At 58.5% G+C, this 121,870-nt stretch overlaps 13 protein-coding genes and 1 long non-coding RNA gene across 27 annotated transcripts; 10 read left to right on the forward strand and 4 right to left on the reverse strand.

Moving 5' to 3' along the window:
• The first annotated feature begins 28,993 nt into the window (after positions 1-28,993).
• Positions 28,994-32,170, forward strand: TMPRSS5 (transmembrane serine protease 5). The gene is made up of 8 exons (XM_064397547.1): positions 28,994-29,114; positions 29,420-29,555; positions 29,791-29,904; positions 30,075-30,118; positions 30,241-30,403; positions 31,139-31,359; positions 31,800-31,898; positions 32,091-32,170. The coding sequence occupies exons 3-8, from the start codon at positions 29,792-29,794 to the stop codon at positions 32,168-32,170; spliced, it is 720 nt and encodes a 239-aa protein (XP_064253617.1). The 5' UTR covers positions 28,994-29,114; positions 29,420-29,555; position 29,791.
• Positions 32,171-32,189: 19 nt separating this feature from the next.
• On the forward strand, positions 32,190-36,710 carry LOC135285406 (uncharacterized). The gene is made up of 3 exons (XR_010350256.1): positions 32,190-32,228; positions 32,773-35,707; positions 36,273-36,710. It is a non-coding gene; the product is annotated as an uncharacterized LOC135285406 (long non-coding RNA).
• ZW10 (zw10 kinetochore protein) lies at positions 32,888-41,724 on the reverse strand. Its single transcript, XM_064397653.1, has 16 exons — positions 41,591-41,724; positions 40,820-40,954; positions 40,183-40,284; positions 39,902-39,979; positions 39,563-39,722; positions 39,243-39,392; positions 38,645-38,836; positions 38,314-38,465; positions 37,948-38,130; positions 37,531-37,769; positions 36,515-36,586; positions 35,747-35,916; positions 35,075-35,205; positions 34,702-34,833; positions 34,304-34,506; positions 32,888-34,067 (listed from the first exon to the last, which is right to left on the reverse strand). Exons 1-16 carry the CDS (start codon positions 41,705-41,707, stop codon positions 33,947-33,949), a joined length of 2,337 nt encoding a protein of 778 aa, XP_064253723.1. The 5' UTR covers positions 41,708-41,724; the 3' UTR covers positions 32,888-33,946.
• On the forward strand, positions 41,706-44,180 carry LOC135285405 (T-cell surface glycoprotein CD3 gamma chain-like). Its single transcript, XM_064397654.1, has 6 exons — positions 41,706-41,904; positions 42,165-42,263; positions 42,946-43,149; positions 43,422-43,553; positions 43,695-43,735; positions 43,970-44,180. The coding sequence occupies exons 1-6, from the start codon at positions 41,706-41,708 to the stop codon at positions 44,027-44,029; spliced, it is 735 nt and encodes a 244-aa protein (XP_064253724.1). The 3' UTR covers positions 44,030-44,180.
• Positions 44,181-45,182: 1,002 nt separating this feature from the next.
• Positions 45,183-49,051, reverse strand: LOC135285398 (T-cell surface glycoprotein CD3 epsilon chain). The gene is made up of 8 exons (XM_064397647.1): positions 48,534-49,051; positions 47,537-47,557; positions 47,260-47,274; positions 46,933-47,133; positions 46,546-46,698; positions 46,147-46,193; positions 45,327-45,860; positions 45,183-45,227 (listed from the first exon to the last, which is right to left on the reverse strand). The coding sequence occupies exons 1-7, from the start codon at positions 48,580-48,582 to the stop codon at positions 45,804-45,806; spliced, it is 543 nt and encodes a 180-aa protein (XP_064253717.1). The 5' UTR covers positions 48,583-49,051; the 3' UTR covers positions 45,183-45,227; positions 45,327-45,803.
• Positions 49,052-50,433: 1,382 nt separating this feature from the next.
• On the forward strand, positions 50,434-55,649 carry MPZL2 (myelin protein zero like 2). The gene is made up of 6 exons (XM_064397867.1): positions 50,434-51,149; positions 52,501-52,664; positions 52,997-53,207; positions 53,674-53,818; positions 54,208-54,295; positions 54,791-55,649. Exons 1-5 carry the CDS (start codon positions 51,095-51,097, stop codon positions 54,266-54,268), a joined length of 636 nt encoding a protein of 211 aa, XP_064253937.1. The 5' UTR covers positions 50,434-51,094; the 3' UTR covers positions 54,269-54,295; positions 54,791-55,649.
• A 1,476-nt stretch (positions 55,650-57,125) lies between these two features.
• On the forward strand, positions 57,126-64,093 carry MPZL3 (myelin protein zero like 3). The gene is made up of 6 exons (XM_064397728.1): positions 57,126-57,207; positions 58,568-58,734; positions 59,144-59,354; positions 60,259-60,424; positions 61,124-61,187; positions 63,112-64,093. Exons 1-6 carry the CDS (start codon positions 57,126-57,128, stop codon positions 63,136-63,138), a joined length of 717 nt encoding a protein of 238 aa, XP_064253798.1. The 3' UTR covers positions 63,139-64,093.
• Positions 64,094-64,529: 436 nt separating this feature from the next.
• On the forward strand, positions 64,530-71,104 carry LOC135285446 (junctional adhesion molecule-like). Of its 3 annotated transcripts, none has more exons than XM_064397725.1 (9): positions 64,530-65,002; positions 65,743-65,886; positions 67,530-67,578; positions 68,816-68,973; positions 69,396-69,621; positions 69,701-69,812; positions 70,109-70,169; positions 70,376-70,471; positions 70,630-71,104. In XM_064397725.1, exons 3-9 carry the CDS (start codon positions 67,536-67,538, stop codon positions 70,789-70,791), a joined length of 858 nt encoding a protein of 285 aa, XP_064253795.1. In that variant the 5' UTR covers positions 64,530-65,002; positions 65,743-65,886; positions 67,530-67,535; the 3' UTR covers positions 70,792-71,104. The 3 variants fall into 3 exon arrangements, with proteins under 3 accessions (XP_064253795.1, XP_064253794.1, XP_064253796.1); XM_064397724.1 differs by having other exon boundaries at positions 65,743-65,858; XM_064397726.1 differs by lacking the exon at positions 64,530-65,002 and adding an exon at positions 65,607-65,630.
• A 2,195-nt stretch (positions 71,105-73,299) lies between these two features.
• Positions 73,300-78,741, forward strand: SCN2B (sodium voltage-gated channel beta subunit 2). 2 transcript variants are annotated; one of them, XM_064397679.1, is made up of 4 exons: positions 73,300-73,535; positions 76,077-76,243; positions 76,405-76,615; positions 76,715-78,741. In XM_064397679.1, the coding sequence occupies exons 1-4, from the start codon at positions 73,466-73,468 to the stop codon at positions 76,912-76,914; spliced, it is 648 nt and encodes a 215-aa protein (XP_064253749.1). In that variant the 5' UTR covers positions 73,300-73,465; the 3' UTR covers positions 76,915-78,741. The 2 variants fall into 2 exon arrangements, with proteins under 2 accessions (XP_064253749.1, XP_064253750.1); XM_064397680.1 differs by lacking the exon at positions 73,300-73,535 and adding an exon at positions 73,555-75,172.
• A 5,248-nt stretch (positions 78,742-83,989) lies between these two features.
• On the forward strand, positions 83,990-90,756 carry SCN4B (sodium voltage-gated channel beta subunit 4). Of its 4 annotated transcripts, none has more exons than XM_064397838.1 (6): positions 83,990-84,152; positions 84,330-84,585; positions 87,166-87,329; positions 87,978-88,203; positions 88,393-88,522; positions 88,596-90,756. In XM_064397838.1, exons 2-6 carry the CDS (start codon positions 84,534-84,536, stop codon positions 88,687-88,689), a joined length of 666 nt encoding a protein of 221 aa, XP_064253908.1. In that variant the 5' UTR covers positions 83,990-84,152; positions 84,330-84,533; the 3' UTR covers positions 88,690-90,756. The 4 variants fall into 4 exon arrangements, with proteins under 4 accessions (XP_064253908.1, XP_064253906.1, XP_064253907.1 ...); XM_064397836.1 differs by having other exon boundaries at positions 84,012-84,152; positions 87,166-87,307; XM_064397837.1 differs by lacking the exon at positions 84,330-84,585 and having other exon boundaries at positions 84,012-84,152.
• Positions 90,757-91,267: 511 nt separating this feature from the next.
• TMPRSS4 (transmembrane serine protease 4) lies at positions 91,268-97,740 on the reverse strand. Its single transcript, XM_064397548.1, has 13 exons — positions 97,732-97,740; positions 94,505-94,535; positions 94,311-94,424; positions 94,028-94,180; positions 93,821-93,950; positions 93,110-93,211; positions 92,983-93,023; positions 92,441-92,600; positions 92,188-92,354; positions 91,923-92,018; positions 91,689-91,828; positions 91,414-91,563; positions 91,268-91,279 (listed from the first exon to the last, which is right to left on the reverse strand). The coding sequence occupies exons 1-13, from the start codon at positions 97,738-97,740 to the stop codon at positions 91,268-91,270; spliced, it is 1,305 nt and encodes a 434-aa protein (XP_064253618.1).
• On the forward strand, positions 95,102-103,158 carry SMIM35 (small integral membrane protein 35). Of its 8 annotated transcripts, none has more exons than XM_064397757.1 (8): positions 95,109-95,420; positions 97,966-98,009; positions 99,618-99,673; positions 100,022-100,200; positions 101,420-101,510; positions 102,208-102,309; positions 102,440-102,569; positions 102,742-103,158. In XM_064397757.1, the coding sequence occupies exons 4-7, from the start codon at positions 100,185-100,187 to the stop codon at positions 102,543-102,545; spliced, it is 315 nt and encodes a 104-aa protein (XP_064253827.1). In that variant the 5' UTR covers positions 95,109-95,420; positions 97,966-98,009; positions 99,618-99,673; positions 100,022-100,184; the 3' UTR covers positions 102,546-102,569; positions 102,742-103,158. The 8 variants fall into 8 exon arrangements, with proteins under 8 accessions (XP_064253823.1, XP_064253827.1, XP_064253826.1 ...); XM_064397756.1 differs by having other exon boundaries at positions 97,969-98,009; XM_064397753.1 differs by lacking the exon at positions 97,966-98,009 and having other exon boundaries at positions 95,102-95,176; positions 95,311-95,420; positions 99,618-100,200.
• A 1,087-nt stretch (positions 103,159-104,245) lies between these two features.
• On the reverse strand, positions 104,246-107,969 carry IL10RA (interleukin 10 receptor subunit alpha). Its single transcript, XM_064397750.1, has 6 exons — positions 107,869-107,969; positions 107,604-107,782; positions 107,188-107,354; positions 106,735-106,885; positions 106,479-106,603; positions 104,246-106,382 (listed from the first exon to the last, which is right to left on the reverse strand). The coding sequence occupies exons 1-6, from the start codon at positions 107,943-107,945 to the stop codon at positions 105,447-105,449; spliced, it is 1,635 nt and encodes a 544-aa protein (XP_064253820.1). The 5' UTR covers positions 107,946-107,969; the 3' UTR covers positions 104,246-105,446.
• A 3,812-nt stretch (positions 107,970-111,781) lies between these two features.
• TMPRSS13 (transmembrane serine protease 13) lies at positions 111,782-120,656 on the forward strand. Its single transcript, XM_064397549.1, has 13 exons — positions 111,782-111,802; positions 116,291-116,465; positions 116,712-116,813; positions 117,451-117,573; positions 117,649-117,778; positions 117,992-118,084; positions 118,169-118,212; positions 118,441-118,600; positions 118,683-118,855; positions 119,286-119,384; positions 119,593-119,735; positions 119,832-119,984; positions 120,070-120,656. Exons 1-13 carry the CDS (start codon positions 111,782-111,784, stop codon positions 120,082-120,084), a joined length of 1,431 nt encoding a protein of 476 aa, XP_064253619.1. The 3' UTR covers positions 120,085-120,656.
• Positions 120,657-121,870: the final 1,214 nt, after the last annotated feature.

Raw genomic sequence — 121,870 nt, forward strand, 5'->3', positions numbered from 1 at the left:
GGAGCGCTGGCACCCTCCGAGCCCCAAGGTCAGCGCTGTCCCCGCGTGTGCCCGGCTGTTGGCACAGCAGGGAAAGCTCGGAGTGTCCCCCAGCACACAGGGAAAGCTCAGTGTCCCCCAGCAGGGAAAGCTCGGAGTGTCCCCCAGCACACAGGGAAAGCTCAGTGTCCCCCAGCAGGGAAAGCTCGGAGTGTCCCCCAACACACCGGGAAAGCTCAGTGTCCCCCAGCAGGGAAAGCTCAGTGCCCCCCCAGCACACAGGGACAGCTCAGAGTGCATCCCCAGCACGGAGAGCAGGGATTTCTGTGTGAGAAGGAGCTGTTACCCCCGCTGTTCACAGCTCGTAGAGCTCCGGTGTCAGGGAGCAGGGCACCGCATCCTTCCCAGTCCCAGCATTTGCTAAAAACCCCGGCTGAATTCTCAACTGTGCTCCTTGTTTAAACACCCCCTGTGCTGCTAAAGAGATCTCTTTGCAATCCAAATACCGTTTCCTCAAAGTGTGCCTGCAGTTGCAATATTTAATATCTTCTTATAGTTTAATATCCCTCACGCCAGCTCGCCTCCAGAGCATTGGCAGTCGCTCATCTGAAGGGTGTTTCCTCAGAAAGCTCCTCTTTATTTCCCCAGTAATAGCTCTAAACCTTTTCTGAATGTGCTTTTCATATTATCAAACAGCCCTAGACAAGGAGAGAACAGAGTGAAACCCATCTCTGTGGTGAGGTTTAAAGAAATTCAATATCTGGTGGTTTTTTTTTTCCCAAAAGAGTGGATTTCAAATGCTGCTTTCAACCTCTCTGGATGGTGGAACCCTAAATCTCCTGGGCAGTTGCATTCCTGAGTTGCTACATGTACACTCCTGACTTTCTGAGTCATCTTCAGAGCGAAAGTCAGACTGAATTCTCCTGAACTTTCCAAGTGCTACTGCAATAATTTCCTTTTCCTCCGATTTATGTGAGTGTTGCAATGCCAAAGGAGCCAAATGAGCTCAGCACAGAACAATTATTTCTTCTGCAAAGCAGGACAGCAAAAGCTCTCACACGCTTTGCTTGCCTCAAAATAAAGATATTTATTTAATGGATGGCCAAGACTTCTTGGAGATGTTTACTCTTTCTCTGAGGCCAAGAAGAACCTGTCCTCTCCTTGACTCCTTGGGCTTCCAGTTGGATCTCAAGAATATTTTCCATCCAGCCATCCATAAGAAAAATCAACTCCAATGTGAGTCAGGAGAAGAGCAATTTAATAACTGAGAACTGGGTGAGGTGTTTAATGGACGAGCTCTGAGTCTCACTGACTCTCTGCCATCTGCCTCAGCCTGTTGATTTACAGCGTTTAACTGCTTGTAAAACTCATCTCTGTGTGGGGCTTTTTTTCAGCCCTACTAAAGAAAAGAAGAATTTATTCTTTCCCCTGGAAAACGATGGATTAAAATAACGGCTTGTCTGATGGGAGATGTGCTACAAATCACATCTGCCTCTGCCAGAAGTGCACCTTGTCTCTGGGTCTGCCATGGGAAGAGCTGCAAAAAACTGCAGGAGACTTTAATCAGGTGATGGAGATGTCTTTAGGAAGTTTAAAGTGAGATTCATTTCCCTTGCATTCCGTATCAAGGATTTCAATAAATGCCCTAGAGTCAGATGAATCACGGGAGAAAATAAAGCTCAATAACAAGAAAGCCAAAGCCAAAACAAAATGAAACTTCAAACCCACGAGTGCAACCTTCTCATAAGGAGCAAAATCTTTTCTTTTCGGGGCTTTTCTGGTTTGTGGAGTGCTGTTCCTGGGGCAAATATTGGTAAATATCCTGAATTTTCTGTATTTCCTGACCATGTGTTCATTTTTTGCTCCTGTAACAGAGGACTCAGAGCAGCACAGGGACTGGAAGGGGATCAGGTGCCTCCTGCACAGAAAAAGGGGAATGCCAGTGGGATAGCAGCCCCTGCCAAGGAGAAAATTCATTCTTTTGCTGCTCTGCCACAGGCTGCTGGTGTGGAAAGCTTTGGGGAGAGCACTGAGGTCTTGAGTGGCGATTTGATTTCTCTGATGAGAGGAGCACTTGGCCACAAATGCTGAAGAGGAAACATTTCTGGCACCTCTGGGATAAGGCAGAGGTTTTTAAGGGCCAGTCCTGAGATGTAGAATGAACTTCCCTGCAAGTTTATCACAACTTTGTTGCTCTCTGTGTCAGGCCTGTCTCTTTCTGGTACCAACATTCAACAAATACAAAAATGAGGAAGATTTTCCAGTTTTTGTACTCAGTTCCTCCTCCTGCAGAAACCAGACCCACCCAAGCCCTTTGACACTGATTAACTGGTACAAGAGCATCACTCACACTCCTAAATGCTGCTCAGGTATCATATAAAGTGAAAAAAACCCCACAAAATCACAAAAACGAGCCCAGAACAGTGCAGAACTTGGTCTGCTTCACTGCAGGGTGCTTGGTAACTCATGGGAGATGCTCCAAACCACCAGTTCTTCACCCCTAAAAACCAGGGGTCAGCGCTGTGCAGCTGAGGAGGAGAGTGAGGAAAATGCAAGAACCAGCCCAGGCTGCTCAGCCTTCCTCTGCAGTACCCGCAGCCCAGCCCAAACGTTACATGTGAAATGCTAAACCCCGCTCAGGGGTGAAAATGCAAGTCCCAGCTCCCCAGTGAGAGCCCAGCCTGCCTCTCCAGCAGCAGCAGAGCCAGGCTGGGGCTGGACCCTGGTGCTCTCCCCCCTGTGCTCCCTCCCAGAGCTGCTGCAGACTCATCTGGCTGCAGCTTGTGCCACCTTTCTTACAAATCTCTAAATTAGCATCCCTTGCAGATGTTCCCTCCCAGGGCAGGCCTATATCTGACTCTGGAATAAAAGACCTGCAGCTCAGGAAGGCAGATTAGTCATAATGAGCCTTCTGAACTCGAATGCTCTGCGGTTTTTCTCCTCTCCTCTGCCAAAACAAGCAGCACTCCCAGCCCCCTGTGCACGCCTGGAGTGTGGAGGGAGCCTTTGCTTTGCTCAGCAGAACAGGCTCAGGGAATTTTGGTCAGAATTGGCTGATTGTCCCCGTGGGATGGCTCTGTCCCCGTGCCCTGCACTGGGGTGTGGCAGCACAGGCTGGCTGTTAACTGCAGATGTTAAAAGCAGCCCTGGGAAAGGCAGGCTCCGGACACGGATCCGTCAGGAAGCGTCCCATCAAACGAGCTGTGCTTTAATGAAGCCACTGACTCATCAGCCGGAGAGCAGAGCTGGGCTGGTGGTCTGAGGGCAAGGCCTGTGCTTTGAGTGCTGCAGACCCCAGTGGAATGAGTCCCCAAAAAGGGAATTGCCATCTTCGGGTGCCTGGGCTGCAGAAGGAGGGGCCTGGAGGGTGCTGCCCTGCGGGGCAGGCAGCTGTGGAGCACACCGGGTTCCAGCCCAGCCCGGCACCCCCAGGGGTTCTGGTGCCCCAGACCTGCTGCATTCCCAGAGCGTTCCCAGAGCATTTCCAGTGTGTTCCCAGTGCATCCCAGTGCATTGCCAGTGTGTTCCCAGTGCACTCCCAGTCATTCCCAGTGCATTCCGTCATTCCCAGTCATTACCAGTCATCCCCAGTCATCCCCAGTCATTCCCAGTCACTCCCAGTCATTCCCAGTGCATTCCGTCATTCCCAGTCATTACCAGTCATCCCCAGTCATCCCCAGTCATTCCCAGTCATTCCCAGTCATTCCCAGTGCATTCCCAGTGCATTCCCAGTGCATCCCCAGTGCATCCCCAGTGCATCCCCAGTGTATTCCCAGTCATTCCCAGTCATTCCCAGTGCATTCCCAGAGCATTCCCAGTCACTCCCAGTCATCCCCAGTCATTCCCAGTCATTCCCAGTCATTCCCAGTCACTCCCAGTCACTCCCAGTCATTCCCAGTGCATTCCCAGTGCATCCCCAGTGCATTCCCAGTCATTCCCAGTCATTCCCAGTCACTCCCAGTGCATTCCCAGTGCATCCCCAGTGCATCCCCAGTGCATTCCCAGTCATTCCCAGTCATTCCCAGTCATTCCCAGTCACTCCCAGTCACTCCCAGTCATTCCCAGTGCACTCCCAATGCACTCCCAATGCATTCCCAGTCACTCCCAGTCACTCCCAGAGCACTGGAGCCCAGTCTGTCCCCCCAGCTCCGGAATTGCCTGAACCAGCTCATTTCAAGCGCAGGAAATCAATAGCCTTGGGTGTGAGATTCCTCCAGAAGCCAAGATGGGTATTGATATCTCTGGCAAGGAAATGAATTCTCCTCTCCTTGCTCGTTCCCCTGGACGGGCCAGGAGGATGCTGCTACTCCCATGAATCAATATGTCAATAGTGGCCTCAAAATATTTCTTTTTTTCCAAAAAGCAATCACCAGAAAGTTCTAATCTGGGAGGGAGGGCTGGCAAAGGGATCTGACCTTCCCATGCCAGTGATTTCCTGGAGAACACTGGGCACATTTTGGCCTTTTCTCTGTCTTAGCCTAAAGTCAGGGCAGAGTTCTGGATTGTCACGGGCGTGGACTTGACACATATTTGATAATTTTTTAATCAATTGCCGTTTCTCACGGCTGTTTTTATCCTCTGAATTGTTCTGTGCAGTCCCCACAGGGTCTGACTGGGGAAATGCTATCAGTGCACATTCAAATTTGCTGTGGTGGTGTTTGCAACAACACGGGCTGAGCTCTCAGGAGAGCAAAGCCAGGCTCGGAGCAGAGCCCACAATGATTTATCCGTGGAAAGGCTGGGCTGTGCACATGGGCTGGCACAGCACACACACCCCCTTCCCAGAGCAGCTTTTTGGGAGCTGAAAAACCTCTCTTCATTTCCTTCTGGCGGCCAGGGATAAAGGATGTGCTGCTGAAAGGGATTCCGTGGCGGGCCCTTTGTTTCTCCCCAAATGCAATATTTTGCAGGACAGATAAGGACAAGAGGAGGAGGATTTCAAAGCACCTGGCTGGGTGCAGGTTATTAATTCTCATTCAACCAGAGAAAATCCAGCTCCTCGCTGTTCCAGCACCCGTGGGGCTGCTCAGGTGTTGTCAGAGCCGTGCCTCACCAGGGAGGCAGAGAAATGCCAGCCTGTGATGGCCCCAAACATCCGAGTGTCCCAAGTTCTGGGTCCTAAGTGGGTAACTTTAAAAGGTAGAAGGAGATGAGTGTCCCTGTTCTCTCCTTCTCTTTGTCTGGTGCTTTCTCTCTGCTAACAAAGGCCCTTGGGAGCCTGGAGTGTTGGCAATCAGCTTGGCAAAATTCACCTGCATCGCAAGAGCCTCTCTGCTGCCTTTTCCGAGCTGTTTTTCCTTTCTTGCCTCCTTGTTATTCTTGCAAAGCTCGGCAGCCAGTGAAGACGTGTAATTAGAGTTAATTGTGATTGCTCGGTGATGCAACAGCCCCCCACTGACTTCAGGGTGCTTCAGGCTCCCAGGGAATGGGAATATTCCAGCAGGACAGAGCCCCCACAGCACTGGGGGGTTCGTGCTGCTCCTCTGCCTGGTCCCAGGGGAGGTGGCAGTGTCACCTCGTGCAGGTACATTCCGTTTGCTGTCGGGTTTTGAGGCTGGTGCTGACAGATCTGTGGTGCTGATCAATGCCCCAGCTGCAGTTTTTCCTCCCCGAGGCCCAGGGGGAGGTGACAACACTTTGACAGACGATCAAAGCCACTCTTGTCACATCTCACAGCCCAACACCCAGCCCAGAGCTGACTCCTGCCCTTTCTGGGATCCAGAACCCTCTGGGAATTTTGCCTCGTTGTGCCTCTGTCATGCTGGGATTTCAGAAGATCTGCATTAAATAACCTGCTTGGCCTGCTGGGAGAAAAAAAAAAAAAGCATTTTAATAGCTTTCAAAATCCCTAATTGACATAATTCTGGGCTGCTGCAGTGGCCACTCTGGACAGTGGATGGTGCTTTGCCCTGCTGTGATGATAGGGATTTAATTGCTGGATTTTTGGGCAGCGCAAACCCCAAATCCCAGCCCCACCCTCAGGAGGCGACCACCCTGGGCTGAAACTCTTCATTTTTCACTTTGAGACAGAAAAGAGCAGAGAGGAGGGGAACAGATGGGCCCGTCCTGGTGCCACACACACATCTCCAGAGTGGGAGGAAAACACCAAACAGCGCCTGGGAGCGGGAGCCGGGGGGAGCTGGGGGAGCTGGGGAGGCTCACAGCGGGGGGAAGGCGGCTTCTCAATGAGGCAGGAGAGCTGAACGCGCTGGGGGTGAGAGAAAACCCCGGGGACAGCCTCCCACGGGCCGCGGGCTGCTGCTGCGAGGCTGCGAGACGAAGCTTTGAATAATTACAGAGAACCCCGCGCGCCCCGGCTGCACGCGGGGAATGGGGATGGAAAGGGGTTTTTGGGGTTCTCTGATGGGAAATGGGGATGGAAAGGGCATTTTTGAGGTTCTCTCAGGGAAATTTACCTGCTGCGCGCAGGGAATTGGGGATGGAAAGGGCATTTTTGGGGTTCTCTGAGGGAATTTACCTGCTGCACATGGGGAATCCGGGATGGAAAGGGATTTTTGGGGTTCCCTGAGGGGAACTGGGGATGGAAAGGGAATTTTTGGGGTTGTCTGAGGGGAATTTACCTGCTGCACCCTCTGAGTATGGGTTGGAAAGGGCATTTTTGGGGTTCACTAAGGGAATTTGCCTGCTGCACATGGGGAATCCGGGATGGAAAGGGATTTTTGGGGTCCTCGGAGGGGAACTGGGGATGGAAAGGGCATTTTTGGGGTTCTCTTGGGGAATTTGCCTGCTGCACGCGGGGAAATGGGGATGGAAAGGGAATTTTTGGGGTTCTCTGAAGGAATTTATCTGCTGCACGTGGGGAAATGGGGATGGAAAGGGATTTCTGGGGTTCTCTGGGGGAATTGGGGCTGCAAAGGGCATTTTTGGGGTTCTCTAAAGGAGTTTACCTGCTGCGCATGGGCATTTTTGGGGTTCTCTGAGGGAATTTATCAGCTGCATGCGGGGAATTTGGGATGGAAAGGGCATTTTTGGGGTTCTCTGAGGGAATTTACCTGCTGCACATGGGGAATCCGGGATGGAAAGGGATTTTTGGGGTCCTCGGAGGGGAACTGGGGATGGAAAGGGCATTTTTGGGGTTCTCTGAGGGAATTTATCTGCTGCATGCGGGGAACTGGGGATGGAAAGGGCATTTTTGGGGTTCATTAAAGGAATTTGCCTGCTGTGCACAGGGAAATGGGGATGGAAAGGGATTTTTGGGGTTCTCTGGGGGAATTTGCCTGCTGCACGTGGGGAATTCAGGATGGAAAGGGATTTCTGGGGTTCTCTGAGGGAATTGGGAGTGCCAAGGGCATTTTGGGGGTTCTCAGAGGGAAGCTGTCTGTTGCACTCCATGAATTTGGGCTGCAAAGGGCATTTCTGGGGTTCTCTGAGGGGAATTTGGTCTGCAAAGGGCATTTTTGGGGTTCATGGAGGGAGTTTGGGCTGCAAAGGGATTTTTGAGGTTCTCTGAGAGCTCTGCATGCTGCTGCCAGATCAAACGTGAAGGATATCCCTCCTTACGCTGCCCATCCCTTTATTCCTGTCCTTTATTTCCCCCAAAACGCCTCTTTGGTGCTTTCAAAGTGTGTGTTAATCACCAGGATGAATCTTTATTGCTGCAGGAACACTTAGGGGAGGAAAACGAGCTCTGCTGGGAATTTTGGGGTCAGTGGTCCAGGCGTTCAGGGAGCAGGAGCCTGATCCCTTCCTGCCTGCTCTGCACCCAGATGTGCTCAGCTCACCAAATCCAGCTGGCTCAGCCTCTTCTGGAGCACAAAACCCTTCCTGTTTCGGGAGGAAATGATGAAATTTGACTCCATGTTCTTAGAAGACTAATTTATTATTCTATTCTACTCTATTCTATTCTATTCTACTCTATTCTATTCTATTCTATTCTATTCTATTCTATATATTCTATTAATTATATTATATAAATAACTTATATTATGTTAATAATTTATATTATATTATATTATATTATATTATATTATATTATATTATATTATATTATATTATATTATATTATATTATATTATATTATATTATATTATATTATATTATATTATATTATATTATATTATATTATATTATATTTATTAGATTATACTATATTATATTAGTATATTATATTTATTATATTATATTATATTATATTATATTATATTATATTATACTATACTATACTATATTACATTGCATTATATTAATTATATCATTATATTATATTATATCATATCATATCATAACATATTATATTATATTTATTTATATTTATGTATTATATTTATTATATTTATTATATTCTGCTATGCTAAAACTATACTAAAGAATACAGAAAGGATACAGACAGAAAGCTAGAAATATACTAAAGAAAAACCGGTGACTCTTTCAGAGTCTCCACACAGCCTGACCCTGATTGGCCAATGAATAAAAACAATTCCCATGAAACCAACGAAACAATCCCCCGTGGATAAACAATGTCCAAGCACAATCCAAAGCAGCAAAACACAGCAGAAGCAAATCAGATAATTATTGTTTTCCTTTTTCTCTGAGGCTTCTCATCTTCCCCGGGAGAAAATCCTGGCAAAAAGGATTTTTCCATAAATTGTGACAGTGGCACCTTCCCCACTCCAGGCTCTCACACCCAGGGCGCTTCCCCAGCTCCTTTTCAGAAATGAGATTCACGAGCTACCTGGATCCTCTTTGCAGTTCGGGAAATAATTACTTTACGCAAGATAATTTGCTTAAAACCATGACAGTTTTAACTATAGTTTAAGGCTAAATGACTGCTCAGCAAGACAGCTGGTAAAATTCACCCTGTAATAAGACTGCAGCAATGTAAACAAGCCCAGCCCATTTAGGGCTTTGAGTTAATATAGACGTCAAATACTTTCAATATCTCTAAATTTCCCAAAGCATCAGGCATTTCCCTCCTTTGTAAACGTGTTTGTAATTGATCTCATCCTTTATCACCTCAAACGTCTGTCCTAAATCCATATAATTGATTCTGTTTGAGCATAAATTGAATTAACCTCGGAGGAAACCTCGTCTGGTTTGTGGGAGCGCCACAGGCACGGGGGGCACGGGGATGGGGAATGGAGGGAATTCCAGGCCGGGCTCCTTCTCCCTTTTTCCAAAGAAAACGCAGCCTGAAGCAGCCAAAAATGACAATTTTTAACTTTTATGGCAAAACATGCCTGGGGATTTCCCCTCTGTTCTGTAGAGCTCGTTACAGGAGCTGTGCTTTGCTTGATTTTAAGGTTTTACCTGAGTTTATTTTTTCATGCTCAGGAACTTGGGCACCTCCAGCCAGGAAAGAGACCCCACCAAACTGGTTTAGGTGACAGGCTGAGTTTTTTCCTCTCAAATGCTGATAATTTGGACAAAATCAGGCTCAGGACTTGCTAAAACCTCAGTCCTTGTGAGATCCTGACCCAGCCAGAAACCAGCCTGGTGGGCAGGTGAAAATTGTATTTATAGAGAAGCTGGAAATATATAGAAAATTATACATTATTTCATATAAATATATATACAATATATTTATTCATTTATTTATATAGAATATATTTTATATATTATATGTGTTCTATATTTATATTTAATATATATTATATATTTCATATTTCTTATATATACTATATATGTTTTACATATATATTATATATTTATATATATAATTATTCTACATAATATACATTTTCATATATTACATTAAATATATTTTTATATTTTGTATATATCTTTATATTTTTATATATAATATATTACATATATTATATATTCTTATATTAATTTTTTTAAATATATATATTTATATATATTCCTGCCAATGAACCCCTCTGCAGCCTCCTGGCAGGCTGAGCAAATCCAAACCATCCCAATTCCCCTCCCCAGCAGCAGGGAGGGCTCTGGGGGCCTGATGTCCTCTCTCCTGCTCACTTCATAACCACCATCCAATTGCAGTGGTGGCCATAAAGCTCCAAATTCATTTGCAGCCGCTCGAGTTGGGCTGATTTATTGCTGGCTAATTATCTTGCCGCAGTCTTGAGGATGGAATAATCGCCCTGATTTGCATAATCAAGGCATGGGAGTCTTCAGAGCAGGGCTGGCTCTCAGCAGATGGCCCTGCTGTGTGTGGTTGCATCCCATCTTGTATCTCTTTGCCTATAGCAAGGGTTTACTGTCTTTTACTAATTAAGTGTAATTTACATTAATATGGAGAGTTCTTCCCGCGCTGCTGTCAGCCTGCTGAAGGCACAGGCAGCCCTGACCCACCTGTGGGGCTGAGCAGGAGCTGGGACAGGCAGGATTCCATAAAAACGTGGAATCCCAAAAATATTTTGGCTGGGGAGGACCTTAAAAATCATCTCGTTCCAGTTTGCCACGAGCAGGGGCGCCTTCCACTGGGCCAGGCTGCTCCAGGCAGAGCTGATCACTGCACACAACAGCATGGTTTCCCCCTTTAAACCAAATCATTCCAAAAAACCTCCCTTAAAACAGGTCTGGATGTGCCCTTGTGAAGAAGGAAGAGGGTCCATACAACCTGAGAGCTTTCCTCTGGAAATGTGACTCCTCTGAGTGCAGGCTTCCCGCTTGCCATTAGATTAAAAAACCACACACGCAAAAAAAAGGCTCGGAATTGCGTTTCAAACCGAAATTTTGACTTGACATTTCTGAGCCCTGCAACTCTGTGCCTTAAAAACGACACCAGCACTTTTCATCTGCCTTTAACGTCGGTTTTATACCAATAATTACCCTCACCGTGTAATTAGCTGAGTGTTCTGAAGCTCTGCCTGTCATCACAGAAATGGGGCTGCTCCCGTGGAAGGGTGAACGTTCATGGGCTCTTTTATTGCCTGAAGTCTGAGTTTTCCATCCTTGGTTCACGTGTTTGTTGGTAAAACCATCACACAGGAGGCAGAAATCAATAAAAATTCTAAAGCATCTCATCAGGGGTGTTTCATCGTTATGGCTTTATGCAGGATGGAGAGAAGGAAGGCTCGGTTTGAAAATTCAAACTTCTCGACTTTAGCTATTCACCTGCAGAGCAGATTTTTGATTTCAGCTCTGTTTCAGATGCCCTGCACGTGTTTCTGCCCAAAACCTCCCTGCATTTACCACTGACACCAAACCGACGGGGTTCAATGTCCTGATGCCCCAAAATTGCCAAAGAGCAGCAGAAATTGCCTCATTCCCTGCACTTTGTGCCCTCACTGTTGGGTTTTGGAGTGTCTAATGAGGGCTGTGCTCTGAGAGGAAATTACCCTGTGACCTGGGCAATTCTGGGCAATAAAAGGAGGAAAAGGCAAAGGAGCTAATGTCCATCCACTGCTTTCCCACCCAAATTGGAGTGGGCACAGTGAGAGTTGAAGTGCTCAGCTCAATCTTGCTTTTAGACCAATCCTCAAAGGATTTGATTCCCTTAAATGGGTGGGGTGGGAAAGCACAAACTGCTCTTTTTTTCTCTTTTTTTTTTTCCCCCAAGTGTAATTTTTAATTATGCGTCTAATTAGGGAGAAAAACTGTCACGGAAATTACATCTTTGAATTGTCACACGCAGGAAGGTGAACTTGGCACTTCTTCCTCTCATTTTAGCTCCTCTCCTTGGAGTTGGGGTGGCTTTTTATCCATGGGGCATTTTGTTGTGCTAAGGTAGTCTGGGAAAAGTCTGTTCTCAGGATCTGAGGGTGAGAAATTCAAAGCAAATCCCACAAACTCTGCCTTTTTCCCCACCTATTTCATCCTTGAGGAGAGAAAAGCCACCTATCGTGGATCTGTGTTTGCAGGACCTTTTTCCGAGGAAATCTCCCAAAAACCATGGGGAAAAGGGGATGGGGTTGGATTCACGGCATTTTCTTTTTACCAGGACACCCCTGAAGGGGTTACAGGGCCGGGATGCTCATCCCTGGCTCGGCACTCCTCTGGGAAGCTGTGCAAAGTTCAGGAGGAGCCTCACCTGTGTTTGCCCAGAGCTCACCTGCTGCGCCGGGCGCTCCCCGAGGAGCCGCTCAGCCCTTCTGCAATAAAAGCAGCAAAGGTCAGCGCTGCATGCCTGATGAGCAGGCTCTGCCCAGGGGACAGCAGCTGACCCGGGCTCTCACAGCCCCCAGGCCTGGCTTTTCCCTCAGTTTTACCCAGTTAAACATTTAAACCCAGCTTATTTAGGGATAAAACATCTCAAGAGCGTTCCCACTCGCTGATTCCTTTGCCAGCAAAGAGCTGCTTCAGGAGTTGGTAAATCGGGTTTAAAAGGCAAATTAACACTTGGAGATTATCTCCACTCTCGTTTTCCCCTTTATTTGGAATTCATTTCAGGCTTACCCGCGGAGCCTGCAGGATGTATCAGTGCTGCAATCAGAATCCTTATTAAAAAGGAGCGGGATTGAGCTGCTAATTCCACAGAGCCATTCCGCAGCTCGCAGCTCGCTTGTAATTTAGATTCAATCGGCAAATAAATATGATAACAGGCTGCTGCTTATTGAACCAACAGACAGGAAAGCTCTGTCTTTAGAAGCTGCTGGCAAAGCTGTGGGACTTGGCAGGGCTCTTGTCTGGCTGCTGGGCCGGAATTCGGGAAGCAGGAGATCCTTTTGCAGGATCCATGCAGGCGTTTTCCCTGCCTGTCACCTCTGCTGCTGCTCCATTTCATCACCCAAACCCCCACCCTTGCTTTCTGCTGCACCCCGAGCCCACCCTGGCTGTCAGACAGCCCCATCGATCCCAGTATTGATCCCCATCCCAACGTGATCTCCAAAGGGCGTTCCCAGCGTGGCAGGTGACAGGGACAGAAGAACTCTGGGTCTGTCACCAGCAAATCCAGCAGGATCTGCCTGTTGCTGGCCGGGATCAGCTCTGGAATGCCCAGCACCATGCCCTGCCTCGAGCCTCAGCTCCTGCTCCAAGAACCTGGAGCATCCTCTGCCCCAGCTCCAAACAGCCCCGTGCAAACACCAGGCAGGGAGAGAGGGGCTGGGGCTGCCCCAGCTCTGCCGGAATTTGTTGGGAGGTGAGACGCCCTATTCCCACTTTTCTTGCACTAAAATTTGCCCACGTGTCGCAGCAAGAAATTCCCATGAGGCTGAGCAATGCAATGAGTTCTGTAGGTTTGGGAGGCAGGTGTCAATGAGCTCAATGAAGAATTTTCCTCCCAGATCAGGGCTCTGGAGCTGAGGGCCAGCAGTGACAGCCCCCCTGCTCGTTAAGGAGTCATGGCCCTGGGTTAATTACCATTTTGGTGTGGAGCAGATAGAGCTGGGCTGATTTAAAGCCATTTCTGATGGCTCAGGGCGTTCTCCTGCAGATTTCTGCCCAACAAATGCAAAACAAATACAAAACAATTCCCGGCAAAAGTGCAAAAATGCCCGGCAAAAGCAAGGATTTAGCCATGATATGCAGTTTGGCAAGTGGCTCTGGGGTTTGTCAGTGGGATGTGGCACTGAACTGCAGGATGGGAAAAGCAGGGAGAGCTCTCCCTCGGCCTCTCAGTGGAGGGCTGGTGGATCTTGAAGCAGAGGTGTCTCTATCTCCTCAAAATCATCCAAAATCATCCCATTTTTAATCCAGTTTTGGGGGGAGACCTTACATTCCATGTAAAGATCATTCCACAGCTTCCACAATTCCCTTTTCCCGCTTGCTCTGCTCCTCCTGGACATTTGTTTGCCTGTCCTCAATAAGAGTTACCAATTGTTTCTTTTTCTCCAGTTGACTTTCCAACACCAGGGGGGAAATGCAGAGATTTAGGGAAGGATGGGAAGGGAACTAATCACTTAAGACCTAATTAGCAAGGGACTCTCACAGGGACATCCTCCCTGGGTAATTGCTGCTCATTTTCAGCTCAGGATAGAGGAAGACAAAATTGTTGCAGGGAGATTATTCAATTCCCTGCAAAACCTGCGAGGAGCACGCAGTGTTTGAGTGGAAAGGAGGGATTTCCAAAGGGTTCTTTAAAAGTCTTTAATTGCACAGATTTCCCCCAGCTCGGTGTGGGGCTCCTGAGGGATTTGCCTCCAGCTCCTCCTGCTCTCTGTGCAGGATGCTGCAGGTCCTGGTGCTGCCAACCCATTTCCTTCTGGAACATCCCAGAATTATCACCAGGGCTGCTCCCACCCTCAAAACGCCCAACAGAGGCAATTTGGAAGCTGTGCAAAGCCAGTTGAACTCAGCCACCAGCAGCATCCAAACCATTCCTGTTTATTTACCTCTCCAACTGGCTTTAAAACATTAAATTTGGGCTTTTTTTTTTTTTTCCCCCGCTGCAGAGCAGCCCCAGCAGTGTGAGAGCTGCACAAGGCATGTGTGCTCCTGCAGCTCATGACTCTAACACTGTGAGTGACTTGTTCTGTTAGCATGATAAACACATGCTGGAGAGGAACAGCACTAATTATGACCCTGTCACCTTCATCAGCTCCCCACTAATTGTTTTGGCTTTTTTTAATCTCAGTGCTTGGAGATGAAACATGATGTTTGGTTCTGCAAAGGAGTTGAAAAGAAAAGAGAAGAAAGAATTGCATTTTAAAATAGAAGCATCAGGTAGATCTTTCTGTTGGATTTGAAATTCAAATGACAGAAATTATAACTTTTTTGTGTGTTATTAAAATAAGGCATGGGAGGTTTTTAGAGGACTTTTCTGGGACTGCCCAGATCGAGTCTCAGTCCACTGCTTCACCTTGGGTTGTGCTCTCAGGATCCTCCCAGCCCAGGATCAGGGTTCTGTGTGTCACAGCACAACAAAACTTCCCTAAATCTCTCCAAGTGTTGCCAGACAGCTCAGAAACCTCCCCAGTGATAAATCTCTTCCTCATTTTTTGAGGATGAGAGGTGATATCTCCTTATTTTGGGCTCTGTGGATCTTGGGAGAATAAAGATTATGATTCAAGCCTGCAGGAAAAAAAAATTAAAAAAAATAAAACCATATTTTGTTTCTCTGGCTCTCCAAAATAGCAAGTAAATGGAGCAGAATGTGGATTTTCTGCTGAGTATTCCTTGAGAGTGATGTACAAGTGTGAAAAACTGCGTCAGACCTACACAAAAAATATTGAATATTTCACAAAATGAGAATCAGAGCTAAGGTTTGATTAGGGGAAAAGTCTTCCCAGGTTCTCCCTCATCTCCTCTCAAGGGTCAGGCTCTGTGGCTGCACCAAGACCAGAATTAAACCTGCCAGTGGGAGCCACTCTTGGCTCCCATGGCTCAGAAATGTTCTGACAAGTAAGATTTGTGTGAAATAAGGGATCTCTGAAACCTCTTAGCACAGCTTGCAGGATGTTACTCCACCTGGGGAGAGCTCTTGAGGCAGGGAAGGTTTTCAGCCACTGGAGAATGTTCCATTTCCAGCATTCCCAGAGCAGGGAGTGAGGCACAGCTCGGCCCGTGACACTCAGGCCTCCACACAAACTGGTTTTATTTTTTGTTTTACACCATCTCTGAAGGAATATTGGAGAAATCCATGGGCCTCAGCCAGTGCTGCACCCTGTCCTCTGTGCTGGTGGGTGTTCAGCGTTGTTTTAGAGTCTGGATGTGCAAAGAGCAGAAAACAGCAGTGCAAGGCAAGGCTCTGCCCACTGGAGATGTGGAAAATGCCTTATTGGGGTGTCCAGGCTTGGTGCAAACACATCCATGGAAAACCAGCCGAGGAAATGAAGCCAAATGTGTAAATATGAATGAAAAACAAGGTTGTGACCAGCCCAGGCTCTGACTTCCCACGGCTACCCTCAGTAATTTCCACCTGCAGTTGTTTCAGCAGCCTGGAAGAGGAAATTGCCTGGGAAAGAGAGCCCGGGTTTGTTCAACTGTGCAGGTTTCTGTTCCACCACATGGTTATCACCAAGAGCAAGAGTCCAGGTCTGCTGGGCTGGGCTTTGCAGACACCTCTGGCTGGGCGTTTTTGGAAAGCAAGAGCCAGGAGCTGCTCTGGATGTGGAGGGAGCAGCAGCTCCCCCTGAGCCAGGCGGGCTGGGAGGCAGGGTCATGAATAAACATGATTTGCTCTGCGACTGACGCACGGCAATCAAAGGCAAACTCGTTCAGAGTTTGAAATCCGGACTTTAATTGCCAGCCCACGTTTACCTGGCTGTGTAGGCAGGAGGGAGAACTCTTCACCCAGCTGCATGGGGATGCTGGCTCTTGGCAGGGGAGGAATTGCTGGCAGCTCTTCTGGGAGCCTTCTTTTCCTTCCCTGTCCTTCCTCCTGCTTGGCACACAGAGGGCATTAAATAAAGAAAAGACCCTTTACATCTGCAGAGTAATTAAACAGCGGCCATCCCCATGGCAGAGCTCAGCTCTCAGGCTTGAGGAGGGATGTTTGTCTTGGTCATTTTATTTCTCAGCTTGAAAACATTCAGATCATCCAGGGTAATCCAGGAGTGGGGAAAGAAAACTGTCCTTCATGGGTTCTGGCTAATCCAGCCCAAACTGGTACAAATACCAAGAGCAAAGTTCCAGCAGGGCACTTTCCAGGGATCAGGGAGCTGTTTTCACACAGCCTGGTTGGATGCAGCTGCAGTAAATGAGAAAAAGGGCTTCTGCTCTGCATCATTTTTAATAAAATCGATCCTCGCTCTCGACAAAGATCAAAGAAATCGAATCCGTGTGGGGAGACACTGAGCCCTGTGGGCTCGGATTAATTCCACTCCCCTCATCCCATGGCTCTGCACCCCATCCCCAGGGAGAGCCAGGCAGTTGTGTAACCTCATTAACCCAGCTGCCAGCAGCCCAGTCTATATTTCCTATAAGTTCCTTTTCGTTGCCTTTGGCGGCCAAGCAGCGAAGCAAACCCAGTGCCCTGATGGATTCACAGAGAGAATAACCCATCCTTGTGTGCCTGCCCAAACCCAAACCCTGATGGATTCACAGAGAGAATAACCCATCCTTGTGTGCCTGCCCAAACCCAGTGCCCTGATGGATTCACAGAGAGAATAACCCATCCTTGTGTGCCTGCCCAAACCCAAACCCTGATGGATTCACCAATAACCCATCCTTGTGTCCCTGCCCAAACCCAGGCCCTGAGCTGGAAGCCATCCAGAGGTGCAGGAGATATTCCACGATCTCAGGAGAGGGGGCTCAGCACCATTTTCACCCCACACTGGCAGTGCTGTTTGGTTTTTGGCCAAACTTTCTGCCCCTCTCTGGGCATCACACCTGGGGGTTCTCTCAGGCACCACTGACCTTCCGTCCCCCTCACCTGTGCTGGCCAAGCTTTAGGACCAACGTAAACTTTGAGGTCACAGATGAATGTCAGAGGTGTTGATCCTTATAAAATAACTCCTAATGTTGCGGTGAGTAAAAAAATCAACTTTAAAATAAAAACTTTTTAGTCACAACCTGGGCTTTTTCCTCTTTGGCTTCTTGTTGATGTTTAGACAAAACATCTGAGCTGCTTCTCCTCCCAGCTTGCTTCCCTCTCCCTTCTGGCTGCTGGCAAATTGCTGTGGATCAGTTCAGCAGCACAGGCGAGCCTCGGCGAGGAGAGGGGAAGATTAATTGAACACTTAATTCCTTCTCTTCTCATTTGCTCAGCTAAGTGGGAGAGGTGCTCCTGGAGGCCTCGTGTGGCCGTGAATCAGAGCCCCGGGCTGGGTTTGTGTCAGGCTCAGAGGATTTGGGAGCACACAGCCCTGCAGGCTCCATCCATCACAGCTCCTGGGCCCTCCTTCCCCAGCGCAGCTCCGAGAGGGCTGGGAAGGGTCAGGAGAGGCTCAGCAGGAGGTGGGGGACAGGGACAGGGCTGAGGGAAGCTCTGCAAGGGGCAGCAGCCAGCTGGAGCCAGACGGGCCGAGCTCCATGGCCAGACTGTCGTGGGGGCAGTAAATCAGCCAGAGAGGGTGAGGTGGGGGGATGAACAGTGCTGCAGGAAAGCTGGAAAATCCCAGAGCTGGGAGCCACCAGCAAAGGGAGAAAGAGCTCTTCGTCCTCACCAGCCTGGCACAGAGCTTCTCTCCGGGCCTTGGCACGGCAGTAACTGCCTTGGTACCCAGTTACTGCCTTGGTACCCCAGTTATTGCCTTGGTACCCCAGTTACTGCCTTGGTACCCAATTATTGCCTTGGTACCCCAGTTATTGCCTTGGTACCCAGTTACTGCCTTGGTACCCAGTTACTGCCTTGGCACTACAGTTATTGCCTTGGTACCCCAGTTACTGCCTTGGTACCCAATTATTGCCTTGGTACCCCAGTTATTGCCTTGGTACCCAGTTACTGCCTTGGTACCCCAGTTACTGCCTTGGTACCCAATTATTGCCTTGGTACCCCAGTTACTGCCTTGGTACCCAGCTACTGCCTTGGTACCATAGTTATTGCCTTGGTACCATAGTTATTGCCTTGGCACCACAGTTACTGCCTTGGTACCACAGTTACTGCCTTGGCACCACAGTTATTGCCTTGGCACCACAGTTATTGCCCTGGTACCACAGTTATTGCCTTGGCACCACAGTTATTGCCCTGGTACCACAGTTACTGCCTTGGTACCCCAGTTATTGCCTTGGTACCACAGTTATTGCCTTGGCACCACAGTTACTGCCTTGATACCCCAGTTACTGCCTTGATACCCCAGTTACTGCCTTGGTACCACAGTTATTGCCTTGGTACCCCAGTTACTGCCTTGGTACCCCAGTTACTGCCTTGATACCCCAGTTACTGCCTTGGTACCCCAGTTACTGCCTTGGCACCACAGTTATTGCCTTGGTACCACAGTTATTGCCTTGGTACCCCAGTTATTGCCTTGATACCCCAGTTACTGCCTTGGTACCCCAGTTACTGCCTTGGTACCACAGTTACTGCCTTGGTACCACAGTTATTGCCTTGGTACCACAGTTATTGCCTTGATACCACAGTTATTGCCTTGGTACCCCAGTTCCTGCCTTGGTACCCCAGTTACTGCCTTGGTACCCCAGTTATTGCCTTGGCACCCCAGTTCCATCCAGCTCAGGTGCTGCAGACCCAAAGTCCTTTCTGCAGCTCAGCACCAGGGCTTGGAGCCCACGAGCATCACTTCAGTGTGCAGCAGCACCTTCCAAACACCAGGGCTTTGCCCAGTGAGACCTGAAACCAGAAACCTTCAATGTCCCCGTTGTGCCACAGGTGTCTCATCCTTCCCTCACAGAATTGTTTTTTCTCTGCTTTCTCTGGTTTTTGCCTCAATTCCAGAAAGAGGAAACACCTCGCCGGTGTTTGCCTGCAGACAGATGGAGGGGCAATGAGGAGGAGTTACCACAGCTCCCCTCAGCTTATTAATTGCAATTAGTCACGAGATTTTAACAACCCTCCTGCCGGGGCTGACACTCTCAAAGGACACTTCCTTTAAATGGACAATTTTCAGTTCTGCCAGTCTCCCAGCATCTCCCGCATTCTGTGTCACTCCAGTGCTGCTAAAGGTTGGTTTTGAACATTTATTTTTATTGGAGAGCCCAGACTGACTGCAGAGTAGACAACAATAAATTCTCCCCATGGTGGTTAAGTGACAGGGGACACGGGGAGGATGTGGCACACACACATCACAGATTCCTCTGGTTTCCCTTTAATGTGTTGCAGAGTTTCATCTGTTTCCAAATGTGTTCCAGTATCACCATCCCATGAAATTTCTTTTTTAATTGGTTAAATATTTGAGATTTTTTTTCCCTTCACATTCTCCTGCAAACACACAGATCAATGTGCAACAGGGTTTCATTTTCTGTGATAATGGCCCAGAAAATTCTGTTTATAAATTGATCAAATGTTGTTATCTCAGTGGAAAGGATCCCAGGAAGGGTCAGGCTGGAAGCACCCCCTGGTCCCAGCTCCCTGCTCAGCCCAGAGCACAGGACTGAGTCCAGATGGCTCTGCAATACCTGCAGGAGGAAGGTTTGATGGAAGCACTGCCCAGCACTGTGTGTGCTGCAGGAATGTGCCTTTGGGAGAGCCCAGCCCAGGCAGAGCCACATTTCTGCATTGGCAGCACCGAGAATTCCAAACCTGCCCAGAGAAACGCCAGTGGGACCCACTGGGTTCATCTGCCTTGTGGTGAGGAGCCTGAGTGGCTGGGACGGGATTTCCACGAGCCAGGGGTGCTTTCAGCAGCTTTTGTGTGTGTGTGGAACAGAACTTTGTGTGTGGGATGGAGCATGCTGAGGGTGGAGCAGAGTTGGTGCCTCTGTCACAGCAGCTCCCCACTCAACCCTCCCTGGTCACTGCTTCCCTCCCAGAACTGGGCTGTCCCCCAGAACTGTGCTGTCCCCCAGAACTGGGCTGTACCCCCAGAACTGTGTCCCTTCCTATAACTGTGCTGCCCCCCCCAGAACTGTGCTGCCCCCCAGAACTCTGCTCCCACCCCATAACTGTGCTCCCACCCCATAACTGTGCTCCCACCCTATAACTGTGCTCCCACCCCAGAGCTGTTCTCCCTCCCCAAAACTCTGCTCCCACCCCAGAACTGTGTTCCCACCCCAGAACTGTGCTCCCACCCTATAACTGTGCTCCCACCCCATGACTGTTCTCCCTCCCCAAAACTCTGCTCCCACCCCAGAACTGTGTTCCCACCCCAGAACTCTGCTCCCACCCTAGAACTGTGCTCCCACCCTAGAACTGTGCTCCCACCCCATGACTGTTCTCCCTCCCCAAAACTCTGCTCCCACCCCAGAACTGTGTCCCTCCCCATAACTCTGCTGCCCATCAATAACTGTCCTCCCACCCCATAACTGTGCTCCCCCCCATAACTGCACTCCCACCCCAGACCTGTGTCCCTCCCCATGACTGTTCTCCCACCCCATAACTGTTCTCCCACCCCATAACTGTGCTCCCCCCCATAACTGTTCTCCCACCCCATAACTGTGCTCCCACCCCATAACTGCACTCCCACCCCAGACCCGTGTCCCTCCCCATGACTCCTCTGCCCCCCACAAGTGTGTCCCCCCCATTTCCAGCTCTGCCCTGTGCAAGGCTCTCTCAGGGGTTGCTGTGTCTCTCCCTCGTGCTGAGGGGGATTCTCCCCGGGATTGTCTCTGTCCCAGCTTTGCCCAAAGGCACGGATTTGCTGTCTCTGTCTCACTGCCGTGCCCAGGCTGGGAGGAACAAAGCCAAGGGAGCCCAGAGGAGCTGAGGAGCTCCAGAAACACCAACCTAATGGGCTGGAACCTGCAGACAGACTCCAGATAAAATCACTTCACATAAACAAGGGCTCTGCCACAAGGGCTCCAAATCCCACGCAGAGAGGACTTGAGAAGATTTTTTTTTTTTATCCTTTTTTGCTCAGTTTAACTCCTCCCCAGCACTTTGGTAGCGGTGACATGGAGACAAGCGAGTGTTTTATCTCTTGGAAACCACTCACATCCTCCCTCACCTCCCTGCTCTGTCCACAGAGCTCCAGCCCCATTACACAGACGATTTATGTCTGTGCCTCAGCTTTAGGCTGCCAGCAACTTCGGGAGGGTTATTTGTCCTTAAGTACTTGTAATTCTTCCTCTGCAGGAGCATAATCAGTCATTATCAGCGGCAGTTTCAGGCTCTAATCATAAAGCTGTTATTTCTGCTTAATCCTAACCTTGCTAAGTATTAATTTGATGTTTAATCCCCCTGGTATCTGGCAATATTGGCCTGTTATTATTGCTGTTGTTGCTGTTGTTTATGTGACAGTGAAAAATCAGCCCTGTAGGAGTCATATCCTTAATTATTTACCGTTCATTTGCCAAATCTCAGTTGCTCTCTTGCCACCCTGAGTCCTGCAGTCTCTCGGGGCAGTGTCACCCCAAAGTGCCTCACGGGTTGTCAAAGGGACAGGCGACACTTTTGAGGAGGGGACAGATCCACCACAGACTTCGCTCTGCTCTTTTAATCCCTCCACCACCCTTTAAAAAACAAACAAACAAACAAAAGAACTGCAAACCCGTTAAGGCGTCAAACAGGAGGTGACAATTTATCAAAGCTCACCTGGAGAGAAGTGACAGAGCCACTGCAGGAGCTGCAATTAGCAGCAACGCCATCATTAACCAGTAATGACCTGCTGGCATCAATGGAGCGTTTCACAGACAGCTCCAGGGCTGGGGAGGCAGCGGGTGCCCACAGCTCCTGCAGGCTGGGATGTCCCCGGGAAATGCTGGGGTTTGTCCCAAATCAGAGCCCCAAAGGCTCTTTTTGGCGTGTGATGCTCTGGAGATGTGCCCTGCTCTGTGCAGCCCGGCAAAGCGAGCGTCAGGGCAGAGCTGAGGGGCAAAACCCCATCCCCAGGGAGCTTTTGGGGGCTGCGGCTGCAGCCCTGCCCCGCAGCATCCCCCCTGCTCTGCTGGGGAGTGCCAGCCCCCTGTGACAGCCCGGCTCTGGTTTTCACTCTGCGACAGCGACAATTAACAACGACAATTAGCAATGACAATTAACACACGTGGGGACCTTCACGTGAGTCTGCACGGTAAAACTGCACGTTTGTTTTTACTGTAAATCTGCAGTTTCTGCCTGGGGCTGAGGGAGAGCAGCACACCGAGCTGGGCTCTGCTCTCCCTGCTGGGCACCAATTCCTGCTTTCCCCGGCAGAAAAGGCGACAATTGTGGTGCCACACGTGCCCAGGCTGTGCAACCAGAGCTGGACATGCAAAGCAGAAGGCACCAAGTCCCTTTGGATGAGTTATTGCAGCCTTTGTTCATGGGAGGGAAGAACAAGCCCTCGCTCCCGGCACTGCCTCGATTTTCAATGTATAACTTTGGAAGCTTAATCATCTTCTTTTCACAAAGCCTTATGGTTTATATATATTTGGGTTTTTGTTACCCTTTTGTATTCACCCTTTGCGCTGTCAATTTAAGCTTAATATTATTAAAATTGCTCTGGCTCGCTCTGCTTAAAATTCTGCAGTTACAGGGTTTTTTGGAAGAAGAAGTGCTAAGTCAAACGCTTTCTCCTATTTCTTGTTTGCCTTTAATGACTCATTAGAGCATCACCTCTGAAATGAGGAAGCAATAAACCTGCTCTGAGGAAAGCCTGGCAGGCAGCTCTGGAGGCTGCTTTGGTTCTCTGGGATGGGAGCTGGGATGGTTTTGGGACACAGATCCCCTCCAGAGGTGGCCCCTGAGGGGCTGTCCAAGGTCCACAGCGGGGTAAAAACATCATCCAGCTGCAGGAAGGGTCGGAATTCTGCTTTCTTTGCTGGGTGAACGGGGTAAATCAGCTCTCCACCTTGCCCAGGAGGGATCAAATTTGACTTTTAAAGTGAAACAGGGAGGAAGGCAGCGCTGGTGTCACTGACGGGGCACCCCTTTGGTGCAGAAATCCCTGTGAGCTGCGGAAATGTCTTTTTAAAATTATATTTTATTTCTCCGAGGGTGGAGAGAGCAGCATCCCTGGAGCAGCAGCAAACCCCAAACCCTCCCTGGCCGCCTCCCTGCTCTCCCTGCCAAACCCTCCCGCAGGGAAACTCGGCCCCGGGGATGGGTCCGGGCAGCCCGGAGCGAGCAGAACCAGGAGAACCACCAGCAGAACCATCCCGGCTGCCGAAGGGTACCCAAAATCCCTGCTCCTGCCCGAAATTTCTCACCTCGCAGGTGAGAAAAGCGAAAATCCCCCCGGCGCTGGGGAAAATGATGTTTTCTTCCACGTGCAGAGCATCTTGTGATGCCGGGCTGAGAAAGCCGAGCTCTGGGCTCCGACACGGGAGCTCTGTCCCGGCGCTGTGTTTGGGGTGATTTATTGCAAACTGCCTCTCAAAACGTGAGTGAGGAGCGATATTGCTGATGGGGTGAGGATGTTGTGCTCGGGGGGTTCAGAGCGGCCAAAAAATCCCCGTTCTGGGCTGGGCGGACAGCGCTGCCCGCGGCTCCATCGGCGTTGAATGAGGATTCACAGCTGGGGGAGCCGGGCTGAGTCACTGCCCTGAGCCCTGCGCAGCTCCAGCTGCTGGAAAAACAGAATTAATGAGTTAGAAACTTCAGCCCCTTCGCTATACGTGTGTCGGCGTGGCGTCTTTGGGGCTTTACAGCTGCGCTGAGAGTCCTACAAGGAGAGAAAAGAAGAGAAGAGAAGAGAAGAGAAGAGAAGAGAAGAGAAGAGAAGAGAAGAGAAGAGAAGAGAAGAGAAGAGAAGAGAAGAGAAGAGAAGAGAAGAGAAGAGAAGAGAAGAGAAGAGAAGAGAAGAGAAGAGAAGAGAAGAGAAGAGAAGAGAAGAGAAGAGAAGAGAAGAGAAGAGAAGAGAAGAGAAGAGAAGAGAAGAGAAGAGAAGAGAAGAGAAGAGAAGAGATATATTTGGGTTGCTGGGACCTCCTAAAATATGTGATATTTTTGAGTCACAGATAGCAGATCTGTCAAGCCAAGCACCTTCTTAGCCATGCTGGGTCACAAGGGGTGACACAATCCCAGGGCTCAGGATCGTTGTTCTCCCATTCAGGCGCTTCCTAAATTAAATCCCTTTTAATTTTTTCCCCCTTTTCCAGTCGGCACGAGCTGCTTTGCAAACCTGAGCATTCCCGAGCTGCAGGAAGCTGCGTGCCCAGGAAAGGCTGTGATTGCCAAACTGCTGCACGAATGAAACAGAAAAAGAAAAGTGGGATTTTCTTTAGGTGATCCTTCAGGGAGATATTGAGGCCGCTGCTTTAAAGTGCTGAGGAACGCCCCCGAGTGAATTTATGGGAGGAAATAAATAAGGAAGGTGGAGGAAATAAATAAGAAAGGTGAAGGAAAGGCTATTTTGGACCTTCACTCCCTGAATGCCGTGCCTTGCATTGCATGGCTGCTGGTTAACGCTGGCACAGGGGGAGTTATTTCTCTGCCAAGATGAATTAAAGGTGTTTCACTTTGTAACCTGGAGAAATGCAGAGAATTCCAGGTGGGAAGCGGGTTCCTGGTGCTAAAGGAGGTGTCAGGGTGTGAAGGGGACCTGCTTGGGCCCAGGCAGGAGCTCCCTGAAGTGATTTTCTCTTTAACCAAATCTATATTTTCTAATAGCTTTTCATAACTTCATAATTGCAGGCAGCGTATTTATTTACATCAGCCGTGGCTGTAATTACAGAGAATGCAAATGTGCAATTATTTAATTAGGATCCATAATGAGGCTGTGGGAGGGAGCTCGGAGGCAGATGTTCTTGGTGAGGGGGTGGCACCTCGGGACTGGCACACGTCCGGGCTCCTGCCCACTGGGCACTGCCAGATTTCCCCTCTGCTGCACCCGGGGCCGCTCAGAGCCTGAGGAAGCGCTGAGAACGCCGGGGCTGGGGGGTTTCTGCTGGGTTTTGGCTCTAAAAAGGGAAGGGCTGGCAGAGCAGTGCACACGGTGATGCTGCAGGAGCCGCCAGCCGCGGTGACATCAGCTGTGACTTCATGCGGGCTGCCGGGGAGGGCGAGGGGCCCCGAGTGTCACAGCCCGGGCACCTGTCTGGGCTGGCTCTGGTGACCTCCCCGCGGTTAAAAGCTCTGGTTTCGATGCAGGCAGTGAGGTACAACAAGAAATGCCACCCAGCCTCCTGACAAAGCTTTTCCTCTTCCGTTCCTGGGATTCGGGTCCTCAGCAGCTTGCAAGGGCAAAGGTTCAGCTGTCAAGTGACAAATAAACTGTTTGGAAATGGGAGGGAAAAGAGCATAAATTAATTTCTCTCAAACAATTATTCTTCCTCTTTGACTCATCTCCGAGAATAAATCCCTCGGGATATCTTTGTGCTGGTACAGAGAATGAAAACATTTCATCCCTGACATCCCTAAATTCTCTCTTTATTGGCTGATGGATGAGAACCCAGGGCCCAGCCCTCTCCTGGCTGCCCGTGCTCTGCAGAAACACAACGGAGGGGCACCAGATCCCTGCCCCTCACCTGTGCCAGGCGGGAGGTGACAGTGCCCTGCTCAGGGCGAGCACTGGGGTGTCCCCATCGTGTCACCGGGCTCAGGAGAGGAGCAGCGTGCCCATTCCCTGCCTCTGGGGAGGCTGGCACCATCCCTGCAGGGAATTGCCTGGAAATTGTCTGTGCTTCACGCCGTGCCAGCTGCTTTTTAAACAGATTATTGTACCCGGTTAGAGCAGTTCCTTCAGCTCCTCCCAGGCAGAAACCAGTTTTCCTGAAATTGCCTTCTCAGCTCCGTGATCATTACCCGGCAAATTGCCTCGGGAGGGAGGCTGGAGCAGGGCAGGGGGTGGGGGCTGCTCTGCAGTGGGAGATGAGCAGAAAATCCACCAGGAGCTGTGCCTGTCCTGGCACTCACACCCCACACCAAGGATGTTCCTGGCTCTGTCCAGGGGTTTAAACTCCCTTCCTTCACATCAGCCTGAGGAGGGGAGGCATGGGAGGCTGTTTCAGAGCTTATTATTAATTCCTCTTTATCATTATTTTTTTTCTTTTTAATTTTATTTTCTTTATTTTGACCTGGGAAAACGCACTCCAGGATTTTTTCCTCCACCGTGAGTCCTGGCCCAGCAGCAGCCCCGGGCTGGGACGAGCAGCCTGGTGAGTCCCTGTGTGCCCAGAAAAGCTGTCAAAGGATGCTCGGGCTGGATTCTGTGCCTGGGCTGTTCCCTCCTTTCCCACCGGTGCTCCAGCACCATCTACAGTCCTGCCAGGATGCTCCAGAGGCACAGGAAGGGGTCAGAGCTGAGCCAGGGTGTGATCTGGGGAATATTTGCAGCTTTTCTGGCCTGAACTCTAAGTGAGACAGAGAGCTTGGAGAAAAACAATCCAAACCAAGCCCAAAGCCCCCCGTTTTCCCAGCAGCTGCCCAGCACAGGGTGGGTTTGTGCCACAAGACAGCTGGTGCTGCTCAGAGGGAGAACAAAACCCCCCCTGAACCTGCAGGACAGGTCATGAAACATTCATGGGAGTTCCTTTGGTTAAACAGCATTAAAAATTCATTGGTGCTTCACTGGAGCACCAAGCCAGCAGCTGCGGCTGTCAGGGATGGAGAAATAGGGGGGAAAAAAGCCTTTATTCCATGGGACAGCTCTTCCAGTCTGCTCAGCTGCTCTTGGTTTGGGGGGCTGGGAGAGAGGAGGATGAGGGGCTGCAGCAGCCCGAGGGATTTCTGTTCCACCAGAACAGAAAATCATCCTGTGCCCCAGCACGGCCATGGGCTGGAAACTCCTCTTTCAGCAGCAAGAAATTTCCTGGAGGGCCAGGAGCCAGCTGGGAGCTGCTGCCTGGCCCCCGCTACTCCCTGGGGGCTCCAGGCAGGCAAAGCCAGCTCCTGGGGAGCTGAGGGCATCCTGGGGCACCCAGCAGCCCTCGCCTTCCTTCACCTGCACCTGGCTGCAGTGTGGGTGTGCTACAAAGCACAAGGAGTTTTGTTTTTATTTTTTTTTCCTGGGTTTTTGCCTGTTTAGGAAGTTTGGATCCCCAAAGGAGTCGGAGCTGGCAGGAGCTGCAGCCCCTCAGCTGCTCCTGGGGCTCCTCGTGTGGCAGGAACGGGAGGGGAAGGGGGCAGCAGGTGGGAGATGGCTCTGGGGGCTGAGCAGCCCCTCAGCTGCTGCTCTGGGCCCGGGGGGGACAGGAGCATCCCCCGGGGACACCTGGGGCTGGAGGGGGCTGAGGGGGCCCGGCAGGGCCCTGGCAGCAGGAGGAGGGGGTCTGGGGACAGGCAGAGCCTGCGGCGCATGCACGGCAACCTGAGCTGAGCTGGCTGCTGCTCCTGCCGTGCTGAGCCCACAGCCCGGCCCTGCCCGGCCTGCCGCCTGCCCGGGCTGCTCCGGCTCCGCTCTGCCCTCACAGCTCAGCCCCGGGCTGCTCCGGCTCCGCTCTGCCCTCACAGCTCAGCCCCGGGCTGCTCCGGCTCTGCTCTGCCCCAGAGCTCAGCCCCGGGCTGCTCCGGCTCTGCTCTGCCCCAGAGCTCAGCCCCGGGCTGCTCCGGCTCTGCTCTGCCCTCACAGCTCAGCCCCGGGCTGCTCCAGCTCTGCTCTGCCCTCAGAGCTCAGCCCCGGGCTGCTCCGGCCCTGCTCTGCCCTCACAGCTCAGCCCCGGGCTGCTCCGGCCCTGCTCTGCCCTCACAGCTCAGCCCCTCAGCCCCGGCATGGCCGAGCCCAGGAGCGGGACACAGCGCTGCCCGGAGCACGGTGGGTGAGCTGCTGCTGGCCTCTGGGAACAGGGGGGCTCTGGGTGCTGGGCTTGGGGCTCTGGGTGCTGGGCTTGGGGCTCTGGGTCCTGAGATCTGGGCTCTGGGTGCTGGATTCTGGACTCTGGGTGATGGATTCTGGGCTCTGTGCTCTGGGTGCTGAGCTCTGGGTGCTGGGTGTTGGATGCTGGGTGCTGGGCTCTGGGTGCTGGGTCCTAGGCTCTGGTCCTGAGATCTGGGCTCTGGGTGCTGGATTCTGGACTCTGTGTGATGGATTCTGGGCTCTGGGTGCTGGATTCTGGACTCTGGGTGATGGATTCTGGGCTCTGTGCTCTGGGTGCTGAGCTCTGGGTGCTGGGTGTTGGATGCTGGGTGCTGGGCTCTGGGTGCTGGGTCCTAGGCTCTGGTCCTGAGATCTGGGCTCTGGGTGCTGGATTCTGGACTCTGTGTGATGGATTCTGGACTCTGGGTGATGGATTCTGGGCTCTGGGTGATGGATTCTGGGCTCTGTGCTCTGGGTGCTGAGCTCTGGGTGCTGGGTGTTGGATTCTGGATTCTGGGTGCTCGGTCCCAGGCTCTGGGTCCCAGGCTCTGTCAGAACCCGTGCTCATTTCAGCTCCTCCTGCAGGACGGGAGCAGCTGAGCCCTGGAAATCAGTGCAGGGCCTTGGCAGAGCAGGGGAGGCCCTGCTGACGCGCTGTCCCTCCCTTGCAGACCCTGCCCAGGTGTCCCTGGGGGCTCTGTGCAGCGCCAGGAGGCTGCTGCTGCTGCTGGGGCTGGCGGGGCTGCTGGCAGCGATGGCAGCGGGGACGTGGCAGCTCGGTCAGTGCCCCAGCACAGCCCTGCTGCCCTCTGAGAGCCAGCTGGGGCTGCCAGCAGTGCGGGGTGGGGGTGGCAGCCCCCTGCTCAGCCCTGCCTGGGGTGGCTGTGCTCCTGGAGAGGCTCTGGCAGCAGGCAGGGCTGTGCCCAGCTCTGGGCATCGCTGGGTGCTGCCAGGCTGTGGGAGCCCACCCTCACCTCTCACCTGCTCTGTCTCCTGAAGTGAAGCACCTGAAGGAGCCCCAGCCCGAGCAGGGCTCCCCCCAGGAGCAGGAGCTGGAGGTGACCCCAGCGTGTGACGATGAGGAGGAGGAGGAGGAGCCCGTGGTCCGGGGGGCTCCCAGCACAGGTTTGCACCTTTGGTTGGTGTCCCATGTGGGGAGAGGGGAGCCAGACCTGGCAAGGGCACAAAATACTCTTTAAAAATCAGTTCCTGCTGCATTTTGCAGCTTTGCTTTTCTCTGAGCCCCCAGCACTGCAGCTTCACTGCACACAGGGATCCCACAGCAAGGGCAGCTCTTCCATGACTCCTTTGCCAGGGACCCCTCTGGCTGGGCTCATTTAGGGTTTCCAACTCCTCAGCTGGTTTAAGGTGGGTTTTTGACTGTGCAGGGGGAGGGAGCTCACAGGTTGTCTGCAATGGAATGCCTTCAGTGTCTTTCAGGATCAGCACAGCCAATTCCTTGCTGGAAGCACGGCTGGAGGCACACCCTGGCTGGCTCCTGGTGTGCCACGGGCACTGGGAGCCCTCCCTGGGCACCCTGCTCTGCCAGCAGCTGGGCTACCTCAGGTGGGCACGGCACAGGCAGCTCCTGCTGCCCCTTTTTGGGGGGATGGCCTTGGCAAAACCAGCTGGGCTTTGGCAGGGCAGAGCCAGGCCACAGCATTCCCTGGGGAAACCAGGCCTGGGACCTGCAGGAGCAGCTCCAGGAGCTCCTTGCAGCCCAGCAGGTCATTCCCAGCTGTGGGACTGTGGCAGGTGCACATCCCTGACCCCTTCCTGGGATGTTCCTTTTGCTCTGCAGCATGACCCAGCAGAAGGCAGTGAGCCTGAGGGATGTCCGGGTGAGTGCTGGGCAGCAGTTCCTGCAGGTGAGAGCCCGGCAGGAAGGCAGCCTGGAGGACATGTGGCAGGTCAGGTAAGGGCGGCTCTGGGGCAAGCAGGGCTTGCTGGAGCCTCTCCTCAGGCTGAACCACGGAGACGTGTGGGTGCTGTGCAGCAAACACCCCTTGGGGAGCTGCTGCAGCCGCCCTGGGGCTCCCCAGGGCTTTGGCTGCTGTTTGTCCTGACCAGAGCCTGCCCACACAGGAGCAGCTGCCAGTCGGGGCGCATCGTGGCTCTGCAGTGCTCAGGTGAGCGATTCCCTCCCCCCTGAGCCCCAGGGTCTGTCCCTGGAGGCAGCAGCTCCTTCCCCCGGTGCCCCTGCTCCCCCCAGCAGGAGGGGCTGGGCTGGAGCCTCCCCCGTTCCTTGCAGAGTGTGGGCTGCAGGCAGGGGCAGTCAGGGTGGTGGGGGGCACAGACGTGTCCCCCGGGCGCTGGCCCTGGCAGGTCAGTGTGTGCCAGGGCTCCCAGCACCGCTGTGGGGGCTCCGTGCTGGCCCCCGAGTGGATCCTGACGGCAGCTCACTGCGTGCACAGGTACCCCTGCTCCCTGTGCCCATGCCAGGCTCCTTGTATCCATCCCCAGCTCCCTGTGCCCATCCCGGGCTCCTTGTATCCATCCCCAGCTCCCTGTGCCCATCCCGGGCTCCTTGTATCCATCCCCAGCTCCCTGTGCCCATCCCGGGCTCCTTGTGCCCATCCCCAGCTCCCTGTGCCCATCCCGGGCTCCCTGTGCCCATCCCGGGCTCCTTGTATCCATCCCCAGCTCCCTGTGTGCCCATCCCCAGCTCTTTGTGCCCATCCCCAGCTCCCTGTGTGCCTGTCCCGAGCTCCTCATGCCCATCCAGAGTCCCTGTCCCCATTCTGAACTCCTTGTGCCCATCCTCGGCTCTCTGTGCCCATCCCCAGCTCCCTGTGTGCCCATCCCAAATTCTCCATGTGCCCATCCAGGCTCCCTGTCCCCATCACTGGGTTTCCTGTCCCCATCCCGGGCTCCCCATGCCCATCCCAACTCCCTGTGCCCATCCCCAGCTCCCCGTGCCCATCCCGGCTCCTTGTGTGCCCATCCCGGCTCCCCATGCCCATCCCGAGCTCCCTGTGCCCATCCCCGGGCTCTCTGTCACCATCTTGAGCTCTCTGTGTGCCCATCCCCGGCTCCTGGTGCCAATCCCGAGCTCCTTGTCCCCATCCCGGGCTCCCCGTGCCCATCCCGGTTCCCTGTGTGCCAATCCCAAGCTCCCCGTGCCCCTCCCGCTCTCGTGCCCCTGCTAGCCCGCAGCCCGGTGCCGGCAGCCCGCAGTGCCGGTGCCGCGGTTGCAGGCAGCTGCCAGCCCCGGCCTGGCTGGTGTTTGCGGGCATGGTCACGCACGGCTCGCTGCGGCCGGAGGCGGGCGTGCCGGTCCGGGCCATCATCGCCCACCCGCTCTACAACGACAGCAGCCTGGACTACGACATGGCCCTGATCAGGCTCCAGGCGCCGCTCAACTTCTCACGTAAGGAACGGGCTGTCCCGGTCCTGTCCCGGTCCTGTCCCGGTCCTGTCCCCGTCCTGTCCCCGTCCTGTCCTGTCCTTCCCCGTTGTTTTCCGTCCTACCCCCCAGTGACAATTTGCCCAACCCCAGCCTCTTCTGAGCCTCGTGGCAGAAGAATCCCAGGGTGGTTTGGGTTGGAAGGGGCTGAAGGCTCCTCCAGTTCCGCCCCAGCGTGGCACGGACACCTCCCACTGTCCCGGGGGGCTCCAGGTCCCCGACCCTGCTGCGGGACAGCCCGGCTGGCACGGGCAGCGCAGCGGGCCCCGAGCTGGCAGTCCCGGGGGTGGCTGTGGAGCTGCAGTGTCACAGCCCCTGCACCAGGAGCCTTTCCCGTCCCCAGGCAGGCTGAGGGCTGTGCAGCCCGCCCCTGCTGTCCCCTGTGACTGTCGCTGTCGCCGCAGGTGCCATCCGAGCCGTGTGCCTGCCGCCCGCCCCGCGGGACCTGCTGCAGGGCACGCCGTGCTGGGTGTCGGGCTGGGGACACACCGCCCCCGGCCAAGGTGAGCTCTGCCCTGCCCTGCCCTGCCCTGCCCTGCCCTGCCCTGCCAGCCCCTCCCGTTCCATTCTCCCTGCCCTCCCTGCTCCTGGGGGCCTGGCCAAACCTCACCCGAGGCAGTGCCACCTTCCCCTGCCATCCTTTCTGCTCCCTGTGGTTCCCTCCTGGCTCCTCTGTGTCCCTGTCCCCAGCACAGGTGGCCGGGACGCTGAAGGAGGCGCTGGTGCCCCTGATTGGCACCCGGAGGTGCAACAGCTCCTGCGTGTACAAGGGTGAGCTCACGGCCAGGATGCTGTGTGCAGGACACCTGAGGGGACACGTGGACGCCTGCCAGGTAGGGCTGGGACAGCTGGGGGTGCCTGCACCACCCTGGGGACACCCTTAGGTACCTGCAGCCACCCTGGGGACAGCCCTGGTGAGACAGAGCCTGCCCTGAGGTTTGGGTGCCCCCTGAGCAGCTCGAGGCCGGGCTGGACAGGGCCTGGAGCAGCCTGGGGTGCTGGCACCGGGCAGGGGTGGCACTGGGTGAGCCCCAGGGACCCCAGGCAGGCTGTGACTGTGCTGTGCTGTGGCTCTGCCCCCCAGGGGGACAGTGGGGGCCCGCTGGTGTGCTGGGATGGGGACACGTGGCGCCTGGTGGGCGTTGTGAGCTGGGGCCAGGGCTGTGCTGAGCCCAACCACCCCGGGGTCTACACCAACGTGGCTCAGCTGCTGCCCTGGATCCACCAGGTCACCCAGGTGAGCCCAGCTCTGTGCCTTGCTGGTTCCTCAGACAAATCCCAGCATCCTGAACTCCTTCCCTGCATGCACAGCCTTTAGGACAACCTTTCTTATGGTACTGATTTTTTTTTGTTTGTTTCTTGTACTGATTTTCTTAGATGCACTAGGAATCAGGACAGGACAGACTGCACACAGAACCCTTCCCACAAGTGAAGAACAGCCCAGGATTGGCTCCTGCTGCCTCACTGTACCCACACAGACTCCCAAACGTGCTCAGTATAAATAGTTTATTAAAGAAAATAGCAAATTCCAATTCTGTGAACAATCAACAGGGGAGAAGTGTTTTTCAAAATAGACAATTTTGGATTACTGTGTGTGAAGGGACAGGGGATCCCATGAGGTGGGAGGGAAACATAAAAACACAAATGTTCTGGGGTGACAGGAAAGCCTCAGCCCCTGCAGAAATGCCTGGAAAGGGGAACAGGAGTGGGACAGAAGTGCCAATGACAAAGACACAACAGGAGACAACAGATTAAAACATTAAACTGGGACTGAAACTCTTCTAAGCACTGCAGGGCAGGAAGGACTTTGCTCCACGTGTGCAGCACCTTGGTCTGTGGGCTGAGCTCAGTGAATGATCTCAATTAAAAGAAATATACAATAATCCAAGTGTCAAATAGAACCTTTTGTGACTCCATGCTGTGAGAGCACCTTTCATTCCCTTTGCAGATTGGTTTACATTTCTCTGATCACTGTTGAAGGACAGAAAATACAACACCAGAAAGACACAGAGTTATGCAGTGCACACCCACCACAGACAGAAAGGGAGGAGCTGAACTGCCTTCTGCACTTGGGAAAGTGGCATTGAAAAGCTCTAAATCAGTTTGAAGATATTTTCCAAGAGAGAATTTTCCTACTTGTGAGAAACCCTGTGATCAATGGTGCACTCAGCACAGGATCTCCTTCCCCACATCCCCCTCTGAAGTGTCTCTGCCTTGAGGAAGCTGAGGTGGGAAACTTTGGCACTTCCTGGAGGGACATCAAAAGCTCTCCCAGCCTGTGGGTTCCACGTGTGCTTTGGGGACAGAAGAGGTCACAGAGGGGCTGCAGGTCCAGGTGTAGAAGTGCATAGAAGAGTCCCAGCTGAGCACTGGAAAGGCCCAGCCTGAGATGAGGTTACAGAAACACCGAGCCAGGAAATGCTCCTTCCCCCAGGCAAGCTCCAGGAAGCACTTACCCAATCCCAACGTTTCCCAGAGCAGTGGAAATAAGAAAAGTGAAATCAAAAAAAGTATTTGGAAGTGTCAGTTTGCTCTTGCTGTGTGAACTGGATCACTTGATCTTGGCCAGTGCTGCTGCTCTCCTCTCTGTGTTCTGGAACAGGGCTCGGATCAGGCTCTTCACCTCAGCTGCTGAAAATTCCTCTGCCAGAGGCCCCTTGCCATCTGCCCACCTGGATGGGAGACAGGGAGAGCTTTATGTCACCAACCTGCCCAGAAATGGCACCTCCAACAAGCCTCCAAGGACCTGTGCCAGCAGCTGATCCTGACCCTCTCCTCTGGAAAAGGAAACAGAAAGGAAAAGGAGAGGAAAAGGAAAAGGGAAAAAAAGGAAAAGTTCCTGCTCTTCCTGTGAACTGCAGCTCCCTGGCACAGGTCTGGAGAAGCAGCTGGAAAGGAAAACACCTACTGATCCACGATTTCTTGGAGGTTGGCCTGCAGGATGATCATCAGCTCCTTGAATGTCATCCACTTCTGCACATAGACTGGAACCTCCTCTTGGTACTTCTTGTTTTTGTCTTCTTCAAGCAGAGGGGTGAAAACTTGGGGTCCTTCCTCCACCATGATCCTGCAGAGTGAGTACAGCCTGTCTGCATCCTGTGCAGAGATATCCTGGAATGGGGAGGACATGAACAGAGCTCAAGTGAGGTTTGTTTCTGGAGTGCCAAGTGAAATGAAAAAATGAGATTGTGAACATTTCCCGTGGATACATAATTTGTGTGTGGATGAATTGCTCCCCTGAAATGTGATTTTGGGGAGTTTCTGGAGGTGACAAACACTGTCCCCAGCACCCCCCATGGCTGTTACCTCCAGGGCAGCAATCCTGGTGACAATCTCTGCCAGGGCTGTGTTCAGTAAGGCCCCCATGGCCTTGCAGTACACGTTCACAGGGAGCACATCCTGCCACACCATGCCCAGCCTCCTCAGCTGGTGCAAAACCTGCAAGGAACAGCACAGTGTGACACCAGACAGAACCCTGGGAAAGGCACCAGGGCATCAGGAGAGTACAAACGGGGAGAAACAATGGAGCAATCCTGCTCAAGACACAGCCCAGGACAAAAAACCCAAACCATCACATCAGAAAATAGTTTTTTCAGCACAGCTGTCAGGGCTGAGATTCCACACTGCACCTCCCCAGGATCCCTGCAGGCACTGGATGCTCTTTCTCTGCCCCCCTCACCTGCTTTATGGCTTTATTTGCTGCACAGTAATTCTCCTCATCATCCATGTTGGAAAAATTCCTGGCACTCGAGAGCCTCTCCAGGATTTCTCCCTTCTGCACTCGCATCTGGGCCAGAAAACACTCCATCCCTTTAGGAGCAAAGCAAGCAGAGAGAAGCAATTAAACAATTACTAAATCTGCTCTGCCTATTTATGACTGTAAGTGCTGAATAATGAACTTGCTATAATGTTTTATTTTTAATCAAATTTCCAGTCTCCAAACAGTCTCCTAGAGCCAGTTTAACCAGTGAGCTCTAGTGCAGCTTGCATTGCTGCAACACTGCTGGAAAAAAGCAGAGCAGCAGAATGAACTCTGGATGACTCCTGTTAGCTCACACAAACCTATCTCTGAATTTACTTCTGTGGAATAACTAAGGAAAGTATCACAGGACTGAGCAGCAGATCCCAGAACACATCTTGCTGGATACTGTTCTTGGGACTAAGTTCACAAGGAACACAGGTTTCAAAGAGCCAAAACTTCCTAACTCCGAAAATGTCTCCGCCAAACAACAACTTGTCCGAACAAAACAAATCTGAGCGAGCAGCCCCACCTCCACGAAACCACTCAGCAAGTGGCAGGGTGAACTCCCAGGTGATCCAGAAGCAGAGGGGAAGGGGGGAGGGAAGTTACCCAGCCTCCTGAAGCCAGGCACCAGGTCCACGAAGGTGGCGGCGCCGTTGCTGAGCGCGCTGGTGCCGCCGTAGCGGAACTGGTGGCCCAGCGTCAGCAGGTGGTGGGCGATGTACATGCAGTTGTTGTGGTGGATGGCAGCCAGCTGCGGCAGCTTCTGCAGGTTCTCCCTGGCCCAGCAAGGAGGGAAAAGGAGAAATGGGTTTATTTAGAGCTGGTTCTGTTAGAAAAAGGCTCGTGGCTATCCTAGAGGAACGCGCGGTCTGTCAGCAGGTGGTGCTGGCAAGGCCTGACTGACATCAGAGTAAAAACATTTAACCTCTCACAAAGCCACAGGAACTGGCAGGAAAAGGGTCTGAAGGGCACTGAGGCATTTGAACCCACACTGTGTTATCCCACACTGTTTCCAGCCATGGCCTTTCACACAGGAATATACTATGTTAGAGCAAAGTCACAGTGAGGAAAAGGGAGGGAAGGTCTCTGACAGGATTGTGAACTTTCCATCTTCATTGCTGCTTCTTCACAGGAGAAACATCCTGAAAAATCTGTGCATCGGACCTGAGGTCAAAGTTACGTGGCTGGAAACAAATACAGCTGTGTGAGATTGATCATAGACTGACGACACAGAAACTCAAGCACCTGCCTTGCACAGGTAAGGTTTAATTAGAGACTGGCCAGTTGATTTTTGCAGATGGAGCTGTAGTGGACAAGTGGGACTGTGCCAACAGCAGCACTCCCCCTCAGAGCAGGAAATGTGGACACACTCACCTGTGGTATGTGGGCACTACCTCATAGAAGAGCTGGAAGATGTTCCTGACACAGGCAAAGAGCTGCACACAGCTACGAGAGAAAGAGAGCTCATGTCAGCCTGGCATTAATGTCCTGTTCACAGCTGCCCCTCAGCCTGCCCAAACAGGGCTCCTGTCAGCCTGGCATTAATGTCCTGTTCACAGCTGCCCCTCAGCCTGCCCAAACAGGGCTCCTGTCAGCCTGGCATTAATGTCCTGTTCACAGCTGCCCCTCAGCCTGCCCAAACAGGGCTCCTGTCAGCCTGGCACCCATGCCCCGTTCACAGCTGCCCCTCAGCCTGCCCAAACAGGGCTCCTGTCAGCCTGGCACCCATGCCCCGTTCTCAGCTGCCCCTCAGCCTGCCCCTCAACAAGGTTTTATGAGCAGTGAAGCACTGGCACAAAGAGGGGATTGTCAGGATCAATGACAGCACTGTCAACACTCTGGAAAGCTCTCAAAGGCCATGGTGACCTTGAGGGTCAGTGTGGAAGGCAGATCCATGACAGCCCAGAACAAAGGGGACACTGTCCCTGTCCCTCCAGATGTGCAGGAACACTCAGCCCCCTCTCTGCCCCTCGAGGGCAGCTGTTACCTGGGCAACTCTGCTGCCTCAGGGCTGTGGTTAAAGTTAAGTTTATGTGGATCCTGTTTGTTTTTCCCTGCCAGCTGCAGGCTGGAGTTCTTTGTTTTCACCAGCACAAAGAACTCTGTTCACACTGAGGCCAGCACTTGGTTTTGGGAAAAAGAGACAGGTTTGATTCTTCTAAACAACTGATTTTTCTAAAAACCTCAAGGAACAGCCTGCAGCAGTGTCAGTCTCCTGCCCAAAGCCAGGCATACATCCTCCAGCCAAAACAAGAGCAATGACTCAGTCTAATTTTTAAAGTTCTTTAAATCTATTACCAGATGCTTGGTGTTGCTAGAGGCTACTAAACAAATCAATAAATCCTGTTTTGATCAATAATGCTAACAGAGGAATGCCCAGCAAGGCCTACCAGAGGTCTGTGCTGGTCGTGGCCTCCAGCAGGGTGTGGTAAGCCAGCCCCACGAGCTGCTGCACGGAGCAGCTGATGCGGCACGTGGGCAGGCTCAGGGTGAGGGGGCTCAGCCTGCTCTCACTGCCCACGGGCACCGTGCCACTGTGCAGCAGCCTGGAGCCTCTGTGCATCTTCACGTGGTCTCCTGAGCAAGGATCAGGGAGCTCGGGGAGGGCAACGCTGGAATCAGGTGTGATCTAAGGGAAAGAGGGAGGGTAAGAGAATTTGGAGCTCTGAAAGGAGAATCTGCAAGATTAAAAAGCACTCAATGGCAGAGATTTAAGACTCAAGATAAACACAACACTGCAGCAGTGTTAAAAAAATATTTAGAGATTGTTTTCCAGATGGAAAAACTGTGTGAGGCATCCCCAGCACCTTCACAGTGTTGTGTATCTCTGAGGTCATCAGGCTCCTGGCTGCCATGATCACATCCTGGCACTTCTTGTTGGCAAAGTGGGAATCGACATTGCAGGCGTATTTCAGCAAGGCAGTCGTGTCCTCCTTCAAAAACTGCATCTGCTTCAGGGCCTTCTCAAACTCCTCTGTGGACTCGATCACCTGAGGAGAGCAGATGTGCTCTGTGTTAGCACAGCCTCCAAAAAGCAGGGAACAAAGTTAAATTGGGTGTAAAGGCTGAAAGCAAAGGATGAACGAGGTTTTGGAGGCACTGACCACTGGAATGCCATCCCACTGGAGTGCCTGGGCTCTGTGTTCAAGCCTGAGGGGCTTTTTGGGACCCACCTCTTTGTACTGCTCCAGTTTGCTGCTGTTGGTTGGGATGGAGTTCACCAGGCAGTTGTGGATGAGGCAGTCTGAGAGCTCCTCCCAGATGAGCTCCCCCAGCAGCTCTGCCAGGGTGACTCTGCCTTCCCCAGGCTGCTCCAGAGGCACATCTGCATCCCAGAGAAGAAAAACAGATTTTAATACAGCTGCTTCCTGGGCCAGACCCTCCATCAGCTCAAAAGCCTTTCCTCCATTTTCCTTGCACATAAAGCTGATTAACAATCAGATATTCTAGAAAACTCCCACTAAATGAACAAGATACTGATCACAAAACAGAGCAGCTACATACTGAGCAGGTTTTTGTGCAGCACTTCAAACACCAGCTTGATCTTCTCAAACACCTCCATAGGAGAGGACTCATCCAGAGCAAGCTCCTGGGACCTGAACCTCAGGATGAACACATCTGGCTGCTCCTCTGGGACTGGCTCCAGAGATGGGTGTGAGATCAGGGGCTTCAGGATGTACTGCAGCAACAAGTGGCCTGAGGAAAGGGGAAAACGGAGGTTTTCCAACAGCAGATTGCTGCAGTGAGGTCCAGCCCTGACTTTTCTGGATTTAGAGACTGCAGGAAATGGGAGGAATAATCCCTTGATCAGCTCTGTCAGGGAATTACTAATGAGGTAAAACTGTTCAAGCATCAGGCTATGAAACCACATAGTCACAGATCAGAAGTACACTGCATTGTCAGGAAAGGGGACATTATTCCAGAGATAATGGGATAAATATTTTCCTATCAGTAAGAGCTCCAGCATTCACCTCAGTGGGAAACAGGAGAGGAAGAAGTTTTCCAGTGTCCTGCTGGAGTGAAGTGGATCTCACTATCCATGTTAAAACAAGCCTGAAGCATCCCCCCGAGCTACTGGGGCTGTTTGTGGGGTCTGTCTTACCAAAATCTTTGAGCTTGGAGTGCAGCTCTCCCAGGACAGCCAAGGCCTGCAGCACAGCAGCCACGGGGGGGACAGCAGTGTCCTTGTCCTGGGGTGGCACCGTGTGCAGGTGCAGCTCCGAGAGCACCACGGCCTCCAGGCTGCTGCTTCCTGCACACAAAGCACACCCAGGGCTGTCACAGGACAGATGACAGCAGCAGAGATCAGCCCTCCCCAGAGCACGAGCTCCTCCAACCCCCTCAGCCCCACAGCTTCACTGCACGTCCCACCCTGCAGGGGAGAACAGGCGCTGCAGTGGGGCAGAAAGAGTGAAAAAAGACCTTTGCAAGGGGGAAGCTTCCACACAATGAGCTTCTGCCACTCCTCCCCGAGGTGGTAGATCATGTTCTGTGTCTGCACCGTGAGCTCTGTGCTCAGGGCCTTGAGGATCTTCAGCTCAAAGCCCTTGCGGGACTCCAGGCTCCTGAGGCTGCTGCGTGCCTGGGGGAGAGCAGACACAGCTGAGCAAGCAGTGCCCTGCCAGGGCACCATCCTGTGCCACCAGCCAGGGCATTGTGCCTGGGGGAGAGCAGACATAGCTGAGCAAGCAGTGCCCTGCCAGGGCACCATCCTGTGCCACCAGCCAGGGCATTCAGCACCCTGCCAAGGGGCACTGCTACCTTCTCCAGCCGCCGAGCTGCTGCCACGTACTGCTTCTCCTGCAGGGCACAGCTGCACTCCTTGATGGTTGTATCAAACTGCAAAGGCAAACAGGGCTGGGGTCACTGCAGCTCTGCTCTGACCACAGACACTCATCCAGACTGGGACATACAGACAGACAGACACCCAAACCTGTGAGCTACACACACCCAAACCTGTGAGCTACAGGCACTCACCAAAAGAGGAGCCCAGAACAATGTCTCTCACTGAGGAGCAGGATTATTCCGCTCCCCCTCCTCACCTCCTGCAGCTTCTTCAGGACACTCAGGACCAGCGTGTCCCTGTCCAGCTGCTGCTTCAGCTCTGTGAACTCAGCCACAGCCACGTTTAGATCTCGCTGCACCTAGAACAACAGCAGCTTTCAGTTCACTGGCAGCACTGGTTAGCACACACATCCTCCTCTTAAATTTCATTTATCATTTATTTCTGTTCATGGAATGATTTGAGCACACAACTTTTCCTCTTAAATTTCATTTACATTTATTCCTGTTCATAGAATGATTGGGTGAGGAGGGAAAAACTCCATCCTTTTTATCCCTGTGTCCCAGCCAAGGCTGGTCCTTCTCCCTGAAGGACGCCGTGACACACTTTTCCACCCAGGCAAGAGTGGCAATCCCTTAATGCCAGCCCTCACTGTACAGGCTGGTGTCACCTCAAGGCATTCTTTAGGGCTGACATCACCCAGGGATCCCAGCCACAGAGCCACAGAACCTCCTGAGCCGGAAGGGTCCTCCACAAACCCCAAAATCCCATCATGAAAGTGTTTTCTGAACACTCCTCAAGCTCTGGCGGGTTTGGGGCTGTGACCAAACCCCCCAGGATGGGGTGGGGGCTCCAGATTTGGGATGAGATGGAGCAGAAGGTGCCCTGGGAGTCACCTCGTTCTCGATGCCCGCCTTGAGCAGGTCGATGTTGTTGGACAGCCCCTCCACCTGTGCCACCAGCTCCTCGGCGCTCTGCATGCTGGGCAGGAACTCGCTGTACTTCTTGTTGATCATGGTGCACACCTCGCCCTGAGGAGGAGCAGGGGGACAGCGTCACCTCGGCGGCAGAGGGACAGGATGGCCGGGGTGGGGTGAGAGAGCAGGGCAGGGCTGGGCACCCAGGGATGGAGAGGGCTGGGATGGCCCTGCCAGGGCTGGGCACCCCTGGATGGAGAGGGCTGGGATAGCCCTGCCAGGGCTGGGCACCCCTGGGCACCCCGGGGTGGAGAGGGCTGGGATAGCCCTGACAGGGCTGGGCACCCCGGGATGGAGAGGGCTGGGCACCCCTGACTGGAGCTGGGCACCCCCAACAAGGGCTGGGCAACCCTGGCTAGGGCTGGGCACTGCTGCCAGGGCTGGGAACCCCAGGATGGAGAGAGCTGGGCACTCCTGCCATGGCTGGGCACCGTGGGATGGAGAGGGCTGGGACAACCCTGACCAGGGCTGGGGCACTCCGGGAAGAACCAAGACTGACACCCGGGGCTGAACCCAGGCTGGGCACCCCGATCCAGCTGACCCAGGGCTGGACACCCGCTCCAAGCCAGGGCTGGACACCGAGGTGACCCAGGACTGGACACCGAGCGGACCCAGGGCTGGACACCCGCTCCTGACCGGCTGCGCCGCAGCGCCGCCCCCGCGTGTCTCCCCGCGTTCCCCGTCGCTTGCCTTGAGCTCCTCGACGCGGCGGGAGAGGCGGCCGACGCGGGCCCCGAGGTGCTCCTTGTCCAGCCGGCCCGAGTGCGCCAGCACGGCCGCCACCAGCGAGCCCGCCCGCGCCGCCATGGCTGCGCGCCCTACGGTGGCCGCGACGGACACGGGACCGCGGCGCGGAGCACGAGCGGGCGGACGCGGGTTCGAGACCGCCCGGGGACACCTGGAAAAGGGGGATCGGGGACCGCGGGTTTGGGGACACGGAGATGCCGGGGGATCTGTGGGTGGCGTGACCCGTGGCTGCAGGAGGACACCAGTGGATGCTGAAGGTCTGTGGCTAGCAGTGGATGCCGGGTCCGTGGCTATGGGGGACCAGTGACCTCAGGGGGATGTGGAAGTTTTGGGGTGCAGTGGGAGATGCCCATGGCTGCAGGGGCGCAGGGAGATGTGGGGCTCAGCGGCTCCTGCAGGGCTCCGTGGGTGCCCCCCATCCCTCCCGGGGGAGGCAGGACCGGCCCCCGGCATCCGGTGCCTGACGCAGCCCGGGCGGGAGGTGCCTTGTGCTGACAGCTCTCCCCACGTCCTGCAGGGCCACCGAGCCAGCACCGCCGTGCCATGCCGGGGGGAACGGCCCTGGGGGCCTGGGCACTGCTGGCCAGCCTGGCCGCGGCCAGCCTGGGGGTCCGAGGTGAGTCCAGAGGCGTGGGGTCAGAGCCGGACACTCGCCGTGGTCCCTGGGTGTGAGACAGGTGATCTCAGACCTGTCTCACCTCCTGAAGGAACCCCAGGGCTTGGTGAGGTCTGTGGGGATCCATTTGGAATGTCCAAGGGGAAAAAGGAATCAGTGCAGGAGGATGGGGTCTGGTCACTGGGAAGGGATCTGGTCACTGGGATGGGACCTGGTCACTGGGAAGGGATCTGGTCACTGGGATGGGACCTGGTCACTGGGAAGGGATCTGGTCACTGGGATGGGATCTGGTCACTGGGATGGGATCTGGTCGCTGGGAAGGGATCTGGTCACTGGGAAGGGATCTGGTCACTGGGATGGGATCTGGTCACTGGGATGGGATCTGGTCACTGGGAAGGGATCTGGTCACTGGGAAGGGATCTGGTCGCTGGGAGGGTGCATAGAGACGGGATTTAGGGTGGCAGTGCCAGGTCTCCACTCCCCAGCCCCAAGCAGAAACAGCTCATGTGGTCTGAGTCCCCAAGACACAGGGCCATCATCAGAGGGTGGGGGAGCCTGCTTGGCCCAGAGCTGTTTTGGGACAGCCTGATGTGATGCTTCCTTGCCCAGGAAGGAGCTCCGAGCTCGGCGCTGCTGTTCATCACGCAGAGGTGAAGCTCTCTGCTCCCTTCTCCTTGCACAGGGCAGATATTCGTGAAGGAATTCAGCGGGAAGGTGTTCCTGGAGTGTGCGGAGAGCCCAGGCGAGAATGTCACGTGGTGGAGAGATGGGAGCCCTGTTGGACACGAGGCACAGCTGGACCTGAGCGGGGTCTACGATGACCCCAGGGGTCTCTACGTGTGTAAGACAGTGAACAAAAGGAGCAGCCTCCAGGTGCACTATCGCAGTAAGTGCTGCACTCCTGCTCTGCCAGGGCCAGAACTGCTTGGAGTGTTCCCCCAAGCCAAGTCTTGAGGGAGTTTCCCCTCTTCTGGGAGTGCCTCCATGGGTTTGCTGCAGGTTTCTGTGTGTGGTGACCTGCTCCTCTGGCCCTGCACGGGCTGTGGGGGACACGTGGCAGCTTGTGGGACCCCACTGCTCTCTGCTGGGCTGGCAGAGCTGGCTGGGCCCTGTGGCAGTGCCCCTGCCCTCAGTGTCCGTGTCCTTTTGGCCTTGCAGTGTGCCAGAACTGCATCGAGGTGGACGCTCCCACCATCTCGGGCATCGTCGTCGCCGACGTGGTGGCCACGCTGCTCCTGGCAGTGGCCGTGTTCTGCATCACTGGCCACGACAGGGGACACGCCTCGCGAGGTGAGCCACCCCAGGGCTGTGCCTGGCACCCCTGGGGGCTCTGTGCAGCACCCGGGGGTGCAGCCAGCTCCTGGGTTTGTTGGGAAATGCTCCCCACGCTGCCCGTGGCTCCCCTGAGCTTGTGCTTCTTTCTTCCTCCAGCTTCTGACAAGCAGAACCTGATCTCCAACGAGCTCTACCAGGTGAGTGTGGGGGCACCCCTGTGTGTGGGGACACCTTCACACCCCTGTGTGTGTGGGGACATGTTTAACCCCCACCCCTGTGTGTGGGGGAACACCTTCAGCCCCCCTGTGTGTATTTGGGGCACCTTCAGCCCCTCAGTGTGGAGAGGATCTTGCCACAGGCTGGCCCAGCTCTGCCTCCCAGGGCTGGGCAGGTGCAGTTTGGGCTCATCTCCCCTTTTTTCCCCCCGGCAGCCCCTGGGGGAGCGGGAGGAGCAGTACAGCCGGCTGGCTCCCGCCCGTGCCCGCAGGTGAAGAGGAAGACTCTGAGACTGCCTTCATCAGCGTGCTGCCTTTGCCTGGGGGTCCCTCCAGGGTGGGCTGCTTGCACCCCTGTGCTCATTCCACCAGCTCTTGCACCCCTGAACTCCTGCCATTAAAGATGAGCCTGTCCCACGGGCTCCCTGCTCCATCTGCTGTGTCCTGCTCCTGGGGAAGGGGGACAGGGATGGGGTCTGGTCACTGGGATGGGGTCTGGTCACTGGGAAGGGGCACTGGGATGGGGTCTGGTCACTGGAAAGGGGCACAGGGATGGGATCTGGTCACTGGGATGGGGTCTGGTCACTGGGAAGGGGGACAGGGATGGGGTCTGGTCACTGGGATGGGGTCTGGTCACTGGGAGGGCACAGGGATGGGATTTAGGGTGGCAGTGCCAGGTCACCACTCCCCAGCCCCAAGCAGAAACAGCTCATGTGGTCTTGAGTCCCCAAAAAGGGACACAGACAGGGCCAGGCAGCATCACCTCACCCTGGAAGGACAAGGAAATATTCCCCTGGTGCAGGTAAGAACAGAGACAGGGCTGCTGCCATGGGTGGGTGCTGATCCTGCTCTGTGGGATGGTCCTGGCTGGGACAAACACTGGGGCACACTCATACATAGATATACCCCAAAAATGGTGACAGCAGCACTGGGGTGTAGGAAAATTTAGGGGTTTTTTTTGAAGCAAAATGTAGGCCTGTACACGCAGAGCAGTGCAAGCTTGTCCCAGCCCAGTGGTGGCTGAGCAGGGCTGGCTTGCAGAGGGTGAGAGCGTGGCCCTGCGTGGGTTTGGAGCTCTGGGGGATGGTTGTGCTCTGTGTATCTCTCCATCTCCCCGCTCGGGCGTGGGGCCTGCTGTGGTGAGCGAGCCCAGCTGTGCCTCTAAACCGCATCCTGGAGCTCTGGGGTGCAGCTGAACCCCCCCTGCCCCGCTCTGCTGCTGCTTCCTCTGCTCAGGGCTGCCTCGGCCAGGCTGCGAGCTGAAACGGGCACAAAACAACCCACGGGCCCCTCTTCACCCGTGCTGCACCCCACTTGTGGGGTTTCACTGCCTGCAGGGCTGCAAACAGTGAGGAGGAGGAGGCCAGGCTGTGAGGGGAGAGCAGGACCAGGTCAGGGGCAAATCCCCTGAGGAGGATCCGCTCCCAGCCCAGGGAGCACCAAAAGCAAGTCGGGGCACACAGGCTAGAAAAACCTGAGGGAAAAGCAGCAGGAGCAAATCCCCTCAGGAGGATCCACTCTCAGCCCAAGGAACACCAGAAGCAAGTGGAAACACTCAGGGCAGAAATTAAACCTGAGGGAAAAGCAGCAGGAGCAAATCCCCATAAGAAGGATCCACTCTCGGCCCAGGGAGCACCAGAAGCAAGTGGAAACACTCAGGGCAGAAATTAAACCCAGGGGAAAAGCAGCAGGAGGAAATCCCCCTGAGGAGGATCCATTCTCGGCCCAAGAAACACCAAAAGCGAGTGGGGGCACTGAGGGCAGAAATTAAACCTGGGGGAAAAGCAGCAGGGGCAGAGAGAAGTGTGAGGGGAGAAGGAGACCAGGAACGCCCAGTGAGGCTGCAGTCCTTTAATGGGAAGGAAATCTCTTGCCAATGTGCTCATTTCTGCTCCGGGCTGGCACACGCAAGCACACGCCGGGGTGGGACAGCACATCCCTGTCCTGTGGCCACCGGGCTGAGCCCAGAATGCCAGAGGCCCAGCAGAGCTGCAGGGAGCTGGGGACGGGCTGGGCAGAGCTGCTGGTGCCAGGCTGCCATCACGGAGGTTCAGATGCCCCTGGGTGCCAGGCCTGCGTACACCTCCCGCTGGCCCTTGCGGATGGGCTGTGGGGAGACATGAGCAGAGATCCCCGTCAGGAATCCTCACCTGAGCCCACAGGGCGTGGAGAAAAGCTGGGCAGAGCAGGGGCAGTGCCCCGGGAGCTGCAGCTCTGCCCCCACATAAATCCCATGGCAGCGCCAGGGAAAGGGGCTGTGCCCGCACCACCCTTTTCCCTTTTCCTGCCAGGAAATCTGGGAGCTTGGCTGGATGCTTCTTCAAGGATAATTGACCTGAAACAGCCCCAGCCCTGGCTGTCCCTCCCCAGGGATGGAAAGGGACTGTCCTCACCTCGTAGTCCGGGTTGGGAACAGGGGGAGGCCGCTGCATCCTCTGACCTGGAACAGAGGCACACAGAGGGTGAATCCCTGGGGTTCCTGCCACGAGAGGCCTCCAGGCTGATCCCAGGGCCAGGCACACCATGGAACAACTCCCATGGATTTATCCCGAGCTCCTGAAGGGCCAGCTGCTGCCAGGAGCTGCAGGGCTGGCTTCAGCACAGCGGCCTCGAAATGGGTTCCATTGCAGCAGCCAGCCCATCCCTGCACAGAGCCAGCCTGGAGAACACCCCAGGGGAGCAGCAGCATTGCCTGGAAGCTCGTGGGGAGCGGAGGATGCAATGAGAGGGTTTCCTGGGTGCTCAGAGGGTGGCACGGATCCCTTTGCAGGGATGCCTGCAATGGCTCTCACCTCGTGGCCGACTGTCCCCAGCAGCGCTGGCTCGTCCCTTCCTGCTTTTGCTGAAGTAATAGACCAGGATCAGCACGCCCAGGGTGATGAGGAGGTCTGCAGTGATGATCCCTGCCACGGTCAGGGCGTCCAGCTCCTCACAGGTGGCACACACTGCAGGGATGAGGGCAGGGGATGCTCAGAGCCCAGGCCTGGCACACCCGAGGGCTGGCACGGGGCTACGGGCAGCTGGGAAGGGGAAAAGGGCAAACTGAGGGGGAAAGGGAGAGTCCTTCTGCCAGAAACGGGCTCTGGGGCTGGCCTCAGCAGCACCACGTTCACCCAGCACTGAAAACCCAGGGTCAGCCCCAAAAGCACTGCGATGTGAGGTGAGGGGGCTGCGCTCACCTTTGGCGTTCAGGTACAGCTGATGCTCCTTGGTGCCCGAGGAGCAGCTGAGGTTGGCAGGAGTGCTGTCATGGTCCTTTATAATGAACTTCCTCTCCCTGGTGTCCTGGGTTTTCCCAAACAGGTCCCACCGGATGTCCTCGTCCTCCAGGGGACACGTGATGGTCACCGTGGTGCCAGAAATCTCCACCAGGAATTCCCCTTGGGAAGACACGCCAATGAGACAGGAAACCAAGGGCAAAAGTCAAATATTTCTACCTGAGTTTTTAGCCAGTACAGTCTTGATATCCCGCTAAACGCTAAAGAATGATGGTAAAATGCACTTACCCTCCAGTTCTTCACCTGCAAAACAGAAAAAAAGGAGTGTTAAAAAATCATCTCACCATTGCCTCACAGTGTTGGAAATGCCCAACACTGGTAATAATTAGGGACCAATTTCTCCAATCAGTAAGACCACTGCCAATCAATGAACAGTGAATTTTTCCTATCCTGCAATATTTACAAAATTAAATTCTTTCTATTTGACTCTTAGTCCTCACTTTTGAGGCATATTTGGGGGTTTTAGCATGATAAATAGTCAAGGATGGCAGTAAAATACACTTACCCTCCTGAGATGTGGTGCCAACTGCAAAAAAAAATTAAAAAAAGAATAAGACAAGTTAATTAATTGAGGTTCAGATATCACACACCTTTCCTACTCCCAGGACACCCTTTCTGAGCTCAGCTGCTCGAGAGAGATGTTTATAATCTCACGTTCGTGCTGAAGGCATCAGAAATGTTCTGGTGGTGAGACAGGATGTTGTTGTGAACTTGGAAGCCATTTTCAACACAGCCTAACGCAGAATGGAAACTTGAATCATTTTCCAACCCAGCTCAGAGCAAGGGTTGTTATTGCAAGATGCAAACCCCGAAACTCTGCTTTGTTATCATGGAGCAAACAGTGCTGGGAAATCCTGGTAAGAACCCCTGTCCTCTGCAAGAGAACTCGCTGTAAACCAGTTTATCTGTGTGGGTTTTCTGCCTTGTAGGAAACAACTTTGCTCCATGAGAGGCTCTGGAGCTGGAGTATTAAAGAGTTTTTAAGAGGTGTGAATCATATTTGTGATTTCCTTTAAAGACATTTGTCCTTTTGCAAAAAGTAACAAATATAAGCAACTGCAGATTTGAATTCCACAGCGGACTTGGCTGGAGAGAAGGTGACCTGATGGTTTTTATTTTACATAGGTACATTTAAATCTGGAAAAAGAACAGGCCACTGATAAACCACGTCTTTTATCTTCACAAAGATTGGTATTTGCAGGACTTTGGCAGAGTAGTTGGAGTCTTGTAACAACTCTAAATGCATTACCTTGCCCATTAATCTCTCCTCATTACTGGGTTCTTTAGAACTTTTACAGGTACTCTGCACTTCATCCCAAACCAGGGGCACCCCAAACTGCCACCACACCCCTGACATCCCACCAAGCCCGAACCACCTACCCAGGACCACCAAACTTGGGGGAAAGGGCAGGGATAAAGGATAAAACAAATTAAGGAATGTGGAAGCTTGCAGCTCACACTGCACGGAGCTCGGACCCTGCTGCTGAGGTTTGGGGACTCACCTGCACACAGCAGGAGCCCCAGGAGGGGCAGGCACTGCTCCAGCCTCATCCTCGCGTTCCTCCTCCTGCTGCTCCTCTCCACCACATCAGACTGGCGTGGCTGTGGCAGGAAAGGACACGGAGGCTTTTCTAGAAAGAAGATTGTTTTTCCCAGAATTTCCACCGACCCGAGCAGGGCTGGGGGACTCACTGTTTCCAGATCAGCCAAGGCAGACCCAGACACGTGAAATCAGCCCAGGTCAGGAAGTGCAGAGGCTCAAAATGTCTTTGTGGGACGTCACTGCCAGCCAGGGGTGGCTGCTCTGCTCTGCAGCAGCTCTGCAGGGCTCGGGACAGCTCCTGGGAGGAGAGAGAAACGAGCTGGAATCAGGTTTGCCATCAGGACCTTCCCAACAGCTTCTCAAAGTGAGAGCTTGAGAGGCTCCAACTGCAGCAAAGGACTTCACGTGGAATCCCAGCACGGTTTGGGTGGGAAGAGACCACAAAGCCCATCTATAAAGCCCATCCCATCCCTGTCACAAACAGAGACACCTTTCACTGTCCCAGGCTGCTCCAAGCTGTCCAGCCTGGCCTTGGGCACTGCCAGGGATGCAGGGGCAGCCCCAGCTGCTCTGGGCACCCTGTGCCAGGCACCCCCACTCCCAGGGAACAATTCCCAATTCCCAGTATCCCATCCATCCCTGCCCCGTGGCAGTGTGAACCCGCTCCCACTGTCCCTACAGCTGCTGACCACGAGCCCCTCTCCATCTCCCTGCAGGCACTGGCGGGTTGGAAGGAAGGAGCCAGGAGCTGCACCCAAAGCTGAGCACCCCGAGCCGTGCCCGGGCCCAGAGCCGAGGCCATCGCCCCCTGCCCATCCCCTGCCCACCCGCCCCTCTCTCCAGGCCCTATCCCAGCAGCATTTTTGGGAGGCTCTCCGGCTCGGGCGCTCCCGATGGAAGCGGCTGGCCCCACTAGAGGGGGCTCCAGGCCCGGCCAGCTCCGCAGCCGGTCCGGGTCCGTGCCAGCCGGGGCTTGGGGCACGCACGGACCCCGGGCCACGGGCCAGGGCAGCTCCGGGCTCTGCCCGCGGGCATGGATGCTGGCAGCCACCACCCTTTGGTGATCCTGCCTTGGTGGGACATCAGGGGGCAGCTGGGATGCCCGCTGGTTTGGGATGAATGCAGAGTTCCTGTAAAGGCTCTAAAGGGACACGGGGGGAGGCTGCTGTGCCCCATTTCCTTTATTGGGGGGGCTCTCCTTGGCCGTCAGGGCTTTCTTTTCCTTATTTATGTTCCCAAGTAGAACATCAGAGAATGCAGGTTACTGGTGAGCGTGCCAGGGACGGGCTCTTCTCTTAAAAGTTGGTGTTTCGTAAAAGGCTGAAGATCAGCAGAAGTCTGCAGGCAAAGGGGCTGTTGCCAGCCCTGTGCAGAACCAGGGTTAGGAAGTGGCAGCAAATTGGCTGCTAAACTTTAAACGCAGCCTGAACAAAGCCCCAGAGTGATAAATATTCACGGTGGCAGGGAACAAAAGGAGGCGATATGCTGGAATTGTAACTGAGTGGAAATCTGGGGAGATGAAGTGATGAAGGGCTAACACGGGACCAAATCATTCCAGGAAAATGGAGACGCTTGGTGTCCCGGAGGCGTTAGCACACACGGGATTCCCTGCTCTGCTCGGGGGACAATCCAGCGAGCTGACGGCCTCAGTGCTGGTTTTCCACCGAGAATCTCTGAAGGGAACCCCTCAAACACGCAGAGGTTGGGGCACCCTGCAAGGGAAATGGGCACCAGGCACGAGTGGAAGCGGTGACCTGGGATGACTTCTCGGGACGGAGGGTGAACCAGACACAAGCACTGCCACTCGGTGATTTATGGCCCTCGAGTGCAAACATCCTCACTTTGCCAGCACACAGGCTCTGGGCGGTTTCACGCTCCCACAGCAGCCACGTGCCGACTGCGGAATATTTTGTGTCCCACGGAATTTCTCACTTGTTGGAATATGGCCGGGCTGGGCCCATTTTCCACCCGATTTTTCTCAGAATTTCCCAAGCTTGGGAAGTTGGCTACAACCAAGGAACGTTCAAATCACTTTAGGGTGTCTGTGCTTGGTGGGACATTTCCATCCTCTGGGCGAGGGCCCGCAGTGCGGCCACGGACTGGCAGTTTGGGGCGGCTCTTTTTAGGATCGTTTGCAGGTTTTTTTTTGCCGAACAAATGGCCCTCATTCCTTCGAGCCACCTATGAACACCTCCGGGCAAGTGTTCTTTTACCTCCCACAAGAGGGGAGTGGTTTCGGGTGGCGGCTGGGAGGAGGAATGATTGCAACACAAAAGAGCAGGGGAATATGGGAGGGAGAAGAAATTCACCTTACCTTGGGAATCGCTGATTTACGGCAGGGCTGAGCGGGGCCGGGCACACCTGGGCACGGGCAGGGCAGCGCCCACCTTCCCTGGCAGGCCGGGCTGGGGGCAAGGAACCCGCCCCGCTGTGCTGGGAAGACTTCGAGAAACTCATCTTTGAGCCGGTCACGGAGAACCCGAAGCGGATTTGCTTTTGCAGCCCGGGTTTGTCGCCCCGATGCGCGGCCGCGCCTGGCTGGGCGCTGCGCTCGTCCTTGGGGCGCAGCTCCGAGGTAAGGAAACCTGTCCCGCCCTCACTCCCCTCTTCCGATCCCTGAATTATCCCCAAGGATGAGGCTTTCCCCCCGTTCCCTCTACGATTCTTCCTGCTCGGGGCTCGCTGGAAGCGGCACGAAGCGGTTGAGTTTCTTCCCCAACAGGTTTGGGCGTATTCCGGGGGAAGAGCACCGATCTCCTCCCTGATTTCCTCCTCAGCTCCGCTTTCAACGCCTTTTTCCCTCCTGCCAGGAGTCTGAACTTTACTCCCAGCCTTTCTTCTTTTTCTTTTTTTTTTTTTTTTTTGCTACCTTTGTTCCTAAACAGTCGGGGATTGTCCAGGAGCTCCGGCTTCAGATCTTTACACAGCAAAGGCTCCAGACTGACACGAAACTCACCTGAATTTTCAGTGGTTTATATAAAAACACCTGGATTTTAATAAAAACACATCTTCCTTTCCAAAATGCATCAGCGCACGGATGTAATCTGCCTTGGAAAAAAAGCATTTTACTCTTATTTCTCTCTTAGTTCTTTTCGAGGAGTTTAAAATGAAAGGATTTGGCACCGAGTCAATGTATGAACAACGTGATCTCTGCCAGCGAGGTTTCTCACGTGTGAATACTCTCAATGCTTTGGCATTCCACGTCTTTTTCCCTTTGAGATAAGGAATTATTTGGAAGGAAGTGTTTAGTCATAAATTATTTCCAAATACGTCTTTGTTCTGAAGCTGTGTTTTACAACGCTATATAAGCTTTTTTTTGGCTTGAATCACACTGGGGTGAGCTATCTTCCTAATGCGACAGGATATTGATACTTTCTCTTTCATTCACCAGCAAACCATTAATTTTTCTTATTTTTCATTTTCCTCCTCTCTTTTCCTTGCTCTCCTTCCTGCTGCTTGTCCCTTTTCCAGGACAGCATCGAGTGAGTGATGCTCACTTATTTTTAAAGCAGCAGCCATGGTGGTTGTGGGGATGTTTCTTGGGAAAACAAACCCACATTTACCTTGAGGATTTCCTCTAGACCCGACTGAATTTACCTGCAGTTGCCCAGCTGGGCTGTAAATCCTCTAAAACTGGCTCTGGATGTGCCAGCACGAGGCATGCACGAGGCTGAGTAGAAAGTGTAGAAAGGGAAATTCCAGCATGGGAAATGGCAATTATTGGGTGGGTCCAGTCCGGTTTGAAAGGGTTTTTCTGAATAAATCTGCAGGACCACCCACCCTGGAATGCCTGAGGGGCGATCCCTTGCCAGCACAGATAAGGCTCCCGGGGAGGTAAAGCCGATAAGAGCAGGGCTGAGCTCACTCCGGACACTGATTTCCCCCTGATTTATTTTTTTTTTTTCCACTGATTTTTTGCCCTGCAGTGTGGCTGGCGGCAGCAGTGGAAGTTCACACTGCCAAGGAGGTGGTGGCCGTGAACGGCACCAACCAGCGGCTGAAATGCACCTTCTCCAGCAGCAGCCCCGTGAGCCAGCAGCTCTCCGTCAGCTGGAACTTCCAGCCCGAGGACCTGAGCGCTCACGAGCCGGTGAGTGAGATCCCCGTGCTCCCTTCCAGGGGCTCCCCCCACCCCAAAACCCAGCGCTGGGTGAGCAGTGAGTGGGTACAGGCACACCCAAAGCCACAGGTACACCCGGGCCTTCGGCACTTGCGGTGATTAATCGAGTCCTGTTTATAGACTCTGCCTAAAAAACACTCTTGTGTCTGGTTTTGGGTGGTCAGGTGAAAATATTTGTGGCTTTACAAAGCTGACACCACGGCTGAGCCCTGTCTCAGGTGACATCCTGCACCTGACAGACTTCAGGAATCTCCCAGGTCCCTTCCAGCCCAGGCCATTGGATGTTCCCGTGACTTTTGCAGGTATTTTATTACCTGAAGGAGCCCTACGAGCCCCCCTCGGGAAGGTTCAAGGACCGAGTCACCTGGGATGGGAACATTGAGCGCCACGATGTTTCCATCATCGTCTGGAACCTGAAGCCCAGTGACAACGGGACCTTCACCTGCCAGGTGACAAACTGGCCAGACGTCTACGGCACCATCGGGGAGGTGCGGCTCCGGGTTGTGCAGAAAGGTGAGAGGCCAAGAAACCCCCAGAGGTCGTGTGGGTTTAAGCAGAGTGGCATTCTTTTAGGAAAAAATTTTTCACTGGAAGTATAATAAAGCACTGGAATGCTCTTCCCAGAGAGGTGGTGGAATCACCATCTCTGATGTGTTTAAAAGAAAGGCTGGACACGGCACTTGGTGCTGTAGTCTGGATTCTGAGTTGAGGTGTTGGGACATAGGTTGGACTCGAGGATCTTAGAGGTCTCTTCCAAGCTCAGTATTCTGTGATTCTGTGTGCTTCTTCCACACCTGGGAAAATCATGGGATTTCCCACATGGATTTCCAATGTGGAAATCATGGGAGAAGAGGGGTGGCAAGCAGAAAGCACGAGGGGAAAAGAGGAGCCCGAGGACAGGTTTCATTCACAGATACAGCACCCCAGCCCCGTTCCTCCTGTGCGCCCCTCTGCTCCATTCCTGTGTCTCTCCCCACAGTGAGCTTCTCCGAAATCCATTTCCTGGCCGTGGCCATCGGGTCGGCCTCGGCGCTGATGATCATCGTGGTGACGGCCGTGATCATCTGCCGGCAGCGCCGCAGGAAGGCGCGGGACAGGAGGCAGGAGGCGGCAGACGCCGAGCGGTGAGGCCGCGCAGGGGAGGCTCCCGGGACACCTCGGGGTTGATCTCCAGGGCCCTCCTGAATCCTTGGCTTGGACCCTGCGCGGATGCAAAACGGCCGAGCCAATTAGCGCTAATTGGCCGCGTGCAGGCAGAACAGAGCCCCAGGATGGAGAAGCTCTGGAGTCCTCAGCTGGCTCTTGTCCTTCTCAGTGGCTCCTCACTCAGAAGGACGCAGCTGCTGAGGTGGTGGTGGGCAGATGACCACCCTGAGCTGTGGTCACCTCTCGTGTGGCACACTCACCATCTCACCTTGGGTGTGCTGTGTGTGACTCAGGACATCCTGCTGCTCTGCCTGACACTGATTTGGGCTTCTTTTCTCTTTTTTTTTCCCTGCCATTTTTATAACAGTAAAGAAAAAGAGAGCCTGAAGATGGGGGAAGAAAAGGAACACATTCCATTGGAAGATTAAAGGTCTTTGCTGGTGTGCACAATGCAGGTACCCATCCAAACCTTCTCTGATTAACGTCTCAGTGCTCCTGTGGACTCCCCAGGACATTCCCTCGGGTATTTCCCTGCTGTTCACAGTCAGAACTGAGGCCACAGCCACACTTTGCTGTGAGGATCCTTCAGAGACAGCTGAACAATCACAGCCTTTTAATGTACAAGAGATTCCTCCACCCTGCCGTTGAGGAGCATTTGTAGGAAAGCCATTGTTGCTGCTTTCCATGGCATTCCTGCTTTGTAGGTGAAGAGGAATGAATTACTTCCCTTTTGTCAGTTTAGAATCTGCTTTTTGATTACTTTAACCCTTATTGTTTTAAAATTGCAACAGGAAGTCTGGCACTGTGTCCATATTCATTGTCTTTGCTTAAATGTGTCAGCACAAATTTTACCCACACTTTCTGAGGTCAGCAGTTGCCTCTATTATTTTGGTTTTTGACAATAACCCTGAGTAATGGGTGTTTGTTTTTCTTACAATCTTTCTTCTCAGGTGCTTCCAAAGCAGCTGGTGAAAGCTTGTAATTTGGGGTGTTAGAACAAAGCTGGATTACAGACGCCCCACGCTGCCGGTTCGGAACCTCTGCTCAACCTGAAAGTCTTGCATGGAAAGAGGGTGACTTTACATGAGCTGTGAATTCCCTCCAGTGAAGCAAAGCAGGAGGATCTTGCCCCACGAACAAAGAACTTCCCTTCATCTTCTCACCTGCGGGACGGGAGCATGGCTCCTCTGGAAGATGAAAGTGCCAAGGCTGACTGAACAGAGGGCTGGGAGGCGTTTGAGCAGATGCACTCCTGCACCTTAGAAACCACAGCGTGCCTTCGTGCTGCCCTGGCTTTACTCCCTGAGACTCCTCCCTGGCATCCTGAGAAGGAGGACTGAGCAGTGAGGTCTCAGCTGGCACAAGAAACCTCCTTGGAATCCCTTTTCTACATTAGATGGACAGAGTTAGAGCTGGGCAAGGTCTGCTGTTTGTCATCAGGGGTGACATTCACCAGCCAGGGTGCTTTGCACATCCTTCTCTGGCAGCTTTGGGGGAATTTGGGGGTTGAGGAGAGTTTTCTGCCTGGGTTCAGCATCTCCCCCCGTTCCCATTCCCACTCTCGCTATCCCAGTGCTCCCCCCTGTTCCCCAAAACTGGAACCCATGGATTTCTAACGGTGTCTAACCAGCCCCAAACCGATCCTGTTACAGTGTTTACCCAGCCCCAAATCACAGCATTGGCCTGATTGTTTGTAGAGTGTCTTTATGGCTTTATAACCCCTGAAGTGCCAGCGTTCCCTGGCTCTTCCCTGCCTGCCTGTTTTCATTTGCACTCGCCTGTGTTGTAAATAAAGGCACCTTGCTGCGAGCTGTGCTGGTGTGGAGTGGGCTGTGCCCTGGGGACCCCTGACTCCTCAAATGAGCAGATTTGTCCCCAAAATCAGGTTTGTTACCCAGTGTGCAACAAACCAATAATAAAATACTTCAGGGAGACATTGATACTGACTGCAGAGGAGCCCAAGCCCGGGTGCTTGGTGGTGTCCCACAAATCCAGCACATCCACTGGACTTTCACCACCATTATTTGTGCACAGAATTCACAGTTAGTAACTCTCCAAGTCCAGCCCCTCTCTTACAATGGGTTATTAATTCCCAGACAAGTTGTGTCACCCCAGGCAACTTCTGTGCCTGCTCAGGGGCAGGCTCTTCACCTGGCCGGGGTCTTTTTCACCTCTAGGTGTGATTTTTGGTATTATAACCAAGATAGTTCAGCTCTAGGATATATAAATCGGGTGTTTAGCCCAATTAGCAATGTACACACAGACACACATCAACATCTTGATTCATTACGTCCCTAAAACTTGTGTGTTCCTTGGCTAAGGCATGCAGGATGTTCCCCTGATTAGGTCTTTTTTATTTCCTGATTGTGCTTGAAAATCTACACAGATCTCACAGCAAGGAACTTAATAATGTAATCCTGACACATTCCTCGTTTTGTGGGCACCCAAAAAAACCCCCAAAGCTCAGCGAGCGGGCTGGTGGTGACAGGAGCCTCGGGGATTTGGGGACAACGCGGTGGCCGTGCTGGCCTCTCCCAGCAGGGCTGCCCAGGTGTGCCCACCCAGGTCTTCCCAGGTGTGCCCAGGTGTTCCCTCCCAGGGGTGCCCAGGTGTGCCCAGGTGTTCCCTCCCAGGGGTGCCCAGGTGTGCCCAGGTGTTCCCAAGTGTACCCAGGTTTCCCACCCAGATCTTCCCAGGTGTGCCCACGTGTTTCCAGCCAGGTGTTCCCGCCCTGGTGTGCCCAGGTGTTCCTGCCCTGGTGTGCCAGGTGTGCCCAGGTGTCCTCAGATGTTCCCAGGTATGCCCAGGTTTTCCAGGTGTTCCCTCCCAGGTGTTCCCTCCCAGGTGTTCCCAGGTGTTTCCAGGTATTTCCAGATGTTCCCTCCCAGGTGTTCCCAGGTGTTTCCAGGTGTTTCCAGGTGTTCCCTCCCAGGTGTTCCCAGGTGTTTCCAAGTTTTCCAGGTGTTCCCTCCCAGGTGTTCCCTCCCAGGTGTTCCCTCCCAGGTGTACCCAGGTGTTCCCTCCCAGGTGTTCCCTCCCAGGTGTTCCCTCCCAGGTGTACCCAGGTGCTCCCTCCCAGGTGTTCCCACCCAGGTTTTCCAGGTGCTCCCTCCCAGGTGTTCCCACCCAGGTTTTCCAGGTGTTCCCTCCCAGGTGTGCCCAGGTGTTTCCAGGTGTTCCCTCCCAGCTGTACCAGACGTTCCCAGGCGCCGCGGCCATTTCGGGGCTGCCCCGCCCTCACCTGCGCCAGGTGAGCGCCATGTTCCGGGGCTGAGCCCGGCCGGGATGCGGCGCCCAGGGCCGGCGGGGGCCCGCGGCCGCCTCCCCCTCCTCGTCCTGCCGCGGGAGGCTCTGCTGCTGCTGCTCGGTAACGGGGGGCTCCGGGGCCGGCACGGGACGGGGGCGGCGGTGCCCGGGGGTCCCGCGCTGGAACCGGGCCGGCAGCGGCTCCAGGGCCGGGGGTGGTCCCGGGGCAGGGGGAGGCTCGGGAAGGGGGTCCCGGTACTCTGGGGGCAGGGGGAGGCTCGGGAAGGGGGGTCCCGGTACTCTGGGGGCAGGGGGAGGCTCGGGAAGGGGGGTCCCGGTACTCTGGGGGCAGGGGGAGGCTCGGGAAGGGGGGTCCCGGTACTCTGGGGGCAGGGGGAGGCTCGGGAAGGGGGGTCCCGGTACTCTGGGGGATCGGGGAAGCTTGGGAAGGGTGGTCCCGGTACTCTGGAGGATCGGAGAAGCTCGGGAAGGGGGGTCCCGGTACTCTGGGGGATCGGGGAAGCTTGGGAAGGGGGGTCCCGGTACTCTGGAGGATCGGAGAAGCTCGGGAAGGGGGGTCCCGGTACTCTGGGGGATCGGGGAAGCTCGGGAAGGGGGGTCCCGGTACTCTGTGGGATTGGGGAAGCTCGGGAAGGGTGGTCCCGGTACTCTGGGGGATCGGGGAGGCTCGGGAAGGGGGGTCCCGGTACTTTGAGGGATTGGGGAAGCTCGGGAAGGGGGGTCCCGGCACTCTGGGGGATCGGGGAGGCTCGGGAAGGGGGGTCCCGGTACTTTGAGGGATTGGGGAAGCTCGGGAAGGGGGGTCCCGGCACTCTGGGGGATCGGGGAGGCTCGGGAAGGGGGGTCCCGGTACTTTGAGGGATTGGGGAAGCTCGGGAAGGGGGGTCCCGGCACTCTGGGGGATCGGGGAGGCTCGGGAAGGGGGGTCCCGGTACTCTGGGGGATCGGAGGGGCTCGGGAAGGGGGGTCCCGGTACTTTGAGGGATTGGGGAAGCTCGGGAAGAGCCGTCCCGGAGCCGAGGGAGGCTCGGGCAAAGGGCTGCCCGGAGCGGCGGGTGTCCCGGGGCGGAGGGAGACTCGGGGACGGCCGCAGCTGAACGGGGCAGAGGTGGCTGCGCACCCTGGAAACAAGAACTGAGAGCATTCACTGCTGTGGGGAGAGCTTTGACCCTGCGCGTGTGAAATTCAGGCGCTGTGGGCAGAACCGCAGAGCAGCGTTGCTTTAAGTCCCTAAAGCTGGTCCTTGGTAACCCGTCAGAGACCCGGCTGGTTCCATTTCTCAGCTCCTTGTCTCCACATCTCAACATCCCCGGTGGCTCCTGCAAAGTTCAGTGCTGGGGAGGGAGCCACTGATGTGCTTTAGTCCCTGAATTCTGCCTGACCTGCACATTTTTGGGACAATTTTTGCACCTCTCAGGTAGCCAGAAATGAATCCCTGCCTTTTGTGCCTGTTCCATCAGGTGTCTGCAATGCTCTTTCCCTGGAAATTAAAGCCAGTGCTAAAGTCCGAGCTTTTGTGGGAGAGCAAGTGCTGCTGAAATGCTCCTTCAAGTCCAGCTCGCCCATCACGGAGAGCCTGCTGGTGGACTGGACCTACCGGCCCCTCGCTGGGGGCCAGATGGAGCCCGTAGGTGGAACAGGGCCAGGCCTCTGGCATGCTGGAAATGGGAATTTTCTGTTTGCTTTGCTGGGCTGCTGCCTCACTTTGCGGTTTAGGATGCTCCTTGTTGTCTTCTTTCCTCTGTAAAATTTCTTTGGTGTTATTTTGGGGGAAAAAAATGTTCCAGGTAAATACAAAATGGCATAATAATGCTAAAGTAGATATATTTAGGGGATTGTCACAAGTACTGCACAGGATGGCTGAAAAGATTCACTTTGTTGCTTTATTTCTCTTATATAGGAAATATTCTTCCTGACTTGTTAATGTGACATTATTCCTTTCTTTTTACAATGCAAAATTCCTTTACTTTTGCACTGCAAAAGCAGTTCGCTCTGCGTGTTCTACTGCCACAATTCCTGCCTTTCCCTCCTCGCAGATTTTTCATTATCAGTCCGTCCCCCACCCCACGACAGGGGGCAGGTTCAAGGACAGGATATCCTGGGTCGGGAATGTCGCTAACGGTGACGCCTCCATCGCCATCCTAAACCCAGAGCTCAGTGACAACGGGACGTTCATCTGCAGCGTGAAGAACCCTCCAGATGTTTATCACAACATTCCCCAGACCGTGCTGGTGGTTACAGAGCGGGGTAAGGCTCCCTGCCCTCGCTTTGGCCTCGCCCTGTGACAAGAGCTGCTTTGTGGCATCTTGGGATTCTGAGCATCACGTGGGAAATGCTCCCTGGACTTCCACGCTGGAGTTTCAGCAGGGGTTGCCTCAGCCCCGCTCTCTGAGCCCAGTGCTTTGTGAACTGCTGAATTGATTTGGGGCAGCAAGGGACGGGGGGAGCTGTGGTGACAGCAGAAATCAAAAGTGGCCCTTTGTTCCAAAGTTTCAGCCTCCGCAAATTGCAGCAGAACAAGTTAAACATTGAGGAAACGCTGCCCTAAAAATAATCTCCACATCACAGCGCTGATTGTCAGTACCAATTTCCTCATCTGCCCTGCGTGCCAGCCCTGCCCCAAATTCCCAGCTCAGCCGTGCTGATGGGGCTGTGTCGTGCCTCCCTCTGCAGCTCCCTCCCTCTGCACCTGAGCCTGGGCTGGCTTTGGGGACAGGAGCCCTGCAGGTTTGGGGACAGGAGCCCTGCAGGTTTGGGGACAGGAGCCCTGCAGGTTTGGGGACTGCAGGTTTGGGGACAGGAGCCCCACAGATTTGGGGACCTCAGGTTTGGTGGCAGGAGCCCCATAGGTTTGGGGACCTCAGATTTGGGGACCCCAGTTTTAGGGACAGAAGCCCCACAGATTTGGGGACCTCAGGTTTGGGGTCAGGAGCCCCACAGGTTTGGGGTCAGGCGTCACACAGATTTGGGGACTGCAGGCTTGGGGACAGGAGCCCCACGGGTTTGGTGGAAGGAGCCCCACAAGTTTGGGGAGCACAGGTGTGGGGACAGGCTGTTTCCAGCCTGCCAGCCCCTTGTCTCTCGTGGCAGGGCCACCAGGCCCAGTTTTTGTCCCAGAGGCTCAGGCAAGCCGTGCCTCGCTGTGTTTCAGGCCTGGTCTTCCAGCTGAGCTCAGCTGAGCTGCTGTCCATCCTGGTGTTCCTCCCTTCTGCCCTCGTGGTCATTCTGCTGCTGCTGAGGATGAGGAGGAAATTCCGGGTGCTGAAGGAGAAAGGAAAATATGGCTACAAGAAATCCTCCATCGAAGTGTCTGATGAGTAAGCCCTGGCTGGAGCCTGTATTTCCACTTTGGGGTGTTGGCTCAGGCACGAGGGATGATTTCCCCACTGTCCTTCAGCACAAGCCCAGTGCAGTCAGTCACTGGTGTCTGCTGCTCACCCAGCAGGCAGAGAGCTTTGGGAAATCCCTGAGCTGGAGCACAGACCCAGTGCTGCACATCCCCTTTTTGCTGCCATTCGTGTGAGGAATGCCGTGGAACTGAGGCAGTTTGGGGTCAGACTTATTTCACTTCTGTAATGAGGTTTATTTGAGCCTGAGTCAGCAGGGTGTTTTGCATGTGTGTGCTGCATTTTGGGGTGAAGTCCCCACAACAGCAAAATAAATCTAATAATGCTATGTGTGGTGGGCTGAGCAGGGATGCCAGGTGCTGAACTCCCTTCTGCTCAACCCCTTGCAGAATGATTTTTTTTACTGCAGTCTTTTAATGATTTGATTGATGGTGTAAGATTTGCCAGCCTAAAATCAACTTTTGTTTGGATCTTTGTGGCACTGAAGTGCCACCTTCAAAATGAGGCACCTGGCAGCTTTCAGTACTTTTGGCTTTGCTGTGCTGACTTAAAGGCTTTTCCTCACCATGAAAAGCTTCAGTTCCGTGTGGTGCCACCAGAATTCACAGTCCAGAGGAGGCACTGGAGTGTCTGGGGGAAAGTCCAACCTGATTTCTGCTTTCCCTGCAGGCCTGAGCCCTCAGACACAGCTGGCTGCGGGGGCAAACTCAAGGAGTGGTGCCTGAACTGCGTGGTAAGTGGAAGTTGGTGTTTTCACAGCGATTTTACCAACTTGGGTGCTCAGAGGAGGTGCTGAGGGCAGCAGGTAGAGTGTCCCAACACCCCTGGGTGCCCAGGGCTGTGCCAAAGGCTCCTCGGAGCTTCCCAGCTGCAGGGAGTGAGAGCTGCTGGGGAAGCTGTCCTGACATCCATCAAACTGATTTTTCTGGACTTGATTGAGTCAAAGCTGTCACTTTGAGGTGACAAATCGGGGTTGAAGTGCCAGCTGCTCTGGGGTTCCTTTAGGGGCTCTGCACGAGCAGCTCGGGGCTGGCAGTGACCCTCAGCCCTCTGTGTGTTTGCAGAGCTGATCTTCCTCCTTTTCCCTCCTTTTCATCCAGCGGAGCATTGCGAAACCCTCGCGGTTTGTTTGTTTGTTTGTTTGTTCCTGCTTTTTTGTTTGTCGCGCTCTCTGAAGTGGCGGCTGCCTTGTAATTCTGCTGCTTCCCTCCCCAGCCCGGCAGCAGCTCCTGTTAATCAGTGCCTGTGCTCCGGCCCCTGAGTGCTTTTGCCACCTGCTGCCCTTGTTTTGTGTGAGTCCTGCCTGCTGGAATGGGCAGCCACATTCCAGAGTAATGCCCAGTTCGAGAGGGCTTTCATTCTTTCGGTGTCCTACAGGGCGCATTTCCCTCTGGGGCACCTTTGCCTCTCGTGCACACGCTCAGGACGTGAGTTTAGGAGAGTTTAAATATGTGTTGTTTGATTCGCTCTCCTAATGGCAGTGATTTTAAACGTCCTAAATGGCCCAGCCTTCAGACAGGCGTGTGCTGATGGTTTCTATTAGATCCAGGGTGAAAAACAGGCAATTATGTAAGTTGTACATAAAATATTTACAGTTCTGCATGAGACGCGGCAGGCACAGAGCTGGGAAGGAGGTTTTGGAGAGGTGGGGGAAGCAGGAAATGCCAGAGCTGCCTCGGGAGGTGGGAGGGCTGCTCCCGGTGATGTTCTGGAATCGGGGAGGTGCCGGGAGGAGAGATGGGGAAGGATGGAGCCCCAGCTCGGTGAGGAAATGCTGTCAGGACTTGGGAGATCTTAAAAGTTGAAAACTGTCCTCTCACCCCCGGGAGGAGTCAGACCGGAATGATGAAACCCTGCTGCTCCCATGGCAGTGCTGTCAGGTGTGATCCTGTGCTGCCTGGTACTGAAATATTTACCTGCCCACGTCTCTGAGAACGCTGCCCTCTCACTTTAACAATTCTGCAGTTTTGAGGTCTCTCTATTGTGCTTTTTCGTGCTCCATATGTGACAAAAAAAATTAAAATCGTGAAGCCAATGGAAAATCTCTTTAGCCTGCAATGTCTGGGTGTCAGTGCCAGCCTTGCAGAGCTGAGGTGTTTTGGTGAGATCTCAGATTGTGGGGACACCATCAACGGCCTGCTGTGAGCACAGCAGCCAGGGGCTTCTAAAAGTGGCTGAAAACCAAAAACTGGGGCTGCTCAGGGCTGTGCTGCGCTTTCTGGCTCATCTTTAGCTGCTGCTTCTCTTAAAATGCATTTCACCTGTGGGTTATAGCATGGTGGTTATGTCTGGGAGAAGTCAAACAGATTCAGTGCTTTACTTTTATTTTTTTATATATTTGTATTTATATATTTATATATTCATATTTATAGTTATGTTTATGTTTGTATTTATACCTATATTCATAATTATATTTATATCTATATCTATATGTCTGTATTTCTATATTCCTCTATGTCTATATTTCTATATTCCTATATATTTCTATTTCTAGCAGTGGTTTTGCAAGTCCTCTGGCTTGTTCAAGCACAGCAGGATTTTTGGGGAGCATTCAGGCTCGTGCCAGAAGCCCAGGCAGGCTCGGCTTTTGGCTAAACTCATGGCTTGGTTCATTTCTTCACACATAATCTCAGTTTCTCTCCATGTTCCCCGTTTAGGACACGGATGAGGAAGATCCCTACTGACTGAAGCTGTGGAAAAAGACCAAAATTACAGCACTGAAAATCATGGTCAGACCCTCCCAGAGGCTGCTGGCTAACCAGTGCAGACTGAAGGACGTGCTCTGCTCTTGGTGGATTGGAGGAATAATGCTGATGGGATCATTCACTTCTGTTTAAACACAAAATAACGATTTTCTAAGAATCTTTCTCATTTATTGGGGAAAAGAAAATCTCTTGCCCTCGGATCTGTGGGGCCCAGAGAAGCCTCAGTGCCTACAGTGCCAATGTGCCTTGGTTTTCCTGCAAGTTGCTTTGGTTCATTGGTTTTTGGGGTTTTTTTGGTGACATCTCTCTTTTCCCGAGCTCTGGAAATCCAACTTTTTGAAGTAAAGGCTGCTCCAGCTCTCTGGGCACTGCCAAGGTTTATTCTCAGGTTTTTGGAACGTGCTGACTCACACCAGTTTGATGAAGTGATATCTGGCATCCTCTGTGCTGGAGTGAAGAGAACCTACTGCTTTTGAAGTATTTTTGTATTTTTTTATTCAGCTGCATCACTGGGTACCGCTCCTTCTACCTGTAGAAGCGAAGCACAAGTCACAGAAAACAATTTATTTTTCTTTTTTGAAATCAGAAATGCAAATGGGGACTCTGTTTCTGGGGACACACAACCCCATCTACCTCAGCCACGGACTCAAGCACTGCCCTAAGGAATGTTCTCTTTGCAGTAGTTGTTTTCTTCCTCCCTTCTTCTAGGACCTGCTTTAGGGAAATGGTTCACTGTTACTTCCCCTCGATGAAGGGCATTTCCTCTTTCACCAGCCTTATCCACCAAGGAATGGCAGAGAGCGGTGGAATTCACCCACTCAATCCCTAAAAAGCTGCTTTCTTTCTGTATCAGTCAAACATTCTCCTTTTACAGATGTGCTCCAGGTTTACTGCTGATTTTGCTGTGCAATTACCAATAAATTGCATTATTCCATTCTGGGCTCTGGGTCTGTTTATTTGGCTAAATACAGCTGAACCCATAAAACTGCCATGCGGACGTGGAAAAATTATATATTAAAAAAACCCTAAAGGTTTTTAGGGAGCAGATTTAACCCTAAAGAGGAGAAGTACCAGGCCCCCCTTGAGCATCTCTGCAGCTTTCAGGTGTGGTGAAGCTCTCCCTAAGTAGGTCAGCTGTAGATCTGTGCCTCCAGATAAATGCATTTTCCCCTGTCTGCTAAAAAACAATATTTCAAGTGTTTGTGCTCCCTGGTGACACAACATCTCTGTCAGCCCAGCTTTCCTGGGAAAGGCTGCTGGGGGATCAACAGCCCGGGGGAAGTGGCTTTGCTGTTCCCCTCTCAGCACTCACGACTTCCCCTGGGGCACCAAAAGCTCTTTTTTTTGCTGAAAAATGCTGCATTTCAGCTCTGCCTCCTTGGCCATGAGTGTGTGGATCCTGGGTAAATATTGCTGGTGCAAAGCTGAGCTGCCACCTTGGAGCTGTGAGGGGTGCTGGGCTTTCTTCTCCTCTGCCACACGTATGGAGATTTCTTGGTGTGGTGATGCATGCAAGTAGAGATATTATAAAAGAAAGGCCTTAGAAAATCAGGCCTAAATTACCTAAAATCAGGCTAAATCACCAGCTGGCCTGACACTCCTAAGTGCAGCTAGCTCCTAGTTTCTCATAAGTTAACCAAACAACCTGTTCCAGAGAGGAAAACAGGCTGCACTTGTAATAACAAGAAATTTGTCCTGTGAGAATCAGTGAACAAAATATGCAAACAATCCAAAAATAGAGAGATTTGATGGAAAGTTAAAATGCCATTTACCAACCAAGGAATGAGCAAGGAATCTGCTACCCAATTGGAACTGAACACAGGGTCTGTGAAAAATGAGTTATGTGAGTAAAGAAGGGGCTTTTCTGCATGAAAAAACTGAGTCCTGTCTGCTTTATTGCAGCAGCGTGCCATGGAGGCCACTGATACTGGAATGGGGAGAGGGAAAACTGGAATGGGGAGCAGTGGGATATGGAATGGAGAGAGGGATGCTGGAATGGGGAGCAGTGGGATACTGGAGTGGGGAGAGGGGATGCTGGAGTGGAGAGAGGGGACACTGGCATGGGTAAAAATGGGATGCTGGAATGGAGCACAGGAGCTGCTCTGGTGTTTCAAGGAAAGAGGAAAGGTGACAATGGGCTTTCAAAGCGGCCAGCGGGGTTGCAGCAGAGGCAGATCAGAGCCTGGTGTGTGTTTCAGAAGGAGGCAGCTGCCCGTGCTGTCTGTGCCAGGCAGGTTGAGGGCCCTGGCAGCCCCAGGAGGAAGGCACAGCCACGTCACCCAGAGCTGCTGCTGCTGCCCCACTGGGACAGGATCCAGGGTGCAGACTGACAGATCTCTCAGCAGCTCTGGTCCTAAAACAACGCAGGAGGGAGCACGGGGTGTGTGCAGGAACCTCTGTGTCCAGGAGTGGTCATTGTGACTGGTCAGGCCAGTCCTCACCTGGGCCTGAGCCCCAGCTCTCCCTGTCAGGTGCCTCCTGGAGCTGCCCCATCACCCCTCTCGGGCCGATGCGTCTGCAGCTGGTTTCCCCTCTCTGTTGCACATCCTAATTTTTTGTTCTGCTTCCTCTTGCGTGTGAAAGTGACCATCAGACCCAACCTGCCAAGAAAGACCTTGCATATGCAACCTCCTGATGATTTAGCAACTGTTTCAGATGTTCCCAATTCAGACACTGAATCAGCTGCTGAAGAACGCAAGGTGAGCTGACTTTTCCAGGCCACTCTAGGTGAGTGATTTTTGCTGTAATATTTATTTCTGGATGGTTTTTTAAATTTGTTTTTCCTGAGAAGAGAATCGGGGGAGCAGAAATGTTGGTGACTCGGGTGCCATGTGCAAAAGCAGGGGATGTGAAGGCCATGTGGTGGCTGTGCCCCTTTCCCCAGTCTGTTTGGGAGAGGTGATTTGGATGTGTCAGCACTGGCACGCACAGAGCAGCCTGGTGAGTGGGTGCTGGCTCCAGCTGGTGCCTCCCAGCACCCTCTCCCTGCTGTGTGTCACTGAGGGAGACCCTGCAAAAATGTGCTCCTAGCCAGGACCAGAAATCCTCCTCAAAACCAGGGCAATAAATCCAGCGAGGACCTGGTGGCAAATACAGCCCAGAGCCCCAGGAGCTCTGGGAGGCTCTGGGTACAGAAATCTCAGCTCTGCAGTCAGACAGGACTGGGGTTGAGCTGGCTGCTGTTTTGGCTGCTGCAGGTCCTGGGAGGTGCAGCTGTGCAGGTTTTGGCAGTGGCTCTGGGAAAGCAGGGTGCTGTGCCTGCTGCCCTGAGCTGTGCTGAGGGCCCTGGGGCTGAGCAGGAGCTGTGTTTGTAGGTCGGCTGTGCAGTGAAGTGTGTCACGGCAGAGCTGCACAGAGCACAGCAAAGCACGCAAAAACCCAGCCCAGAGGGGTCCTGTGCTTGGAGAGGCAGATGCCAGAGAATTCCAGAAGGTTTGCTGCCACTTCTCAGGGTTTCTTGTTTGTGCAAAGGGCAGGGTGATGAAGGAACAAAGCTGTAGTGATTTTCTCAGCCTAGAACTGATCCAAGGGTCCCCAGCAGCTGATTCTGGGTCTGGAATCCCTGTCTGAGCCTCTCACTTGCACAGTGGAGCAAAACGAGAGAAGCCACCAAAATGCCAGAGATGATTCAGCTCTTGTCTTTCTATTATTTCATTTCTGCATTATTGGAAAAGACCTGCTGTAATGCAGCCTCAATTGCAGCTTCACTGAGGGCTCTCGGGCAGGAGAGCTGCTCTCATAGCACTCACCCTTAACAGCAGGGCACAGCTGGGAGTGGTGGAGCAGGGACAGGGCAGCAGGGTGCTGAGCCCTGCCTGCCTTGTGGCACTGCCTGGCACGCTCCTGGTGGTGCCAGCCAGTCCTTCCCGGGCTGCAGGATAAATCCACGACGTGCAGAGAGGAGATGTCGGCTTTATCCTGAGAGATGTGGAGCAGGTCAAGCTGAACCCAGGGATCAGGTGTGGCTCTGCTCCAGCAGAGCCTCTCATGGCCTGCAGCACCCAGGAGCAAGGATTAGATCTGGAGTAGGGGGTCTTGTTTTAGGACCCCGCTTCTCTGAGGAACAGAGTCAACAACAGTGAACATCTCAGCTCAGATGTCAGAGGCTTGACCCCTAAACCACTGGAAAGCATCGTGACTTACTTAGAGGAAAAGATGAGGGGGCTGAGCCCTCTCCCCCATGTTCACTCTTCCTTTCCAGGCTCACAAACCAGAGCCCTGTCCCTGCCCTCTGTGCTGTGCTGACTTCCAGCCTCCCAACCTCGGAGGCTGCACACCAGAGTCTTCCTCTGACCTTGAGCTGGCTGCCAGTCCTTGGTGTCCTGCCCCAGGGACACTGGAGCATGTGTCACCTGTGCTGTTCTTTTCAGAGGGAGATGAAGGTGTTGCTGAGCCTGGCCCTGGTGCTGACATGGCTGGGTAAGCTCTGAGTTTTATTCCCCTTTGCTTTCCCCTCTGCCTTTGCTCTCAGAGCCATCAGTGTCTCTCCTGTGGTGAGCACCCTCTGGAGCTGCTCCTCTCCTGGGTGCCAGTCCCTCTCTGGCCCTGAGTGTGCTGCAAACTGCACTGCCATCCCTGGACTGAGGCTCCAAGGCTTTGAAAGAAGCAGAACTGCTTCACCAAGTCTAAACACAGGGAGAGGTTCCCAAGGTATTGATTTTGGCTCTGCTCGAGGCAGGCAGCTCCCCTGGCCTTCTCCGCTGGCAAATATTTGTCATTTCCAGCTCCTCAGCTGGTCAAGACCAACAGAACTTGTTTGGGAAGCTGCAGCACTTTGCATTCATTATTTACAGGGTTTCAGACAAACACTTGGTGCTTGGCCAGGGCCCAGCCCTCGGTGGCTGTGGACAGGCTGGGCGCAGTGGCTCAGCCACGAGGACGAGCCTACCTGTCTGAGCAGCTCCCCGGAGCTGAATCAGCTCAGCCAGCTCTCAGCAAACAGCACCAGAGCCTCAGCCCCCCTTCAGGGCCACTGCAGGCTGGGGCAGGTGGGGCTGATGAGCTCCAGTGACGTTTGCTGCCCCAGTCATTTCAGAAAATCTTTTGGTACAGAGAAGACTTTTAATCCCCTTCTTGCCACACAGTCTGCAGCCCAGTCAGCCGCAGCTGCCTTGTGCAGGTTGCCAGCTCTGTGCTCTTTGATGTTCCCCTGGTTTGCTTTTTTCCCACTGTCCAGCTACTCTAGAAAGCTGTGGTTACATGGCCAGACAAGCACAAGCCCAGGTCTGGAGCCTGTGAGCAAAGGGGAAGGAAGCCAAATGGGCAGTGAGGGAGGAACTGAAATTCGTGTGAAGCGCTCGAATCGCCCCTGGCCTGGTACAGATGAGAGCAGCACAGGTTCTCCCAGCCTGTGAGTCACAGGCACAGCCCTGCAGGAGCTGCAGGCTTTGGCTCCGAGGCGTGGAGAGGGCAGGGGTTGTGCTTCCCAACTCCCCCTCGGCTGCATCACAGGCAGCAGCCCTTGGTGTGGCGGCGGCAGGATGTGCTGCCCCACATCCCAGGCACGCCACGAGCAGGGGTCAGGCACGGGCTGGGCCTCTGCCCCGCTCAGGGCCGTGAGCCCCAGGCTTCCCCGGAGAGCAGAGAGCGATGGGGACAGGCAGGCTGCAGCTGGCCGTCCTCCCTGGGCTCATCCTGCTGGCCCTGTCCCCGGCAGGGCGGTGCAGCGGCGCTGCCGCGGTGTTCACGGAGCCCCAGCTCCGAGCTAGGGCTGGAGACTCCGTGCTGCTGCAGTGCCTCTTCCTGGACCCCGACAGCAAGGGATGGACCCTGCACAAGGTGGACTGGCTGCACAAGGCAGGAGCTGGCACGCAGGTGGGTCAGGCCAGGGCTGGCAGGAGAGGGGACAAGGGGCTGGTGGCAGGGGAGGGAGGGTGAGGCAGCCGTGGGCAGGCTGTGGGGAAGCAGCCATGGGAAGGCTGTGGGGAAGCCCATTGTGGTCACCAGGCCATGAGGAGAGGAAGTTTTTGTAAGAGGAAGAAGGGTGCCCGTGTGGGGGCAGTTCTCACAGCACAGGGGGAGCTCTGCTCTGCGTGCTGCATCCTGGGGCTTTCCCTGGGAGTGCCGGGCTCTGGGAGTGCACAGGGAGAAAGTGTGAACTGAGAGCTCTTGAGGAGGGACGGGCACCTGCCATCCCGCACCTGCCATCCCGCACCTGACATCCTGAACCTGCCATCCCGCACCTGCCATCCTGAACCTGCCATCCTGTACCTGCCATCCCGCACCTGCCCTGGCAGGAGGAGATGGTGTTTTTTTACTACAGCAACCACGGCGTCCCCGCGGGCCGCTTCAAGCAGCGGGTGCAGTGGCGGGGGAACACGTCCCGCTGGGACGGCTCCATCCTGCTGCAGGACCTGCGCCTCAACGACAGCGGCACCTACGAGTGCGAGCTGCGGCTGCTGGAGACCAGCAGCGTCTTCAGGAGCCGCACGGTGCTGCTCGTCAGCCCCGCGGCACCCAGAGGTGCGCCACGCTCCCCGCCCGCCTGCCCCGGCTCTGCGGGTCCCCGCGGTGCCATCCCCCGCTCGCTGTCCCCCCGCAGGTGCCGAGGATGTCGCGGCCCCGAGAGACTCCGGGTTCTGGCCGGCAGTGGTGGGCTGTGGCTGCGTGGCCGTGGTGGTGGCGTTCCTGGCCGGGCTGTGCGTGAGGAAGAGGTAAAAACGCTGCTCTGGGTTGAGGAGGGGAGGAAGCGGCTCCCCGCAGCCCTCCCTCCCTGGCCGGGCTTTGCCCCGGTGCTGCCCAGGTGGGGGGTGCCAGCCTCCTGCTGCCATCTAGTGTCACCGTGTCCCCTCGGCTCCCAAACCTCCTGGGCTGTGCCAGCAGCACGGGTATCCCGGCCCGGGTGTGTGCTAAGGGATGTCAGTGTCCCGGGAAAAGGAGGGAGGGACAGGAGCAGCGGGTGATGCTCTGGCCGGAGGTGACAGTGACACTGCCGCTGCCTTCCCTCGAGGTTCGCAACCGTCACAGCCCTGGAGAGGATGGGGAGGAGCAGCAGCAAGGGCAAGGCAGAGGTGAGAGCTGAGAGTGGAGGGGCCACCGGGCTGGGGGTGTGGGCTGGGTGCTGGGGAGGGGATCCCACCCTGCCCTGGCACCGGGGGCCGTTTGCGGGCCAGCTCCAGCCGTGGCTCCTGCAGCTTGCCCTGTGGCTGGGCTCAAGCAGCCCCTGGGTGTGTTTGGGGGCTGCTCAGTCCCAAAGAGCCTGGTCTGCCCCTCGCAGGAAGCACTTTACTCCTCAATCCCTGGCGCTGAGGTGCCCAAGGCTGAGCAGGAAGCAAAGAAGAAGCGGAGAGCTGAGGACACGTACATAACCATGGTGAGGAGCTGCAGCAGGCGTGGTGGGACCCCCACACCACTGCCCCCCTCACCAGGGCCTCACTCCCTGTGCCAGGCCCCATCCCGTGCCCCCTGCCCCCTCCAAACTCAGCCTGGTACCCGTGGTGAGGCTCACACCTTGTCCCTTGCTCCCTGCAGCACCCATCTCACTGCCGGGACAACGGCGTCTACGTGGAGCTGGCCAAGAGGGCCATCCCGTCAGAATGGATGGCAGAGGCGGCACAGGGGCATGGACAGAGCCAGGAGCCCCACAGCAGGCCAGAGGAGGCACTTCCCCAGCCCCCAGAGAGGCAGAAGTAGCTGTGCTGTGGCATGGCAGCCCCTTTCCAGGTGTGCCCAGGACATCTTTGTCACTGTGAGGACTGAGAACTGCTGGCACGTCACTGTGTGCCCCGTGCCAGGGCACTGCTGGGCCACCCCAGCTGTATGCAGGGGACCCCTGTCCCCCCAGCTCTTGCCCCCTGGACTCAAGGGTGGGCACAGCTCACGCTCCAGCTCTGATCCTGGCCCAGGGTGAGGATCCCCAAGGGGGGAGACGCAGCAGGAGCTGTGACAGTATTCTTCTGTAGATAATAAAACTCAGGGAGTCCTCCCTGATGCCGTCTTTGTTTTACCTCCAGCCTGACCATGTGATGTTCAAGCGTGCCAAAATCCGCCTGGCCCAGGGCCTGGCAGCCCCTGAACCCATGTACAGCCTGGCACGGGGCACCCGCCAGCCCCAGGCGGCAGCAAAGCCAAACGGGGCAATAGAGGCAGCAGGATGGGGGCTGAGGGGAGCAGCACAGAGCCCAGGGCAGTGGGGTCCCCCTGTGTGTCCCCTGTCCATGGGTGAGCAGCCAGTGACGGGCAGCACTGGCCGGGAAAGCACAGCCACCCCTCACGGGCCCCGGGGGAGCACAGCCGCCCCTCACGGGCCCCGGGGGAGCACAGCCGCCCCTCACGGGACCCCCAGCGCTGGCCGGGGGAGCACAGCCGCCCCTCACGGGGCCCGGGGCAGCGCAGGCCGGGGGAGCCCAGCCGCCCCTCACGGGGCCCGGGGCAGCGCAGGCCGGGGGAGCCCAGCCGCCCCTCACGGGACCCGGGGCAGCGCAGGCCGGGGGAGCCCAGCCGCCCCTCACGGGACCCCCAGCGCTGGCCGGGGGAGCACAGCCGCCCCTCATGGGACCCGGGGCAGCGCTGGCGCTGCTCCCGCTCTGTCTCGGGAGCCGGGCGCTATCTATCCCGGGAGCCGGGCGCTATCTATAGATGTTTGACAGCTGCAGGTGCGGAGGCAGCGGGACCCTCCGCCTCACGCCGCCTCACTGCAGCGCCGCGCTGCGCTCCTTGGTTCTCGTTGACACCCGGCTCTCTTTTCCCACGGACCCAGATTAGGATGAGGCAGCCCCGGGGCTGGGTGGGGGCCGGGGGTCGCACAGGGACTTTGGAGGGTCGTGGCAGCCCTGGCAGCAAACAGAGGGGGCTTTTCCTGCTCAGGATGGCTGGCAAAGGGCTGTTTGCTGAGCAGAGCTGCCGTGCCTCCTCTCCCTGCTGTCCTGCTTCTCCTCCTGGCTGTGGTCAGGCAGCAGAGCCCCTCTGCATCGCTCCCTCTGCATCGCTCCCCTCTGCACCGCTCCCCTCTGCAAGGCTCCCCTCTGCAAGGCTCCCCTCTGCATCTCTCCCTCTGCATCCCTCTCCTGTCTGCATTGCTCCCTCTGCATCCCTCTCCTCTGCATCCCTCCTGCCTCCCCGGCCCGGCTGCACAGAGCTCTGCCCAGGCTCTGGGGCATCCTCGCCTCTGTCCCTAGGGATGCTGTCCCCGCAAATGCCACCACGCCGTGTCCCGGGGCCCGAGCAGCGCTGTCACTGTCCCTGTGGGCTCCAGGAGGTCACTCCTTGTCTCCTGCCCCCTTTCCTGCAGCTGGACCCCAGGGCCCAAAGGCTTCCTTGGGGCTGCAGAGGGGAGCAGAGACTTTCCCCTGCCCTGCTGCTGCTGGGCAGAGCCTCGCTGGGAGAGGAGAGCTGAAACCCCGGGACAAGAGGCTGCTGGAGAAGGGCAGGGAGCCTGCAGCAGTCTGGCAGCCCTGGGAAGCGATGGAGCTGTCCGGGAGCTGGCAGTGCCAGGAGCTGTGTCTGGGGCTCAGAACCCACCGTGTGCCACAGGGCACGGAGCTGGCAGTGCCAGGAGCTCAGAACCCACCGTGTGCCACAGGGCACGGAGCTGGCAGTGCCAGGAGCTCAGAACCCACCGTGTGCCACAGGGCACGGAGCTGGCAGTGCCAGGAGCTCAGAACCCACCGTGTGCCACCGGGCACGGAGCTGGCAGTGCCAGGAGCTCAGAACCCACCGTGTGCCACAGGGCACGGAGCTGGCAGTGCCAGGAGCTCAGAACCCACCGTGTGCCACCGGGCACGGAGCTGGCAGTGCCAGGAGCTCAGAACCCACCGTGTGCCACCGGGCACGGAGCTGGCAGTGCCAGGAGCTCAGAACCCACCGTGTGCCACCGGGCACGGAGCTGGCACTGCCAGGAGCTGTCCCGGGGGCTCAGAACCCACCGTGTGCCACCGGGCACGGAGCTGGCAGTGCCAGGAGCTCAGAACCCACCGTGTGCCACAGGGCACGGAGCTGGCAGTGCCAGGAGCTCAGAACCCACCGTGTGCCACCGGGCACGGAGCTGGCACTGCCAGGAGCTGTCCCGGGGGCTCAGAACCCACCGTGTGCCACAGGGCACGGAGCTGGCAGTGCCAGGAGCCGTCGCCTGCAGTTCAGGGGAAAATTTTTCTGCCCTCCCACTCCGGCGGCTGCAATCCACCAACCACAGGATTTACTGCTTTTTTCCCCTCAGCGCCGCTCCAGCCATATTGGGCTGTGGGGAGCGAGCGGCTCTAATGTTCTATGTCACCTGCAAATAACCCGGGCAGGGCTCGAAAAAGCACCTCCACCACCTCCACAATCCACACCAACACCACGTCCTCGCCACACACAAAAGTCCGTCAAAATGAGCCCGGAAGGCTGGCTCCCGCAGCCCACCTTGCTCCTCACTGGCCTCACCTTGCTGCTCTCGCTGGGTAAGTGTCGGCTTGAGCCCCCCTTGCATGTGCCCAGCTGGGGATTCAGCCGTGTCCCGGCCAGGAGCCCTGCCGTGTGCCAGCCTGGTGGCACCGTGCCGCAGGGGTGGGGATGGTGGTCTGGCCCTGCGGAGAGCCGGCAGCCAGGGTGACCTGCTTTCGGGCGGGGTGGGGGCTCTGCTGCATCTCCTCCTAAAAACGCGCTGCATGCCGAGCACAGAGCCCCTGGCAGGCCGGGCAGGGCAGCGGGCTGCGTGGGGACAGGGCTGTGCTGCCAGGGGGGACAGGGCTGCCTTGTTGGGGCTGCCAGGTGGGCTGTGCTGCCCTGTGCCTGTCCTTTGGGTGCTGTGCTGACCTGTGCCTGCTGTCCTTTGGGGACTGCCAGGGGCTGTGCTGCCCTGTGCCTGTCCCTTGGGGGCTGCGCTGCTTTGTGGCTGTCCCTTGGGTGCTGCTAGGTGGGCTCTGCTGCCTTGTCACAGCTGCCAGGTGGCTGCGCTGCCCTGTGGCCGTCCTTTGGGTGCTGGCAGTGGCTGTGCTACCCTGTGGCTGTCCTTTGGGTGCTTCAGGGGCACTGTGGCTGTGGCTGTCCCCGAGCCAGTGGCCATGCTGGGGCCCTGCTCCGTGCATGCCCTGCAGCAGCAGCAGCAGCAGCAGCAGTGCGCTGTCAGCAGCTCCACAGCCGAACCGATTGCTCCTCTGAAGCACCGTCCCTCCTGCCGGGCTGCTTATCCCCGAGGAGAGAGCCTGGGAAAGGAGGGTACAAAACCCGGTCAGGGCTGCTGTGGTTGTCCCCCCAGCCTGGGTGCAGCTTGACAGAGCGCTGGGGGGACACGGCCTGGATGGTCCTTGGGGTTCTGGGGGTTCCTTCCCCCACCTCTGTTGTCCCCCAGGGCTGAGTGCCCAGCCAGTGGCAAAGTTTGGACCCACTTGGGTGCCCCTAGGTCCTGCCAGGCCGTGGTGTCCCTGCTTGGGGTGGTGACAGGTTTGCTGCTGGTAGCACCTCATCCCTCTGTAGAGCCCTGAGGACACAGGATAAGGCCAGGTCACCCACCTGCAGGCACACAGGGCCCCGTGGCAGGGAGGGCCACTCAGACAATGATTCCATGCAGGGATGCCCTCCAACCACTCCTGCTGGGACAGGCCAGCTCTGGGCTCTTCTCTCCCATCCCTGAGAGGTTTTCTTGGAGGCATCAAAGGTGGTGGCTGCCACGGGGCAGCAAGGCTGTGACACTGCCTTGGGACACTTCTTCCTGCCTGTGGTGCTGTGCCCATGCACCATCCCCATGCACCAGCTGTGCCCATCCCTGTATCCCTGAGCCCCGTGGGAGCCCTCCCTGCTCTGGGGCTGGATGTGGGGTGTCCCCATGGCTGCCAGCACAGCCAGGAGCCATCCCAGGGTTTGGCCATACTGCTGTGCCCCCAGGAGCCTCAGGGTGCTGCTGGGTCCCACCTGGCAGTGGGAGCTGCTCGGCAGAGCTGTGCCTGCAGCTCGGGCGAGGCTCCTGTCCCTGGCTGCAGAGCCTGGCCCCTTTCCTGCCCTGCTTGCAGGCGGAGCGCAGCGGAGCAGCCCTGACATGAGCCCAGCTTGGCCTCGGCAAGAAGGTTTGAGAGCAAAGAGCAGCAGCCCGAGGGGAGAGGTGAGGTGATCATTAAAGCACCTGGTGGCAGTGTCCCTGTGCCTGCCCTGGAGGGTGTCACGGCCCCCCCAGGACACTCTGGTCCCTCCCAGCTGTCCCCGTGTCCCTGTGCCCCTCAGGGCCTGGTGTTTGCAGCCAGCGTGGCTGCACAGCAGCCTGTTCCCCTAGCCCAGCCTGGGGACCAGTGAGGAGCTGAGTGTGGGTGCTGCTGAGGGGAGCTGCAGGGAAGGATGGAGGAGTGAGCAGGGCACAGCCCCCCATCCCTGCCCTCCCCAGGTGAGTCCTGCCCTGCCAGCTGCACCAGGACCTGCCCCTCTTTCTCAGCAAGGCCAGGGATCAGGGACTGGCCTTGTCCCCCAGCAGAGACCTGGATCTCTCTGGTCATTCCCAGCTGGAGAATCCTTGCTGGCAGGGATCTGCATTCCCCAGAGCCCGCGGCAGATGCCGGCCCTCCTGTGTCCTGCCGGGAATGCAGTGTGATGAGCTCAGCCGTAATTTGCGCGCGGCTGTGGCGCCGACCCCGCGTGCTGACGCTGCAGCCTCGCACAGCGCCATCGATCCCGCAGCGGCACAGCCCCGGGGACAGCCAGGAGCAGGGCTGGCCTGCAGGCGGCACCAGGGTGGCACAGCAGGGACATCAGCCCTGGCACAGCAGGGACATCAGCCCTGGCACAGCAGGGATGATGCTCTGCCCACCCAGCCCAGGGACAGTGCCAGGGCTGCTGCCCTTGTTCTGCTGGGCAGGGAAATTCCGGTCCTGGCTGCATGCAGAGTGTGTGGGTGTGCCTGGAAGGCAGTGCCAGGCCCCAGGGAGAGCTCTGTGCAGGCAGGGCAGCACGGGGACATGGGCTCAGCTGCCAGGCTGGCTGCCTGTGACACCCCCAAATCCATCTGCATTCGGCAGCACCCCCGAGACTGGGCATGGAGGTCATGGCCCCTGCCATCATCAATGCCATGAATGGCTCCTCTGTGAAGCTCTCCTGCACCTTCAACTCCTGCTACAAGGTGGAGAACAAGCAGTTTTCCCTCAACTGGACGTACCAGGAGTGCAGTAACTGCTCGGAGGAGCTGGTGAGTCTGGCTGGGGATCTGCTGGGGTCCTGGCACCAGCTCGAAGGGCGTTGCTCGGGGCTTCTTACAGGGCAGCACGTGCAGGGAGGGGGTGCCTGGCTGGGAAACGAGCCCGTGGGGTGCCACACGCTGCCTCACCTGCTGTCCCCACGGCTGCCCAGTTCCTGCAGTTCCGCACCAAGATCATGAACAAGCAGCTGGACCGCTTCGGGAACCGCGTGGAGTTCACCGGCAACCCCGCCAAGTACGACGTGTCCTTCACCCTCAAAAACGTGCAGCTGGAGGACGAGGGCACCTACAACTGCTACGTGCTGAACCCCCCGGACCGGCACCGGGGCCACGGCAAGATCAGCCTGAAGGTGCTCACCAAAGGTCAGTGCTGGGGGCACCCGCGGGGGCAGGGTTTGCTCGCAGAGCCCCGCCTGTCCCCACGGCCACAGCGTGCCCTGAGCCCGTGCCCTGTGTCCCCAGAGCCCCCGAAGCACGACTCGACGGTGGCCGTGATCGTGGGCGCCTCCGTGGGCGGCTTCCTGGCCGTGGTGATCCTGGTGCTGATGGTGGTGAAGTGCGTGCGCCGGAAAAAGCAGCAGAGGCTCAACACGGACGACCAGAAGACAGAGGAGGAGGGGAAGACAGATGGTGAAGGCAACCCGGACGAGGGCACCAAGTAAAGGCCCCCTGCCCGCCCCTCCCTCCTGTCCCCTGTACAGTGTCACCCTCTTGATGTGCTTCCCAGAGCAAGGATTTCTGTCTCCCCAGAGCATCCCTCCTTCCATGCAAACACCCAACCCAGCCTGGAGCAGGGCGCAGAGAGAAGGTCCCTGGAGCCTGGCTGTGCTGGGCAGGGCTGGGGAGGGGGGCTGAAGCCCCTGAGGCTGAGCTGGGACCAGCCTGTCCCCTGCTCTGAGTGCCAGCGTTGTGAGGAGGTGCTGGGGACAGGCTGGGGTGGGTGAGGGGGGCCCTGTGCAGCCCCCACTCATGGAGGGACTGGAGCAGGGGGTGCCAGGAGGGACAGAGGGGTCTGGGCAGCCCCGTGCCCCATTGTCTGCTCTGTGTCCCAGTAGAAAATGTGAGCAGGGGCCAGCAGTCTGCCCTTGGGTCAGGACTCATCCCCAGGTGCTCCTGCTGTGCCTGGGCCACTGGCACTGGTGTTCCCATCCCGAGGGATCCTGAGAGCTGCCAGTCTCCTCTTTGCCAGCTCGTGCTCCTCAGGGACTGTCCCAGGCTGCTCAGGAGTCAAGGCCATGAGCCCACCCAGTGTCTTGGAGCTTTGCAGTGTTTTGGAACCATGAACAGCCCTTGGTGTGTGAGGGATGGACCCTTCTGCCTCTCGGGCTGGTTTGGGGTCTGAGCATCTCAGCCCAAGGTGCTGGGCTGACCTTTTTGTGCTCGTTTCCTTCTTGGGAAGGGTGGTTGTAGTGGAAAATGTCCTGCTGATGTCAAACTGGGGTGGTGGGGAGTGCTGGGGTGAGGCTGCTCGGGACAAGGAGCTGCTGAAAGGGAGAGGAGCTTTTGGGCACTTGCTAGGAAGGACTGGGCACAACAGCAGGCCCAGAGTTAGGACAGCTCTGTCACCCTGGAGCAGCCCTGCGCTGCTGAGACGGCCTCCTGCAGCCTCCCTGCAGAGCACTGCACACTGTAACTGCCATGGCAATGCACTGCCAGCCTGCCCAGCCCCCTGTGCCACCTGCCTCGCCCGGCAGGTGAGCTCTGCTGGCTGCAGCACCGGGCCTTCAGGCAGGGAATGACCCAGGGCAGTGTCCCCAGGCCTGAGCTTTTCTCCTCCCGTGGCTGCCAGGAGGGGGACAGTGCCCGGAACCACAGGGGACACTGCCCAGGGACAGGTGATGGAGGTCCTGTCACCCACGAGCAGCACTGCCAGGGGAGAAGGGACACCTTTGCCACGTCCCTGTGTAGGTGCCACCCTGGCAGTGCCATCAGGCCCCAGGGATGGCGGGACAGCTGTGCCCTCCCCGCTCTGCCCCATCGCTTCCCACCCCGGCCCCACATGCCCGTCCATCGCACTCGACCCCCTGGGCTCCACGCTGCTCCCCTCCCATCCGCAGCAGGAATGTGCCGTGTCCCACGCCTGCCTCCCTCCCCGGGCCCCGCTGCCCCGGAGGGCCGGGCTGTCCCCACCCCGCACAGTGCCAGCGGTGCCGCAGGGCTCCCGCGCCGCTTTCAGGGCTGTCCCCGGCTCCGGGGGGCTGAGCCAGCACCTCGGGGGCACGGAGGCCTCCGAGTGCCGCACACGACCAGTCTTGCATCTGCCTTTCATTTCTTCTCGTGCACTATCCTTGGATTGCAACTTGCCAATGCATCTGTCTGTACGTGGCTGTGGCCAGCAGAGCTGACAAATACAGATCTGTTCACTCGGGAGGGGCTGCTCTGCCTCGGGCGCCTTCCCCGGCCTTCTCTGGCCGAGCACTCTGCCGAGCGTGGGATGTTTTTATTGCTCTTTGTACAGTCAAACAAACAAAAGAACAACAAAACACCGACTTTGCCCTCGATGCTTTTGTTCCGCAGCCCGGAGGGGCGGGACAGGCCCCTCACCTGCTCTGCCTGGGGGGATGAGCCAGCTCCGGAGTGGAGCTTGGTCCTGCTGGGGTGTTTTGGGTGCTGAGGGAGCCCAGGGCACCCTGTGTGTCCACAACTCTGTCCCCTAGGTGGTGGCCCCGGGGGTGGGAGCCTGGCCAGAGCCGCCCCAGCCTTCCCACAGGGAGATTCCAGGGGTGCTCCACACCCTCTGTGGGGCTTCCAGGACCTGTGGCCTGCCAGCCTGTCCACTGTGCTTGTCAGAGAGCTGGCATTGATGGCAGCTCGTGGCAGGTAAGGCTCAGCAGGCTCCAGCAGAGCCCAGGGCACACTCTGGGTGATGGACACTGATTGTTCTGCTCCAGCAACGCCGTGGGGATGCTCCGGAGCAGCACGACACAACTGGGGCACATTAATGGGCACATCCATCAGCTCAGCCACCCTGGAGACACGAGGGAAGCTCTGAGAGCTGCCCCCACCCTGCCTCTCCCTGCTGCCCTTCACTCTGGGCTCCAAGTGCCAGTGCATCCCAATTCCTCACACAGGCAGGGTCTGGCCCCCAGGCACTGCCAGCGCCTCTTTCCACCTTCCAGCCCTGCCTTGCCCCCTCCCCACCTCGCTCAGCCCCCACGTTCCCAGCAGCAGTGGCAGTGGGATGAGCTGTCCCGGTGTCCCTGTCCCTGTCCCTGCCGGGCACTGCGCCCTGGGTACCTCAGCGTGGGGTCAGCGCTGCGGAAAACTTCAGCTCCCCATGGCTCCTCTCCCTCCGCGAGGAAGGGCACCCAAATCACCTCCCCTGTCCTGCTGACACAGGCCTGCAGTGCTGGGAGTGCAGCAAATCGATCCCTGGGAAGAACTTTGCTGTGCAGGGAGGAGGACGTGGGGTTATCCCCACCCGGCTTCAGGGGTCAATACAGCCACGGGCAAAGGGAGTGCGGGACCCCTCGGCACTTTTAGGATGCTCGTTAGGATGTTTTTGGCAAAAAAACTTGAGGAGAGCAGTGGGATCACAGAGGAGACCCCATGGGACACAACAAGGGTGAGTTCTCCTCACTGCAGGGGACTGAGGGCAGTGACAGAACCCCCCAGCACTGGGGCCTCACAAGTTCTCCAGAACCGCGGACATTCCTTGTTACAGAGCACTGAAATTCCCTGGGGCCAGGAGGGATTACAGGTGTTAAAGAGCACGAGAGGGGCTGGGAGGTGGCAGGGACCTCTGCCTGGTGCTGTGCAGTCACAGGGACTGCTGGGGTGTCTCAGTGAGAGTCCAGAGCCACAGTCCCTGCAACGCTGCCCTGCTCCCGAGGCTGGGGAGTGAAGAGAGCACCTGGAAAAGGAGCAGCCCGGGGCAGTGAGGTCCGGGGCAGTGAGGGGTGTGACGGGCAGCTCTGGGGGGACACAGTAGCGAGGGTCCGGTGGGGGTGGCCTCGGGCTCTGCCGGGTCAGGATCAAACTTTCTCCTGGGATACAGCGGGGTTGCCTGAGCGATCCTTGCAGATGCTCTGCAGTGGCTGCCGGGGGACACGGCCGCTCTTGCCCTGCCGTGTTTAAGGGGCCGGTGGAAGGGGCGAGGAGGCTGTGCGCTCCGGAGGGCAGGCGGCTCCGCGGGAGGGGGCGAGCAAGCAGCGGCAGCGCAGGGAGAGGGGCGAGCACCGCTCCGAGGGAGAGCTGCGGGCAGCCGAGAGCTGGAATGACAAAAGCAGCCAGGTACTCACCCGCAGTCTGTGCCCGGGACTTCTCGCTCAGCTTCCAGCCCGGCCAGGACAGTCCTGCAGAGCCCGATCCCTGCGGCGCCTGCTGCCCACTGCCAGCTGCCGGGATGCCAGGCCACCTTGTCTTTTAAAGGTCACAGCCAGAGGACCTTGCAGTAAATATAAGGTGCTGATGGGAAGCTCTGTTCCAGCGCTGCCACCTCCTCCTCCCCCTCCACCGGCAGGAGGGCTCTGCCGGCTCCGGGAGCACAGCATCGTCTGGCTCGGCACGTTTGGGAGGAGGCTGGGGCTGTCCTCCGGGGGAAGCAGGGTGCTCCAGGGCAGCCGGGGCCAGCGCTGTGCCTGCTGCGCTGGAGCTGCAGCCCAACTGCTCTGCTCAGCCCTACCTGCCCGGTAGCCACGTGGAGGGAGGCAGGAGCCCTCCTCGGAGAGCAGCTGCCTGGCATTTAACCCTCCCAGCTCCGCCAGTGCAAGGTGAGAGGGGTGAGGGTACACAGGCAGCCACTGTGCCCCCGGCAGGCTGCGAGCCAGCTGGCAGCACCCCGAGCCCTCCTTCCTGTCCCCAGGGAGGTGACAGTGCCCGAGGACAGGGTGCTCGCCCTCCCTGGAGCAGACGCAGCAGCCTGTGCTGGGCTCAGCAGGACAAGTTTCCGCTGAGCCGCAGGAGCCCCGGGTCCCACACCGGACATCTGTGTCCTGCCGAAATGCCAGGGCCAGCTGCTGCCGGTGCCCTTCCTGTCACAGCGCTGGGGACAGCAGAGCAGTGGCAGCTGTCCCACGGGATCAGCCGGCCGAGGAGACCGGCTGGAGCTGCCGAGTGTGACAGCTCCATCAGGCTGGTGACAGCCAGCGTCCCGCTGCCAGCCCCGGGGCTGCGTGGGCACAGCTCCCCGGGCACGGGGATGCCAGGCTGCCACCCTGCTCATGCTGCAGGGCCATGTCAGCACGGAATTAGCGGGGTGCCCACCTGCCCAGTGCACCCCGTTTGTGCCGTGCCTGCAGGAGCTCTGTCGTGTTTACTGGCCGGCCCTTGCAGCCAGGTTTCCCAGCCTTCCTGCCTCCAGAAGGATTTAGGGCTCTGCTGGCAAGATTCTCAGCAGCAGTTCAGCCAAATGCATCCCAACTTGCATCCCAAATGCAAGCAAACTTGGCAGGCACCTTCACACCTTCCCCTGCTCCAGGGTAGGGGTGCTGCTCTTCCAGTCCCCGCTGCTGCAGGTGCTGTGTGCTGCATGCTGGCCTCAAACTCACCTGCACCTGTGCCTCTGGCCCCAGCAGCCAGCAGGCAGCTCTGCGGGGGTGACAGGCGTCCCTGCAGCCCCGAGGATCCCTCTGCCTGCCCTCTCACCATTAGTGATGCTCCAGCAAACGCTGCGCTCCTCCTCGCTGTGTGTCCCCACACAGCGCCTGCAGCTCTGCTCCCCTCGCTGTGTCCATCACCTCGCTGTGTCCATCCTCCCTGCATCCCTCCCCTCCCTCAATCCACCCTCTCCCTGAATCCATCCCCTCCCTCAATCCACCCTCTCCCCGAATCCATCCTCTCCCTGAATCCATCTCCTCCCTGCATCCATCCCCTCCCTCAATCCATCCCCTCCCTGCATCCATCCCCTCCCTCAATCCATCCCTTCCCTAAATCTATCCCTTCCCTAAATCCATCCCTTCCCTGAATCCATCCTTTCTCTGAGTGCATCTCCTCCCTGAATCTCTCCCCTCCCTGAATCTCTCCCCTCCCTGTATCCATCCCCTCCCTGTATCCATCCCCTCCCTGAATCCATCCCTTCTCTGAATGCATCCCTCCCTGAATCCATCCCCTCTCTCGATCCATCCCCTCCTTGAATTAATTCCCTCCCTGGATCCCTCCCCTGCCTCAATCCATCCCCTCCCTCAATCCATCCCTTCCTGCATCCCTCCCCTCCCCGAATCCCTCCCCGCCCCAAGGCACCTTCTGCTGCATCAGCAGAGCCGCGCACGCCGCTCCCGCAGCGCTGCCCTGCCCGCTCCGCCGGTATTTTTCCTGTTTCTCTTGCCAGCTCTGCAGCCCTAACGCCTCAACCCACAGGCACTGCTGGCATCCTCTCAGGCTCCCCTGGGATGTCCCCGTGCCCTGCAAAGGCTCCTGCTTCCCCTCCTCTCTGCTGCTTCGTGCTGCGGGCCGGGAGCGCTGCAGAGGGGGCGGGATGGGGATGGGGAGCGTTTAAGGTGCCCTGAAGGTGACAGGCTGTGGCACCTTAGACGTGCAGGCAGCATCCCTGCAGGTGAGCTGCTCTCACACCCAAAAACCAACCAGTCCAGCTCGGGGAAGCCATGCCCTGTCCCTGGGGTGAGCTCTGCCAGGACGTGTGCCCTGTGTCACCGCAGCCCAGAGGGAAATTCAGCGCCGTTCCTGCTCCAGGAGTGCGGCAGCACCTCCTCCCCTTCCCGTCATGGCTGTTTTGGGACACGGCACGGGGCTCGCTGGCTAATGGAGCTGGGCACGGAGGTGAGGCTCTGCCTGCCCGCACCACGCCCCGGGCCTTCCATTAGGGCTCCTAATGGATGCGAGAAAAGGTGCCCGAGACGGGAACTTTTGTGCAGACAATTATCCCGGAACAAGCTCACGGTGAGAAAAATAAAAGTTCTGAGTGTTCCCTTTGGCGCCGGGCGGGTCCCTCTGCAGCCATCGGGGTCTGGCTCTGCATCCCACCTGTGTCTGCTGTCTGTGCCGGGCATGGAGGGCAGGGACACCTGGTGCCACACTGCTGAGGTGCCCCGAAGCAGAGAAGAGCCCCAGCCTTGTCCTGGTTTGTTGTCCTGGGAAGCCACCGGCCCTAGTGGCACTTTGGGCTCTTCACAAGGTGGCCCAGGGCAACAGCAGCCCAGTGTTTTCAGGCCAGCACTGAATCACTGAGGTTGGAAAAGACCTCTAAGATCAAGCCCAAGTATTACCCCAGCCCTGCCAAGGCCATCACTGAACCGTGTCCCCAAGTGGCACAGCCATATCGTTTTTGAGCTCTTCCAGGGCTGGTGACTCCAACACTGCCCTGTGCCATTCTGGACAGCCCTTTCAGTGAAGAAATCTTCCCTCAAATCCAACCTAAACCTCCCCTGGCGCAGCTTGAGGCCGTTTCCTTTTGTCCTGTCATTTGTTACCTGGAAGAAAAGCCCGACCCCCACCTGGCTCCACCCTCCTGTCAGGGAGCCGGCGACAGCGAGCAGGTCCCCTCGAGCCTCCTTTTCTCCAGTTTCAACCCCCCAGCTCCCCCTCACCCGACTGCTTCTCCAGCCCTTCTCCTGACACACTCCATCCCCTCAATGCCGTTCTTTCGAGGGGCCCAAAACTGCGCCCGGGATTCGGGGTGCGGCTTCACCAGTGCGAGCCCGGGGGGGACCGTCCCTGCCCGGTCCAGGGGGGATGCGCGGGGGGCTGCGGAGGAGCGCGGGGGGATGCGGGGGGATGCTGAGGAGCGCGGAGGAGCGCGGAGGAGGGCTCAGCGCAGCCCCGCCCGGCGCGGCCCCGCCCGGCGCCGCTCGCCCTCCGCGGGGGCGGCCAGAGCCGGGCGCTGCGGGCAGCAGGGACCGCTCCGCTCCGCGCCGCTCCGCGCCGCCCCGCGCTGCAGCCATGGCCCCGGGCTCGCCCGCCGCTCGCCGCCGCGCCGCGCCGCGCCTGCTGGCCGCGCTCCTGGGTAAGGGGCGCCGAGGGCTGCGGGGACCCCTCCCGTCCTGTGTCCCCCCCACCCGGCTCCCCGGCGGGACCCGCGGCAGCCCGAGGAGGGGGTCCCCGCTCCGCGCCCACCCCCGCGCCCCGCTCGCCGCGCCCGGGATGCCGCCCGCGGGCGCTAACGCCGCTCTCCGCTCTGCAGACGGACGGTCCGGAGCGCCGGGGATAAGTCACTTGGCCAAGGTGACTTCGCAGCCGAGCCCCAGCTCCGAAGTCCCGGCTCCGGCCCCTGCCCTGCCCGCACCGGCGCTTCTCCTGCGAGCACCGCGGCTTTGCCCCGCTTTGCCCCGCTCCTGCGCTGCCCGGCCAGCGGGGACCGCGCTGCCTGCCTGCCCGGCACCGGGGGATGGCCGCGGGGAGGCCGTGCACTGCTTCAGCGCCAGCACGCCCGCCGACAGGTCATTGTCTTCCAGTTCGTGTGGTACAAGGACCGCCCGCATGTGCTTGTCCCCGGCGCGGGGACCGACCCGCGCTGCGGGGCCGCTGCTTGGAGCATGCTGGCCAGCCCTGAGGGCAGGGATGCCCGAGGTACCCCAGCACAGGGTGCGGGGAGGGGCTGGCAGCCGTTCCCTGCCCGCTGCACACCTGGCCAGGCTCCAGCCGCCCGCACCAGCCTCACGCACCCGCTGCACTCCTGCTCCCCTGGGTCACCCTCGCGTCAGCCTGGAGCCCAGGGCTGGCTGTGCAGCGCTTGCTGCTGGGGCGCCCCCGTGGGAGGCGTTTTAGAGGGCAAAGTTCTTAAGTTAAAGGATGCTGGAGACACAAAAGAGCACGTAAGTACCTGAGCCCCTGCAAGATTTGGGTGCCAGCAGCCGAGCTGGCTGTGGGGTGGCAGGAGACACTCGGAATGCTTGAGACCACTCAGGGCTCTGGGGTGCAGGGCGTGGAGGTGGGAGCAAGCCGCTCAGGTGGGCTGGGAGCAGGGGAGGGCAGGGCGGGTCTGTGTGCCTGTGGGATGCCGTGCTCCGCAGGGAGAGGCGGCTCCTGGCCGCAGCAGGGAGCCAGGGCACAGGCGAGGGCCGGGTGTCCTGTCCCGGAGCACACCGCACCCGCCTGGGGCTGCCCGAGGAGCTCCTCTCTTTGAACCCTGCTGGAGAGGAGCCCGGCCAAGCCTGCCAGCATGGCTTGCTGCCTGCTCCAGGATGTCACGCTGACTTTTATGGGCAGTGAAAGTTTCTCTAGAGCAGCTCTCCCACAGATGGCAGTCCGGGCTGAGCCCCCTCGCTGAGGGGGGCTCTGCCTGTGCAGGAGCAAAGCGCAGGCAGCCCAGGCTCTGGCGGCAGCAGGAGTAGCTGCTCCCTGCTTCCCTGGGAAACGCTGGAGCCTGCAGGCAGGGGAGGGAGCCTGGAGCCCCCAGGGGAGTGGCCCTGGAGGTTGGGGGTCTGCTGGTGCAAAGTGCAGCAGCTTTGGGAAGGCAGCACTGAGAGCTGATGTGTGGCAGGGTCGGTCAGTGCTCCCCCAGCATTTCCCCTGGTGCTTTATTTAGTGGTAACATATCAGTTTGTCTTCCTGGGAGCACAGGATGCCAGGAACAAGGTCAGCCTCGATTTACCCCACACATTCAATTCAGATGACATTCGAAGGGTGGCAGACAGGTTTTAAAGTGTTGCAAGCTGCAAGGAATCATCTTTCCTGCGAGTGTCCCCTTGCAGCACGCTGCAGGCTCAGAGGTACCTGCAGAGCCAGGCATCCCTCTGCCAACTCCTGCTCCAGGGGGACAGCTCCTGTCCCCTGGGACACTCCTGCCTGTGAAGTCCCCTCTGTAGCACCCCCAGGGCTGCTCGAGGAGCTGCAGGAGATTCCATCTGCCGGGAGCCACTCCCTGAGGTTAGCTCCGGCCTCTCAGCAGAATGAGGAGTGCTTCTGTAAAGTTAAATAACTCCTCGCCTGCAGTGCTTGCAATGCAGCACTGCAGCAGGGCCCGGAGCCCAGGATGCAGGGCTCTCGGGCTTGGCTCCGGCTGCGACGTGCCTGGGGAGTTGTTAGCACCGGCTTGTGTGGGAGAATAAATCAGCAGCTGAGGCGGCTGCAGAGAGAGGCAGATCCCTGCTGAGGGCAGCGTGTCCGAGCTAAGGGGTTGGGGCAGCTGGGGATGGCCTTGTAGCCGTGGGAAAAGCTGTGCCCCCGGGACTTTGTGCCCAGGGAAAGCTCTGCAGGGGTGGCTGAGGTCTGGGAAAGGGGAGGACAGTGCTTTGCTGGGCCACATCTTTGCCATGCCACATCTTTGCCATGCCACATCGCACAAGCAGGACGGGGCAGGGCTGGGATGGGGATGGGGAGTGGGGATGCTCCTCTGGACAAGACCAGAGCATCCCTGTGCTCCCAGGAGGGCTCTGTGGGGACAGTGGTGGCCCAGCCCAGGGAAATGCCAGTCCCTGCACCCCAGGAGTGCTCAGCTGCAGCTGGGCTCCTACCTGCTCCTCTCTCCCTGCCCTCTCTCCCTGCTCCTCTCTCCCTGCCCTCTCCCCTGCTCACAGGGAGCCCAGGAGCAGGAGATCTGCATCCTGCAGCTTGAAGGTCATCTGGCAGCTCCGGAGGGAGCCGGGGCTCGCTCTGCTGGCCGTGAGGGGGCTGCTCCCGAGGGCAGGGCAGGGCAGCGGGAGGGCAGGCGGGTGGCAGGCGGCCAGGAGAGCCGCGCTAATTGCTGCTCCAGCTCCCGCCTGAAGAGCAGAGCTCTGCTTCGCCTTGGCTTTTTTCTCCCCCTTTAAGGTCCAGCTGGAGGCCTGTGGATAACATGCAAATCAGGGCTCTCATTTGCACGCTTTCTTCGTGGGGATATTCTGGTTCCCTTTGAACCCGCGCTGTCTCTGCGGGTGACCCAGCCCCAGTCCCTGCAGGTCCCCTCTGTCACCGAGCTGTCCTAGGGCTGGGGACAGGCCTGTGCTCCTGCCATGGCAGCCTGGTGTGCCAAAGGGGACGAGGGGCACAAAGCCTTGGCCTCACTCTCTGCTCCCCTCTCTCTCTGCTCTCCCTGCCAGGTTTGCACGTCTTCGCCATCGCCTTGGCCTTGGAGGTGTCGGTGGGGAAAACCAACACGGTGACGGCTCTGAACAACTCCAATGTCCTGCTGCCCTGCACCTTCACCACCTGCATAGGCTTCCAGGACCTGGTCTTCACATGGTATTTCAACTCGACAGAGCTGGTGGGTGGCTCTCTGGGCTCTGCCTCTGCTTTCCTGGCGGGTCCTGTTGTGCTTGCCCAGCGCAGCTCGGCGCTGCGGTTCTCACAGTTCCCTTTCTCCTTGTGCAGGATGTCCTTCTCTCCGAGTGTCACCAGCTCTGGGGGGGACAAGGCTGTGCCAAGGGGTGACTCAAATACCCCCAGAACGTCATGCTTTTGGCACAAAGCTGCTCTAGATTTGCTGCTGCCCACAGGCTCATTTGTTTTCATAAATGGGCTGTTCAGGTGCAAATCTGCACTTAGGGCAAAATATGGTTCATTTCCTCTCCTTCACTGGCTTTGAAATATGAAAGGCTCTGTGTAGATTTGCTTCCTGCTGGGAATATTTGGCTCCTCAATTCCTCAGCAGGAGGGCTGGTTTGGAGCAGCTCTGGCCAGCAAAGGAGCTCACTTTCTGTGGGGATCTCCCATTTTTTGCACGGTGTGTTCCATCCCTTCAGGGCAGGTCGGATCTGCTGCTCCCCAGCAGGATGTGCATCAGGTTCCTCTCCATTCCTGCTTTAATGGGGGGTAATGGGACATTTGGTGAGGGTGTCAGTGTGTGCAGAGCACCATCAGGAGAGCGTGAGCCTTTCCCTCCCCAGCTGATCCTGCCCCCCTGCCCCTGCAGATCTACCACGGCAAGATAAAGAACAAGGCCACGGAGCCCACCCTCATCTGGCACAACCCGCGCGTGGAGTTCGTGGGCTCCACCACCAAGAAGGACAACAACATCTCCATTGTGCTGAACAACGTGGAGTTCAGCGACGCTGGCAAGTACACCTGCCACGTCAAGAACCCCAAGGAGAAGCACGCCCAGCACAATGCCACCATCTTCCTCACCGTGGTCCATAAGAGTGAGTGCTGCTGCGGCGGCCCCGGGCTGGTGGAAATGCCCACACAATGTCACAGCTCCTGGGTTTGCTCTTGTGGTGGTGCACGGAGGTGGCTGGCGTCCCTGGAAGCCTGGGGTGGAGGAGGTTGTGGGATTTTGGGGTGGGACGTGCAGCCCTGCTCCCATCCCCTCAGCACCTTCTCTCCCGCAGTGGTGGAGACGGACAACACTGTGACCCTCATCATCGTGGGCGTGGTGGGGGGGCTCATCGGCCTCCTCATCCTCTTCATGCTCATCAAGAGGGTGGTGCTGTTCATCATCAAGAAGACGCAGGACGGCAAGTGAGTGCGGGGGCACTGCTGAGGGCTGGGGGCTGGGGGGGCTCGGGGCTGCCCGTGCGCTCTCCCCGTGCAGGAAGGAGTGTCTGGTGAGCTCGTCAGGGAACGACAACACCGAGAACGGCCTGGCCGGCTCCAAGGCGGAACAAAAAGCCCCACCAAAGGCATGAAGGAAGCGGCGGCGCCCCGCGCCCGCCTCGCCCCGCCGCGGGAGCCCGGGCACGGGACGAGCCTTCCCCTTTTGTTTTCTTTCCGAACTGCCAGCGCTTGAGACATGTTTCTATTAACACACGTGCCTGCAACCTGCACTGCTTCTCCGACAAGGCTGCGGCTGCCGGGGGGACTGGGAGCTTCTCGCGGATCGGACTGGGAGGCTGCTGGGGCGCAGGGAGCCGCCGGCTCCGCTCTGAGCACAGGCAAGAGGGTGCCGGGCAGGGCAGGGGCAGGGGGTGCCGTGCCCAGGGCCGGGTGCTGGGCACCGGGGTCCGCTGGGTGCTGAGCTGAGGTGGCTGGGAGCTGCTGCAGCATCCAGGAGGTTTTCTAGAGCAGGGCAGGGATGCTCAGAGCTGGCCGGGCAGATGGAGCGGCGCAGGAGGACGGGAGGAAGCAGGGCTGTGATAAGCACACTGGAGAACCAAATCAGCTGCAGGCCCCTGGCTGTGCCTCGTGCCTCCCGCAGCAGGGTTGGGGACGTGGCCGTGTCCCGGGGCCATCCCTGGGAGCAGGGGGCTTCTCCCCGGGCAGCCATCGCGGCTCTGCGCTGCCCCCTCCCCTCTCTCTGGAGCTCGGCGCTCGGAGCAGCGATGCTTTTGATGCTGGTGCCAAGGCTGAGCTCCTTCGTGGATGTTTTTTGCATGAGATTCCAGGGGGAAGCAGCCAATTCCCTTTTGCCGTGGCAGGGAGGGAGCACAGCCCAGCCCAGGCGAGGGGAGCCGGGCCGGGGCTGTGCCACCGGCCCCTGCTGGGCAACCCTGGGCAAGTTGCTCTGCTTCTCCATGCCTCAGTTTCCCCATCTGTAAAATGGGGACAAAAATACTGCTCTACCTCACGGGGTGGGTGTGAGGTTTCCTTGGCTAGGAGGGCGAAGTGCTTCGGGATGAGGGGTGAGTGAACTCACAGGATGTGAGACACAAAGTGAGCGAGCTGCATCTGAGCTTAACAATTTCCTTTCTAACGTGATTTGTTCCCTATTTCTCCAATCTGGGGGTGTCTGACAGTGAAGCTGCAGGACAGGCAGCTCCCCTGTCCCACAGTAAACTGGGATTCACAGCTGAGCCATGGCTTGCTGTGGGGTTTGTGTCCTGGCACAGGCGCTGGGGTGAGGTGAGGATTTGGTGGCCAAGGTGGCAAGGAAAGGCTGGGTGCTGCTGTCTCTGGAGATGCTGGTGCACAGCGGGCTGCTCACCCCAGGCTGGGCCCGGGGGCACCCTTGGAGCAGGGCTGCGTGCCCAGAACAGGGGGCAGGTCCTGGCACCTGGCACCAGGCAGGTCCCTTGGCTGTTGATAAGAGTCGGCATCCTGATCTCCCTGAGGGGCTGTGGGACCCTCAGGCCAATCAGTGTCCCCACCTGCAGGCTGGGGACAGCGAGTCTGAGCTACCTCTGAGAGGCGTGGGGCGCCCTGCCCGCTCTGGTGCCAGGGGGTGTGACACGCCAGCGCTGTGACACGCCAGTGCCACCTGTGCGAGCCCGGGAGGAGGCTGAGACCTCCCAGTCACCCCGAGAGACCCCCGGCCCGCCCTTGGAGGAGCCCTCCCGCGGGGGAGGACGGCGAGGCGAGGAAGGGAGGTTTTTTTTAAATACTATTTTTAGCTGCCCTAACCTGTTGGCCTTTTCTAGCCGGCGCGTGGACGCAGCTCCACTTCCTGCCGGGTATGCAATGCTGCACTATGCATGGATTGCTCCTCTGGCTCGCTGGGAAACGGCCACTGAAGCAGTTTTGGGGACGTAACCCCGCGTAACCCACGGGGGCTCCGGGGGAGCGGGCTGCCCTGGGAGACTGTGCCAGCACCAGCGGGGTCCCTGCTGTCACCGGGGCTTTGGGGGGGCTGCAGAGGCACCCTGGGGGGGTGTGCTGCCACAGACACGTGTGTGTGTCCAAGCACATGTGGAGCTGCGTGGGAGGAACCCGCGGGTAAGCACAGGGGGGTGTGCGCCGGGCTGTGTGATGACTTACAGCACATCTTTGCACTGTAGAGGTTTAGTTAGCTTTGCCTTGAATGAAATAAAGTTTACGTTTACTAGAGAAACTCGCCGGTGTTTGGGGTTGCTGTGGGTGTCTGTTTAGGTCTGGGGTGGGCTGAGGAAAAACATAAAAGCAACCCCAACCCCGTGAGGAAGCAGGGGCTCGGGAGGCTGAGTGAAAAAACAAATCCTTTCCTTTAATGGGAAGAGGGGGAGGCTGTAGAGCACAAACATAATTTCTCTCTGTACAACAGGAGTGGGCTGACAGCAGCTTGGCCCCCCAGGAGCCATCCTGCCACAGCGGGGTCAGCACAGGGCAATAAATTAATTAATCTTCCTCCGGAAGGGAGCTCGAGCCGGTGAGATTCCTTCACGGGATCAGTGGCTGCCACTCCGAGTCACCCTTTGCCTCCTTGGCTGGGCTCTGGCACCCTAAATCACAGCTGCCAGCGCGGCTTTGGGAGCCTCAGCTGTGGCTGGGGATCCGCGGCCCTGTTGCTGCCAGAGCAAGGGCAGGGGATGGGCAGGGAGGCTCGGGGCGAGGAGCGACCCGTTCCGGCAGGTCTCAGAGCTCCGACTGCCGGGAGAGAGAGGCACAGAGGGCATTGAAAGCTCTGGAAGGGCATTGGAAGCAAGAGAAAAGCAGCCGTGTCCCTCGGGGGGCGGCTCAGCCGAGGGGGGCTGCCTGCCCCCGGGCGGGGCGGCACTGACCCTGAGCACGGCGTAGATCCAGTCCAGGTAGGCACGGACACTGGTGTAGACGCCGGGTGTGCTGGGGGTGCCGCAGCCCTGGCCCCAGCTGACGATGCCCACGACCTGCCAGTGCCCTCCTGAGTACAGGAGGGGCCCGCCGCTGTCCCCCTGGCAAGGACAGAGCCTCAGATGGCCCCGCAGTGTGACAGCCCCCCAGAAAGGCTCTTCCCTCACAGGAGCCGTGTCACGATGGGTACAGAGCCACCCAGCCCCGTGCCCAGCCCTGGCCCCACCTGGCAGGTGTCCACGCCGCCCTGGGGCAGGCCGGCACACAGCATCCTGTCGGTGACATCGCCGTGGTAGGCGGCCAGGTTACAGCTCTGCTTGTCGATGAGCTCCACCTCGGCCTGCTGCAGCTGCTCCGACAGCTTCCCTGGGGGGCACGGCCTCTCAGAGGGAGCCGGGGCAAGCAGGGAGCCTCTGGCAGGCTGTGCCATGTCCCTGTCACCCCAGGCTGTGGCACTCACCGTGCTCCTCTGTGTAGCCCCAGCCGATCACCCACAGGGGCGTGCCTGGCACCAGCTCTTCATCGAAATAGGGCAGGCAGATGGGCTTGGTGCTGTCTGGAAAGGACATCGAGGGGGGCTCACAGGGCAGGGGGCCAGGCTGGCTGGGGACAGCCACCAGCCGGGCACCCACTGCCAGGCCGGGCATCGCCACCCCAGCCCCGTGCTCAGCGCCAGCAGGGGACACTTGTGCCCGCTGGCCCGGGCAGGGCTTTGCCAGGCCCACCTGAGTCGTGCAGGGGGGAGCGCAGCTTCACCAGGGCGATGTCGTTCTCCTTGGGGGACGCGGGCGTCACCTCGGCCAGGAACACCTTCTCCACGGCGATGGTGGCAGCGCCCGACAGCAGGTCGGAGCCGGCCTTCACACGCCAGCTCTGGATGATGGGGTTGTTCCTGCGCACAGGCAGCGCTGTCACCGCCCATCCGCGGAGCCCGATCCCGCTGGGAATTGCAGGAGATTGCCAGGGGACCGCACTCACTTGAAGCAGTGCGCGGCCGTGAGCACCCAGCCGGGCCCGATGATGCTGCCCCCGCAGATGTGCTCCTTCCTGTACTGCAGGCTCACCTGCCAGGGCCACGCCTCGATGGCAGCCGGGCTGCCCCCCAGCACCCGCGGGGTGCGCACGCTCTGCCCGCAGTCTGTGGGGACACGGGGGGCACGGGGAGCACGGGGGGCACGGGGACAGCAGCGTGCCCAGGGTGCCTCGTCCCCGCCGTGCTGCTGCCACCCCGCACCCCCAGGCTTGCTGGAAGGGGCCCAGCCTCCCCCTGCCTGCTCCAGCCCCCCGGGATAATTAGTTTAATCAGGGTAATTTGCTGGTAGAGGTGAACCCAAGCAGGCAGCCGGGTGAGCCTCCCGTAGGTGTCACACGGCTGGCTTAACGAGGTGAGCAGTAATTAAATCCATCTTTCCTCGTGCAAACACTACAGAACGGGCTTGGGATGGAGCCACACTCCCACGGGCAGTGCCAGCAGAGAGCCCACAGTGCCCACGAGGCCCGGGCACCACCGTGGTACTTACTGGAACAAAAGAGCGACACGACCAGCCCCGAGAGGCATTTCCTGCAGGAGGAAGGAGCAGAGCTGGGTTTGCCTCCTCTGCCAGGCACGGGGCTCCTGCCGGGGCTGGACACACCGTCCCCACTCACCTGCCTGGCTCAAGCACCTGCAGGCTCCCGTTGCTCAGCACCACCTCGCGGGGAGGCAGAGGCTGCCCCGAGCTCACCTCCACGCCCTGGAAGGCTGGGGTGCTGGAAGACACGGGGGGACAGGGCTTCAGGGTTGGGGGAGACAGGCACTGCTGCCTCAGCACCTCAGGAGCCTGGATCCCATAGGGAAAAGGGGTTTCTGTGGGACAGGGGTGCCAAAGTGGGGATGTGACAGCCCTGGAGGGCCCAGGAGCGGGGACAGGAGCAACTGAAGGAGGGGAGAGAATTCCCTGCTCTGCAGGAACTCAGGGGGCTCCTCACTGTTGCATTTGAGACCTGGAAAACGCCAGGTTTGACTCAGTCTGGGCTCCCACAGTGGCTCAAACAGCAGAACCCATCTCGAAAGGGAAGTGCAGGGCCCTGGGCCTCACTCCCAGCTGGGCAGGGCAGGGTGCAGTAGGGGGCATGGAGGCAGAGCAGGAGCAGGGCAGGGTGCCCATGGGCTGTGACAGAGCAGGGCACAGCTCTCTGCTCTCACAGGAGGCTGCCAGGGCTCCGTGCCAGCTCCTGAGGACCCACAGAGTGCTCTGCGTGCTGGGGACGGACTGAAACCATTAGTGCAGAGCTCTGAGTGCTCCACAAGTCAGCAGAGCCCCGCTCCAGAAGAGCTTTTAAGGACGAGGGAAGGTGAAGCAGGGCAGGCAGCTGTACCTGCTGTAGCCCATCTGCTCACAGGCAGCTCTGGCCAGCGCCGGGGTGAAGTGGTCGTGGCACACACAGGACCAGGTGCCAGTGTGGCTCTGGAGCACCTGCAGGATGGATCTGTCTTTGGAAACGCGGGCTGGAGGCAGACACAAAGTCAGCTTTGGCCGCAGCAGCCCAGCCCCCCGAGCTCTGGCGGGGGTGTCCTGCACTCACCCCTGGCTGGTGGCCCCTGGGGGACCCACTGGGGACAGGTGGCCTCGTCCTCGCCCTGCAGGCAGTCCAGCTGCCCGTCGCACACCTGCTTCAGCGGCACCAGCTTCAGGGGCTGCTTGCAGAACAGGTAGTGGTGGTCCAGGTAAATCTTCACTGCAGGGAGAGGGGGGCTCAGTGCCGAGCTCCAGCTCCTGGGCAGGCTTGGGGCTGCCTCGGGGGGGTCAGCAAGGAGCTGGGTCTGTGTTGGCCACAGGGAAGGAGGGGGAGAGATCAGGAGCTGTACCCAGGAAGCCGATGGCGACCAAGCAGGCCAGGGTGAGCACCACGGCCAGGACCAGGATCCCCACCCGCCTGAAGGACTCCGGTGCCCTGGAGGATTTGGGCCTCGTGCGGGGACCTGCAACACAGAGGAGCGTGGCCCTGCATGGCCGGGCTCAGCTGGCACCTCTCGGCTCTCCCAGCTCCCTCGGGTGTTACCTCGGCCGTCGAGCCGCTCCGAGGCCGAGTCCTGCAAAGCAGAGAGGAAAAGCAGTCACGGGGGGAAAGTGGGGGCAGAGAGCAGCTGCAGGGTGGGAGGCCCAGGGTGGTGAGCTCGCAGCCCAGGGATGAGCAGGGAGACAGCCCCCAGCTTCGCCTGAGGTGACTTTAGAGCTGCTGGGAATGGGGCTGGCTTGTCCTGCGGTGACAACGCCCGGCTCTGGGTGACCCAGGGTCACCATAGACACCACCCGTGCAGTTCCAGGAACCGGCTCGCAGTGGCACAGAGTTACTGTCATTAACACACCTGAGGCTTAAAAAGTCACAGGTGTTGCGAAAGAGGCGCTTTCTGATGCGCAGAGCCACCCTGACTCAAAATACACACGCCTGCGGGGCTGCGGCGCCAGGCATGTCACGACGACGGGGACTGTGGCTCCAGCAGGGTCACAAGCGGGTGGCACAGCCCGGGTGCTCCTTCAGGGCTGCAGGAGCACCGGAGGAACCAGCCCGAGCCAGGGGAACCTGCGCTGCCAGGGCGGGGAGGGAGGGAAGGCTGTGCCGCTGCTAAGAGACGGGGTAAACACAGCCGGGGCTGGAGCGGGGCTGACTCAGGCATCGATCCGCTTGAGCTCCTCGGAGTTATCTCGGAATTATCCTCTGAAACAGCTCCTTGTACGAGAAACCCCCGGGGATGGGCGGGCAGTGCTGTGAGGCCGGGCTCGGTGGGTGGGGGTGGGCTGGAGCCCAGAGCCCCCTCGGGAGGGCTCAGGTGGGCTCTGCCGCTGTCTGCTCCGTGGTTTTTCCAGCCGTGCCCCAGAACACCTTTGGGAAGGTGTTCCTGCTGTGCTGAGCCTGCTCCTGCCAGCCCCAGTGAGATCTTCTCTTTGGCTGCTGCTTCTGGGCTCTGCCAGCGCAGGTAAGAGACGATTTCTGCATGAGCAGAGGTAAGGGGGGGTTAAACCCACAGATCCTGGAGGGTTCGGGCTTTGGGAGCCTCTGCTGCCAGTGCTGAGCTCCAGGAGGGTGTTTGTCACACCGGAGGACAGCAGAGGTGCCTGTGCCATGCCAGGCTCAGAGGCCTGGCAGAGCAGCGTGGGGGCACTGGGATGTTCCCAGGTGCCCAGGCCAGGGGAGAGGGGAGCCCTCCGTGCCCGGGTCACTGTGCCAGGGCATGTTCAGCCACGCACACACACCCTTCCAGCAGGGTTTGCAGCAGTGCCAAGCCATTATCCCCGGGCTGGCACACAAAGGCAGGCTGGCTGCCTGAGCCAGGAGCTGCTGCCTCCCTGCAGGGCGGCTGGGGCTGCTGGTTCTGGGAACAAGCAGTGACCTGTGCAGGGCAGGACTGGCTCCTGCCTGGTGCCGTGTGGCCGTGTCCCAGCACGCTGGGGTCTGGCTCCTTGAGGAAACACCAGCAGCCTTCTTCCCCAAGCCAGCCTCAGCTGGCACCCTCTGTGCCAAGTGTGGGCAGCTTGTGCCAAATTCCCCAGCCCTGGACGGGCTCTGGGGTGCAGAGGCTGTTTCCTGGGAGCTGCTGGGAGCAGGAGGGCAGGGTGGGAGCCTGGCTCCTGCATCTCCCAGCTCGCTGCCCTTCCTGAGCCTCCTCTCTGCGGAGAAGGGAAGAGCTCCTGGAGGCCTGGCAGTTTTGGAATGCTGCCCCAACCCCTGCCAGCCCAGGGCACGTGGGGCTGGTCCTTCCTCATGCTGACCTCCTGTGTCACCTGGCCTGGGCCGGGCGCCTCCTGGATAATGGGATCCTAACGGTTCCCAGCGGGAACGGGCCGGCTCGGGGTGGATCCTGCAGGCCCCACTGCAGCAGCACGGCTGTCCCTCTGTCCCCACACTGCCCATGCCTGTCCCCACCACGGTATCCATGGCTAGGATCCTTTCCAAGGCGCAGGTCTGGTGTGGATGCAGATGAGATGGGTGATTATTGGGTTTTGGGGGTTTTTTTGTATTTTCTTCAGTCCATGAACCTCTTCTGTTTCAAAGGGATTCAGAGCTTGCCTCTCCATGACTCCTCTCGAGGCCACCACGAGCAGGAGCAGCATTGGTTAAATCCAAGGCCAGGGAGGGCCGTGCCCACTCCTTTGGAGTGGAGGCACATGATTTCCTGCAGAGCTCCGTGCTACCGTGACTGATTGAGCTCCCTTGCTGCGTTCTCCTGGGGCACTTCATGCCACCATGGCCATGCCAGGCTCCAGCTGTGCCCGTGCCAGCCCAGGAGCCGTGGAGTTCTGCTGAGCCTCTTCCCCCCTTCAGCAGGGGCTGCAGGGTGTGCTGAGCTCCATCAGGGTGTGCTGAGCTCCATCAGGGTGTGCTGCCGGGCTCCATCCCTCCCTCGGGAGCAGGGGGATGTTCCCTCACCAAGCCGAGCTTTGCAGAGCGATCAGACTCCCAGGGTGACTCCTTGGTGGGGATTTACCCCGTGGGTGTGTGCAGACACTGCAGGGAGCGAGCTCCCCACCCTGCAGGGTTGGTGTCCCTCTGTGCTGCTGCTGGAGGGTTTGCAGTGCCCGCTGAGCTTGGTGTGTGCCCTCCAGGGAGGGACTGGGTGCCAGGTGTGTCCCCTGGGCTGAGCAGGGGGCTGGGAGGGCCTTGCTCTGCCCCAGGCAGTGCCCAGGAGTGGGATGGGACCCTTCAGGAGGTCCTGTTCCCCTTGGCATGGGGGGCACTGCCTTGCTTGTCAGCTGCCCGGGCTGGGAGAGGGAAAGGCAGAGCCAGAAATATGGGAGTGAGAGCTTGGGGGGACCCAAGCTCTGTGTCCAGCCAAGGAGGGATGTGGGGAGCAGGGGAAACCCTTCCTTGGCACCCAGGCTCTGTGTGCAGCCACAGAGGGGTGTGGGGAATGGGAAAAACACTTCCTTGGTACCCAAGCTCTCTGTCCAGGCACTGAGGAGTCTCAGGAATGGGGGAAACCCTTCCCTGGCACCCAGGCTCTGTGTCCAGCCATGCAGGGCTGTGAGGAGCAGAGGAAACCCTTCCTTGGCACCCAAGCTCCATGTCCAGCCAAGGAGGGATGTGGCAAGCAGGGGAAACCCTTCCTTGGCACCCAAGCTCTCTGTCCAGCCACTGAGGAGTCTCGGGAACGGGGGAAACCCTTCCTCGGCTGCCGGGGAGCAGCAGTTCCTTGTGCCCGGGCTGCCCCATGCCCTGGGCACCTCCCGGGGCTGGGAGCGCGGCCGGGCACGGGGTGTGCGGGGGGCTGGTGCCCACCCCGGACTCACCATGTCCATCCCGCTCCGGCGGGGTCCGGCAGATGTCCCCGGTGCGGGACACGGGGAGGAGGCTGCGGCTGCCCTGGAGCCGGCCCGCGATGCTCCCGCAGCCCGTGCCCTGCGCTCGGTGCCCACGCCGCGCTCGCACTGGGGCAGCACCGCCCCGGCCCTCCTTAAAACCCACAAGGGGAGTTGTGAAACAGGAATTCTGGTTTGTATTGTAATACAACACCGGTCTATCAGCAGCACCATCACCTGCGGTAATCTCCCGAGCATCTCCACTGCGGGTGAGTCACCTGCGGCGCTGCTGTCACCAAACAGCTTATCAGAAGTGAACGGACTGATTTTTCCTGCTCCTCCTGATGATAAGAGGATCCACGGCCACCCCGCTCTTTGTCCGGCTCTTCCGCGTTGCGCTGGGTTGTTGTCAAAGCCAGCTTGGAGTAGGTGGAGGAGGAAAGGAGGAGAGTTTGAGCCCTGGGTCACTCGGGCTGTGTGTCCCCGCCAGGGCCGGGTCACGGCTGGCAGGGCTGGGGCAGGTGGAAGGGGAGGCAGGGGGTGCCCATGGGTACCCCGAGGGTCTGTGATTATCCGGGAATAACCAGTCCCTCTGGGATGGAGCAGTTTAGCCTGGCAGGATGGGAGGAGGGTGAGGAGGGCAGGAGGCAGTACCCCAGGGGTGAGGGTGGCCCAGGGAGCGGGCTGGGGTCGGGGGGGCTGCTGGCCGCCCTCTGCACGCTGATGCTGGAGCTGCTGGGTGTGCAGGATGTGCCGAGCAGCTAATTACCCCCTTCTCCCGTGGAAATGCTGCTAATTACCCCCTTCAGCTTTCCCAAGGGGCCCTGCTGCTGCCAGAGCACCCACGACCTGCAGCTCCTCAGGGAGCTGTGCCATGGCTGTGCCAGCTCACCGTGGCAGCAGGGGCCCTGCCCGCTCCCCCAGCCTGGCCAGGGGTGCTCCTGTGGCTCTGCAGGTAAGGGGCTCCCTCCCCACTCCCACCCTGAGCATCCAGCCCCTTTTGGAGGTGTGGGCACCTCAGCCCTGGTGGTGCCCGCGGTGCCCAGAGGATGTGGGATGTAGGGTGCCCCCGGAGGCTGCCCGTGGCACATTTCAGCTTGAGAAACCTTTCACGGGCTGCAGCAGCAGGAGCTGGGCTGGCCTTGGCTCCCTGGTGCACCTGGCAGGTCCTGGCAGCCTCCCCAGAGCATCCCGGTGGGAAGGGATGGGAGAGCAACCCGGGAGAGGTGGCACGGAGGGGGCAGCCAGTCCTGCCCTGGGGACCCGGGGCTCTGGGGACACAGCTGGGCTTTGCAGTGCTGTGTCACAGCCTCCGGGGCTTTGCTTCCTGGAGTGTGGCTGTGTTTGCAGCCAGCCGCCCTTCCCTGCTCCCGGAGCCGGGCACGGCACAGGTTTTGGGCATGGCACAGGTTTTGGGCATGGCACAGGTTTCCAGGCATGGCACAGGTTTCCAGGCATGGCACGGGCATGGCACAGGTTTCCAGGCATGGCACATTTCCAGGCATGGCACAGGTTTCCTGGCACTGGGGTCGGGCAGAGGACAGGCCAGGCTGGCCCAGGGCTCTGTGTGACCATCCCAGATCCGCACGGACACATCCCCATCCCTGTGTTCTCCAGGGCAAGGGCGGTGCCAGCCCCCGGGGGCTGCAGCTCCCGCTGTCCCCTCCGTGCCCCCCAGGCATCACCGAGTGCTGGCCTGGGCAGGGCTGCTCAGGGCTGGGCTCCGAGGTGGGGCACGGCAGGGTCAGAGGCTGGGCCTGGCACAGCAGCACCCAGCAGGGAGGAGACGTGCCCGGTTTCCAGCTGTTCAGGGTTACAGCTGTTGGTCACTTTTCCCCGCAGCCACAGCAGGCGGTTTTCCCTCTTGTTACAAACAGGAGCTGATTGCCAAGAGACACTCTGGTTTGGGACTTGGAGACGATCAAGTAGAGCTGTGAGTGCCTCATTTTGGGGTGTCTGACTGGGGGCAGCTGCTGAGGGTCACCCCTGTCCGTCCCTGTCCCCTGGGTGCTGCCTGAGGCGCCCAGCCTGGCTTCTGGTGGCTCTCTGCCCCCTTCCTGGCTGCTGGCCTTGCCTGGAGGTGACAATCAGAGGACACAGCCACTCGGGCACCTTGCCAGAGCTGGGCACACCCGTGTCCAGGCTGTCCCTGTCCCTCGGGCTCCCAGTACTCCCAGTTCAGCCTCTTCCAGCAGCGGGAGGGCAGAGCTGCCCACGCAGGCAGGGCCGTGTGCCCTGGGTCGTGTCTGCTGCAGCTCCTCTGCTTTCTCCTGAGAACCAGTTGGACCAGTGGGCCAGGACTGGTGCCCAGCCTCGCTGCAGGGAGGCAGCCGTGTCACCAGAGACGGGGACAGCCAGGACGTGCCAGGCTCCAGCACAGAGGGCTCAGCAGCAGCTCCAGGCCGGGATAACCGAGAGCAGCTCCCGTGGGACACCAGTGGGACATGGACCCCCGGGCAGGTGAGTGGGGGGTCTTTGCCCCCTCAGGGGGCAGAGGTGGGGGGCTCACGGCACGGGCAGTGCTTTGGTGACCCCCCTCCCTGCTCCCCCGTGGGCTGGGGCTCACTGCTGTGCCCGAGCAGTGCTGCTCAGAGCCATCCCCGGGATGCTCCCGAGGGTGCCAGGGCAGGGACGCCTCCCACGCAGGGCACGGGGCAGGGCCTGGGCACGTCACCCTCCCACGGGCCGTGGGCGTGGGGACGGGGCAGTTTCGGCAGCCGGCTGATTCAGGGAGGCTCTTGTTGCACCACGCAGCTCCTGCCGTGACTCACGGCTCCCGGACCTCGCCCTCACCGGGGGTCCCGCTCGCCCCTGCCCCGGCAGGAAAACCGGCCACCCACGTACCCTGGAGGGCAGGCTGGGAGGGAAAGCAAGGGCAGGGCAGGTCCTGCTCCTCCCGCGAGCCCTGGGAGCTCTGCGGCTGTCTGTCCGTCCCGCCAGGACGCGCTGCGGCCGTGCTCGCTGTGTAAACACCGCCACCACAGGGGAAGTGTCCTCACTCCGCTGGCATCTGCCTAAATTTAGCTGCTCTTAGGTCATCCCTTTCCGCTGTCTCCTCGCCCCCGGTGAATGCCGCACTGAATCCCGAGGCTGTGCCCTCCGCTGGGCAGTGCCCAGAGCCCCGGTGCCCTCCTGGCACAGCCCCGCAGAGCTGCCCGGCAGCAATCGATGCTCGGGGGCTGTGCCGGCTGCGGGGGCACGGATCGGTGCTGGGTTCTGCCAGACCCCGCTCAGGGAGCGCGGGGATGGGCGGTGCGGAGCCCGCACAGGTCCCGCACCGCCCCGTCCGCGCCCCGCCCCAGCCCGGCTGCTGCTCCTGACAAAAACATCCTCTAGAGGGAACTGCCAGCCCAGGGATGGCCCCAGCGCCGCCAGGGAAGGAGCATCGCCCCGCCGGGCCGTGAGCGGCACCAGCAGCGGGCTAAGCACGGCCAGGGCGGCCACCTCCCTGCCGGGGACAGTCCCACCTGGCAGCTCACCTGGGGACAGCGGGGCTCTCCTCGGGGGGCTTTGGGGACAGCAGAACCCTCTGTGCACGCTCCTGGCAGCCCTGCCGGGGGGACAGCCCGTGCTGGAGGGTTGTAGCCCCGCTCCCGGCTGTCCTGGGCCCTGCGGGGACAATCGGGACCCCCGCCCCCCCCAGGTCTGTCTCAGAGCCCCTCCCCGCTCTGCTTTGCAGGACAAGAGCCCCTCAAGGTGATCGGGGTCGTCCTGGGCATCGGGCTGGCCCTGCTCTTCCTGGCCAGTTTTGGCTACACCTTCATCCGCTGGTACCGGCGGGGCCGCGGGCAGCGGCGTGAGTGGGACAGGGGACAGGGGACAGGGGACAGGGCAGGGGACAGGGGACAGGGCAGGGGACAGGGGACAGGGGACAGAGCAGGGGACAGGGCAGGGGACAGGGGACAGGGCAGGGGACAGGGGACAGGGGACAGGGGACAGGGGACAGGGCAGGGGACAGGGGACAGAGCAGGGGGCAGGGGACAGAGCAGGGGGCAGGGGACAGGGCAGGGGACAGGGGACAGGGGACAGGGCAGGGGACAGGATAGAGGACAGGGGGACACAGAAGGGGACAGGGCAGGGGACAGGGGACAGGGGACAGGAGACAGGGGGACAGAGGGACAGAGCTGGGGACAGGGCAGGGGAAGGGCAGAGGACAGGGCAGGGGACAGGGAAGGGGACAGAGCAGGGCAGGGGAGAGGGAGACAGGGCAGGGGACAGGGCAGAGGACAGGGTGGGGGACAGGGGGACAGGGCAGGGAACAGGGTGACAGGGCAGGGGACAGGACAGGGGGTAGGGGGGCAGAGGAACAGGGCAGGGGACAGAGGGGCTCAGAGCACAGGGCCAGGGCTGTGGGGAACATGGGGGATGGAACCCCAGGTGCAGGGGGCTGGGGGCACTCTGAGGTGAGGAGGGGGATGCACAGCGATGTCCTGCTGCTGTCCTGCTGCCTGTCCTGCCTGTCCCCAGCCTGCCACTCACGGCAAAGCAAAGGGGGGCCCTGACACCCCTCCCTCCTCTCCCTCGTGCCTCCCCAGGGCCTGACTTTGTCTTCAGCCTGTACCACTCGCGGTGAGTGACACCCCGGGGGGACCAGGCACAGCTCTCCTTGTGCCGAGGTGCCACAGCCCCTCCCTGCCCAGTCCTGCTGCTGGCAGGGGCTGGGCTGGGCAGCGTGGTGACCCCCCTGCTGTCCCTGCAGCGGGCTGGGGTCGGTGGCACTGGAGCTGGTGCCCCCGTTCAGCATCAGCGGCTCGCTGGGCACCTCGGGCACTGGCTACGAGCCCTTCCACAAGCAGAGGCCGTGAGGTGGCAGCTGGGCTGCTGGGCAGGTAGGAAGGACATCCCCTCGTCCCCCTGCCCCCCAGTGCTGTGCTCCTGGAGCCCCTGGCCACCACAGCTTTCCTCAGGGCAGTGCCCAGGTTTTTCAGCACAAGCCCTGCCCATGGCTCTGGCCCTTCAGAGGCTTTCCCTGAGCTCTGGGTTGGGTTTTTCCCCTCACAGGCTTTGGTTGTGCTTCCTTCCCTGCTGTCCTGGCATGGGACGTGTGGCTGGGCACAGAGGGATGGGGCTGGAGCTCGGGTGCTCTTGCAGAGCTTCCTCTCCCTGCCTCTTACTCTCAGCCCAGCCCCAACAGAAAAAGCAACCAAAACTGCCTGGGGGAATTCCTCCGTTTTCACTTCTGTAAGAAACAGCCCCTGAAATTGTTGGATTCCAACCGAAATGGAAAGGGCGCAGTTTCTGTTGCTAAAAAAACTTCCCAGAATCACAGAGTCCTTGGGGCTGGAAGGGACCTCTGGGACCACCTGGTGCCCAAGGTGACCTGGAGCAGGTGACACAGGAACACCCAGGTGGGTTTGGAGCATCTCCAGAGAGGGAAACTCCACAATTCCCGGGCATCTCCTCCATCTGCAGTTCTCAGGCACAGGAGGTGCCTGGAACAGCACGGGGCTTGGCATGGAGGAAGGGGATGCAGCTTATCCCAGGATTCCTCAACATCCTGGAGAAAACAGCCACGTTCCCCACGGCTCAGAGGCCTCGGAGCTCCTGCACACCCAGAGAGCTGGCAGCAGGCTGTTCCTTGGGGAAGCGGCTGAGGAGGAGCTCAGAACTGGCTGATTGGATTTCTGCAACTTCGGAAAACACCGCGGGGAAATGGGAAATCTGTCTCAGTCTTCCTCCTCCATCCACCAACATGGAAGCTGGTTCTCCACACTCCCCGTGCAAGGAGACGCCTCAGAAAGCCCCTGTGGAAGTTCCTCCTGGATTTTTAGGGCCAGTTGCCTTCGGTCCCAGCAGAACAAGTGGCTGTGGAAGATCCTGGAGCGCAGGAACAGCCGTGGGGAGGTTCTGTGGTCACAGAGAGGGGCCCTGCTTGGCCAGCAGGGCTGGAGGGGGCCTTGGGATTCATTTCTTTGCAAGTTTCTCTCAGAAGAAAAAGAAAAACTCACGAGAGCCACGTGTGTAGGACAGAGTGGGATTTCCAGGGCGTCAGAGGGAGCAGCTCTGCTCTCGGCCATCGAAGCTAAACCCTGTGGTCTGCAGCTTTCTCCGGGCTGGAAGGAGATCTCTGCCTGCCCAGGAGAGGGGGAAATGCCATCTCCCGGGGGCTGGGAGCCCTCTGTGGTGAGCAGGAGCCAGCAGAGCCCTGCGTGACACAGGATCCGCCCGTGGGGCCCGACGTCAGCGGCGTTTAAAAGAAAAACAACAAAAAAAGCGTCATGCTTTTGATGACTCTGATTTCCAGAGGAAGTTGAGAGAAAAAAAAAGAAAGCAAAAAGTTCTAGCCCCCAAGTTACGCAGAGGCAGAAGAGATGGGGCCAGTGGAGGGGCAGGAGGAGGCTCCCAGTGCCCTCCACATCCCCGTGGGATGCAGGGCTGGATCTCACGTGGGAGATGTAAGAGGAGGAAACGCAGCAAGGGTCAGCCCCCTCCTCCTCCCCGCGCTGGAAAGGCTGAAAATAAACCCCAAACCCTTCACCAGAAAACCACGTTCCCCGAGGAGAGTTTCCACCAGCAGTTTTACTTCCCACCCTGAAGGTTCCTGGAAATGGAGTGACTTTTGGAAAAACTTCCTTCACACCTGGAGGGTGACCCAGGGCTGGGGCTCGTCCTGTTTCCGCCCTGATGACAGCTGGTCACAGCATCACAGCATCAATTTGTTGGGAAAAGGCCTCTGAGATCATGGAGCCCAACCTGTGGCTGAGCACCGCGTGGCTGAGCAGAGCCCTGACTGTTTTCTTTCCTCCCCACCGGGTTGGATTTGTCCTCCTTGGACAAATGGGGTGGGCATCCCTGTGGGATCGCTGGGAGCAGCCCAGCTCCTTTTCCCTGCTGCTCCTGTGGTGATTGCCCCCACAAATTCCCCAGGAGCTCCTGGAGAGTGGCTTGGTTCTCCTTTTCCCAGCTGTGATGTGGAAAGGCTCCTCCCCACACGAGGCAAAGGCTCATTGCCCCGTGCTGATGGGGAACGTCCAAATGTGGAAACAGGAAGCTCAGCTTGGCCTTGGGAGAGGATGGACAGACAAAAGGATGAAATAAATAACACCACGTCCTTTCTGTATTTACAAATGAAACAAAATAAATAACGTCTGCGTCCCACAGTGGCAGAGCACAGACCATAGTGTGGGTGGGGCTGCCCTGGCTCGTGCTGGGCTCTGGGTGCATCCCAAATCCTGCCCTGGGGCTCTCCCAGAGGGGCTGGGTGCCGAGGGGTCTCTGTAGGGTCAGCAGAGTCTCTTGGTCCATCCACGTGGGGCCGGGCAGGGCAGGAGCCCCGAGCTGCCAGCAGCAGGGAGCTGGTGCCAGCCTGCCCTGTGCCCGCAGTGTTGTGAAAGGCTGGGATTGACACCAGCACGGGGACGCCAGCACAGCTGGCCGGGCAAGGGGAAGTGAAGCACGGGACCAGCCCAGCCCCAAGGGGGGCCCTGCACCCCGTGCTGGGCGCTGAGGAGGGCATGGGGTGCAGAGGTGTCCTGGGTGGCACAAGGAGGTCGGGACGAGCCCCTCCAGCACAGCCCATCCCTGCTCCCGTTAGCTGGGGATGCTGGAGGGGTGCCCACAGCAGGACGAGGGCACAGCAGCCCCGCGGCGGCTGAGCTGGTGCTCCTGGGCCTGGCAGCGTGGGCATTCAGGGTCAGGAGTAGCTTATCCAGTGGCAGACGAGGTAGTTGGGTCAGAGCACGGGGCTGGTGGCCCCCGGGCGCGCGTCACAGGCGGCTGTCCTTGCTGTCCCCGCTGAGCTGGCCCAGGGGCACGGTGGGCAGGGTGATCCAGCTGGGGCTGAGGCTGGGGGGCAGCAGCGTCCCCAGGAGGGCAGCGTTGTCGTTGCTGAAGAGGTTCAGGTCGAAGGCAGTTCTCAGATCAGGGCTGCCTTTGCAGGTCACCGGAGCACCCGGGGCTGCCCAGCTCAGCAGGGTGGGCGCTGGGGGCCCCGCCTGGCTGGGGAAGTCGCAGGCAGGGGCTCCCCAAGGAGCCAGGTCCTGTGTGAGGGCATGCTCGGGGGAGCACTGCTTCAGATACCCTTGGGACACGGCCAGCTCGGGGCACTCCATGTCCAGCGCGGTGTCGCTGCTGCCCGGGCCCTGCACGGAGCCTGCCCAGCCCGAGGGGGGCTCTGCCTCCCCCGGGCCCCTCTCTGGCTCCACGGTGCCCTTGGATTGCTGCAGGTACCCCCGGAATTCCAGCTCTGCCTGGCTGGTGCCAGGGCACAGCCCTGGGCTGGCGTTGGCGCTGCCAGAGGAGCAGGCAGCAGCAGGGCAGGGGCTCTCCAAGCCCACCCCGCTGTCCTCAGCCGTGGGCAGCTGCTGCCTGTAGCCCTGGGGCTGGGGGTCCGCGGAGCAGCTCAGGGAGGAGGAGGATGAGGATGAGGAGGAGGAAGGGAGGTGCAGGCAGATGCCGCTGTCGGTGCTGGTGCCGCTGCTGTCTCTGCTCCCCGTGGGTCCCAGCAGGTCCTTGGGCCACGCTGGGAGCTTCCAGCCCTGCTCCAGGGGCAGCTGGGCCGTGCTGGTGCTGCCGTCAGGGCTGCTGCCCGGCTGGGGCTCCTTCTGCCACAGGAAGAGCTGCTGGACGGGGTCTGCATCCAGGCTGCCCCAGGAGGGGGGCTCATGCTCCCCCCAGAGCGAGCTCTGCTTCATGAGGGACTTCTGGGAGGGAGAGGAAGAGGAGAGTGAGCTGTGCTTCATCCCTGGCTGGTGCCTGCCTCTCCCAGCCTGGCCCCAGGGGCACTGTCCCTGCCTTACCAGGGCAGATGGTGTCCTCACGGGTTTCCTGGTGTAGGTACACACCAGCAGAGCCCCCAGGAGGCCCAGCAGGGACAGGATGATGAAGGAGGAGCTGAGGATGTCCGGGAGAAGCTCCGCACTCCCTGCAAGAGAGGACGTGACCAGGTGAGGGGATTCCTCAGCACCCAGAGCCTGCCCTGGCGTGGACCCCCACGCTCCCAGGAGGCTGGGGGGGTCAGCATGCCGTGGTTCCCCCTTCCCTGGCCCCACTTACTGTCCCTGTGGCCGGTGGTGACGCACTGCTCGCCCGAGCGCGCGGCGGGGACGGCCCAGCTGGCCAGGCTGGGCTCCACGCTCAGGCAGTACTCTGTGAGCCAGAACAGCTCGCCGATGCTGAACTCGGTGCTGTTCTTCACCACGGTGATCTGCAACAAACAGCACGGGCTGGAACCTGGGAGCACCCAGCTCCTGCTTCCCTCCCTCCTCCTCCTCTGTCCCCTGGGAAAGTCCCCAGGTTGTGGTGCGATCATGATGACAGCAGCTAGATCCAAAATCCCCACTGGGGCTGGAAAACTCTGCCATAAAACACGCAGAGAAGCCTCTCCGTGCTGCTGTGGCTGTGAGAAAGCTCAGCATTTACTCCCACAGACAGCCCTGCCTTAACAACCTGGTTTTCCCCTTGAGCAGGGACAGAGGGGGACAGCGCGGGAGCAGCAGCTGGTCTCACCGTGTGGTTGTCCCGTGTCCTCCTGAGGTGCACGTGGCAGCGGGTCATTTCCTTCAGGAAGTCGCTGTACTCCAGGCTGCTGTTCCCGGAGCGGAGCAGCAGCTGCAGCCGCACCTGGATGGAGTTGCCCACCACGGAGAGGCTCTGGCCGGCCAGGTGAAGGCCAGCTGGAAGCAGAACAGTCACACAGCAGGTCAGGGCTGTTTCCTGCTCACAGCTCGCAGCCCCTGCAGCAGCAGACTGAGCTGTGACCGTCCCACCCATCCCTGGGCTGCCCCATCCCCCTGCACGCCCCCCTGCCCTCCAGCAAGGCGTGGAGGGAAATATCCCAGCTCTCATTCCTCCCACAGCTCTTTCCAAGCAGCTCAGCACCCCGACCCCAGCTCCAGCACAGGCTGGAGAAGAGCCCAAGCCACCTTGCTGCGGGAAGAAGCTGCCGGTCTTTTCCCAGGAGGACGTGCTGTTCCCGGCCACGGCCCTGACCCGCGCGTGGTAGCGCTGCTTCGGGTCCGGGGTGTAGTGCGTGAGGTCACAGGAGTGCTCCGAGGTGTTGCTGCACTCTGGGATGGCTGTCCAGGGGATTCTGGAGCCGTAGCTGTGGGGAGAGGCAGCAGGGGTGAGCCGAGGGCTGGGCTCAGCGCTGGGCAGGGTGGGACGTGGGTTCCCCTGGCTGCTACTCACACTATGTACTCCACGTCGTAGCTGGCGTTGCTGGGGCAGCCGTGCCCCGGCTCCCACCTCAGCAGGTTCCTCCCCATCTCCACGGCAAAGCGCACGGAGCGGGGCCCAGCCAGCTCCTCACCTGTGGGGCACACGCTGAGCTCAGGGGGGCTGCACAGCCCCGTCCCACCTCAGCCCCAGGAGCCTTGGGGGCCTCCTGCAGCACCACCCGTGACGTGACAGCGCTGACCACCCAAAACGTGCAAGCCTTTGCCCAGATTTCTCTCTCCAGTTTCCAGGATTTGCTCAGCCCCCTCTTCTCCTTCCTCTTTCTTTTTTTGGGACAGCCCAGCTGGGGTTTCTTGGTGTTTTCAGCCCCAGGAAAGGAGCTGTCTTTGCGTCCCCCATCCCCTGCCGTTCGCCACCAGCTCTGTTTGGACTCGGCTTTCCTGTTTTGCTCATCTGCTGCCTGGGTGAAACCAGACTTTTCACACCTCCCGCCTGACCTCGGCGTTGTCACCTGGCAGAAAAGCCCCGCTGATGACATCTGCCACCTTTCCCTTGCAGGTGTCCCTGGCAGCTGCTGCCTGCTGGCAAACCCCCAGCGCAGCGCTGTGTCCCCAGTGCCCGTGGCCCCTCACGGTGACACCAGTGGGGACAAGCCAGGCTGGAGCCTTTTTCTCCCAACCAGCAGTGAAAGGCGAGCAGTGAGCAGGGAGCCCTGGCCATGCCCCTCTCCCAAGCGCTGATCTGAGGGCTGAGCACCCACCAAAGGTGTCCAGGCTGCGTCCCCAATCTCATCCCCCATCCCAAGCATCCCACCCCGAGCTGTGAGGCTCAGCCCTGGCCACAGGGAGATGAAAACCATCAGGAGAGACTCACCGTGCGTGGGGCAGGCGAGGAGCAGCGCCAGGCACAGCGCCAGGGCGGTGGCAGAGGGGACCATGGCATCCTCCGCGGCCGCAGGGCGAGCGGGGCCGGGCTGTGCCCCGGCGGCGGCCGAGCGCTCGTTTTTCCCCCGGGGGCTGGCCCAGTGACGTCTCGGAGGCGTTCAAACAGCGCCAGGAAAGTCACCGAGCAGTCACTTCCACTTCTCTTCGCTGTCCACCCACTCAGCCCCAGGCAAAGCCTCAGCCTGGGCTGGGCTTTCCGACAGAGCTGGGGAGGAACAGTTCTGGGGCTTTTCTGAGCAAAGCTGGGCCGTGCTGAGAAAGGCAAGTAGAGTAAGGGGTGTCTCTGCCCTTGCCGCTTTGTTGTGAAATGAGATGTTAGAAGCACGGCGCAGGTGAGTGTCAGCACCGAGGTGACCTGGCACAGGGGCTTTCCTGAGCACAGCACCGTGTCCTGTCCTGAACCAGCTGAATCCAGCCAGGTTCTGACAGCCCTGGAGCCCCACGAGGGGGTTCTGACTTTCCTTCCCTTTAGGCTCAGCCTGCAATTCCCTTCTCTCCATTTCTGGGGCTGAGTGAGAACCTCTGGGCTATCCTGTGTCCTGCAACACCCTCACACAGGAGTGACACTGATTTCCAGTGTGACACGGGGCTGCCACTGTCCCCAGGGCTCTGGTGGCCCCCCAGGTCAGTCTGTGACCCCATGGCTGTGGGGTGTGCCCACGGTGCTGTCCTGCCTGTGTGCTGGTGCCGGGACCTGAATCGCCACCAGCAAACTGTGCGAGTGCTCTGCTTTGCCTCAGAGCTTGCTTGAGGGCTTTCCTGGGGCCCTCATGTGATGGAGAGTGATTTTCCTCAAAAAGAGGAATTTCCCCACGGGGGAATTAGTGGAAAGAACACAGACAAAAAGAGCAAGAGAAACCAAAAGTGCCGTGGACGGAGTCAGAGCATCACGGTGGGCACAGACAGGCAGAGTGCTCTTTGAAGAACCATCCTAAAGGCCTGAAGTGGGAGATTTCTCGTGTTTTCCCTGCCTTGTCCTCCTGATGAAGGCCAGGAGCTGCCACAGACTCGCAGCCTGGCAGGAGCACGAGCAGCAGATCCCCCCCTGCCCTGGGTTTATCCCCACCCAGGGCAGAGCACTGATGTCCTGCCCCTCTGCTCTTGGCCCCCGAGGCACAGCTGGCAGCCACGAGCTGAGGAGCCCCGAGATGAGGCACGGCCAGTCCCACACAAAGCCACAGGCTGTCTTCTGTGGAAGCCACGACAACGAAAAGCAGCGGGAGCAGAAGGCAGGAAAGTGGGAGTTGTGTGGAAGAGGCACGGTGGGGCTGGCCCCGCGGTTCAGAGAACAGGAGAAGTGGTTGGCAATTTAGAGGAAAGCGAAAGAGGCTGAGGAGGAACGAGAGTTCTGCAGAATGCTTGGATGGCCAGGGCCACTCGGGCTCTGCAGGGAGGGCACGGCCAGGGGCCACGGGAGAGGCTGCTGAGGGGACAGCGAGAGCTGGGGGGATGTGGCTGACCCTGAAATGGACACACCACGGAGAAACCCAGCCCAGGAGCAGCCCGGGCTGTGCATTTCCCTCCCTGCTGTGCCTCAGGAAGCTTTCCCAGGGTGACAGCAGGGTCAGGCAGGTGGTGCAGGGCAGGGATGGCCCCGGAGGGCTGGTTCTGCACAGCCCTGCCGCAGGACAGAGCAGGGCAGAGGGAACCTCATCCCAATTCCCTCGAGCCTGGGGGTTTGGAGCAGCTCTGCTGGGCTGGTGGAGCCAGCTCTGGGGGTGTGTTTTAGCTCCTCTTCAATGGCTGGGAGGGCAGGAGGGTGCAGGGAGGGCTCAGAGCAGCAGGAAAGGTGAGGATTTCACCCGGGAGCTGTGTGCATGCTGACATTTACCGTCAGGCTGCTGAGGTCAAGGCACACTGTTCTCTGTTCCCTGGAACTTGCTGTCTGTACGTGGCTTTGCAGCAAGCAATGAATGGCTCCTGGAGCTGCTTTCTGAGAATCCCTTTCTGGAGTGGCCTCAGCAGCTCAGGAGGGCACAGCTGGCTCAGGGCTGCCTGGGGGTGCAGCTCAGTGCTTGCCCACCCCTGGCACTCAGCAGGCACAGCCTGCCGAGGCACAAAAAGCAAACAAAAAACCCCAAAAACCACTCCTGCCTGTGAAAACTGCAGAGGAGTGTGCTGTGGAGTGAGGGCTGGCCCAGAACCCCTCTGGGAGCTGGGAGCAGGAGGGGTCAGAGGGATCCAGCCCAAACTTCCCAGCCTCAGAAGGAAGGGGCATCCTCCAAGCCTGGATGTCCCTACTCATCTCTGCCCTTCTGATGAGCTGGTGTGGGTGGGGAGCTGGATGGACGAGGGACTTACACCAAGAACAATGCCAGGAGAAACCTGTGGCACTGAGGGTGGTGGGTCTGGCTCTCAGAAAGCACAGGATGAAGCTAGGCTTTTCTCCTTTAATCCAGGAATTTTCACCTGTTTCTCCCTGAGTCCTTGGCCAAGCAGAGCATCCCCCAGGCTGTGCCTGCAGGGCAGGCAGGAGGCTCTGCTGGCTCCTGGAAGAAGCATTGCCTCCATCAGCAAAGGAATTAAAAGGCCTCTAGAGAAACCAGAGGGAAACGGCATTTCATTTCCTTTGGAACAGGGAATTCTTGACTCACAGCAGCGAGATTCTCCTGGCTGGGCATGGCTGAGCATCCCCGGGACAGGAGAGTGAGAGGGGGCACGGAGGGGAGGAAGGGGGGCTCGGGTGAGCCAGGAGGGCAGCGGGGAGCTGCTGCTCGCTGGGGCCGGGTCTGCCCGGCTCTGCGGGCCCCCTGGCCGTGCCCCGCGTCCCCGGGCCGGCCGGCAGAGCGCAGGTGTCGTGTTGGGAAAGCGGCGGCGGAGCCGGGCGGCAGGTCGGACAGGTTTGCTGCTGGCACTGACGTACGAGCCCGCTCGCCAAACACCTCCCGGCCCCGGCCCCGCCGAGCTGGCCCTGCTCGGCACCGCGCTGCTGGCATGGCCGTGCCGCGGCTCTGAGCCCAGCCCAGCCCCGATCCCGGCCCATGGACGGCAAAACCTCCCCGGTAAGTGCGGAGCTCCGCGGGGCGCTCCCCTGGGCTGCGGAGGAGGGACCGCTCTGTCCCGCTGCTCTCCCGGCTGTTCTCCGCGGCAGCCGGAGGGAGAAGGAGCCGGGGGAGCTGCCGGGGGAGCTGCTGCCTCCGGCATCCCTCGGCAGCTGGAGGGAGGGCGGCCAGCAGCATCCCTGGTGCTGGCACACAGGGCTCCCGGGCGCTCTGCCACACTGGAGCTGTGACCTGAGGGGACCAGCTGGTGCTGCCAGAGGGATCTGGTGCTGCCAGAGGGATCTGGTGCTGCTTGGCACGTTCTGAGCCCCCCGGCACTTTCCTCTGGTGGGCACAGCCCTGCTGCTCCCCTCTCCAGGCAGTTTTCCCTGCGCCCTTTTGGGCTGGGCGGACTGGGACCGGCTCAGCCCTGGATGTGGGGCTTTGCTGAGCATCCTGTCATGAGGAAAACATCCATCCCGGCCGGGCACCGGGCGAGGCAGCGGGTAATTACCGTGCTGAGCAGCGCCGGCCGTGCCAGCGACATCCGGGACAAAGGCGGCGGTGGCGGTGTGCCTGGGGCCCCGGGGAGGCACAGCCAGCTCTGACACCGTCCTCTTCCTGCCCCTTGGCCTGGGGGTGCCAGGGGCAGGGGCACAGCGGGCTCGTGCTGGGTGTTGGCTGGCCCTGAGGAGAGGGAGAGCGTTCGCAGCTCTGGGTGGCCCCAAAGCAGGGTGGCATCGCTGAGCCTTGGTGATAGTGGGGCAGGAACTGGCACGGCCACATGCAGAGACAATTGCCCAATACTGGACAACCCCACTGAGCCATCTTGCCATTGTCACTTGGGTTAAATGGGCCACCAGGAGTGCCAGGAGCCACCCGTGGCTCTGCAATGGCAGCAGTGTCTCTTTGTCCTTCCAGGCCTCTGTTCGCCCCTCTGCGGAGCGAGGTGAGCGGTGCTTACCCAGCCCCTGGAACATTTCGGGTCTGTGCCCAAAGGGTGCCCACCCTGGCACAGGATGAGCTGTCCCTGTCCACGTCAGGCTGGCTCAGTCGACAGCTGGTCACCTGCCCTTGCAGAGTGGCACTGGCTGGCTTTGGGATTTCACTGCTGTGTGTGCCAGGGGCTTGGCAGTGCCCTCTCACCCTGTTCTGTGCTGGGCTCTGTCCCCTCCCAGGTAGACCTCACTCAGCAGTGGCACTGGAGCAGGATGCTGTCACCCAGAGGGATTAGTGTCTCTCACAGGCTGGGGACGCCCCTGTCCCTGGAGAGGACAATGTCTGCATTGTGTGCTGGCTGAGCTGCCCGCAGACAATGGGAGCTCCACAAGCAGGGGAAGGAGTTCCCAGGCTGGGCACAGGGCTGGAGCCATGCTGAGGGCAGGCTCAGCTGGGGCAGGAGGATCTGAGGCAGCTCATGGAAGCCAGCCTGCCTCCCTCCCCTCTCGATGCTCCGGGTTTTTGGGAGCTCTGTCCTTCTGCTCCTCCGGGACTGGGCCCTGGGTCAGGTTGCAACACCCAGGTGTTCCCTGGCTTCCGCTTTCCCTCCCACTCCGAAACTGCGGCTGCCTGCTGGCTGCCTTCCTGCAGCCTCCAGCCCAGCATCACCTTTCCCCTGGTGCTTGTCCTGCCCTGGGTTTGGTTTGGGGGCCTTCCCTCCACGTCAGGGTGTGGAGGGAGGTCAGTGCACAGTGCGAAGGGGACGGGCACCTCAGCGCTGCTGCCCTGGCTTTGGGCGCCTTGCCCACTCTGCTCTGACCTTTGGAGCAGGGACAGGGTGTGAGGTGGTGTTTGCACTCCCGACAGGTTCAGCAGAGATGCAGACAGGCGGTGTTCACTGCAAGACAAGCAAAGCTGGCCAGGAGTGTCCTCAGTGTCCCTGAAAGCCAGCGCTGTGCCAGGCCGGGGCTGGCCGTGCCCCCTCCCCACAGCTCTGCGTGGGGCACCCCTGAGGCTGCTGGAGCAGCAGAGGCCGGCGGGGAAAGGGCTCAAACCGCAGCGGCGCCCGTGATCCGGGCTCGGCCCTGCCTCTGACTTTTACTCAAAAGCCAGCGAGGGATGAGTAAAGGTTTTGTGGGCAGGAGGCATCGCTCGCTCAGCGGGGTCATGCACTCTCCCCGGCAGAAACATCCGTGCCAAACCACCGCTGTTCTCCCTGCTGCAGTGGCCCTGCCCTGCTCACCCGTGCTAGGAGCTCTGTTACCCTTCCTGGCAGCCCGCAGAATTATTCAGACTGAAGACTCTGAAGGAAATAAGCAGCTGAGTGTAAGGAAGGGCATGTGCTGCCTGCTGAGGAGCGCTCAGAGCAGCCTGACCTGTGGCACGTTTCGGCGTTAATTTGATGTGTTTGCACAGTGCAGGTGGGAGTGCTGCAGCACCCAGCCTTGCTGGCTCCCTGGGCTGTGTTTTCTGTGTGTGGTGGAGAGGCTTCTCCTTTGGAGGATTGCAGTGCTGCTGCTCTGATAAGCAAAGGGTTACAGCTGCTGCAGGGTGAGATGTGACACATCGGACGTGGAGACAGCACACAAATGCCAGGGAAAAGGGTATTTACAGAAACCTCATTTCAACGCAGGCAGGAGAAATCCTTTTCCCAGGGAAGGTTCCTGGCATCCCCACATTGCTTTGCTCAGGACCTGCCACAGCTCTGGCTGTCACCCACAGCGGGCACTGAGGGTACCAGGGATGCCCCACAAAGGGCATTATGCTCGTTGGGGCAGGGCACTGCAGGGCACCCCCAGCCCTGCCAGCCCCGAGGAGAGCACTGAGGGGCTCTCCTGGGCTCCCTGGCACCCTCGGGAGGAGGCAGGGCTGGGAAATCCGGGTGTGGGGAAAGCTGGAGCAGGTCCAGGCTGGCGCAGAGGGGTGAGAGTGGGGCTGAGGCAGTGAAACAGAAAGTGCCTCTCCCCGCTCCTCCCCGCGCACAGGAGCTGGGGAGCTCCACACGGGTGGGGAGGCGGCTCCCCATGGCCGGGGGACAGCAGGGTGCTGTGCCAAGGCCCGCGGGCTGGGAGGAGGTTTGTGCCGGGGGTGCTGCTGGTCAGGGGGGTGGCTCAGAGCCCGGGGTGGTGTGGCTGCGGCTCTGCGGGGATGGGCTCGGCAGGCACGGCCCGAGCAGGGCAGGTGTGTCCTGGTGTGCAGGGTGTCCCTGGTGTGCAGGGTGTCTCTGCTGTGCAGCACAGGTGTGTTCCAGTGTGCAGCACAGGTGTGTCCCAGTGTGCAGGGTGTCCCAGTGTGCAGCACAGGTGTGTTCCAGTGTGCAGCACAGGTGTGTCCTGGTGTGCAGCACAGGTGTCTCTGGTGTGCAGGGTGTCTCTGCTGTGCAGCACAGGTGTGTCCCAGGCTCGGAGCTCCCTGGGACGCGTGGCCACGCCGGCCGTGACTCACGGATAATGCCCAGGAAGTCGCAGCAGCGCCTCGCCGGGGAGGGCACAGCGCGTTCACACAGCGCCAGCAGCCTCTCCACCTGCTCATTAGGGCTCCTGGCTCCCGGCAGGAAACACGAGCGGGGACAAAAGCCAGCTGGAAGGGCGAGGGGCTCCCAGCAGTGTCCCCACTGTGCCCGCGTCCCTGCCCGCTCCAGAGCTCCAGCCCGAGCGCTCCTCGCCAGCCTGGCAGGGAAAGGGATGACTGCTCATGGAGAAAGGTGATCTGCAGCAGTGCAGGGCCCAAAACCAGAGACAGGCTCCCAGAGGGACGTCTTAGAGCCCATCCCTGTCCCTGCAGGGTGGCAGCTCCCCTTCAGAAGTCCTCATTCCCCAGAATGGTTTGGATGGAAAGGGACTGAAGGCTCACCCAGTCCCAGCCCCCTTCCATGGGTAGGGGCACCTCCCACCAGACCAGGTTCCTCCAAGCCCCATCCATCCTACAAAAGGTAGAGGAACAGCATTTATTTTGGGGTTTGTTCACAGGTCCTCTCTGGAGGAAAATGAGATGCTCTGGCTTCTGTCGCCAAGGGAGCATTTGGAAGAGTGTATTTTGAGGAAAGGAAACAGATACACATTCTTTTGTGAATTCATGGATCAGGAGTGACACAACTGCAGAGCAGCATTCCAGGGTGCAGGACGTTTCAGGGCTTGGAAAACACCGATTATTAAGTGTTACTAAATGACAGCTGGAAATTGCACTGTATTTTTCAAATGGCTAATTAAGGATAGATGCATAAATTGGGGCACTGGCCCCGTGGAACTGGGCCACGGCGTGACTGTCACGATGCCAAATACCCGGCTGATTGCTGGGCTCACAGGGCTGCCTTTGGGAGGTTCAGCTGCCTGAAGGGGAGAAACCCAGTGACAAGGAGGAATTTGGCCATCCTGGGTGGGATGTGGCTCAGGTTCCGGCACAGAGAGAGTGGTGGCTCTCCGTGAGGCTCGTGGTTCTGTGAGGAGCAGGCTCGTTGTGGTGCCAGGGGGGCTCAGCTCCCTCTCTGTGCTGCTTTCCCCTCCACAGCTGGCAGCTGGGGGACTCTGGTGGGCAGCAGCCACTGCTGGTGACAGTCCCCTCTGCCCACAGAGCACTGCCTCGCCCAGCAGTGTCCCTCCCAGCCTGCTCCATGTCTCCACGGCCAGCAGCATCTTCGGTGCCCGAGCTCCGCCGCCGAGAGAGAACGTCCTGGGCATCAGCTTCAAACCCTACAGCCCCGAGTCCGGCCCGGCCCCGAGCCCCTGCTCGGCCTGTGACAGCACACGTGAGGATGGCACCCAGGGTGACCCGTGGCCCTGGTGCCTCCCAGGCTGGGGAGGGATGGAGGGAGGCAGGGAGGTCACAGCCAGCCGCGGGCTGGACTTTCCCTGGGCTGTGAGGGGTGTGGGGGGCAAGGGAGGGCACAGAGACCACCGGGGTGTGCACGGCCCTGCTCTCCCACAGCCCTGGGGTGGGCAGCACGGCCCCCAGCAGGCAGCTGCCCCTGACCCTGCCTCTGCCCTGCTGCCAGGCTCCTCCATGTTCAGAGCTCCGTGCATGAGCCAGCGGCGCCTCGCGCTCATCTTCTGCGTCTCCGTGCTCATCGTGCTGCTCGTGGCCCTCATCCTGCTGTGTGAGTGGGGGGCTCCTGGAGGGGTCTCAGAGGAGCTGGGGGGCAGCAGAGTCTGGGGATGCCCACGCTGGGAAGTGCCAGAGGGAACCCGGAGACAGGGATGTGCTCCTGCCATTCCCTGGGTGTTCCTGACATCTGGTGGAGAGACGGGAGCTGGGGAAGGGGAAGAGGAGATCTGCTGCCCGGGCTGGGGCCAGTACTGGGGGCTGGGGCTGCGCTGGGCTTTCCTTCTGCTGGGCTCACCCTGGTGGGCAGCAGGGCACCCAGCAGCACCCACAGCTGCCCTCCCCAAGACAAATCCTGGTCCACAGGCAGGAGGGGCACAGACCCCGGGGAATGCCTTTAACCCTCCAGCTGCCACTCTCCAGCCGTGGGCTTGAAGCACTCCCAGGCTGAATGCATTTCCTGCGGGTGAAGGGAGAGGGGCTTGCAGCAGCTGGGGGTGCTCAGGGGGGCCAGTCCTCCCCCAGCCCCGTGCCCAGCAGCTCCTCACTCTTGCTCAAACACGCCTCACGCTCACACCCAGTGATGGGCAACGCTCCTGTGCCCGGCACGCCTCCAGATGCCCAGCCAGGTGGGGCACAGCCCTTCACCCGTGGCCAGCCCTGGCCTCAGCGCGGTGCTCTCCTGCTTCCAGTCATGTTCTGGAGGTCGCAGACGGGCATCCTGTACAAGGAGCCAGCAGAGAGCTGCAAGGACAGCGCCGTGCGCTGCGACGGCGTCGTCGACTGCTCCCAGAGGAGCGACGAGCTGGGCTGTGGTGAGGCACGGCAGCGGGGTGGCGGCAGTGGGGACAGCCCCAGGAGCACCCTGACCCTCCCGCTCCATCCCACAGTGCGTTTCTCATCCGAGGAGTCCTTGCTCCACGTCTACTCCAGCACCGAGAGCCAGTGGCTGCCGGTGTGCAGCAGCGACTGGGACGAGTCCCTCTCCAGGAAAACCTGCCGGCAGCTGGGGTTTCAGAAGTAATTCCTGCAGGGTGGCCTGTGCTGCTGGGCTGCTGGGCCCTGCCAAAGCCCTGCCCTGACGGGGTGCGGGGTCTGGCGTGCTGTTTGCCCCCGTGCTGTGTTTTCCCACTGGAAGGCGGCGTGTGCAGCGCTGCTCTGGGCACGGGGCAGGCACCAGGCGGGCAGTGCCCGCACGGGGGGACCCTCACTGCCTGTCCTCTCCCCTCCCAGCGCGTCCCAGACCGAGTTCATCCCCCTGCGAGTCTCTGGCAAGAGCCTCACGGTGACTGACGAGCGAGAGACCATCCAGCAGAGCCTCAACAGGTACCAGGCTCAGCTGCTGCCCTGCCCCTGCCCTGGTGCCCCCGGGACGGGGCTGAGGCTGCCTCTCCCTCCTCTCTCCCGCAGCTCCCAGTGTCTCACGGGGAAGTACGTCTCCCTGCGATGCACAAGTAAGGACTGGCTAGGACACAGCCGAGGGTGGGTCCCTTTTCCACAGGCTTGGGAGCGCTCTCCCCCCTTCCCAGCACAGGAGTGGGCAAATGGGACATCTTCAAACGTTCTGGGTGGCAGAAAAGCACCAACACTGCGTTCCCTGCAGTGTGTGTGGCTCCTGTGGGTGGTGGGGGTGCTGTGTGTGTCCCCCCGAGCCTTTCCCCCAGCCCTGCTGTCCCCTCCAGCCTGCGGGCAGAGGATTTCTGGCCGGATCATCGGTGGGAAGGAGACCTCTGTGAACAAATGGCCCTGGCAGGTCAGCGTGCAGTACGGGCCCATCCACATCTGCGGGGGCACCATCATCGACGCCCAGTGGGTGCTCACCGCTGCCCACTGCTTCTTCATGTGAGTGCTGCTGCCAGCCCGGGCACCCAGCCCAGCGCCAGGCCCGGCTCTCACTCCCTCCCGCCCCGTCTCGCCCTGCCAGGAACAGCATGAAGATCCTGGACGACTGGAAGGTGTACGGAGGGGTGTCGGACCTGAAGCAGCCCATGGAGGGCATCCCCGTGTCCCAGGTCATCATCAACTCCAACTACAGCGACGACCACGACGACTACGACATCGCCCTCATGAAGCTCTCCAGGCCACTGACGCTCTCAGGTGAGGTCACCCAGCTCACCTGGGCTTGGCTGGCTGGGGTTTGGGGCACAGGGAGATGGGCAGGGCTGAGAGGTGTGTCCTGGGAGCCGTGGGGTGTGGGGGGCTGCTGCCGGCTGGAGCATCCACAGAATTCACAGAATCCCTGGGTTGGAAGAGACCTTAAAGATTATCGAGTCCAACCCATGCCCTAACACCTCAGCTAAACCACAGCACTGAGTGCCACATCCAGGCTGTTCTTAAACACATCCAGCTCTGCTGTGGCCACCTTGGCACCCGCAGCCGTGGGCTCAGCTGAGCCCCCAGCCCCACTCGGTGGGATGGGCAGGGAGGGGGGTGGGATGAGGTGGGCAGCCTTTCCTGCGCCCACGCTCCTCCCTGCGCTGGTTTGTGCCCCGGTGAGTCACCCTCGCTCCCATCGCGGCTCCTGCAGCCCAGGTGCGCCCCGCCTGCCTGCCCATGCACGGCCAGCGCTTCCAGACCGGCCGGTCCTGCTTCATCACCGGCTTCGGCAAGACCAGGGAGAACGAAGGTGAGGCAGGACCGTGGCTCCCCGCAGGCAGCCCCTGCCCCAGCACGGGGCTGTCCCGCCGGGATAACTCAGGGATTGCCCTGCCAGCAATTTCAGCTTTGCAGAAATGAGACCCGAGAGAAGCAGCCGCTTCCTCCCTCGCTGGTGAGGGGCCGGGGTGGGGGGATGGCGAGGCCCCCCCTGCCCCACAGCTCTTCCTGCCTTGCAGATAACACGTCCCCGAAGCTGCGGGAGGCCGAGGTGAAGCTGATCGACTACAAGATCTGCAACAGCGACAAGGTGTACGAGGGCTACCTCACCCCCCGCATGATGTGCGCCGGCTACCTGCAGGGAGGCAAGGACGCCTGCCAGGTGAGCTGGGGGCTGCGGGCACAGCTGCCCCGCTCTGGGTGCCCACAGAGGGGCCTCTCCTGTCCCCCCTCCTCACTGCTCTGCCCCCCTGAGCAGGGTGACAGCGGAGGGCCCCTGGTGTGCGAGGACGATGGCCGCTGGTATGTGGCCGGGGTGACGAGCTGGGGGACAGGATGTGGCCAGAAGAACAAGCCCGGGGTGTACACACGTGTGACGAAGCTCCTCAGCTGGATTTACAGCAAAATGGAGGTGAGCTGGCAGGGCAGGGCGGCCCTGGAGAGGGGCTGGGCTGGGGGCACCTCACCCACCCCGCTCTCCTCTCTGTCCCTTGCAGAGCGAGAACGACTAAGGGCAGGATGGACACTGTGCCACTCCGGCTGGCACAGCCACTGCCAGGACACGATGCCACCAGCCAACCCCCACCTCCCTGGACTGTCCGTGCAGCCAGGGACCTGCGGCTGCCCCCGAGCTCTGGAACCAGCCCCTGCAAAGTGCCCTGGCCTGGCGCCAGGGGTGGCATGGTGGTGGCTGGGCACAGCACCCAGCCAGGCCCGGGGGCACACAGCCCATGCCAGCAGCTGGCCGTGCTGGCTGGGGACGCCTCCCTGCCCCGCGTGTGTGGCTCTCCTGTGAATAGACCTGTCTGCACGGGCGGTGTGAGTGCTTCCTGGCACACTCGGCGGGCGAGGGGCTGCCAGCAGTGCCCGTGGAGAGGGAGCTCTCTCCTTTAGCCGGGCTGTGCCACCTTAGGGTGGAGGATGTGGCAGCTGTGTCCACCCTGGCACACCCGCGGGCTCCGCTGGCGGCTCTGCTGCCAGGGGCAGCCCCGAGCTGTGGATATTCCTCCCGCCGGGAGCGGCGGCCGCTGCTCTCGTGTTTGCCGAGGGATTTAGGAAGTGCCTTGCCCTGCCTGCCAGAGAAACGCTGGGTTGTTTATTTTTCCGTGCCGGCGCTCCCTCCCAGGACCGCAGCCGCTCCGGGCAGGGTTTGGCAGCCCCTGGGGCGGTCTGAGCCCTGGGGGTGGCTCTGGGAGCTGTGACAGGAGCAGCGGCTGCCAAAGGCCACGCTGGAGTGTGGTTCAGGGCAATCACCCTTGTGGGCAGTGCCCGGAGGGAGCAGCCCTGGATCCCCATGCTCCCTCCTGCCTGCAGCCTGTCCGCCCTGCCCACACCCACAGGGACATTTCCCTCGAAATGTCCCCCCAGCAGGGACATTTCCCTCGAGGGAACGAGTGCCTTCACCTCCTGGTGGACGCTGGGGCACACAAGAAGATCCCCAGGCTGAGCAGAGCCTGCCTGCTCCCCTCCCCAGCCCTGTGGTCAGCTGCAGGGGGGGGGTCCTGTGGAGCCTGGCCACCCTGCACTCTTCTAATAAATGTTTTGGTAGTGTCCCACGTGGAGATGGCTCCTTGGGGTGGGCTGGGAGGGAAGCAGCAGCGTGCCAAGGATCCCTGGGGAGCGGGCAGTGGGGTTGTGGTGGAGTGGCCCTTCCTGCCCATCACCCTCAGGGGTGCTGCTGGTGGCAGGAGAAAAGGGATGTTTTCATTGCTCAGGTCCTGGGAACATCCCCTGGCTCCCAGCACTTCCCCTGAAGGCAGCTGTGGTCTGTGTTGGGATTTTGGGTGCAGAAAGCACCTGCCTGTCCCTGGGCTGGGGCTGCACCTGCCCGCTGCTGGAAGGGCTGGGGGAGTTCCTGGCCTTGCTTCACCTCCGGGGATTTGGACAGCGCTGGGTGGCTGCCCTGGGCCTGAACTGAAACAAAGGGAGGGACTCGGTGCCTTTTGGGAAGAGCCAAGTCAGCCTGACCTCAGACCCCTTTTCAGAGCAGCCCAGGAACCTCGCAGGGTGCAGGAGCCCGTGAAGAACAGAGCGTGCAGGGCCGGGCACTGCCCCCTCTTCATCACCTGGACAAGGGCCTGGGCAGCCCTGCTGGGCTCCGGCAGGACTGGGGGCTCTGCTCCTCCCCAAAATTGCTGCAGTGCCTGCCCTCGCTGTGCAGGGAAACAGTTTTCTATAAACAGAAGCAGCTGATCTTGAGTTAGAGACGGGGCCACCACTTCCCTGTTTTGTTTTGGTCTGGTTAAAGTGGGAATTCAGCCGGCCTTCAGTCACAGCCCCAGCCTGGGTTTGTCCAGA

Source organism: Passer domesticus, chromosome 23, assembly GCF_036417665.1.
Source record: "Passer domesticus isolate bPasDom1 chromosome 23, bPasDom1.hap1, whole genome shotgun sequence".
Classification (NCBI taxonomy): domain Eukaryota; kingdom Metazoa; phylum Chordata; class Aves; order Passeriformes; family Passeridae; genus Passer; species Passer domesticus.

Bases quoted from the DNA above. Each gene is read 5' to 3' on its own strand.
- LOC135285446 (XM_064397724.1), top strand. From the start codon at position 64,921: ATGCCATTTACCAACCAAGGAATGAGCAAGGAATCTGCTACCCAATTG. The intron at 68,974-69,395 runs GTGGGTCAGGCC...CTGCCCTGGCAG, and splicing joins AGGCAGGAGCTGGCACGCAG to GAGGAGATGGTGTTTTTTTA. The intron at 70,170-70,375 runs GTGAGAGCTGAG...TGCCCCTCGCAG, and splicing joins GCAGCAAGGGCAAGGCAGAG to GAAGCACTTTACTCCTCAAT.
- TMPRSS4 (XM_064397548.1), bottom strand. The intron at 94,181-94,310 runs GTACAGCTCCTG...CTCTCCCTGCAG, and splicing joins GGTCGCCATCGGCTTCCTGG to TGAAGATTTACCTGGACCAC. The intron at 93,024-93,109 runs GTGAGTGGGGAC...TTCCTCCTGCAG, and splicing joins CAGGTGCTTGAGCCAGGCAG to GAAATGCCTCTCGGGGCTGG.
- MPZL3 (XM_064397728.1), top strand. From the start codon at position 57,126: ATGCGGCGCCCAGGGCCGGCGGGGGCCCGCGGCCGCCTCCCCCTCCTC. The intron at 58,735-59,143 runs GTAGGTGGAACA...CCCTCCTCGCAG, and splicing joins CTGGGGGCCAGATGGAGCCC to ATTTTTCATTATCAGTCCGT. The intron at 59,355-60,258 runs GTAAGGCTCCCT...GCTGTGTTTCAG, and splicing joins GCTGGTGGTTACAGAGCGGG to GCCTGGTCTTCCAGCTGAGC.
- TMPRSS5 (XM_064397547.1), top strand. From the start codon at position 29,792: ATGACCCAGCAGAAGGCAGTGAGCCTGAGGGATGTCCGGGTGAGTGCT. The intron at 29,905-30,074 runs GTAAGGGCGGCT...CTGCCCACACAG, and splicing joins GAGGACATGTGGCAGGTCAG to GAGCAGCTGCCAGTCGGGGC. The intron at 30,404-31,138 runs GTACCCCTGCTC...TGCCCCTGCTAG, and splicing joins GCAGCTCACTGCGTGCACAG to CCCGCAGCCCGGTGCCGGCA.
- TMPRSS13 (XM_064397549.1), top strand. From the start codon at position 111,782: ATGGACGGCAAAACCTCCCCG. The intron at 116,814-117,450 runs GTGAGTGGGGGG...TCCTGCTTCCAG, and splicing joins CGTGGCCCTCATCCTGCTGT to TCATGTTCTGGAGGTCGCAG. The intron at 118,601-118,682 runs GTGAGTGCTGCT...TCGCCCTGCCAG, and splicing joins GCTGCCCACTGCTTCTTCAT to GAACAGCATGAAGATCCTGG.
- ZW10 (XM_064397653.1), bottom strand. From the start codon at position 41,707: ATGGCGGCGCGGGCGGGCTCGCTGGTGGCGGCCGTGCTGGCGCACTCG. The intron at 40,955-41,590 runs GCAAGCGACGGG...GCTCCTCCTCAG, and splicing joins GCCGCGTCGAGGAGCTCAAG to GGCGAGGTGTGCACCATGAT. The intron at 34,068-34,303 runs GTAGGTGTTTTC...TCTCCCATCCAG, and splicing joins CTCCAAGAAATCGTGGATCA to GTGGGCAGATGGCAAGGGGC.
- SCN4B (XM_064397836.1), top strand. From the start codon at position 84,089: ATGGCCCCGGGCTCGCCCGCCGCTCGCCGCCGCGCCGCGCCGCGCCTG. The intron at 84,586-87,165 runs GTCATTGTCTTC...TCTCCCTGCCAG, and splicing joins GCCAGCACGCCCGCCGACAG to GTTTGCACGTCTTCGCCATC. The intron at 88,204-88,392 runs GTGAGTGCTGCT...TCTCTCCCGCAG, and splicing joins CCTCACCGTGGTCCATAAGA to TGGTGGAGACGGACAACACT.
- LOC135285398 (XM_064397647.1), bottom strand. From the start codon at position 48,582: ATGAGGCTGGAGCAGTGCCTGCCCCTCCTGGGGCTCCTGCTGTGTGCA. The intron at 47,558-48,533 runs GTGAGTCCCCAA...TTTTTTTTGCAG, and splicing joins GGGGCTCCTGCTGTGTGCAG to TTGGCACCACATCTCAGGAG. The intron at 46,194-46,545 runs GTGAGAGCCATT...CCTCTGTTCCAG, and splicing joins TGGGGACAGTCGGCCACGAG to GTCAGAGGATGCAGCGGCCT.
- LOC135285405 (XM_064397654.1), top strand. From the start codon at position 41,706: ATGGCTGCGCGCCCTACGGTGGCCGCGACGGACACGGGACCGCGGCGC. The intron at 41,905-42,164 runs GTCTGTGGCTAG...CACGTCCTGCAG, and splicing joins GACACCAGTGGATGCTGAAG to GGCCACCGAGCCAGCACCGC. The intron at 42,264-42,945 runs GTGAGTCCAGAG...CTCCTTGCACAG, and splicing joins GGCCAGCCTGGGGGTCCGAG to GGCAGATATTCGTGAAGGAA.
- SMIM35 (XM_064397753.1), top strand. The intron at 101,511-102,207 runs GTACCGGCGGGG...GCCTGTCCCCAG, and splicing joins GGCTACACCTTCATCCGCTG to CCTGCCACTCACGGCAAAGC. The intron at 102,310-102,439 runs GTGAGTGACACC...CTGTCCCTGCAG, and splicing joins TTCAGCCTGTACCACTCGCG to CGGGCTGGGGTCGGTGGCAC.
- IL10RA (XM_064397750.1), bottom strand. From the start codon at position 107,945: ATGGGGAGGAACCTGCTGAGGTGGGAGCCGGGGCACGGCTGCCCCAGC. The intron at 107,783-107,868 runs GTGAGTAGCAGC...CTCTCCCCACAG, and splicing joins TACGACGTGGAGTACATAGT to CTACGGCTCCAGAATCCCCT. The intron at 106,383-106,478 runs GTAAGGCAGGGA...TCTCCCTCCCAG, and splicing joins TGAGGACACCATCTGCCCTG to AAGTCCCTCATGAAGCAGAG.
- MPZL2 (XM_064397867.1), top strand. From the start codon at position 51,095: ATGCGCGGCCGCGCCTGGCTGGGCGCTGCGCTCGTCCTTGGGGCGCAG. The intron at 51,150-52,500 runs GTAAGGAAACCT...TTTGCCCTGCAG, and splicing joins CCTTGGGGCGCAGCTCCGAG to TGTGGCTGGCGGCAGCAGTG. The intron at 53,208-53,673 runs GTGAGAGGCCAA...CTCTCCCCACAG, and splicing joins GCTCCGGGTTGTGCAGAAAG to TGAGCTTCTCCGAAATCCAT.
- SCN2B (XM_064397679.1), top strand. From the start codon at position 73,466: ATGAGCCCGGAAGGCTGGCTCCCGCAGCCCACCTTGCTCCTCACTGGC. The intron at 73,536-76,076 runs GTAAGTGTCGGC...TGCATTCGGCAG, and splicing joins CACCTTGCTGCTCTCGCTGG to CACCCCCGAGACTGGGCATG. The intron at 76,616-76,714 runs GTCAGTGCTGGG...CTGTGTCCCCAG, and splicing joins CCTGAAGGTGCTCACCAAAG to AGCCCCCGAAGCACGACTCG.